At 37.2% G+C, this 121,896-nt stretch overlaps 5 protein-coding genes across 16 annotated transcripts; 3 read left to right on the forward strand and 2 right to left on the reverse strand.

Moving 5' to 3' along the window:
- Positions 1-18,556: 18,556 nt before the first annotated feature.
- mthfs (5,10-methenyltetrahydrofolate synthetase (5-formyltetrahydrofolate cyclo-ligase)) lies at positions 18,557-26,765 on the reverse strand. The gene is made up of 3 exons (XM_041219323.1): positions 26,403-26,765; positions 24,989-25,250; positions 18,557-18,964 (listed from the first exon to the last, which is right to left on the reverse strand). Exons 1-3 carry the CDS (start codon positions 26,511-26,513, stop codon positions 18,741-18,743), a joined length of 597 nt encoding a protein of 198 aa, XP_041075257.1. The 5' UTR covers positions 26,514-26,765; the 3' UTR covers positions 18,557-18,740.
- A 3,862-nt stretch (positions 26,766-30,627) lies between these two features.
- On the forward strand, positions 30,628-43,563 carry zfand6 (zinc finger, AN1-type domain 6). 7 transcript variants are annotated; one of them, XM_041218613.1, is made up of 6 exons: positions 30,628-30,733; positions 38,415-38,581; positions 38,734-38,848; positions 39,858-39,961; positions 41,521-41,637; positions 41,812-43,563. In XM_041218613.1, the coding sequence occupies exons 2-6, from the start codon at positions 38,431-38,433 to the stop codon at positions 41,958-41,960; spliced, it is 636 nt and encodes a 211-aa protein (XP_041074547.1). In that variant the 5' UTR covers positions 30,628-30,733; positions 38,415-38,430; the 3' UTR covers positions 41,961-43,563. The 7 variants fall into 7 exon arrangements, with proteins under 7 accessions (XP_041074547.1, XP_041074550.1, XP_041074545.1 ...); XM_041218616.1 differs by lacking the exons at positions 30,628-30,733; positions 41,812-43,563 and adding exons at positions 32,155-32,392; positions 40,927-40,967 and having other exon boundaries at positions 41,521-41,592; XM_041218611.1 differs by lacking the exon at positions 30,628-30,733 and adding an exon at positions 32,179-32,392 and having other exon boundaries at positions 39,870-39,961.
- A 1,438-nt stretch (positions 43,564-45,001) lies between these two features.
- Positions 45,002-53,805, forward strand: fah (fumarylacetoacetate hydrolase (fumarylacetoacetase)). Its single transcript, XM_041218609.1, has 14 exons — positions 45,002-45,193; positions 45,944-46,054; positions 46,502-46,623; positions 46,811-46,860; positions 47,908-47,998; positions 48,433-48,530; positions 48,648-48,700; positions 48,882-48,981; positions 50,678-50,808; positions 51,335-51,410; positions 51,778-51,824; positions 52,164-52,265; positions 52,551-52,668; positions 53,273-53,805. Exons 1-14 carry the CDS (start codon positions 45,113-45,115, stop codon positions 53,344-53,346), a joined length of 1,254 nt encoding a protein of 417 aa, XP_041074543.1. The 5' UTR covers positions 45,002-45,112; the 3' UTR covers positions 53,347-53,805.
- Positions 53,806-56,751: 2,946 nt separating this feature from the next.
- On the reverse strand, positions 56,752-73,443 carry LOC121294483 (cortexin domain-containing 1-like). Of its 2 annotated transcripts, XM_041218223.1 has the most exons (5): positions 73,382-73,443; positions 73,198-73,251; positions 69,726-69,823; positions 67,633-68,112; positions 56,752-58,617 (listed from the first exon to the last, which is right to left on the reverse strand). In XM_041218223.1, the coding sequence occupies exon 5, from the start codon at positions 58,555-58,557 to the stop codon at positions 58,378-58,380; it is 180 nt and encodes a 59-aa protein (XP_041074157.1). In that variant the 5' UTR covers positions 58,558-58,617; positions 67,633-68,112; positions 69,726-69,823; positions 73,198-73,251; positions 73,382-73,443; the 3' UTR covers positions 56,752-58,377. The 2 variants fall into 2 exon arrangements, with proteins under 2 accessions (XP_041074157.1, XP_041074158.1); XM_041218224.1 differs by lacking the exons at positions 67,633-68,112; positions 73,382-73,443 and having other exon boundaries at positions 73,198-73,286.
- Positions 73,444-73,452: 9 nt separating this feature from the next.
- arnt2 (aryl-hydrocarbon receptor nuclear translocator 2) lies at positions 73,453-117,116 on the forward strand. Of its 5 annotated transcripts, none has more exons than XM_041218218.1 (21): positions 73,453-73,523; positions 73,638-73,772; positions 76,365-76,479; positions 79,526-79,573; positions 81,188-81,232; positions 82,467-82,680; positions 83,187-83,400; positions 93,918-94,020; positions 94,900-94,965; positions 95,266-95,351; positions 100,159-100,235; positions 100,574-100,708; positions 101,696-101,770; positions 103,738-103,889; positions 108,345-108,420; positions 108,622-108,745; positions 109,353-109,455; positions 111,095-111,233; positions 111,619-111,784; positions 115,394-115,530; positions 115,742-117,116. In XM_041218218.1, the coding sequence occupies exons 2-21, from the start codon at positions 73,742-73,744 to the stop codon at positions 115,838-115,840; spliced, it is 2,205 nt and encodes a 734-aa protein (XP_041074152.1). In that variant the 5' UTR covers positions 73,453-73,523; positions 73,638-73,741; the 3' UTR covers positions 115,841-117,116. The 5 variants fall into 5 exon arrangements, with proteins under 5 accessions (XP_041074152.1, XP_041074153.1, XP_041074154.1 ...); XM_041218219.1 differs by having other exon boundaries at positions 73,456-73,523; positions 73,641-73,772; XM_041218220.1 differs by lacking the exon at positions 73,453-73,523 and having other exon boundaries at positions 73,618-73,772; positions 109,356-109,455.
- The last annotated feature ends 4,780 nt before the right edge of the window (positions 117,117-121,896 follow it).

Genomic DNA, 121,896 nt, shown 5'->3' on the forward strand with positions numbered 1-121,896 from the left:
GTTTCCCTGTTAATAATTAATATCTAAAGCTGAACTTTTTCAGCTTTAGAACGGTGGCTTGAAACCTTGTTCCAGTACATCTAGCTTCAGGCAATTTTGCTGTATCAAATCCTAAAGTCTCCCCTGGTGTGCCATGTAGTGGCCTGAAACCTAGTCTCCTGCAACAACGTTCCAAGGCCCAGATTGGCTTTGTGTTCCCTCCGCTTAAGGAATACAGAATACATAGATGATACACCATGAACGTTTAAAGACCACTGTAGTTATTCCACGAATAAAGAAAGGGGTACAGTGAGTTTTAAAGGTCTCATGAGTGAAAAAAACACAGCTCTCTGTATGTTTATAGAATATTCTGTTTATATAACAAACACATATTAGTGTGTGAAAATATAGGTCTAACCCATGCATTACTTAAAAGGCACGTAACATCCGGTTTAAGGAGTTAAAAAAAAAAAGGGATTGAGGGACGAAATAGCAGCAGCTGCAGAGGTGTGCTAAATTTGCTATTCGTGATAACCATTTATGTATTCCCTGTCAGCCAATCAGAGAGCAGGATTTCTCTCCATTGTGATTGAATCTACATTGTGCAAAACAGACGCAGTCATGTGACTAGGTGCAGAGTTTATCATAAATGGCACCTTGTGGTAATTCAGTGACATTAAGTGACAGAGTATGTTTTAGTTTTTTACATTTGATTTCCCAATAATTATTGTAAAGTTTATTGTAAAGTTTACCCTTACTGCATTACCAAAGATCAACCCAACTCATTCATGCAAGCTTTTGAAGTCACTAAAGCCAGAGGGTTTGAACAGAAGGCGTTAGGAAGTTTTGCGCAGTCGTGACCCAGCTATTTGCATCAGTATTTATGAAAGGTTCCATTTTGTCTATCTTGAAAGGCTTGAAAGAGTTTCTCAAATCGATTTTTTTTTTACAATGGTCTTTCACCAAGGCACAATCTTTTTTTAGCAGCTTTTTTATTGATATTTGAGACACTCAAAGCCTGCAGTAAAAATGTTCTACTAAATCTAGCAAAGAAAACTGCTTCAGCACAACAAGCTTCAAATAAATGGACTCAAATGTTGTTGAATAAGAGTGCATTTATAACCCAATTTACTTTGATTTAAAGAAGGTTCATGCAGCGCTCTTTTCTCTTGTAATGTTTTATATGCAGTGGAGCACATATAAATGCCAAGCATGCAGTCAGATACAAATAATAATGTTAATAAGACAAAAACCAACAGACTGTTTGAAAGCCACTGCATTTTCGATTGCTTTGTCTGTGTGATGGAAGTAGGTTAAAATAACAGGGAGCTCCTTAAGTCAAAGTGTATGAGCTGATCACGTGATTAAAAGCATGAAGTAGCTGCCAGCTCTCAGGGTTTAGCTCAGAGTCTCCAGTTGGGCATGTGAATTTTCTCTCTCTCTCTCTCTCTCTCTCTCTCTCTCTCTCTCTCTCTCTCTCTCTAGATAAAGATGTCATCTTGTCCAATTTGATGGAGATTACTGCTCCAATAATGTTGGATGTGCAAAATTATGTTTCTAACAAAAAGATACACCTTTCACCGGACATAAGAACTTATAAACCTCAAAAATTGTACTCGGGGACTACCATTAAATATAAAAGGTGTTGTTTTTTAACTTTACAATTGTGCCATATGAAATGCATGGATGAAATCTGTACACAGAAGATTAATTGACAAATGTCTGCCAGCATGTCAGGCACATGGGTTGTTAGCTGATTTGGTTGCTCTACAGTGCAAACGTATATATAAGTGGCCTCAACCTGGGTGAGCGCCTCACTTCTGCCTGAAGTCATGACTGGAAAAAGACAGCATGTGGCACAAAACGAGAGACATTAAGAAGTAAATTGGTTCTGGGTGATTCTCTGAAGATGGGTAAAATAACAATTCACTGCATTGTTAAAAACAATTCTGACTTGACACATCAAAGTCGCATCTGTTCCCTTCATGCTTTCAAGCAAGGTTTTGATAGAAAAAGGGCAGGATTTCTTGGCTGGAAATGGCTTCAGGAGAACTGTAAATTGCTTTTCAGTCTGTAGTAAAGACTTTAGGACTGGTATTGTTTTTGTTTACACATTTCAACAAAACGTGGAGGGCTGATGTCTTTCATGGGCCAGATCAATAAAGTCTGTACTCTAGAGCAAAGAATGAAAAGCACGCCAGGCATTAGGAAGGGGAGCACCTGGTTGGTTACTGGCAGGAAATAAGGCGATATGAATCAGAAGTTCAAGCCTACATGAAAGTAAGGCAGGTAAAACAGAGATTCCTTTATCTTAGCATCCAGATATATCAGATATCTTTAAAATGAATTTGCTATAAACCAAACTTCTGAGACCTACATATGTGGAATGGCAGTGCAAGACAGGTAAGCTTTATGAAGGTAATATTTCATTAGCTATAACCCCTTTAAGTAATATGTCTTAATCTGACAGATTAGGTAGACAGTAGATGACAAATGCAACTGGACAGAAACTAATACAATCACCAGTTTAAGGCTGGATATCCACTCAGTTCAAATACAGATTTATATATAATATATTGTTCTATCCTTTGAATTTGCTACCTCTTCACATTTCTAACTGAAACATGTTTGTTATGTTTCTAAATCTGCACAGTATCTCCATGGCAACATCTTCATTCCTCTCTTAACTCCAGTTTTAAAAATTCCCTGTGTATTCAATTCCCCTGAATACCCCGTTGAATTATTCACTCTAATACTGTTGTTATTGATGATCTCTTTCACCTTATGATCTCCTCAGGGTAAGAAAGCACCAAACCAAAGAAACACACCGTCTCAAAAAATTCAGAACATTTATATTAAAAACAGACAGTAACAAAATGGTGCAACTTGTTCATTGTAATTCTACAGGTTACAAAAATATAACACAAAAAGAACTGTCATGATGAAAACGAAGTGCACGGTAAATTGCCGTTGCTTTATTGTGAGGCCTCGGTAGAAGTAAAAAGAATCCTGAGTGAGTGGCAGCTCCAATTAAACAAGAGGCATTTGAGACGGCCATAGTCACACTTTTTTGTTTGTAACTGATAAAAAAAAATGGATTTGCATCACACAATATCCAAACGGCCTTTAATAAATGTTTGACTATATTTAGCAAAATATAAGCAAATGGACTATTTTTTATTATAGATTTTAAAAGTGCTATATTCAGTATACTAACAAAATTGGCAATGTGTTAAATATTGTTAAGATGGACCACCACAATCATTTCTTCATTTGAACCAAACTGTGTGCACATTTTTCAACTGCAAGACACATAAAATGCTCATCTTCCTGAACTGAATCCTGTCTCGGATCATTTTACTGACCCTGGGATCACTCACGATATGCTGGTGTGCACATTAAACACCCACTGCCCCAGCCTCCATGAAAAATGTAAGCTGCCAAGGACTGAGGGAAACCCCATTGAAAGTGCAGGGTTTAGAAACTGCAGAGCTAGATTGCATTATGAGGAAATAAACATTTTTCAGACTTTTTGCCCTTAGAGGATTTCTAACATCGGATATCCGAAATTCAAGGAAAGAGCCCAACATTGATTTTCACCTTCCAATTACTGTATCTGACCGCAGAATATTTTTTAATGCCATACAAACGTTAGTGGTGTATTGGAAAGAGAAGCTTTTAACACCATTTCAGTAATGAAATTGACAGAATGTTAAGTGGAAATATGTCTGGGAAGAAAGCAAATATTTGCCCTAAAACCATTATTTCAATGCCAAGCCCGAAGTTCAAAAGCATTGCTAATTCATTGTCTAGTTTTCTTTCCTTTAAAATAAATAAATGGTATTCACCAAACTTTTCTTTACATCTGGTAGGTAGATTTTATATATATATATATATATATATATATATATATATATATATATATATATATATATATATATATAATATATATATATATAAAAAGCAAATCTTCTAGAATGTTGAGCAAACTAATAACAGGCTTGTTTCCTGAAACTTTGGGAATAGGGTCCTTTGACTTTGTACAAATGAAACTGGACAATAGTCCAATTTACTACAAGCTTGATATCACACTGTGTATGGAACGTGTTTGGCTGCAGTTAGTTAGCTGTGCCTGAATATCAATATTTACAAGCATATTTTTTTTTTTAATGGCAATATTAAAACTTATTAACATACGTTCATGCTATCAGATTTTCTTCTCAATAAATACATCTGGCAAACCTTTACAACAAATGGAAATGTAAAAAGGCGGGAGAAATATATTGAGCCTATTTGAAAATCATGTCATTCTGAAATAAATGTATGCATGCATTATTGAACAGTACATTATGATTTAACTCATGTGTCAAGTTAAAGAACAGGCTTAATAATTGAGTTCATCATGGTAATTTTAATTAGACTAATATTTTCTAAGGTAATTTATCTATAGAACAGGAATTTAAAGAAGGCAGCAATTTTCATTATTTAATAACTCCGGAAAAGAGAAGTCATTCTTCATTTGGGGTGCTAATGTGAAAAAATAATTAAAGCAGCCTAAAGGTTAAGGACAGTATGCAGGCTGAAGAAAAACATATATATTATACAAGATGTAAAACAAGATGTTCAAAAAACAGCTACTGTATACAATAAAAGTTGACTGTAAAACTGGACAGGACACTGCACTTTAAAACCATCTTTGTACATGAAGTTTCACAGAAGAATATATTCTATGAATACTTTTTTCTTGGGATATTGCGTGTATAACAAACCAGTTTCCACAAGTTTATTACACACAACTGGTCCTGTTCCCACTGCATTTCAAATCCATTGTCTTTGTAACCATTGCTCCTTGTGGTAAGATAAATACAGATGACGCCATTTGTGCAGTTCATTGATTTAAACACGATGTGGTATTTGGCAATGCCGGTGCCATATCAATAACATCTGCTGATTCCACTCCGTGAGCAGAGTAATCAATCTATCCCAGCAGGCCATGCTGTAGAAGTGTAGCCTGCAAACAGAGTCTGCCATCTGCATTTGTCACTCTGACGGGGAGTTTGTGTCAAAGAGTGAAAGAACTTCAGAGCTGCTCGCTGATCCCCTGTGAAAAAGAGAAGATGCACCACAGGCCAGCTCTGAGGAGATGCTGGAGTGAATCAGCCATCGCCGTGACGACAGCACTGTCCTGCATCTAAAAACCATATGCTGCCTCCTGCATTTCAATGAATACAAAAGACTGCGTCCAAAAAACTGAAAAAGGTTTCTGAAACGAGAACATAAAAGTAAGAGTCTGTTTTTGAAAATTCTTGGATTCTTCTGTAATTGTGCTAATTCCAGAGCAAACGCGTACGACACAACTCAGTCCTGGCAGCTTCCTGGAATTTAAATAAAGCCCCGAACCTGTCTTCTGAATGTCACCCTCTTACTGCCAGTCACTAATTGGGTTTATTCCAAAGTCCAGACACCTGCCTTAGGCATGCTGTATGTATTTCGCTAAGTGTGTTTTTTCTATATCTAAAGTTTTAAATATAATATAAAGCATACATTCATGTGCAATGTTTTGATTGCAGAAACAAAACAAATTCCTGTTCTTTTATATTGGTTCAGGGTTGTTAGTTACATAGTGCTTCGGTATGGGCAATATATGTTTCTCAAGAAAGCAGTTAAACAGACTCCTACCAGACTGCCCAAAATAAATATAGCAGATAATAAAAAAATCTTTCTGTGGACTCCAGAATATTGCAGCAACAGCAGCTCAAAGGCATGTGCCCCATCCAGCAAGCAATAAACAGAAGCAGTTAATGAGTCTTCATAGGCTTTCGTTTTCTTTTCAAAATGCCATTGGATTTCACCTTCCTACCTGACGCTGATTGAAAATCTGTTTACATGGTGGTAAAATAAAGCAATTAAGTCTTGTCACTTCTACAGTATTTCTTGTCACTTTGTGGCAAAGTGCTAATGTTGGTGTATAGTCATTGGTACACGGGATATAAACGGGTCCGTGTAACACGAGTGTTTAAAATGTATATTTGTATTTAGGCACAAGGATTGCACAGCACTTCGCGCGCAAGTAAAATGTAATAATATGTGAGCACGGGGAATTGCACTTTATTAATTCACGTGCAGTTGTACCGCGACTCCAATTGAATGATTGATTAGCAATCGAGTCTCGGTACAGCTGCATAAAAGCTGCATGTTTTCACCCACTCGGGGTTGGGTGTTCGGTGAGTGGAGAACGGGATTGGAGACGTAGGTAATAAATAATAAAATAATAACGTAAAGTTAAAATATCTGCTCACCGCGTTTTGTGTAGTGTTAGTCCGTTTTGTTCGTCTCTTTTGTTTTGGCGAATGTACTGTGTTTTTGTGTTTGTTACAACTGTTTATTTTCGGGCTGTCTGTTAATTTATTAAATGCTGAGCGAAAGCATTCGCTTAGCTCCAGCTCTCTCTGTCGTTTATTTCATGTTTCTGGTCTGACGTCACCCACTGTGGCCATCTTTGTGACACACTTCCACAGTATTTCCCCGAGGGTGAACGTGCAAGAAATCTAATTTCTGGTTTAAGTATGCGTGACCTCGCAACTTTCCTGCACCATTGCTGACAACTCTTCTCAGACTACTTGAATTCAACTGATTAATGCGAGCAGCAAGAAACATTCTTAACCTCAGTAAAATCGATACCTCTTTCTTTAATGAACTTGGTGACCTTAAAGAGACAGGCTTTTCCAACCTTTTAGATGCCAGCACAGCTGCATTGGACATGGATCATATTGGGCTGTCCCGGTTATGGCAGTTGTCTGAAATTTGAAAGTAGTATAGTAGTTTCAATATCTGCTAGGGACAAGTCAAGCTAATGCTTTTGCAGCAGGGGCAATCCAGATTCCACATGACCTCCACTTAGGTCATGGTCCCATGTGAAATGCATTTCCTTTTAGCTGTAAAAAAAACACCTTTACATAATTCCTAATGCACCTTAATTCAATTCCTGTAATTACACACAGATATACAGCTATAGCTACAGCACTGGTATGTAACATACAGTTCTGAGATGTCCAGAACCAGGCCCTTCAATCGATTATACAAGGGAGAGAATCAGTTTACTCCTATGAGCTGACACTTTACAGCAAGCTGATGTCACCTCATATAGCTAACAGGGCTTTGTAGACTTTTCCCTAGCAACAGTGCAGCACAGCCTCTTCTGGAAATTGAGTAAGGCAGACAGGCAAGAAGACTCAGTTTTCCCGGGACTAATAATTTACTTCTTATGACACAGTGGAGTCTAGGATCTGCTGTTGACTTGGCACATTCCAACATTTATTTTTATAGGAAACAAACACCTTACTGGTTAGATAAGGAAACACTTTGTATAACATATAGTTCTTGTAATTTATTCTTTGTATAGCATGCATATGTATATAATATATAATGTACTAATAAAGGAAACCTTCTGAAAATGGAGATGTATTATATATTAATAATTACAGTACATTGTACATGAGACTAACTTTATAACCTGCTAATTACTGGCTTAGCAACAGCAATGTGCAAATCTAGGGGTATGCATTGGGGTTCTAACACTGGGGCAACACGACTCCTCTGTAAATCAATACTGATGTGAAAGTGCTGCTTCCTGTCAGTTTGTATGTTAGCACCCTGGGACAAAGAATACAAAATAAGGATTGATGTCATTTTGAAAATCAAATTTACAGAACAGCAAATAGTGGGGGGGGAATAAAATGGTCAACAGAATGATGTACTCCTTCCAAGACAACAGCAAACAGATGGATTGCTAGAAGAAAACACAGCAGTCTCTAGAGCCAAATGATGTCTAATGTAGAAAGGCACTGACCCCCGTGCGTATTAAATCCTTTCAGAGAGAGAATAACAAAAGAGCCAAGTGGTGAAGTGTTTCATCCTGTCCTACTCATTCAGGTCACAGGTGTAAATTATAGATGAGTGTTCATCAGATCTGAAGTCCTGTACCTTTATAATCCAGTTCAACTAATCTCACGCCGTTGTTTTTCTTTATGCAAAATAGATGTATGAATCAAAATAAAACATTTATATTGTGAATCAGTGGTTCTAGTTTGGAAAAAGGAAAGAATGATGCTGGAGATCACGGTAGAAAAAAACAGCATTAAAATTGCTTGTTTACTGTACATACATTGTGTTTGGTCCAGTCTACTGTTTCTTGTACTTTTATTTACATTAAGCCATGTATCTCAGTAGGACAGGACAACCTGTTGTGTGTTATTGCTTACATAATAACCCCCACCAGATGTTTATAGTAATAAGCCATTAAAACAGCTGTTTTTATTTCTTGAAGCAGGTAACCAGCATTATGGTCAGTATATCAGTGCTGGTCATTACTGAGACTACTCGGGAAATGCAAATGTTAAACTGTATTGATGTGCCTTTTTTGTATGTCAATAAAGTATTGTATTGGTTTTGCAGTGTAATGGTTATATGTCAAGTATGCAGTATTACAATAGATGATGTATACTGCTTTAACCTAAAGTGCTATCTTTATTCACTTAAGTACTCATTTTAAATTACCAACACTGTTCTGCACTAATTAAAAACAAACACTGCCAACACAAAGATGGTTTCTGTCCATGTGGAAAAGAGAGTGAAAGCAAGCCAGCTAACAGTAAGCACAGAGGGAGACTAGAGCCAGGTCACAGCAGACACAAGGGAACCACTTTCACACTGACTTCAGTATAATGAATGTCGATGGGATGTAGATGCACACAGGGCACATGCTGGTGCACCTAAACTGTTTGGCAAATACTTCTTGTGAAGTGTGTCCTCAGGGGACGGGACCAGCTCTTTCATTGTAAAAGACATGCAGCTCTACAATACCATGAACAAAACCAGTCCAGTGTTTCTTCTACTTCCAGGCATGTTACATGCCTTTCCTGATCAGAACAGCTACTGAACCAGATTGTTAATCACAGCTCGATTATCTGCCCACTACAGATTACTAAAATGGTCATTAAGCCTAGATCATGTTTTACAACACTTTACAGTTAACGTTTTGGATTCACAATTGTTCAACGTATTTGGTCATGTAAACAAAGGGCTTCCCACTATGAGGAGTTAACACAGTTTCTTTTTGCTATTAAGAAAACAACATTTTGATGTTACAAATGTTTTTAATAAATAGCATAAGGGGTTAAATGAAGTGCTCCAAAATACAGGTTCTGTAGCATTAGCATGTCTGAAAACTTAAAACAAACCCCTGTGCAATTAAAATAGACATCACATTGCTATGTACTGAATTGTTTATCATGTATTCTATAGCAAAGTTCAATTCATTTGTTCCAGTTCACATAGGGTGTTTTACAGTGTACTGTTTCCCTAATAACAGTGCCTGACAGAAATCTATAATCCACCCCCTGATGAAGATATATATTCTTCCATCCTGCAACAACAACTTAAAGTAACATGTCCATATATAAAATAGACTATATTTAATTCATTACAGCATTCTCAGTTTTATCTTTGGTATGATATGCTTTGCCATGCTTCTCTACGGTTTGTCAGGCAGATATCCTGAATTTCTATGCTTAACTGTACTGTACCGTGTTATATCACAGCAAATGTTTATTAAGTATATTAAAAGTGCATTGAAACGTCACCTTTGAAGGTCGTCTCCAATACGGTCTTGGAGCTCAGTGGTTGCAATAAAACATGAAAGCCCAGTTTTAGCTTTACAATGCTACAGTACATAACAAAAAGCCATTTCTCACAATGTCATTTTAATGTTTACCGCTTCCTATCTTGCAGTTGTATGAATGACCCCATACAAATCATTATGCACCAGTAGCTATATATTTTAGGAAGAAGACTAGCACATATTGCAAACAGACAGATTGTATCCCTGCTCATTATCTGCAGTGTGTGTTGGGGGGTATCTGTGAAAGCAGTTCCAGCACTGTTAGGTTGCATGCATAATTTAATTTATAAACAATTGTACACAGTGAACACAACCCTCTGAAACATACCAGTAAATCCAAACATATTTCACTTTAATTATTTACCCAAGAACATTCCTGTATGCAAAACGACTCCAAGGTATTCTGACAACAATCCAGTAATGGATTTATGCATTTAAAATTCCTGCATGATATCCACATAATCATATTTGTTACCATTAAGAGGAGTTACTGTTTTGTAAGCAATAGAGTACAAATGTTACATGCTGTGTAACATTAAGACTGGAGTATGTGATTATATAATGCACATAAAGTTTTCAATCACTTTTATGTATCTGGGCATATAATTTAAAAATCAGAACAGAATGCCTGGTGCACAATGGTATTGCAAAGGAGCAAATCCATCACCTAAAATTTCTGACTAAAATGAAAGTGCCTGGAAAAAAACTGCTTCCTGCTGAAACAGACCAATCAATTAATCAAAAAATAAATATTAAAGCAAACAAAATAAACATGTTTAATGCATTAGCCAGCAACATTGTAAAATTCGCTCTAAAAAAGGTACAGTATTTATGTTCTGCATTAAAAAGGCTTGTTTTTTGATGTTACATAAGAACACAGAACATGAACATGAATGAGACTGTCCGTATTCTAGTCATTGGTTGATCTCAAAACTGCGTGGTCTTAAATGATCCCATTGATTCAGTATCGACAAGTGTCCCCTAACGCCTGTCCTTAGTCTCTCTCCACTTCATTTTCAGCTGTGTCCTCTGGTCCTAGTTTCTGTACTGCGCATTAAGTTCTGGCTAGGGTTAACTTTGCCAACTCCTTTTAAGAGTTTTAAAGATTTCAATCAAGTGTCACTTAATTTGTTCTAAGCCAAGTAGATTTTGTTCCCTCAACCTCTCTTCATAGCTCATTCTTTTAAGCTCTGGGATTAGTCTGGTTGCTCTTTGCTGGACTCCATCCAAGGCCACAATGTATTTTTTTGTATTTGGGGGCCAGTGATGCCTGTTAAGAATGTGTGAGGAGGACCCAACCCTGAAAATTACACATGATAACTATTCCAGGAGTAAAGCTACACAATTGCATAGGAAACATTTCTAATTAATAACAGATGCACAGTACAGACCACTTTGGTAATTCCCTAGGTGTTGCTGGTTACTGCGAGACAGAATAATCAGTGTCTACAAATCAACCCTTAGGCCTGATATTAAATTAACTCAGAAATTGAGGCTTTTCTGAATCGCAACATACGCTTCAACTGATATTTACTGACTGAAGGTCATATTCAAATCGCATTCACTGCACAGCTGGAACAAGGTCACAGTCAATGAGCTATGAGCACAGTTTCATTCATCAGATCACTGAACAAATGTGCACTTGACTGTCAGTTTCGTAAGAAACAATTTTTTTGATCTACTCGTCTTCTGCTTTTGTTTTCACCATTAAATTGCATTATGCAGTAAACTGCAGATAATCCATAACACACAAATCGCATTTGCAAACAATTGCCCCTGTGGATGACTGCAAAGCATGATTTCCGTGAATCACAGGGAACTTTAAAATACCACTTTGATCAAAGCCAATATATATTGAATTGCTTACCGCAAGTTCAGAAACATGTCCTTACAGAAAAATTGTCTTTCGAGCCTCAGTGTTTATGCATTCCACCACTCACTGTTGCATTATCGCTTGAAACTAGAATGTATCCTCTGGCTCACCATTACATTCAGAAATATTCTAAATCCGATTTAGTGTAGCTGTTACAAGTCATTAATATCCAATTACATGGAAATCCGCCCATAACGTTACATTCTCATTCTATTTAATGTACTAAAAAAATTTTTTAACCATAGTTTCACCTACCCTTCAGGTCAAAACTTTTATTTGAATTGTGAATATTCTTGACACAGGCTCATTTTAAATGATCCACTATGAGTCGGTGGTTTCAGGTCTCTTCCTCTTATCTTGCATCTGCTGACAGAAAATTTTTAACTTAACTTGTCACAGAAGATGAATTACTACGGATATCAATAAAGCCTCTTAAAAGGCAACCAATTCAATCACCTAAACCACAAAGGCAAGATAGACAAATAAAGTAGATCAAAACATCTAAAAGTGAAGCTCTACAAAAGAGCTGGCATGTCTCTCAACACTGATGCAAGTGTTTGCTCACTAGAGAGGAAGATGATGCCAAGCTTTAAGTTTAAACTTGATCACTTTGTTTTTCACATGAAACTTCCTGCACCCAATCAAAGCATTGTCAAAAAAGGTAAAAATGAAGGTTTGACGTCAGCTTCCTGTCACTGTCAGGAATGCAGCTGTTCAGAGCATCTCTGGGTGTTGCCTGACTTCATACTCTGGTGCCTGCAGGTGTGCATCTCTGACAGCAAACACTCAGTCGTGTGTGGTCAAGTATAACAAATTATATAATTAGTGAGGATTGGTTAGGTGGTTGTATTAGAATTCTGTCATCTACAGCACAGGTATCTGATAGGTTGTGCAACTGAAGAGTAAAACCGAGGTCCTATCGTAAGTGACCCTGCAGCAGCGGTTACAATGCTTAGTTCACCCCATAGTCTCTGTAAGTAGCTTTAGATAAAAGCGTCTGATAAACGACAAATTAATAATAATAATGGGTTAAGATGCAACGGTAACCATTACAGAGCAGAGAGAGTTATACCCTGTTTCCACTAGCTTGAGTGCAGCTCTGCCTGGCCATGCTGGTACAGCTAAAGAGGACTGCCTGTGCGTGCACTGGAATTTTGTTCGGTGCAGCTGACCCTGGAAGTGACTGTGGTACACCAAAGGTCAAACGGCATTCTGGGACACTCTGAATTCTGGGATTTAGTGGCAGCCCAGTATGTTGTCCATTGCCTCAAATTACCTGAAAGTACTTCTACAGTTGCCACTTCTGTTGTTGGCATCTTTAACCATTTTGTACTGTATTTTTAGTTTGTTTATTTTGTCACGGCGATGTCACAACCAATTTACTGCTTCAGCCTGAATTCCTTCGTCTCAGATTGGGAGAATGCACAAGGACACTGGATCATTCTCATAGTGGTTGGTAGCTTCCCCGCTGGCTGCCACTGTAAAAAATTACATATTCTATAAAATCTGCTTTATTTATACATGTGCTTGTCTCTGTTGTGAGTTGAGCCATGTCTCTGCAGTTATGTCGATAGAAACTACAATAAGTGGGGGCTCAACACAGAGTTGTAGAAAACTTTAATCCCCTATTACTGGACAGTCACAGTAAACCTAAGCAAGGTGGTTTGCCCTATCAATCAATCAGATGAATCACCCCCTTCCCACAAGTACCTGTAATTGGAAATTTCTAAACTTTCTAAATCTGGACAGGCAGATCTATGATGGAAACTCATGAGCTTATATTACAGTCAGCTCTCCAAATTAATATGAGTGTTGAGCTCTAGCACCTGTTTCTCTGCAGCCTAGAATAAGATCCTCAAATTACCTTTTGCTTACTTTGATCATGGTTTTGTTTTGCGACCTTTGAGTGAAGTCCTCCAGACTAGACAGGGATAGGTTCACCAGTAGAAAATAACCATCACGGCAGCACAAATGCATTGAGAATGATGATGTTAGCAACACTAGAAATACCTTCGGTACATGTAGGACAGAGCCTTTAAATTAATATTCTGTGCCCTTCAAAAGGGAAAGGGAAATGGTCTTAGAGGAATAAAACAATGTAAGCCAGCAAGAAACTACTCATAGCAATAACTGAACAGCTCCTTCACTGCAGAAATGTAGTTTCTTCTTCCTGAAATTTTTTACTTTTACAATTGTTTACTTTCTCTTAAGAAAACTTTCTGGATCTATAAACTAATATTCGATTGTGACTTTTGACACCCCTAGAAATCAGTCTACAGAAACATTTTTGATAGCTCTTTGAAGCTGTGCAGCTGGAAACATCGAAAGTTTCTATGGTTGGCATGTTTTGTTATATGTTACAGAATGTTTTAGAACAAAGACACACATATGGCACATTTTAATACAGTAATAGCATCAGACTTGTTCTAATTTTGGGTATCCCTGAACAGCAACCCTCCCACAGGTGGTTATCGGATCACTACATTTCCACAGCCCTCCCTCTCCTCTCCCCCTCCTTCGTACTTATGGTATTGAGACGCTAATAAGTTTCTTTGCATACCTACTGAAGCCTAGCCATGTTCTGTTCTTGCAGGGCCATTGAACTATCCCACTGCAATTTGCAATTCCACCTTTCTTTGGATAAACCCTGGATTACCTTTGTGCACGTGTCTTCTATTTAATGTCTCCCAAGTCACAGTACAGTAAACGCCAGAAGTACGTATGGTTAGGTATTTATTCACATGAGAGGGTAAGAACTTCACACTAAGTGCTATGCAAACCCCTCGGTGCTATTACACTGCCTAGTACAAATATCATGCTTGTTTCTTGAAGTTAACATGTAGTGCAATAACATCATATAATATTATTAGGGTGCAGTAGTTTACTATGATTAGCACAATGCAAGTAGGTAATGTTACTGAGGTATATATTGGTTGATCACTAAAGATCTACCAATCTACTAAATCTACTAAATCAAATAAATAATAAAGCAGTTGGTTCAATTAAGTAACTGAGCACTCAGACGGAACAAAATCCAGAAGAACACGCGGCTCTCCAGGACCTGGGTTTGCCCCCCTGGTCTATACTACGGGCTAAAGAATGTCCCATCCAACCAATCCAAGTTCCGACGATTCTCAATATGCATCTCCATGGGTGGAGAATAATACTGAATAGAGTGAGCTGTAAAAAGCTGTGTCTGTACACATTTTATACTTTTGATTGTGGATTAGTCCTGTTCTAATAGCCTTATTCCAAGTAAAAAGTCAATATGTATTGAAATGCCATTCCTACATTTACCATAGACTGATGAGTCGTATTGTTGTCATGCTCTAAACTCAGAGGTGTCGTCCCAAATACGTCTTGAAAGCATTTCCTCAAAGCGCCAGCATCTTAAGTATTTAGACAGATGCCTAAAAAGCATTTCCATTATAATGCTGCTTCAGTAAGAGCAAAGCCATTATGTTTTGAAGTGCTTTGCAAGTGCATATCAGCCATTACACTTTATGGTCACATATAATATTAATTTTGACATCTTTAATACATACCCCAAGGGTAAACTGGAAAATGGTTGGTTGTTTGAATTGTTTTATTTGGTATGTACGCTGTTGTTTTTCTCATGAGTTTCACGAGAAACATTTTGGAACTATCGGGGTACCACTAAAACCAAGAAATCTTTTGAAAATGCCACGTTACAATGTTACAAGCTAACAACTTGAGAGTGCTTTGTTTAGTTTTAAAACAAACAGGTGAGTTAAGCACTGGAGGAAACACTTCAATAATACACACAAAGACATTGCAAGACAGCCCTGATGGCTTTAATTGATTTCAAACTGAACTTCTCACCTATTGGTAAAGCACTGAAAAACAGTTTGATATCGCTGTGAGACGAGACAATACACCGCAGGCAAGAAAGGCAAAGGACAACTACTGTGATCAGCAAACCCTGTACTAAACATTGTTTATATTGACATCACAGGTTTAAGTGATAATGTTAATTCCTAAACTGTCAGCTTTACTTTCCCCAGAGCAGCCACATAGTGAACCTCCCAGCTCTCATCCTTTACACTGGTATATTAATTTCTGGTAATGAGATCTCTTGCTGATAGCTGGCATCTAGCCAGGGTTTATTATTACTCATTTCTTCGACCCCACTGTGTTTGATTAAACAGGAAGGATACTCTAGGAGACAAAACCTGAAAAAGGGTCCGATGCTCTAAATGTTTTATTAAACAGTTTGTTTTGTTCTATTTTTATTTACCTGCTAGGTAAGCATATTTACTGAAGGCTAGTGTGCTCCCACGTAATTTCTGGTTTTGCATCTTCACTGGTATAACTTCATCTACATCCCAAAGCATAAATTTAAAATGTCCAACTCATAATACTAGTGACCAGTCCACAAATCAGCAAACCGCCCCTAAACACAGTGCTGTGTAGAAGCTGGTTGCTTCAAAATGTCTTGGTATACAGTTACACCGGTAGTGCTTTGTGAAACATATTGCCTGAAATTGGATTGCCACAAAAATAAAAACCAATGCAGCGCTGAAATGCCCTATTCTTAAATGCTGCATAATAGGATAGACCGGGGCCCTTCACGTTTGCCATTATCAGTTGTTGCAAATCACAGCTACTTTAGAATCCAGGTCAAGGAGGGGGAGACAAATGGAGCAATTTAAACATTTTGCACGATCGGCTGCGGTTGCCCCCATGAAATTATTGAAATGTCTCTGGCACATTTAACAGACAAAAGTTTGCCTCCTTTAACAAGGCGAAAGAAAATGTTTCAGTTTTAAAACTAGTTTAATATTAACTGCTTTTACCTCTATCCAGTTTTATAAAAAGGTTCTTCTCCTTACTGTAAAAGTGGACACAAATCAGGCCAGGTGCACACAACAAACAGTTTGTGTCAATGGACTGCTGCACTTAAGTACAACACAGTTTGCGCTGCAAGTGAAGAAAATTAAAAAGGAAGACAGAAATTCAAGTGTGTCATTAAAAATATTTATTCTCATAAAACAGTCATCTGGATTTCTTAGCGACCTTGACTTTGTCAAAAAATTTTAGTCAAAGAATTTAACTAGTAGAACCTTGCTTTACAGAACAGTCTGATGGATAGAGCTTTGGCTTAATATACTGCACACTGCAAAACTACACCAAAATTAAATGTAAAAGTTAACAATTCAAAATGATTACCTTCACTGATAAACCTTTAAACATAAACATTTAATCAGTTAAATTAAACTGTACAAGACAGAGCAGTTTAAACTGGGCAGCAACTGTCTTCATTTTAATAGTTTCATGAATTACAATATTTAAACCCGTAAGCTTAACAAAATTTTATATATTATATACAGTACTGTGCAAAAGTTTTAGGCAGGTGTAAAAAAATGCTGTAAAGTAAGAATGCTTTCAAAAATAGACATGCTAATAGTTTATATTTATCAATTAACTAAATGCAAAGTGAGTGAACAAAAGAAAAATCTAAATCAAATCAATATTTGGTGTGACCACCCTTTGCCTTCAAAACAGAATCAATTCTTCTAGGGACACTTGCACAGTTTTTGAAGGAACTCGGCAGGTAGGTTGGCCCAAACATCTTGGAGAACTAACCACAGTTCTTCTGTGGATTTAGGCAGCCTCAGTTGCTTCTCTCTCTTCATGTAATCCCAGACAGACTTGATGTTGAGATCAGGACTCTGTGGGGGCCATACCATCACTTCTAAGACTCCTTGTTCTTCTTTACGCTGAAGATAGTTCTTAATGACTTTCGCTGTATGTTTGGGGTTGTTGTCATGCTGCAGAATAAATTTGGGGCCAATCAGATGCCTCCCTGACGGTACTGCATGATGGAGAAGTATCTGCCTGTACTTCTCAGCATTGAGGAGACCATCAATTCTGACCAAATCCCCAAATCCATTTGCAGAAATGCAGCCCCAAACTTGCAAGGAACCTCCACTATGCTTCACTGTTGCCTGCAGACACTCATTCATGTACCGCTCTCCAGCCCTTCGGCGAACAAACTGCCTTCTGCAACAGCCAAATATTTCAAATTTTGATTCGTCAGTCCAGAGCACCTGCTGCCATTTTTCTGCACCCCAGTTCCTGTGTTTTCATGCATAGTCGAGTCGCTTGGCCTTGTTTCCACGTCGGAGGTATGGCTTTTTGGTCGCAAGTCTTCCATGAAGGCCACTTCTGACCAGACTTATCCAGACAGTAGATGGGTGTACCAGGGTCCCACTGTTTTCTGCCAATTCTGAGCTGATGGCGTTGCTGGACATCTTCCGATTGCGAAGGGAAGTAAGCATGATGTGTCTTTCATCTGCTGCAGTAAGTTTCCTTGGCCGACCACTGCATCTACGGTCCTCAACGTTGCCCGTTTCTTTGTGCTTCTTCAAAAGAGCTTGGACAGCACATCTGGAAACCCCTGTCTGCCTTGAAATTTCTGCCTGGGAGAGACCTTGTTGATGCAGTATAACTACCTTGTGTCTTGTTGCTGTGCTGAGTCTTGCCATGGTGTATGACTTTTGACAGTAAACTGTCTTCAGCAACCTCACCTTGTTAGCTGAGTTTGGCTGTTCCTCACCCAGTTTTATTTCTCCTACACAGCTGTTTCTGTTTCAGTTAATAATTGTGTTTCAACCTACATATTGAATTGATGATCATTAGCACCTGTTTGCTATAATTGTTTAATCATACACCTGACTATATGCCTACAAAAGCCCTGACTTTGTGCAAGTGTACCTAGAAGAACTGATGCTGTTTTGAAGGCAAAGGGTAGTCAAACAAAATTTTTCTTCTGTTCACTCACTTTGCATTTAGTTAATTGATAAATATAATCTATTAACATGTCTTTTTGAAAGCATTCTTACTTTACAGCATTTTTTCACACCTGCCCAAAACTTTTGCACAGTACTGATTTTATTTATTTATTATATATATATATATATATACACACACACACACACACAAACTTTTTTTTTTTTTTTTTTTTTTTTTTTTACAGTATAGAAGCCCTGCATTTAAGGTCATCTGAGGTTTTCACTTCAACATAAAGGTCTCCATGGTAACGTGTATTTTTCATTTCAAACAGGCTTGTTAAATTGGACAAGGCACATTTGAATTAAAGGTGGGGAGCCAATTAAATGGGGCTAGGGCACCACTGTGGTGGAGAAGAATCCTTGGAACCATGCTTTGTTGTTCCTGGTGGGCAGTTTATTTGAGTTCATACAGTATTTCATCAACTTGGATGTCATTGTCGGCCACTGGGATCGCATCGCAGATCTGTTCCTTGAAAGCCAGAGCAATGGTGTACGGCTCCCCTTTGGGGTGGTTCATACAGCGCCCCTGGTAGGTGTCATAGTACCCCTTTCCATGGCCCAGGCGGTTCCCATTCTTATCAAATCCCAGGCCAGGCATGAGGATCAAATCAAGACCTCCTGTGCAGAGTTAAAAAGGGAGGAGAAAAAGTTAAGAAAATAAAAACTCTGCAGGAATGCTATAGCTGGACTTGTGTCCAAAGATATGGACAATGATGGCAAATAGTACAGACCGTAAAGAGCAGGAGGAAACCACCACTACATATCCAGTGCTTAGTGTACCTGTACTCAGGAAAGTGCACAAACCCATTATTTTTAATCCCAAAATGAGAAGCAATAATGCTCACCTTTAAGAAGCAGAACATCCCTAGACCAGGTCAGGAAGAGAAATGGCATGAGGTGCTGTGTAGGTTGTGTAGATACAGTGGTATGTATCTTCCAAGTTCAGCCTGTACCCCAGAGTGTAACAATGAACCTATCCCTCTGGAACAATCTGCCCCCAGTGGATGTTAGAATTACCACATTTCTTGCCATTGTCATACATAGTGGTTATTTGTCTTCATGGTATACCATTCAACTTTTTGCTTTGAATGACAAAATGTATTTTTTGGGTTTTTTTTTTTGTTTTGTTTTGTTTTTGTTTTGTTTTTTTTACTGAGTGCAAATCTAACAAAAAAAAACTCTGCTATCCTGCCTCTCTCAGGAGTGCCCTTATTGAACTGCTTTCAGTGTAAAGAGGTGTTTAATATTTTAAAGAATAAGTGGCCTCAAACATGCATTTCAAGCCTTTAAATAATTTAGAAAGCTTTATAGAAACATTACGTATGGACTTTAAAATCCAGAGTTTGGTGGTATTATTAATCTTAAACTTGAATTCTTCCATGGTCATGTATTCAAGCTATCTGGGCAGCTGTATACTGGTATAAGCCACAGACATGTTGATTTAAGTTTAAAACACTAATTTCTAAGTAAGCAACCTTATTTATACTGTTAAAGATCAAACGCAGATACTTTTTAATTAGAAGTCTGGGGAAAAAATAGGAGCAGATTGTGCTGAAATCAATTAGATAATTATCCAAACACTCACATTCCTCTCACTGACACTGTAGAAGCATGTGCATGAAGTAGTGGGAATGGGCACATGTAACACGTCTAGAGCAGTTAGCTGCTTGATCATACTCTACATGAGTAGAAGCAAAGATTCTGTATTAAAACCATATTATCTACTCAACACATAATCTGAAGGGAGTTACAATATGTCACAACATCTCACGTATGGTTGCATTCGCAAGGAGAAGGGAAAGAAAACACTTATTTTTTTGTGGAGTCCCTGTCTGAGTAAGTGTTTTGTTATACAAACTCAAAATTTCGACACTCTAATTACAAGCTTTAAAACTAGAGCTTCCAGAATATCAGACAAAATAAATTGTTGGAGCAATGAGGAATACTGTTAAAACTTCCAGCACACAGAACGTGAGAAAAACCATGTTTAAGAACCCATTAAACAGTTTTTTGCATAAACATGTAGTTTTACAATGGGCGAAGTTTGCTTGGGTCATGCTAATTGTAAGAATAGCATTCTACCTGTTATAACAAAGCATTCTGTTCCCAGGTATTCTAAATGTGTTGTGCAAGGATGCCCTATTAGGAGTAAATAGCAGAACTTGTGTTTCTCACAAGCTTGATGTGATTTTTTTTTCTGCTACCAAGCACTCATGCTGGGCTTGTTTCTACATACAGTGCAACAGTAAGAGGCCACTTTCTTTAAAACCTTACTGACAAAAAGGACACTCCTGTTTAGAACAGAACGATCCTTTTAATGCATTCTATGCCCGTCACTGCCAATCATTCCCTTTCTCCTCTACTCCTCACTTAAGTTGATCAAACAATGCCTTGATGCCGCCACTTGCAGCACAGCATCTCCTAAATGCAACTATTAATACACTTATTTTCCAAAACAATAACAATAATTTCCCCTGCGAGATGCCATAAAACCAGGAGATGCTTTGCTTTTAATGTGCGTTTTATTTCAAACTAAGACTTTTTCTTTATTTGCATTCACATTAATGCACTGCATGTCACACATCTTTAGCCCTAGGACAGTGATCTAGTTTAAAAGGCAATCCCTGGTGTTGCAATGCCACAATAAGCAGCTCATTGAACCTGCACTTCTGCATCACTTTGTTTAAAAAAACAAACTGGTCTAGCTGGATTTAAGATAAAGTTGATCTTCTGAGAGTTAATTAGCATATTACAAGTAAATATGTAACAGCAGGCATCCTGCTTGCTGCAAATGACATGGCTGTTAAGAGGTATCACATAAACCACACTCAATCGTTTATAAAAGTGAATACATGTCTGCTTTGGATCAGATGAGTTTATGCATAATTCCAGCACTGAAGCTTAAGAGACCAGATTCCTATTTTTGTTATTGACCCTAAACAATAAGATACAGCTTGGTTTTGTTATTGCAAGACTAAATAATGCTTTGCAGTAAATGCCCTCGTCAGCAACACCCACAGGAAGGCAGGGAACAGCTCAGCATTTAGCAGACCACTCATCCATGTTACTGCCTTGTGTCAGTGCGAAATATTTTTCAACAATCCACAAAACACTCTTGACCTTTGCAATTTTAGCAGTGGGATGAAATATCTGTATTTCTCATAAAGAAAACATCTCCTTAATTAATCCCTGGCACAGTAATGTACCGCAATCAACACTAGCAAGTAGATCTTTTTTGTTGCTACAGAAATTTGATCCTGGAAAGACACAAAACGGAAATGTTCGATGGGACAGGAGTGTTAACAGAAAAAGAACCAAGAAACACGATTCTTCCTGGAACGGGTTGTATTCTGACCACTTCATTACACATCTAATGATACTGTGCCACCTCAATTTAAAGAGATACAAATTTGGATGGAAAGTGAGAGTACAGTTGAACTGCAGAAGGATTGCTCTCAAGGTCGCATACAGCACCATCTGTGACCAAGCTAACCACTGTCTCTGCCTGGGCCACTACCCCAGTCTCCCTACACTGGCTTCAGCTGCATCAATTTCACATCTGATTTCTTTCTCTTCTGTCCTCTGCGAGATGATACTGCAAAAAAAAGTGCTAATCACTTTCAGATAAGGGGACTTAGACCTCTGCTTTTTAAAAGAAACTGCTTCATAGCATCTACAGCCCTGGCCAAAGGTTTTGCACCACCCTACAGAATGAACTAATTTGTCTTCATAAAGTCGAATGAAAGCTTATGAATAATGTTACGTTTAACATATTGAATTACATGCCTCTGTAGTTTTCTATACACTTAATGAAAAAACAGACAAATTGAAAAATGTGACATTACGAAATCCAACAACATGTGCTACTATTATGGCCGAGATGTCATTGTAGTATCTTTCATTACACGATAAATAAAAAGATCAAAATAATGTTTATATATATTTTTTTTTTTGTTTGTTTGTTTTTTATGTCTCAATCCTAAAATTCTAGGCGATGCTAAAATTTTGGCCATAGCAGGGATAATAGAAAAAAAATGACTTCGGAGAGAGAAATAAAATGAATGTTCCGAGTAGTTCAGCATACATTGTTACACAAGCTTCGCTCTGCACATCAGGCAAGCAATTATATATTTTTTTAAAAAGCAACATCAAGAACTGCACCTCAAGGACACTGCTAGAATTTTAGCACCAACTCGGACACCTTAAGGATATAAGAGACATATCTGGGCAGGTGGATGGAAGCTGCCTGTGTCTTGGTGTGCAGGTCACCCAGAAAACAATGGCTAGAGCTGGTGAATGGGGAGGTTGTTTCTAATTAATTGAAAGGGCTTAATATTATAATCTTTTAAAAAAAAAAAGATATACAGTAATACAGTGCCATCTACAGCTCATCAGTGTACAGTGCAAGCAGTATCGGGAGCACCAATAGGTCTGATAACTGCACATGCAAACCCTACATTGGTCGATAGAAATGCATGGGAGGCAAGATTCATGGAATTCTTTCAGTAGCTAAAACCTCTAACAGTATATTTCAACGTATCATATCTGTGTGCAAGACTAAACTTTCTTGCTGGGTCTATCATTGAGCGTTTAAAGTTAGGTATGTGAACATTTGTATCTGAACATTCAAAACTGAACGCTTAAGTGACCACAGCAAACTAAGGATTCAAACATGCATATATTAGTTTAAGCACTTATTAGTGTTGCAAAAATAACTCCTGGTAGTAAGAAACAAAGATGCACTAACTGCAACTACTGATTTTTCTACTTGGATTAAATGTGCAAAGTCAATTCCATTCAGTATTAGTGTTATGTAAGGAGGCAGTAATGCGTGTCAGTTGGAGTTTCGGAATGGACTCCCTGTGCCAAATCAATTCACTTCCTTGTAGCTTAGCCCCAGCTATAAATTACAAGCAGCGAGGCCCCATGGAAATCACATGCCTACAGCAGCTGTCCTGGTTGTAAAAAAAACAACGGAGAGCCAGGTAGCCCTTTTGACCTCTCTTTAATAACGGATCAAGGCAGCATCTTCTCAACCAGGTATAGATAGGGTTTGCCTGTAAGTGTTTATCTTTTTCAACAGTCTGTACAGTTCAATCCCTCATCCCCTCTTTTTAGATTTTTGTGGTCATACCTGCTCAGTGGTGAAATACACAGTAAAGTGCACGGCAATATATCTAATTTTGAGGGTGTACTTTTTAAAATTAAAATGTGTAAAATGGTGCCACTGGATTTATTATCTCCACCAAGGGTTTGTTCATGGTGGGCCTGTTTAGAAGGTTTGGGCCACACTCTGTATGGTTCGGTATGCTTGGTGTGAAGTGTGAACAACAAAGTCCGCTTGGGAAATGAACCGTACCAATCCAACTGGTGATCTCGGTCCATTTGGCAAACGCACCGGGTCTGGTTCACTTGCTGAATCTCAATATGAACAGCTGGACTGTCCTTTTGCACAAAGAAAATGAACTATACAAGGTAACCCTAGTCTAGTATATTCTGAGGAAACAAGTAGAGCAAAAAAACATCTCAGGGAACTACACTAGGGTTCCCAGACATCCCGTGAAAACTGGAATTGTCAGCTTCAGCCCTAATGTGTTGTTTCTGTCAGAAACAGAAATTGTTAATCATCCCAGTTTTGCAATTGTATTTTCTAAAAGAATGTATGAAGTACAAAACTGCATCAATGTGCTGCAAGTTAGCAGAGTAATTAGGTTGTGTTAGCGCCGTTCAAAAATAAAATAATAATAATTATATGGATTACACTATGTAACACAATTTTTGTTCCTAGGTAGTAAGTGTTATTTCCTAATTGCTTATGCCTCAAAAGTATAGAAAATGGCTATTATTCCCCACAAACTTTGCTTTTGTGACCAGGACAGTGATATTTCAAAATATCACTATTTCCAATGGGAAAACGGGCAAATGTGTGTCTTTTCGTTCACATAAAGTCAGAAAAAAACAACGTATGAATCCAAATTAACATGTATTTATACTAAAGTAATACAAAAATGAATGAAAATGAATGAAAAAAAACAAAAAAAAAAAACACAGGTTTTTCACTTTGGAAATCTGGAGAGTAGGAGAAACTGAAGCTCTGACAGAAATTTGGTCAGACACCAAAATCCAAGCCGAACTGGACAAAAAACGTACAAATAGTAAAACATATATCCAGTCTTTTCTTACATTACTACGACAGCAGGAGAACCGTGCAGAACTGCAGAAACTGCAACTGAACCTTAGTTCAACCCAAACAAACTCGGTCCCTTTGCTCACAGAGAAGTATTAACAGCAAGCACGTTGATACATTGTTTCAAACGAAGCAAGAAATTGCTTAAATTAATTAATGTTGCATTAACGCCTGCTACCTTTTAAATCCCAATTAAAAAGTTAATCTAATATGCTATTTTGTTTGTCCGAGAGGGACTGCCTGCAAAAGGTGGCACACATTTCACTAAATAGCCCACTGCCAATAAATTGAAATTAGTTTTAAAACCGTTAACATCGTCTGAAATCCTTGCAGAAAGAAATGTACTGTTTAAAAGAAATTGCAATAATACGATATATAATCAAGGTATTAAGTATTTTGTCTCCTACAAAAGTTTTCATTTATGAATCTTCCTGGTGTCAGCTGGCTGGACCCACCTGTATCCAAAGCCTCCTCTCTGTGGTCCTCCTCAGAGGGCTGGGGGATGTTCCAGGAGGTCAGGGGCAGGGAGTGGATCTCGCTGGCTGCAGTCAGCTTCACCATGTCCATGTGGCGGCTTTTATTCTGGTATTTGGGGATAAAACACACTTTGCCTTTCTGGAACATGTCCTCAATGATCGCCTCAGTCTGAACCTCATCATGCATGCTTAAAAAGACAGCGATCCTTTGACAGCTCTGATACTTGGGGTGGTTGATTAACTGCAAAAAAGAATGGTCACAAGTAAAAAAAAAAAAAAAAAAAAAAAGAGGTATTTTATAGATAGATAGACAGGGTGATTAGAAAGTAAGTTTAGCCCATCAAATATATGGTGCGTTGATGTGACAAACTTACTTTCTAATCACCCTGTACGTCTAACGTATGCCTAGAATGCAAAAATATTACTTTTTTTTTCATTAAATGTTTGTTTCAGTTTAAATATTTTCCCAGAGCTGCTTTAAATATGTATCCTCTAGGCCAGTCACAATACAAGCCGACAGCTAAATTCTAACTCTAAATTAGAACTTTATTCGACTGACTTGTTACACAAAGGAGCATGCAGTTCCAGATTAGGGTTAAAAATTGTTCCTCACTAAAACACACACCTCAGCTTGTGTGCCTGTTGTGTATGAACTGGGAACACCACAAACATGCAATTTTCTCCATGCTAGACTTGCTCACCAGCTACAATAATTTGTCAAATTCTACTTTGTTCCCCAGTTTAGAGGAAAGAGACAGCTTTTGTTCTGATGCGATTGAGTATTAGTTGGTAAGCAGGATTGTTGCACTACCCAGCTAGCTGCAAGGTGGAGACGGGATAAGAGACAGCTTTGAAAACGATGCCAGGTAAGAAAATCGGCGTGTTTTCAAAAATATTTTACCAACAACCACCTTGGTAGTGCTAGCACAACAAATATAAATTATGATATAATACTGAAATGCTATTTTAATCTTGCAAATACAATGTACAGCAGTTAAACCGCCTGGAACATAGATTCTTCAGTATTCTATGCTGTAATTTTAAAATGTATTGCCAGTTTGTTTTTTCTAAACACGCCTGCTGGAAGAACGATGGCATGCGCAGTTATCTACAGCTCAAAACGTACTGCATCGATTTGTAGTTCGAGGTATTATTTTTTTTTTTTGCTTGCTATATCCGGTCATATTTGCAAAGCAGTTGACCTGTTTGAGCAGACAATACGAGTCCGGTTTGTACATTTTTGCAAAAAAAAAAAAAAACATGTTTGTCTTGGTTATATTATTGGCTTCTTGCCTCTGTAAATACAAGCACGTTATTTACACGCGTGTAAATGTTGGGCCTGTCGTTTTCCAACATTAAGTTTTCACTTAATTTGTGCGTTTTATATCTTTACCATCTGAGTAACGATATGAGACTGTCGGAGTTTCTCTTGGTCGCTCAACTGAGATATGCTCTTCTTTAAATCTATTTGCAGTGCTTGTTTTGCGGCTATGAGGGCTGCCATGCTGCTGCTGCGCCCAGCCTTTCTGTCACAGCGCTCTTCTGCGAACAACCCGCTCAGACCGTCTGAACCCAGGGCTCAGTCTATGAGTTCCCATCGCTGCTGTGTGTACGTACAGGGCAGTCAAATCGAATCCACCTGAACAACTTCGACTTCTAATTACCAGCTAAAAAAAACCTCTTTCTACGGCTGAGCAGAACCGACCTCGCAATTGACAAAGTGAATAACGATTACGAAATTTTGAACATGTTGTTAATTATTAAAAATAAAAACACAGCAGGAGGACTAAATTCACTCTTAAACAATCCACGAGTATATCAGTAAATAGAATTAGAAAGCGTAAGCACATTAGTCGGTGAATTCAGTGAAGCATGGGGGGTGTCTATTCTAAGGTCCCTACATTAGGATTATGTTGGTTATATTAAAATAAACCTGTACAAACCAAATCAACCGTTCAAATCATGCACCAGTCAAAATCCCCAACAAACAAAAGAAACTGAGTTTTGGTATTTTACAAACTTACTCGGCCTATCTATGGTACATCCTTACCTCAGCCACAGGATTTCCTCTTAAGGTTGAACATTTCTGTTAGTATCTTTTAAAATATTATAATCTGTTTCTTCAATAAAACAGGCTTCATCATATCAGTTTTACTTTACCTTGTTTAAAAACTTAAGCAATCTCTCCCAGTGTCATTGTCAACAAGTTCTGCTTTTTCAGCAAAACCAAGCTAAACTGTGCATGGGATATACTATATAACCTAGTGAGGCTACTAATGGGGCCAGGAAACCCATTGTAAAACTTTTTTGGCAAGAGACACAATAAGATAAATAATTTGGTTGAAAAAGTCAAACATGCGTTTTGTATAAATCAAAATACAATATTCTTTGTATAAATGAAATTGTCTACCTGACGACTTCTGATCATCGTGTTTAAGAAACTTTCACTTTTTGCATAAATGTAATCCAAAGGCACAGGTGATCAGCAATGTTAGAGTCTTTCACAGTTACACGTTACTTAAACAAAATTGGAACTGGTTACAGTACAAGTAATTACTTTGCAGACACAGTTACCATTTTACAGATCCATCTCTTGTTTTCTTTAAAGATCCAGCTACTGAACCCACTTGTTCTCCTCTGATGATTTATAAAGCAGGTTCACGTGATGTGAGGTTTGACTTGCACTGTTGACAGATTTGCCGATTTCTATCTTATGCATTAGCTATAGTCCTTTTTTTAATTATTTTTCACATAAACATAATGCAATATCATATTTGGTTACCTGTCTGGAAAAAAAAAAAGAACTATTACAGTTACAAGATTACTGAAGAATATAATCAGATTAAACATGTTACATACAATGCATTACTTTTTTGGATTAAGTGTATGCATATGATTTGTAACTGTAGTTCCATTGAAGGCTGAATAACTATCTGGTGCTTACAGTTATTGTAGTTTTTTTCAGGAAGAGTACTAAACAAAAAATTCCAGTGACAGCAAACATGGCCTTCGCGCCAAGTGATATGCCCAGAGTAGGAACATGGTGAAATCCTTGTGCCTTAAAAAAAAAAAAACATGCCTAATGAGATTAGTACAGGATAGGATGTATCAGCAAACTCATTTTTTTATATGTCTGTATGTGCTTCTTTTTTATTTACACCAAGGGGCATATTTTATATCATTTACAATCATTTTTTAAAAATATAACTTCTATTTTATTTTTTTAAGGAGAAAATTCCATGTTAATGTTACAAAAATGACAATGAAACCTCTTCAGTGTTCGTAAGAGACCTTGAATTACAGTGATTCATTGTTTGGTTGCAAGAAAGCATATCATTCTCTTTCTGGTATATTTAAATCAAAGAAAGTCAAACTTTCCCATCCACCATTGTTGTCGATCCAGTTTGCACTGTTCGTATGCAGGTAATCTGCAGTACATTCTGAAATTGTCTGTGCCCCTTGCACAGTTACGAATCCTTTTTCAGAGAGTATTCTAGCCAGGATACCTCCACACCCAAAACCATAATAACCCTTCCCCAGTTCAGCCTGTTAAGAAGCCCTTCCATTAAACTCTGAAGTATACAAAGGGCATTTGGAACAGTGGAAAGATGAAGATGAGCTAAGTGCATTCTGATGTGAGCCTCATAGCATCTGTTGGTAATGTAAACTAGTAACTCAAAGTCTCTCTGCTACGTGATCTGGAGCTGGCTGTGCTGATAACACCTGCAGCTCGTACCTCAGATAATCCTGAGGTTAAATGAAAAATATATCTGTAGCTATTCATTCTGAGTGACCCCCCCCCAGCAATGGCAACAACCCCAAGTTGAAACTTGATACCTCTTGCTATATGAATTTCATATAATTTTCCCAGATTCCTCTGACGTTTGCCAGCATGTAACCCGAAACAATTGGGCTGTAATTACAAGGGAATTCCTTAGTTCCTTTTAGCTGTTTGCAGTATTCAATTATAAATCTGCAGTGCTAACGTCTGTGCTGTAAGTTTGGAGTTGTAATTGAAAGTACTTGACAATTCCTAGCCCCCCCACTCACCCCCGGACAAGCTTGTTAAAGAGAGACTAAATGTAAATAATACTGTGCTTTTATAAAGAAAAATGTGTGTTGTGGATGTTTTTGGTGCGAGAGAGTGATGGACAATTCAACAGATCCATGGCTGGACTACCTGCCTGAAGATGACTTTTATAGCCTGTGACATACATAGTAAACCTTGCATCCAGGCAGCACCTAACAAGGTGATCGTGGATGGGTTGCATCATGTCATTCCAATGCCACCACCAAGTACAATCAAGTTGATATTCTGTATAGATTCTAGCACAGGTGCTGCTGCTGGGATAGGATAGCACTGTAACTGGAAATGTGTTGTGATCTGTTATCTTGCTATTGCTTTTCACAACAACTTTGAGGCCTTGACTCTATGTTGATTCATACAAGATCATGGACTTCATTGAAAGTATGCAGTGCACACAAATGCAAGCAGCTTTGAAGCCTGGGAGCAGACCTTCGGCTGCAATTTATAGAGGTAATAGATGGGATACTAGTACAATCAGCAGGAAACCTACAAGGATATAAACCTAAAATTATAATTACCGGTAAATCTTCGTTCAATAAAAGCACAGCAAAAACACAATACAGTCAGAAGTAAAGTTTAGTTGAATAATAGTTCTGACTATATTGCGTGCTTGTTAGCGTTTTATCAGATGATGGTTGTGTTTTGTCTTTCACTTTAGAAGTAGTTTAGTTGAATTAATTAGGTAATTTAGGACCTATATCAGTTGAATCTATCAACTGGAATAGTTTTGAGAAAAGCAGATTTGACACTGCTGATGTTAAGTAATGTGAGGCTTTGTAGTTAGTTTAAAGGCGCCACCTTGTGGAATAGTTCAAAAAGGTCTTCATTATGTTTAAATTGGAAATATTTAACTCTTTATTCAAAGTAAAACAACAAAAAAAGTGATTTTGGATAAATGTCAATTATTACAGGAGCTATATATAAAGGACCACAGTACAGTATATGACCATCTATATGAATAAATCATCCCTATTGATTTGGGTTTGGTGTTACTATTAAACATTTAGTCACGTTTTTAACAAATGTCTGAAGATTTCGTTTTTTACGACGTGTTCTCTGGACCAGTGTAAAACTGCCACATACTGTAATTCAGTAGATACCAGTTGTATTTGATGGCCAAATAACTTTCTTAACTTTGTGTTATACTATACACACGAGACGTGCTTTTCTGAGACAGAAACCATTCACAATGTGCATGATAAAGAACAGGCTATTGTTTTCGAAAGTGCTTATAGCTACAGCTAAAGTGTTTACCCCTATTCTTTAAAATACTGAACGCAGTTTTGTAACAGGAATTTAGATCTTGATGGTGGTTGTGACACGAACTTGCTAAAGGGTTCCGCTATTTTCTGAATGTTTTTCTTGCCACTCAAAGTGCTATGAGTGTTACACTGTGTGTAATGTCACAATCAATCATGCAGGCATTTGCTAGTATACTTGTAAATGGAACGTCGGTTCTAGCCAATCAGCTTTCTTCTCTCCTTGTTGATGACGTCGCCGACAAGGTTAACAGGGGGAGGGGGAGTACCAGACAGATCAGGGTGGGTGTCATGAGAGAGAAAGTCTGTTTAGTAAATTTTTTAGTTTGTGGTTTAATAAGCTAAGGTCGTCCGTGTTCGTTACTTTTCACATAGAAGGTAGGTAGAGTGTTTAATTGCTTTTGAACTAATTCAGCTGATCGTTTGGAACTTTGCAAAAATGTGTCACAAAAATGGGTTTTTATAGTTTTTTGCAAAAGTATTTAATATGTGTTGGCGTTCGTTTCAGTCGTAGTTTTTGTTTCTGGTACACCACGGTTAGTGTAATGTTTGCTTAGTTAATTTCACACAGTGATGTCTGCATTCTTTCACCGTAGTTTTTGCGCAAAATGAAACTCGTGTGTGTCTTGTTTTTAAACATTGTGGATTTTATCAGAATTACATTCTATTGCTTTTTTTTTTTTTTTTTTTTTAAGTAATTTTAGTCAACACAGACACTGCCCTAGTATGTTTTTCATTTCAAAGTAGGACCCTGCCTCGTTATCTGTTTGGTTTGCCATCTCATGTAAGTCCCCGGAATTGCCTTAGAAGGTGCTGCATGATAACTCTGCCATCAGTACACGGGGGAGAACATCTTGCAGTGTTGTGTTGCGCCAGTTGGACAGGCTTGTGTAAAACAGCTTTACATGCTGCCTCGAACAAGTGATAATACTAGCATATAGTCATCTTGCTGCATTCATGATCAATTGAATATATTCGTTATTCACTGTTAGCCAATATTCATTATTGCACCAGTTATTGGGTAGAATATTCTTATAAATGAACCTTTCATTCAATACTGTATCTTGTTTACACAAAAGCTGATTCCCTGAAATACGTTAGACACAATTTAAGTCTCGAAAGTTACTGTGTTGTTAAATATTCTCCTTGACTCCCAATCCACAGTGTGAGGTGAACATACATGTTTAGCCGGGCAGCTAAACGTACATTTGTTTTAGAAAGGTTAGTTGTAATATCGATGGGAAGCAAAGCAACAGGTTTCAGCCTCTGTGCATCCTCTTGTTACCTAAAAGCCTCTGTTTAGCATTTACATCAAAGGTCTCTTTTTTTTTTTTTAAACAAAATATGCAGCGAAATGTATGTCCCAAATTTACTGCTGCTGGTACTATTTTAGATGCAACTTAACAATGTAAAATTGCATACAGGTATTGTAAAGAGAATGTATACTGTTATCATAATGGTTAGATGAATGTTTCGTTAAAAAGCCATAAGTAAACGATAGACCCCAAACTTGTTGCCAGTCTTTGTGAGAGGAAGTTTCCCTTTAATACATCTGTACTAATAATAAACCAAAACATTTCCCAAGCATAACCCCCATAACAAAGATAGCTTTGCTATGATCTGTTCCTCTGAATTGCCACTTTAACATTTCTAATGGAGTTAAAGGTAGCTGGAAAATAACCAGTAAAGTGTTTTTGCTGTTAAAGCAGGCTTTGTGTAAAACTGGCATCAAATAACATACTGTAACTTTAAATGTTGCAAATCTAAGTCCTTTAAAAAAAAAAAAAAAAAAAAAAAAAAAAATCTGCCTCAACCTAACCTGATAGATGACTAGTTAATAACAATGATTGACGTGTGTGTTCGTCAACCACACCAGACATGGGCGGATTTTTCAGCAACGTTGGCAAACCACAGACGTGGAGGCGTATTTCTTTTTAATTGTAAAGTTAGATTGAAGGGTTTTTGGCTTGTAGGCGAGTTGAATTTGGTAGAGAATCAAAGAGGAGTAGAAGGGGAAATTTGGGTAAGAATTTGTAGGTAGGTTTGATATTTAATTACGAATTTAGTGGTATGGTCGTGGGAACATGCCAGTACAACGCAGAGGCCTTTTTTAAATAAGTAATGTCTTTGTTTCCAAGGGGTTGGCAGAATGTTACACGATCCAGTGAGTTGGAACAAAAGGACCCTGTTTTTAGACAGGAAATAAAATGATGTTTAGGGATTTAGGTTTGTCTCGGGTCTGGCTTTATATTTTTACGTTTTAATCGCCTAGAATTAATGTAGAGGAGTCGGGTAAGTAACTAACTGCTGCCATTTCAAACAGTTATGAGTTCGTTTGGTTGAGTACAACACAGCTGCTGTACTGCTTGGGTGATTGATAATCAGTATGATCTAGATAGATTTAATTTTATTTCGGTCCTTCGTAATGAGATGTACATTAGTTTGCTTTTGGGTGTATCTTCTCTGTGGGATCAAATATGGAAAATCGTCTATCTTATAAATGGGTAAGTCTAAATAAGCCCTTTCATTTTAAACTAAAACTGTAGTATCACTGTTACTAGATACAGCTTCTGATCTGTGGGTACTGTAATTAAATTAAACGAATGAAAAACATTCCTGCAAAGAGGAAGTCTGTTTTATGTAGTCGTTTACAGTAGTTACAATTTATAATTTTAAACTGGTTTGTATAGGAGTTGTGTTTGGGATTCTTTCTGATAAAACATTTAGTTTGCAGTCTGTGGGGATTTGTATTCAAATCGCTGACATCAGAAATGTTACACGAGCACGGCAGCTGTATCTGTTATAACTTTTGTGCAGTATATGGGCCATTCATTCATACATACAGCCACAGAACTTGTGCATTTCTGAATTCTGAGCTCTTCTGCAAACATTACAATACTAATGGACTGCTTCGTTCTACCTACGTCCACCCACCACCCTGCACCCTACTGTCACATAATTATAGTATTGCATACCCAGCACTGTACCGCAAGATTAGAAACCCAATCCTGGGTTTCAGAACTATCCTTGGTTAATAATATTGTTTAATCGGGAGACAGGAGTTTGAGCAATCTCATCTCTTAACAACCCGACCAGCTAAACCGCTTTAGCAGCGTGGTCAACTCAATAGTAAACACAAAGACTGGAGAATGCTCTTGTTGAGCAATATTAGGACGCTGCAGGAATGAGCAGTGCCAGTTCCTTACCACCCTGCAGAGTGTACAGGGTGGCAGAGAGTAAGTGTTTTGCATAAACTGGGCTGTAAAAAGCCAGCTGGGACAACATTTTTATTGTTGATCAAGATATGTGGTTTACAGTGTGTGTGGACATCTAAAGTCTTTGCTTAGTAAACTGAAACCATAACCCACCAGCTTTGGATAATAGTTATGTGTAGAATGTAATTGTCAGACTTTAATAGCAAGTTACATAATGCTATTTTCATTGTAATACCAATTGCTGAATAAAGTTGCATTTTCGGATTGTTTTTGTTATCCAGTACAGTATGTATGATTGTGTATTATGGTGGCAAAAACGAGATTGACTCATTATAAATGTGCAGACTGCAGGAACTTGGCGATTTGTTGCTCAATAAAAATGTTTTGGAAGCTAGTTTGTGAAACAAAACAATGTGTCTCCTTTTAAATGTGTTGCCATGGTAAATTCAATAGTGGTGGATGTTTCCTCATTTTAAAAATTTCTATTAAATCTCATAGCTAAATAAATACTGTATGTATCTGTCTGCACTTGTTTTCACGGATGGAGAATATTAATGTGCTGTAAACCATTAACCTTTGCAGGGTTAGCTGTGGACAATTTAAGTAGGTTGTACAGTAGATAGCTGACTCCCTTAAGTGAACACGATCCCTAGGGTGGTGGTACTGTAGCTTTGACTTGATTGGAAAGAGTAACAAAGGCATATGTATATTCTGTAACCTAGATACTTCGGTTCCTTTTTTAGCAGCAGGTACCGTATTATGTAGGTGGCTGTCAAGAAAACCACAGGCAAAAAAGAATACAAACTAATAGGTCAATTCCAATCTGTTTTGATGTATTCTGCAACAATAGGCAACAGTGCCATCTATATTTATCCTACTACTCAGTAACTGTGTTTAGTTATTCAGTAGCAAGGAAAGCTACTGCTGGAAACATTGGCTGTACTGACTATTGTAGGTGAATTTTAACGTAAAATCTAATCACTGAATTTAAGTTTTATTGTAATATTTCAAATGTTCTGACTGTTGTATAATAAACTCCTTTTGGTAATTTTTCCGTATTTGTTTTTTCTAAATACTTGTACGTCAGATCAAAGGTCAGACAGCTTGACGTTTTGTCCGCAGTTTGTTCTAGTGAGCACGTTTCCCAGTGAAATGAATTAAAATGGGTGCAATGGGGAGGCAGTCTGAGCAGTTTTGAGACACAAAGCTGGAAAGCCTGTTCCTTGACTGTTAATACATTAATAACCTTGATCTGACATCTCGTCTCACTGTGGACCTGGAAATTTAAAATTAGCCGTTTTTAAAGGCGTAATCTTTCCTTTTTTAGAAGCGCTACACACGTTACAGCTGTTCTGAGATTGGAAGGGTGGATAATATATCTCCTTGTGCTGTTCTTGCTATATTTGACAAACCTGGACAGAATGTAATGTTAGTCTGTTTTCTTAAATCGATACACAGTTTACACTATTTTAATTGTGTGCCTACAAGAAGAGAAAAAAAAAAAAAAAACATTTTGCTGTATTAAAGGTCCTCTGGAGTCTTAGGCGTGGATGTAAAGTTTCCAAATATCGTCTGAACAAGTTTTTCTTTTCAAAATGCTGTTCTGTGTCCACACAGATTTTACCTTGAAGCAAACAATTTTAAGGAAGGTGACATTTTCACATTCCTAGAAAGTTCAAATAACATACAGTATTGAATAAACAAACTCCTACTTCACCACTGCCAAGATAGCTGACACACATTTCTGATTTTTTTTGGCAATGTCTGAGACAGTCTTTGGTTTAAGATGGCCCACTCACTGCCTGTTAAGGCATCCGTAATGCTACAGGATCAGGCTGTCTCACTATATATACGCTGGAGCTTGTTGGCAAGTCATTGTTTTGGTGACTGTTTGTTTTCCCAGTTTACTAGTGTGCACTGGTTACATTTTCACAAATTAAGTCACCTGCTCTTCATAGAAGCGAAATCAACCAAGCATGCTTGTTCATTTTCTGTTGTGCTTTATGATATTTGGAATTAAGATCTTTTCACTGATTTTAATGGGGGGGGGGGTGTAATTAACATAATTGAGCATTACTAGTAAACCATTGTAAAGCTGAAAATGACAAATAGCTGTGTGATTGAAAGTCAACTACTTTTACTGTACTGTAGGCCTGTCTTTCATGTTCCGGTGCATTTACAGCTGTATTATAGGATGTGGCAACTCCTAACACACTACACATGAAGTTTCTGTGGTAACTGTGAGTTACATAGCTCTTTATAGAAGTGCAAAGATATTGTTCGATATCCACTGTAAACACAGTTATACTCTACAGCGTGTGGCTAATTGCGGCACAAAATGGCTCTGCTTACAAGAAGTAATTTTCCTGGCAAGTTGCAGAATGCCTGTGTACAGTAAAAGGTGACATTTCAGCAGGCCCCCGTTTTTTCTTTATCACTTGGATTTATCTGATAATTGGACAGGAAGAAAAGTGTGTAATGCAGGGAAGAATATTTACCCAGGGATATGACTTGGTGTACATTGTTGTCATTGGTAATCAATTATAATTGATTGTGTAAGCTGTGTTTTGTTTACAGTAAACCCATAGTAATAATTCTCTAATTTGTATTCTCTGCAATGTAATTTAGACCTGTGAAGCTTTGAAAACCTGCAGATCGGATTTTGTGCATTGAATGTAGACCTAAACTGAAAAGTTGTGGTCCTGAGCGAAGTGTTTGAGTGTACACTATGTCCCCAGTAAGAAGTGAGATGCAGTGAAAGCCTGGCACAGGGCAGGCCATGTGAATGCTGGAGTAATGCTGCTTGCAGTATCGGTAGGAGGAGGTCAAGTGGAAGAGCAGATGAATGATCTAAATCTAAAAATGATTAAACACAAAACAAACACGTCTCGAATTTTCCGGCTAATTTCATAAGATGGCATTCAATAACGTGTGGCTCAAGGCCAAAGGTGTTATAAATCTGTTTTTATTGTCTCGATTCTCGCACTATGAAAGTCCTTGTCGTTGTATGTAATGTTCTCACTATAAAAGCCAATGCATACTTGCAAAACGGTTAATATAGGACATAATAAAAACATCACTTAAATTGCAAATGGCTGTGTCCTCGGAGGGGGTTGAGATGGAGCACAGCAGCACTTCACATCCATCAGGGTTCCAGGAAGTTTTCCAGGAAGTCCCCCCCACCCCTGCCGATTTTGTTTTATTTAATAAGTTTGAGAACATATAGTATGTCTAAAATGCTTGCTTGACATGTTTGACACTTAGTTAGGAGGGAAACAAATAATACTGTACAACACTATAGGAATACATTGATTGTCCACACCAAAATAATTTATGTCCTTTAGTGATATTTAAAGGATACACAGCATAGTGTTGTGTTATGGATGCGGGGACCAACAGCCTAAAATATAGCCTAAAAAGTTGTGGATTTTGTGTCTATCTGCCTCCTATCATATTTTTACTTATTATGTTATCAAGTATAACGCCTGCAGAACTCTGCATACTTACATTGAAGTGACTCCTCAGGCATTTTAAAATGAGTCTTGCAGTCTCTTTAACAGTCATGCCTTGGAAGGAAATGAGTGTCAGCGCAGCTGTTTGAACCCCTGGCCGAGTTAGAGGCACACAATAGGATAGTGATTCAGCAGTCCTTCCGAGTACCCCCCTCCTCCTTGTGAACACCTGCTCAACAGTAGCCCGAGTCCGGTTTGCCTGCTACTTTACAGTACAGTTGAAACTTTATTTCCAAAGTGCGTTTTCCAGACTAGCTTGCAGCATTTAATCAATGTGCATTGTTCAAAAGTTATACATTGTCTCACAATGTCATGTTGTGTCTGTCTGTATACACAGAAGATTACTTACTGTATTCCTCCTTTGCTTACACACCATTCCCTTCAGAATAGTGCAGGATAAAAAAGCACTTAAACAGATGGACACCAGGTTCATGCTTCCCACTCTTATGTTTACAGCTCAGTGTTGTGAACAGTTCTCCTCTTCTGTCCAGTTTTCAATTGATTGAAGTGTACAGCTGTGTTGTAATGGTACCAGATTTCTAACATATCACATTGCCCTGTCTGTTGGAGGGGGAGGGGAAGGAGAAGGGAAATGGCAGTCAATTGAGTGGGTTCTCATTGTGCAGTCTGTACAGTAAGTTTACATTTGAAAACTGAAGTCAAACGTTTTTAGTTTCGACATTGCCTGCTGTCTGGCACACATTAACAAATAGAAAGTGACATGCAGTCTTGAGGGAGTCTATTTCAAACTACTGTATATGGTAATTCAGAATATTGGGCTGGAATGTCACCTAAATTATAGTTGTAAGTAAAAGGAGCCAAACAAGTAGATTCCTAGTGTAAAGGTTTTTGGCACTGTTGATGTCCCTGTGGTGGAATTGTCTTTTACTGTACTGCTGACAGGCTGAATCCCCTGGAAGGGTTGCTGTAAGGTACTGTGCGGTCCTATGTGTCATTTGGTGGAGTTAGACCAGTTTTACTGCAAGTACTGCATCAGTGTGGCTCCTTGCTATGCAGACATCAAGAATCCTTGTGATCAGGAGAAATCGAAGGGTTAAAGTTGCTTAAGCATATTCGTGACACGACCACCTGGAAGTCATCTAGCCTGACAAACCAGGATCAAGGTGAAATATCCGCTGTGCAACAGTAGACTTGGCCTGCCATCCTATCTTTAAACCAGCAGCTCTTGCAGCCAGTTCCTGTGCAGCGATGAGTTATTTTGGAGAGTGTGAAGAATTGCTCAAGGTAGAAACACTCACTGTTTGCAAAGTCATTTTTGTCTTGCCTAAACTCTTTTTCTTTTTGCATTTTTTTTTTTTTTTCCGTTGACAGGATCTGTAGGTGGGATATGGCTCAAGAAACTAACCAAACCCAAGGGCCTATGCTCTGTACTACCGGCTGCGGATTTTATGGGAACCCGCGCACAAATGGCATGTGCTCGGTTTGTTATAAGGACTTTCTGCAGAGGCAAAACAGCAATGGAAGAGTTAGCCCCCCTGGTAAGCACAAGGCGAGCGGTACAGTACAGTATAGCACAGACTATCTGAGTACTAGTGGACAGTATTTGTTACTTTATTTCTTGAGTAATTACTCCCCAAACTTATGTGTTGATGGTGACAGGTATTAAGGATTCGTGATTGTTTTTCTACAGCGTCTACTGGTGTCAGTAGCATAGGAGATTCTTTACCAACGCAGTGCTCGGAAGCCAGTACTGTAGATGCACCGCCAGCGTTAGTCCAGGCAGCTGCACCGTCCGAACAAAGCAGGTACGCTGTGCTATTTGTGACCAAATCCTTTGATTCATATGAATATATCAACAGGTTTGTTTCTGTAGCCTAGATATTAAAAATTCATCAGTTTCTGATTTGAAGTAAGTAGTTAAATCTCTTCTGATGTAGCTACAGAATGTATTAGCAATTTTGTCTTTTGTGTAAACGGGATTCGGTCCTTTTTAACTGACTATGTAGCGTCTGGTTTGGAGTGTTCTGTTTAGTGCATTGGACGTATTTATTTGAGCTTGGAAACTTCCCAGACCTTCCTGGATCAAACAGAAGCAATTCACTGGCTTTTTTTGTTCTCTATTTTCTTTTTTCCAAAATATATAATCTCCTTTGTTAATTCCTGCATTGTGGTTTAACCTGCAGACCCCCCCCCCCCCCCCCCCCCCCATCAGCTGTTCAGTGTAGTGTATCTGGAAACAGGTTTATGAATAGATTTCCATTACAGTTCCCCTGCACATGTTCAAATCCAGAAATCTGTGGCAGTTGCAGGGGGGTGGGTCTGTGACCCAGGGGTTTGGTTTTCATTGAACCATGTCTTCAACTTTTTAGGCTGCCATGTTTCTTAATTTGTGAGCTATTGAAAACAAACATGCGATGAGCACGCTATGAAATGTCCACCTTGATGCAGAGTATGGATTGCTGCTTTTACCTCGGCATTACTACTTGGTGCTTAAGGTTTTTTACAACACCAGCTTTACACCCAAGTTATTCCTTCTGTAGGTTAAGATTTTTGTAATCTCAAAGAGGTGCCATCTCTGTGGATGAGGGAACTTGATTTACATTGCTAAATCAAGTATATTTAGTATATGCAAATCATTTACTACTTATAGTTTAGTACGATCACAGCAACAACAAAATAATTAGATCATTTTTAATTCTATTCAACACATTTTTTATAATCTTTGTTATTTAAGAATAAATGTCTTGGGTTTTCGACCTCCTTTTTTGACATGCATATAGTTCATAAATCTCCATACTTGCTGTTTACCTGCAGTATTGTCTCCAGCCAGTCTCTGTTGTCGCAAACATCCGAAACAAATTCTGAAGAGGATGATGCAACGGGGTGCAAAGTAGAGCCTAAAACAGAAGAATTGCAAGGTACATGGTTTAAACTCTTTTCGTAACCCTGGGTATTACTGGATGTTACCTTTTGTGGTAACTTTTACTACAGATTCCACACACCTTCATCTTCTGAATAAACATGTGACATAATGGGTAGGTCATCAGAGTGAAATTAAACCGAGTTTTTTCAAGAGAGCATGCTTATTTAAAGTGTCCATACTTAATCATTCAGCTTTAAAAACCTGATGCAACGTGTTTCCTTTCAATTTTTGGAAATTTGCATGCATTAAGGCTTCCATTGAACCTTTGTCTACTGGACAGAGCAGAGTTCCTGAGCACCAGATACAGTGCCAGTCTGTCCTTAATTTAAATGACACTCGTGGACATTCCTAGAAAGCAGGTTTGGCTCCCATTTGAAAAGGAAAAACTCCAAGAACCAGCTAGCACATTGAATGTTATTTTTACTAGCTATTGGCTGTTTGTGGGGGAAATCCTGCTGTAAAAGCGTTTCTTGACTGCACCAGGCAATGAGCCCATAGGAAGAGCCTTGCAGGACAGTGCAGAGAGCAGGAAAGGTGACAGTGGAAGGGAAGATTGCTCCATGGATCTGTGCGATTTAGACACCTCTGAGGCAGAGCTAGGTTCTAGTGGTAGTGCAGCAACTAAGTTTGCTGATCTCGCTCATGTGTCGGACAATGCAAGAGCCAAAAGAAAGTTTGATGATACTGATCGGGTATTAGATGGAATCCGTGGTAAGTGATATCCAAACTTCTATTTACGTATTTATTTAAAATAAAAAAAGAAAACACCTTAAATTGACAGCGTTGTCCTAAAACAGTAGTGTCACAGAAATGTATTCCACAGGCATTCCTGTATTTCCCCTTCCAGCTCAATTGTACTGCCTGATCTAATAGATCGGTCTGTATCTGAGACAGAGGCTTCTTGAAAGTAATGAAAAATGACATAAAATAAAATTTGAAAAAGCTTTTGCTTTTATTTAGGAGGAAAATAAGACAACTGAGGAAAAATAAGGTGAAAAAAGGTTGGTGTTTTAACCTTTTCATACCTTTTTTAAAAGCTTTTTGGGGGTGTGTCCCGGGAAGGAAAGTGGTTATTTGTTGAATACAGCAGGTATTGGAGATTTTTCTGAACTCTGTCATGCTTCAGAGTTCACACGGCTATGCGTTTTCACTTTATTATGGTGCTTTCTTATTTTATATGGGTAAATGAAAACGAATAGTGGTATAAACCCCTTGAATGAAAACTGTTGCATTAACTAGACATCCTTCTAACCTCAGTCATGGTACCTTTTCTTTCGTTGACATAAAAAGGCATGAAAAGTCATCGCTCTTTGTTTCCATATTCTGACAATTCCCTTACCTCAGGGAACCTTAAATTGTTGGAACCCTAATTATGTGTGTTTTAAAAACTTAAAAAAAATATATATATATATATATATATATATATATATATATATATATATATATATATATATATATATATATATATATAAATAGATATAATTAATTTTTTTTCCCCATTTGCATATACAAAGTTGAATGTATTACTAATGGAGGTTTTGGTTGGTCCCTTAGCTTCAGCCTCAGACGAGTCTGACCAGGCTTCTTCAGAAGGGCAGGACAAGTCACCCGAAAAGGCCAAACAGAAAAAGAATCGCTGCTTTTTGTGCCGGAAGAAAGTGGGACTTACTGGTATGTGCAGGAGCTTCACCTACTGCCATCTAGCTGGGTCACAATCTGTTGAGTTTGGCTTTAAAGTTTATGTATCCCTGTAAGAAAAGATATAAATATTGCCCCTCATCGTTACCTACCTCCGTTAAGGTCATATGCGTTTGTGTAATTCTTATGTTCTTGTTTTCTTCACAGGCTTTGATTGCAGATGTGGGAATTTGTTTTGTGGCGTCCATCGTTACTCTGACCTTCACAATTGTACTTTCGATTACAAGGCTGATGCAGCTGAGAAAATAAGAAAAGAAAACCCAGTAGTTGTTGGAGAAAAGATCCAGAAAATTTGAACAGTGGCTTGTTTTTGGATTTCGTAACAATCTGCAACTTAGATTGACTTAAGCTTATTGTCTCCTTTTTTGTCATTTAATGGGAGTTCTGAGCAATGTATCCTGCATAGACCCTTAAATCATGCATGCCACCAGGAATTGCATTTTGAAAATTACTTTTAAAATATTCTTTGCATTTTTTAATATTTTTAATTTCCTTTTGGATGTTGTGGTTGGATAAATCTAAGCAAACTTTAGGAGTAATACCATTTTATGCCATCTTAATTTTAGTTAAGTGCAGTTTACAGAACCCAGTTAGGTAAAAATGCTGGAGGGCTGTGCTTTTCCAGTATTTACAAACAGTCATGTTGTAATCTTGAAAGTTTTTATTTCCTTTGTATATAGCTTATCCTTCTCCTGCAGCACGATTTCTCTCTTGAAATTGTGCCTTTTCAAGGCACACTTAGGTATCAATAATTGAATGTATTCTAATCATTTATGGCTGCTTTTGTTCTTCATTAACGAAACGGGGTTTCAACAAATAATATTGGCATATTCGCTTATTTGCTCCCACAGCTTGTCTGAGTAATTTTAGGAGTGTATGCTATAAAAGTTTGTGTGTGTTTCATTTGGAATGGGGTGGGGTGGGGTGGGGAGAGAGCCTGTATGCCCTTCATTGCTGGCTGTGAGTTTCATCCTGGGAAATATAGTTCACATAACTGAGCTTGCACAAATGAAGTATGACCTGAAATTGTGCTGTATTTATGTTAGTTTATTCACTGTCTTAACTTTGATTAAATAAAGTTAAAAACAAATTGTTTTATACTTTTTTATTAATTTAATTTCTTTGCGCCAAAGTCCGTAATTGCGGTGGGTGGGAAGCTTTTGATTTTGCACTTTTATTTTAATGTTTTCTTTAATAATGACATTCTTAATCATACTGGAATATAGTCAGCTCTCATTAAGGTGAATTTCAAGGGGCCAGCAAAAAATGTATGTATTGTTCAGTGTGCATTATTCACTGCTTTCAGCATCTCCACTTTTGCCTGCAAGAATAATGCACGTTTTTTTACGCTGTTCACTCATTTGTGCTTCATGGAAATGGGTTGGGGTTGGAGACAAGACTATTTGCTTTTTTTCAATGTATATAAGCCTAAAAGCTTCAATAACAATAGAATTGTATGCATGAAAAGGATGTGTGGGTTTGATGGCAAATACTGTATTTTGTATGTTCTCAATTTATATACACTAGATTTTTAAAGTTCAAACTTAAATTGCTTAAGAAATCAGGTACTATAATTTGCTGGAGAGAATTTAAACGAAGAACCTTTCACAAATGATCAAGTTTGGAGCACCACATGTTTAAACTACGGACCTGTATGAAATCATTTATGGCTGTGCCATATTCATTCTAAAGTACAGCAATGGCAGTGCCATAAACCTTGCATTGATTTAGGCCTAGGTTTGACCACTTATGATATGATGAATAATGTGTGATCTTGAAAGCACATGGACAGGTTGGTGTTTGGATTAACTGGCATAAGTTAATGAAGAAAATGTAATTACTGTAAAATGAGATTGAGTAATAACCATGTATGTAAACAAGGATTAAAATGCAAAATTATTCATTGACTCAAGAACTGTAATTTTAGACGTTGGGTTTGTTCATAATCATCATTTAGAACTACTTTGTCTTTTACTTGAATGATTAGAATTAGGGAGAGGCAGACATTTAATTTTTGGACTATTTAGTACACTAAATAAGTACACTACGAAATATAATGTGTTACGTTTTTAGTCTAGCCAGCTTTACGCTTTGGATATTATTTAGTTTGTTTGTTTTTTATACATGGACAAATGTTGCGGATTCTTGTTCAGTTATTGAATAATGCAACAAACCCTATACACAATTTTATTTTCGTTTGAACCCCATCCAGGGAATGGAGACCTGTCAAGTGGATCCTGTGTAACTTCCAGAAGTGCTTCAGAGCTCCTCTTTGGAGTATATTGTGCATTTTTCCAGCCTTTGATATGAAAATAATAAATGTGTGATCCATTTTGTGAAGGTATATGTGTGTGTGAACATGAGATGCAGCCCATGGTAAGGAGCATTACAACAAACTAAAAGTTCATATGAAGGAAAAATCTGCGCAAAATAAAATGGTAGAGATGAAACGGGTTGCTGCCTTAGCCACGTTGAACGTAAAGATTTTTAACAATTGAGACGTTTGTTCAGTTAACACACCTCTTAACTGTTTATATGTATCGGATGCACATGTTAGGGTGGTAGACCAGCAGGGAGCTTGAGACCATGCATGTAATTTTAGGTTGGATGTAAGGGACGATGCTTTTTACTGGATGATGATGCCTTTGGCTGTAAAGTTTAATGGGAACAAAGAAGATGCTGAACCAGCCATTGTAGGTTTAACCTTTCCTCAACCTGTTTCCTCAGATCTGTTACTATTCAAAATCGTATTTGAAAGGGGTTGTCGCAAAAATAGGCTGTCACCAGACCACAATCCTATCGTGCCTCTGTGATATGCTTGGGAGAAGGATAACAACAAACCCAACCATGGATACTGAGCTACAGCAGATGTGCCTGGAGGAATGGAAGACCTCTTCTCCCATGTTTAGGCTAATCAACTGCAGCAAGGGAGTTTTCCTACTGCCTGGAGTTCTGAGAAACTAGCATTCTTATTGTGTTCTCTATTAGCTTTGTATATCATTTTTATATAGTAGGTGTTGCACTCCAGCTAGACCTTGCTCCATTATTTCCATGTCTTGTGTCACTCCTACAAATTATGCAATTTTGAGGTGTTTCACATTCAATCAAGTCAACGTTTAGTTTTCAAAAAGCTTCGCTGTTTTGTTTTAAATTAAAAAAAAAAAAAAAAAGTTTGAAAATATATAAAATGCACAATGTATTTTCAAAAATGTGTAGCACCAGGTTGCTGAGTCATGCAGAAAGCTGGCATCAATTAGTAACCAAGTTCTGTTCTGGGGAGAGGAGATCTGAGAGAGGGGTGGGATACAGGCCTCACTTCTCATTGGGCACCCTGCTTGCTGTTAGAGGCGGTGACAGTCGGATGGCTGCAGTTATGAACAGTGGGGATGTTTAGTGTTAGTGCTGCATTTTGCTGAAAGTTCTCACTGTAGGATTGTGTTGTTACAACATGTCTTTCATTAAAGTCGAAGAGAGTTCTGATTTCCCCATTCACAATCTTCCTTACGGTATATTTTCTACCCCGGACAATGTAAGTATCGACTTTTTGATTTGTTCTACTCTGTACGCATTCCATGGAAACCGTGAAACAGTTGCAGATGTATTGGAAATGTAAAAGCATGGGTTTAGGGATTGTTGGAATATTTTTCCAAACTAATCGGTGCCTAGTTAAGAAGTTTTTACCGTCAGTATCTGAAAGTAGCGAGTATGAATGAATTGGTATATGAAAGGGGTGTCTATAGCCGTATTGAGCGCCTCTGGTCGGCACGGTGCATGTGTATGTTACGATTTTCAGAAGTGTATGGTCCACGTATTGTTGTGTTTGTGTGGTGTTTTTTTTTTTTTTTTTTTTTTTTTAAAGTAGGTCATGGCGCTATCTCATGTGCAGTGCCCTTTGAAACTTTTACAATGGAGTCTGTGTTTGCCTCTACGTTTTCCTCCGGGAGCATTTACAAACAATTACGGTTTAATCCATAAGTAGAGCAGTTAGTTATTGATTAGGTACCTAAAGGCATTTCATTAAAAAAAAAAAAGCTCCATTCACAAAAAATCGTGTGTTTTTTTTTTTTTTTTTTTTTTTTTTTTTTTATTCTGTAGATACATTATTGCTAGGTCCTGTGGGGGATTAGTCAAATCTTTCCAGTGCCATTTTTACTTAGCAGTCCTTGACCATTTTTAAAGCTGTAAAATAAATAAATAAATTTCATGAATAGTATGAATGCTTTCCCCTTCTCAAAACCCTCCAGTTTTCCCATGCTTGTGTATGAATGCTTTCTTTCAGCCCAGGCACAGAATAGGAGTTGCCATAGGAGATCAGATATTGGACCTCGGTGTAATCAAACATCTTTTCAGTGGACCAGTGCTTTCCAAGCACCAAGATGTCTTTGCCCAGGTAATTAAAATCTTGTAATGGTAGGAAACTAAATCCTGTGGTGTTTTTTTTTTTTCTTTTTTTTAATATGTCAGTCTAGGGCAACTATTAAATGGCAGACAGACATTTAAGTTAGAGGAAAATAAACTGCAACTTAGCCACTGAATGACTGGTTTCATTAAAAAATATCACTTCATGAAAGTGTAATTACAATATTTGGCCATTAGATGGCAATAAGACCTATCGTACATGCTAGGCATTGTCCAGCAGATATCAGTTATTACTTGCAGCAGTGTTATTATACACATTTATAATTTCATTTAATAAGGGTGTAGTAGAAAAAATATTTTGGAAGCAGCAACTCCATCCTGTGGCTATGCTCAATCATAAAATGCAAGGAACTGTAAGTCGAGTGTAAACTAATATGTACAGTGGTGTGCCTACATTTATATTTTGTTTGTTTCTTAGCCAACCCTTAATGCTTTCATGGGCCTGGGTCACGAAGCCTGGAAAGAGGCTAGAACAGTTCTTCAAAAACTGCTCTCCGCAAACGAGACGACTCTTCGAGAGGATGTGGGTCTGAGAAGCAGGTACGTCGTCCTCATGGCTGTTCCTATTGCACTCGGCTTTAAACATGCTGGCAGGCACTTCCTGTTATAGTACCTGCCTGCTGTAATAATACTGAGTTGTGCATCCAGATGCTGCTGAAAAACCAGGACTGCTCACATTGTAAGGTCTGTATTTGACAGCTTGCATCTGGCTTGTTTTCTCTTTCAGGGCATTTGTACATCAGAGTTTAGCTGAGATGCATCTCCCAGCTGAAATTGGTAAGTGCCTCTAGAGTGCTTCCCGGATTGACAGCAGAGAGCAATGTCTGCTCTTTAGCTGGGATATCTGCTGCAGAGCTCCCTGTACTGATCCTCGGCTCTCAACTGAAAGGACTACCCACACTTGAGGTGAAGAAGAGGAGTTTCTGTGCACAATCGAACTTTAGTCTCTGAGAGCAGAATTGTGCTTGAATGCTGTGTGATTTGATACTGACCACTCGCAGAGACCGTACAGAGACGAGCATCAGAAGAGTGCGTTGTACATCATTATGAATATAACAGAGTGGATCCTTTCTACAGTTTCAGAGTGTATTCAGTAGAAAATACAAGGCTGTGATGTGGGATGTTTTACAGCAGCGTTGCAAATAAGATAAAACTTTACTGACAACTAATAGGCTCAATGCTATTTTAATGAATGCGCCACATAGGAGGAGGGGTGGCCCTTGAACCCAGAGCAAGCTGCTGCCTGGTCTAGTCAAGCCAGATGTGAGTCATGAACACAGTGTCTTCTGCAGTCATTATAGATCCTGCTCAGATACAGACACTGCCCCATTAAACACATTCACCAGCATATGTAGAGTAGAACCCCTTAATTCAGACTCTTTTCCATCATTACTTTGGTGAGCACAGTGGTTATGCAGATTTTGCTTTCATAAACTTTAACCTGCTCCCAGAGGGATCTGGGTAGTGCTGTCAGTGCACAGCTTCTTATACATATTCTTATAAGAAAACGTGACACATGAGGGCAGCATGCACTACCAAAGTAAAACTTGTATGCTTGTACTGTATTTCACTGGGTATGATACAGAATCTACTGTCTTTATATTACCCAACAGCATTGTCCGAAAATAACCAAACCAGTTTCTGTATGCAACATAAATAGACTAGATATTTGTTAAATATTTAGGGAATTACAAATAGTCATATATATATATATATATATATATATTATAGGTATATATGTATATACACACACAAATAGTGTTTTTAGTTCTTTGTAATTAGAAAGTCAGGGCAAGTTTAATACATGTTTCTCTCTCCTGTTAGGTGATTACACTGATTTCTATTCTTCCCGGGATCATGCTACTAATGTTGGAATCATGTTCAGGGGAAAAGAAAATGCATTGATGCCAAACTGGTAAGGAGCAGTGGAGTTGATTGATGGTTTAGTTTTTCATTTTGAGAGGGCTAGTGTTGATAACAAGTAAACCAGGCTTTTTGTGTTACAGGCTCTAGGATCCCTCCTGACTCTGACCTACCTGAGTTAACTCTGGGCAGAATAGAACACAGGTGTTAAGACTTAAACTGGGTCCATTTGCTTGTAACACAGGAAGTGAACTTTTAGTGTTTCTGATAGACTAAATGGGCTTTGCTTGAGTGAAAGTGAAAATAGACTGAAAAACAAAAACAAGAATGGTGTTATCCCAATTAGAGGTACAGTAAGAAAGTATTTCAAAGGTTGTTTAAAACATGACGTTCAGGAAGGTTTTTGAGAATCTGTTTCTTTGAGCTCTTTTACAAAGTATAACAGAGTACTTGTATCAGTTTATAGATAGCGTTGTCATGTTGCAGGTTGCATCTGCCGGTTGGGTACCATGGAAGGGCCTCGTCAGTGGTGGTGTCAGGCACCCCACTCAAGAGGCCTATGGGTCAGGTCAGACCTGATGAAAGTAAGAGTCTCGCATTTCAAATGAAATAAATCAGTTTTCAAATCTGCCTGTGTTCTACTTCAGCGTTCTATCATCATGTTTGTACTGAAAGTGTTCCATTTTGTTTTTCATTCACAGCCAAGCCTCCTGTTTATGGCAGCTGCAAACTGCTGGATATTGAACTAGAAATGGTAACTTAATGCTTCCACTAGAAAAATGAATATTAATAAAAATAAACTTTCAGGGATTGAGAAGGTAACTGCTGGCTCTGTTTAGTGAACTTGGCTTCTTTGGGCCACTGGCAGTGTTTGTGTCTTAATTCCACCCCAAAAATCAATGATATTAACAGGTTAACGTTGCCTTCTGTCCCAGGCGTTTTTTGTAGGTCCAGGCAACAAACTAGGAGAGCCGATTCCAATCCACAAAGCTCACGAACACATCTTTGGAATGGTCCTAATGAACGACTGGAGTGGTGAGGACATTTTTGTTGAAGTCACTAATAAAAAAAACATGAATTTTCACTCTAACTTTTATTTTTATTGTTGTTTTGAATGCTTCTACAGTAAGTATACATTTCCTTCTGTCAATGTCCTTCTGTATGGTCAATGTTCTGCTATATAGACTACAAGCTACTATGTATTCTCACAGCTATTTACTCCTTATTGTCATTAGCACATTTTTTGAGAAAGGAAAATCTCATCCAATACAGTCACCAAACCAGGGAAAAAACAACTTGACATTTGAAGTTGGAGATTGCAAGATGTATTTGTGTTCCTTTTGGAAAATACATGTAAAAATAAATCAATTTGGAGTAAATTGCTTTGTGAATCCGCTTGTCCTAGTGGCCAGATGCCAACCCTGGAAAACTACCATAGTTGGCACCAATTGGCCTGTGAAATAGCAGCTCCCAAAGGTCATACAGGTAATGAGTGTTAATGTAAAGCTGACCCACCAATTGTGGCACACGATATTCACGAAGTCTCCTTGTTAAACATGACACTTTCTTAAACTTTGTATTTTCTCAGTAAGAACGTTGGTGTGTAAATCAGTCCTCCTGGGCTCTCATTTGTAAGTCAGGTGGCACAGTGGTAGTTACGGCCTGTATTTACCTGTGGCGAGACTGTCGCAGTGCGATCGTGCAAAAATGCCACAGCTTTGCTTTTCGTCACCAGCTTTGAATGGGCTGCAGTTCATTAGTCCTGCCACTGTGCATTGTGTCAGAGCACAGGAAAACTGCACATGGTTTGGAGTTATGCTCTGATGTCCATTGATTTGATTACGCTCGTTCAAATGGCAGGATTTAAAGTTAATATAGCAGGCTATATAAAACGTATAAATCCCCAAAACACTCGCCCTGTTTTTAAGCTTACAGGAGATAATCCATGTATGTGTGTGTGTTTTTTTTTTGTTTTGTTTTTTTTTATTAACGGGTTTATTCCAGGACATCTGATTTGTCATTTCAGATTCAATATATGAAAACCTGTAAGATGACTTGACGGCTCATGAGATGTATTACTTTTTCAATTTTAAAAAACAATTTAGATTTCACGGATATAAACTGAAGTATTTAGCTAATGAGCTGGTTCTGTACAGTTTCAGTAAAAGCAGCTGCCTCTGTTAAAATCACAGTCTTAATAATTAGATTGTTGTTTGAGATAAACAAAACAAAAACAATAATGATCAACAAATGCTGTCAGCGGTACAAGCAAAATAAGACATCTGAATTTTACAGTCTGGATACAATTTAAACAAGAAGCACTTTTTTGATATGCTGTAAAGGGCCTTGGGCCAGGTTTATTTTAAATGTAAGGCCTGCCCTGGCTTTAGCTCTGCATTTTAGACTAGGATTCAATCAGAATTAGGGTGCTGCTGTATTATAACGGCCTTTATAAAGTGACTAAAACAGTGATGATGAGGATAGTGGCACCGTGGCATGTATTTAGTCATGGGGTAAGTTCATCCTGAACCTGGGTGACAGGTGAATAGCTGCTTTGGGCTACCACTGTACAGCTCACTTTGTGTATTTTACCGTGTCGTACGTTTGGGCTGGTTTGAGATTCTGTCGAGGAAAGTGCTGAAATGCGTTGTTGCGGTGTGTTGTCTTGACAACAGTACGACGCTCTGCAGCCCCTGGAAGAACCTGAACGGCTACATTTGTTGTGTTTCAGCTCGGGATATCCAGAAATGGGAATATGTTCCACTTGGACCTTTCCTGGGCAAGAGCTTTGGAACCACCATCTCGCCGTGGGTTGTGCCAATGGAGGCCCTCATGCCTTTTGCGCAACCAAATTCAGTCCAGGTGAGCCCCGAAGAACATTGCTTTAAAAGTATATCTGCTTGAACAGGTAGCACAGCAAGTAAACGCATGGTGCTTTACTGTAAATTTCAAACAAGATGCATTTCAGTTAAGATTATAGTTTTATTAAGAATCTGTTGTAATTTTATGTATTCTTATATTGCATAATATTACATATTTTATTACATTGAGTAATTTTAACCACAACTCCGATTCGTAAAGAATATTTTAAATCATTTAATTTATTCTCGTAACTCCCATAGCTACATATAATTATATAATCATATAATTGCAGCATCACCAAGTAATTGTGGACAAGGAAAATGAATGTAGCTGCATTAAAAAGAAAAAAAAGTTTGTTTGCTTTCTGAATTTAATTGTGAAAATAATTAGCTGTTTGACTCAGGTGCATTATCAAACTTGTACTATCCAAAGCCAGGTGAATTAATAGGTTGTGCGGGACACTGCTGGCAGATGCCAACCTCATTAGCTCTGGCTGCCTTTCATGCTGTTGTCTTTGCTTTTGTAGGACCCCAAGCCGCTGCCTTATCTCTGCCACGACGATCCCTACACCTTTGACATTAATCTCTTTGTCTCTGTGAAAGGTACTGTGATTGGAGAATTACTCAATAAACTCTTGAGACACGTGCATGCTTAATGGAAGCTTGCCATGCGTGAGAGAGAAAGCTGCCACTATTGTCTTCCAGATATGAAGTATGAAACAGTCTGACAGCACACATATTCTAAGCTGCACTTTGTAAATAAACATCTAGGTAAAAATATGTACAACGATGCAACTGGCATCTTCCTTTTATATAGCACAGAACCACTGCATTGCCAATGTCTCGTTTATATCTGAGGACTGGCAATAACCGCAAACATGGAAAAAACACCAGATAACACCATTACGATTCATTGGCTTTTCATTTTTTTCATGAATTGTAAACACTTGTTTTAATTGCGTTTTGATAGGAGAAACGATGAAGGAACCGTCTACTATAAGCAAGTCAAACTTCAAAGTAAGTGTGTTTTGTCATTGTGCTTTATCAAAAAAAAAAAAAAAAAAAATTATAGACCTTTCTCTTTTGCCAACAATAAAACCTAATCGGACATTATTGTTAATTAATCTCTGCTCTGAGATCAATGGCATATTGGCAAAGAAAGGCCCTTAATAATAAACCCGACTGGATTCTGCTAATTTGATTTCTCTGAACCCACTTGGTTTTAGTGCTTATCAGCAGAATCCAGAATGCAGTCGGGGAAGCACAGAGGCACAGAGATTCTGGAGATTTATATTCAGCTGATATTGACTGAAGCCATCATCATTCATGTGCTGTCATGTTTCGCTCTCTCCTCAGTATATGTACTGGACAATGAAGCAGCAGCTCGCACACCACACTGTGAGTGGCTGCAATGTCAGACCCGGTGATCTTCTGGCCTCTGGGACAATCAGTGGACCTGTGAGTATCCTAGCCATGCATTTCTTCTTGCAGTGTTGTTCGTTGAGGTTCATACAGAAGACACTTTGTCTCTCCTAAAGATGATCAGTCAGACTGATTCCACAGGTGATCTGAAGGTGGCCAGACGATCGCCCTGTATTTGGGCCCCTGCTCTTTTGGTTAGGTTGATAGTGTCAGATACTTGCTTCAGTGGTAATCTGCAATCTTACAGATCCTTACACCCTCTTTCTTGTTTTGGTGTTTAGCCAGGATTTGGAAAACAGTATTGAAATGGGTCTTTTACAGGATGAAGAAAGTTTTGGCTCAATGTTAGAGCTGTCATGGAAGGGAACGAAAACTATTGATCTTGGGGATGGACAGACCCGCAAGTTTCTGCAAGATGGGGATGAGGTTATCATGACAGGTATACTTTAGAAACCATTCATACCAGATATACGTGATCATTCCTTTGAACTGCTACTGTTCAAGCTTTGCAAAGATCGGAGTAAATATTGAATTGGAGTTGCCTTTATCCAAAAGCTAAAATAGATTTCTGGTTATGTTGCTCGAAATAGTAACCCTAACCCTTGGTAAATCCAAACCAATTCTCCTCTTTGTTTTAATGTTGTAGGGCAGGAGAAAACAAAATGCAGTGCTGAATAAATGTATTGTATACAGCGGCAAGGTTTCAGTCTGGTAGTCATCTGTTACAATCAGAAACTATGTGAAAAAATCTTTGTCTGGTTGGAGCTGTCGGAGACGGGCAGTTCTGCGGTGTCTGGAGCAGGTATCAAGCTCATCTCTCCAGAGAAACGGCTACCAGTTTGTCACAGCACTCCAGCGTCCGCTGCTTTGCTAAAGTCACGCAAATCGTAACTGGGGATTGACTTTGTGGTTGAAGCTAACGAGTCACATCAAAATTCAGGATTCGGAAAGAGTTCAATTGAATGTTTACAGCAAAATAAAAAACCTTATTGATGACAGTAATTATAATGCCGGTCGAATGTGCTGTGCTTTCTGTATTCTAGGTTACTGCCAGGGTAAAGGCTACCGTGTAGGATTCGGCCAATGCAGAGGAAAAGTTCTTCCAGCGTTGGAATAATAAGAGCAACACTCTTCAAAATAATCATTCCTTAACAACACATACTGTACTGGAGTTGTGCTTGTTTTCCCCACACTTTGGTTACCAGAAGCAGTGTTATGTATGTTAAGTTTAACATTTTAATTACAAGAGAGTAACAAAAATCTTTGTTATTTACAGTAACTGTATGATTCTTCAGGGTTTACACATTCTAATTCATTTTTTTTTAATCTACTGTACTGTTAGTATATTTGTATAATCAAAATAATGTTAGCACAGTAAATGTCACATAATCTGTTCTAAACCTCATACACACACTGGTTATATTCCATGGTTAAATAATTGAGTTCATGAATTATTTCTAGTTGTGTCAATTCGCTCCACCCTGTTTATCAGATGAAGCTTTTGATTTGACTGTCTTCATAGGCTAGTTACTGTAACCCTTTTTGTTTTGCATAATGAATAAACACATCATATATATTCCTTCTGTTTTGGCTTCAGTGCCTTGTTGGTATGAGTGTGAAATTTAAGCAAATAACCAAACCAATACCAAATCGTATTTAGAGCTAGGATCAGCATTACAACATAATCCTTTTGACACTGCCCCCTGCTGGACGATGAGGATACTGACAGCAGGTAGACATTTGTCATCTGGAGAACATGGAGACAGTGTGGGTTTTTTTTTGTTTGTTTTTTTTTTTTTACGTGTGTTTTGTGACGTGGGCGACACAGCCTAAAACATAATATAGATTTTTATTTATTTATTTATTTTTAGTTGTAGTATTATACAGTACAGTAATGATCTGCTATAAAACGATTTGAAACTCCTAGCTTTGCCATATAGTTATTTCACTAACTTTTTCTAAATGGGGACTCAACACATAGCAAAGCTATGTTAAATTATTGTTGTGATTATTATTCTGCCACACATCTTTGCTACACAACTGCCAACAGGACTTATTTTAATATGGTCCTATGGGGCTTAGACTGACATCGTTTTTGGACAGTTTGAATGAACTAGAGGGAGGGGTAGTTCCTTATACCACAGTATTTCCACATTGTAAATATGCTTTTACCATAGTTTACCCTGGTTTGCCGTGTTTATTATTATGCTTCTCCATACCCTGCTGTTATTTTGCAATGCTTACCTAAGCTATACCATGCTTTCACTTTGCTTTATTACCCTTTTGCTGTGTTTTTACAATGGAACACTTTTGTAAGGGATCCCTGCCGACGTGGCTTTTGCAATGAAATAATGAATAGATATAACCTGCAGTTGTGAGTTTCAGTTTCCATTCAGATTCCTGCAGTGAATCTAGTGATTGACAATAGATCCTGATTCATTGCACCGACAGAGGCATTTATCTTCCATGTGTTAACAGAGGACTGCAAGAGACATGTGAAATGTCCAATTTTGGTCTGACATGAATCTGATGATGTGGAGGCCTGCCGGAACACATCAATTGATGCAATCTTGGAAAACAAGCAGTGCAGCTCAGGCAGTAAATTAAATGAAGGTGGTGCATTGGAGCGATCATTTATTTTAACCCTTAAAGCAATTGTTAGGAAATTAAACTAAATCGTTACAACATTAAATATCCAGGTTATAGGGGTGAAGCAGCAGCAGCTTAATGCAAACTGCTGTTTTAAAAGTTATTATTTAGTTAACAAAGTAAGAATATATATATATATATATATATATATATATATATATATATATATATATATATATATATATATATATATATATATTAGATAATTGTGGATGAGACCTAATTTGCACAATTACATTTATATTGAACCGGACCATAATTGAGTTAGCGGCACTGCTTTTGTCATATGGGATATTAGTCAGATCAGATGCAATAATGATTGATGAAGTGGTCAGAATGAAGTCCTGTAATTTTTCTCTGTTATATGTATATAGTTTGTTCTTTTTTAATGTTCATCTTAAAAGGAAATCCAATAAAAAATACTCCCGAAACAGCCTTTAGAAAGGGGGTGCTTTATTGAATCTGCATTCAGTAGCTGAAGGCTTCCCACATTATAATAAAAAGCAGGGTCGCCATGGTGATGTGACATACTCACCCAGCATTGAAAACGCAATAATGAGATGTGAGGACACCGATTCTGAACATGGCAAACAGAGCTGGTTTTGTTTTATAAGGAGTGAGCTTCATGTACTGTAGCCTTGTGGTTTCTTTAAAACTGAATATCTGTGGTATTCATGTATAAAAAAACACTCCAAAGGGAACTCATTATTAAATGAAAAAACATCTGGTTATCTAGAGAACTCAGGTGTAAAAAGCAGCCTTAAAGTTTGTGTACTTGGTGTCGTTGCCGGGGGACACGTTCACATGAAACATTAAAACCTGAAGTGCTTGTATTTGACTTGTTTTGGCTTCCTAATAGAGGGGACCTTTTGAATTGCATTACACACAAAACCACTGCATTGCCAAAAAGAGAAGAGTATGTGTGTTTAATGTATAATCCTTAACGGATCACCAATCAAATGACAAAGCAATTAGCATAAGTGATAATTAGACTGGAAGATGAGGTGCTTAGTGCCGAGACTGGGAATAGAAGTAGCAGAGTATTTGAGCTCTTTTTAAAGCAGTCCAGAATGAAGACGTTGGAGTCACCTGACAGTAATTCATGGTTGTAGAGTAAAAGTTACCTTGATGTATTGTTCACAAACACACACATACAACACAGGAATAATGTTACCATCTTTCAGCAATGGATGAGCATGGAGACTGAACTATCGGTCCCACCCAAAGCAGGTCTTCCCTGCAGAGACGGTCTGAGAGGCTAAGTGACAAGTTAATGTGGTTCTATACCAGGTTAGACCCATAAAACGTAAACAGAACCTAATGCACAGATTGCATCGGGGACTGAACTGCAGTGGAAAGGTTATTATTATGTTTGTTTTACTTCTCCTTACTGGCAACAGGACTCCTGTAGAAGAATACTTATGAACCTCTGCAACAGTGATGCAGTAGAAATACTTTTTTTTTTTTTCCTGCTCCCCACACAGAAAATGATTTGTAACGACAGTCAATTTTGATACAAAGCAACATTTCTCATGGAACTAAATCTTCAAAGAGCTGATTTAGCCCAGCCATGGCAATCCTTCATCACGACAAGGGGTTTAAACAAGGAGAGAAACCATCCTGCATGTTTAGAAAATGAAAAGTGCAGCTGCAATTTTATGATACTTCACAGCATAATTTACTGCTTTCTAAGAAACGTTCATTAAAACACATGTCACTCAAGAACTTGCCAAGAAGGTCAATAATATTTCCTTCATTAAAAACCTGAAATGCCACCAGCTTTCTGGCAGGTTAATTGAAGATTTTTAACATTCTTAATATACAAGATGAAGGAAGGTCTCCAGTATCACTTAACACTGATGAACTGTAAACACATATCCACAGTGGTAACTGGAATCAGTAGACTTTTTACATACAGCTCGACAACGCAGGAACACTTGACATTAACAGCCTTACAGACAACATTACTATGCAAGGGGCTCAATTTGTTCCGGCAAGACGACAGTTAATAACAGAATTCAAGAATGGGAGACGAATGAGGCCAGCGGAATACTTTTATGATGACATGGAATACAAATTAAAAGAAAGCACCATTGGACTCCTCCAGAGGGAAGAAACACATTAGACATGTATATTGAAGTAGTTAAAAATTAAATAGTAATGAATGAAGAAGACCAGCAGATAAAGGTTAAGCATGTTTGCACCTACTTTTTTTTAACCGAAATGATTAATTCACTGGTGAGTCCAAAATAGCTTGTCTATAGATGTATAAACCACCATGGACTTTCTCGTCCAAACAGCCTTTCAGTTTGACATTTTCTGTTTCAAGGTGTCATTATAAAGTTTTTCCAATGCAGTATAAGCTGCAACACTGTCACACACACACACACACACACTGATCCTCAACTGATCTGAACTGAACATATGCAGATCCAATTGTTTCAATATTACAAGGTTTGCTAAATTTTAGCTTTATACATCAACCAGACATACCATATATTCACTGCAGCTATTTATTGTATTTTTATTGTTCCAGTGCACTATTCATTATAAAGTATGAAAAAAATACTCCAGACAATCTTTGTGGTTGTAGCTGAGGCACTTGTTCACATGCACTTTAGAATACATTAATAAGAATCTAATCAAACTAGAGGCATCAACATAACCAGACAAACAGGTAGAGTGTTTGTGGCACACTTAGTTAAACCACAGTGAGAACTCAACCTGTGCCGTAGAAGGTGAATCTTTACAGTAGTACAGCAAGTCGATTGTGTGGTGATGTGCCTAGATCCGAGCAGTAACATTAAAAAGGGACACTGCCTCCTTTTCCTTTGATATCACATCAAACAGCCACGGGAAACCTACATATACATTAGTAAATACACTTTCTGTATGTAGTTTAGTTCAGTAAACATACTGTTCCAGAACCCCTCAATAAACTATACCATTAGTTCCAATAATTAGAAAAAATGTATACAAATTAGCTTTCCCTACGCTTTATAAATATGAATGGCTTTATTTATTATTATTGAAATAAGGCCTTGCTGGAGAAAATGTCCCTTTGATCAAATGCACTTTTATTTCAATGCATAATGTTTGAAATGTTTGACTGTTTAACTGCCAGCACAAGCAGCCACACATACTGACAGAACCAATGATTGCTTTCTCAGTGCGCGATAGTCGGTCCACAGTGAGGGCTCGGCAACATGGAAGCTCTGATTGGTTGACAGGTGTGTTGAGCCAGGCGTGTGTAGGAGATGGTAACCTCCCTTTTCCCAAGTTTTATTAAAAGGTTCAAGCACAGTTTTTTTTTTTTTTTTTTTGTATTTCTATTGAAGTTTGATGTGAGGAATTTTGTGGCAAATTTCCTTATAAAAAATCAAATTAAAAAAACCTGAAGCCTTGCTCAGTCTTTTCTATCAGCAGCACGCTACAGCGTTCCACGTTTCAGCAAAGAAATCCCCAATGGAACCGTTTCCATGGTGATGCCTCAGCCGCTCTAATCATCCAGGTACTGCTCCTCCCACGTGGAGGTCGGGATGGCACGGTAGGGGTCCATGATGACTTTGGCACAGCGGATGATCATGGCAATCAGGAACAGGCAGAGAAAGACCAGTCCTGCTAAAGTGAATCCTTTGTCCACGTCGACATAGGCGGGCTCTGGTGTGGTGTCCTCCATCGCTTTGCTCTGTCTTCATTGGCCTTATTAGCTACCACTGCTACCATCCTGCTGATCAATCTAAGAGGCAAAGGATGAGATGCAGTATGATAAATGCTGATAATACACAGCATGCAGCTGACATTCTACATCAGCAACATCTTCCTTCCATCCAAAACAACAACATACCTCCTTCAAAGTGATGCTGTGAGAAGTGTAAGAGTTAATGGGGTCTATTTTAATGATCTAAAACTTGGTGGATCTAAATATCACCTGCCCTAAAACTCTCTGACCTGATATTCCACAGACCATGTTTAATTATTATTTGTTTTTTATTAAGCGATGTTATTCAGGGGGACAATCAATCTACCCTGTAGGAAAACCCTCCTGGGATTAACAGAGAGGTGGTGTTATTTAGATTTGCAGATGTGGTAATAATTAATGATTTATTTTGCTCCAATCCTAGAATCAATCCACAGTTACAGATTGCTAGAACACACTGTTTTTTTTTTCTTTTTTATTGCAAATGAATGCCTTGTTGACTCTTAATAATCGCTATATACTGTAGATTCTAGGGATAAAATTTTCTGCCATGTGTTTCTAAAGCTAATTTTCTAAAGCTCTTCTGGAAGGTCAACTTTTCCCACCTTTAATTTCATCTTCAAAACTTTGAATGCTCTGAATGACTACAAAGCCATTTCTGCACAGTCTGGTGTGATTTAATACATCTTCCGTTAGGGTTCGTGCAACAGTAATAATGAAACGTCAGCTTTTCGTTCAGTTTCACAGTGCCTGCAATTATAGAAAATCCTGTGCAATTTGCTCTATAATCCAACAGAGCTGCTGGTCAAGCAGCTAAAATAAAGAGTGATTGAGAATGTTATGGCATTTAATGATGGTGGAATTAGAGCTAAACCATTGGGATGCATTTAAAACACTCATACAGTTATTAGCTACCAGAAAGCAATAGGAACTCTAGAGTGGTCTTTCCGAACTGAAGTATAACGTGTATATACCCAAATAATTAAAAGATGTTCCACCAACGAAAAGAGAATTACAGAGCTAATAACATTTTAAATAAGACATGCTAAAAAGAACAGGCTGAAGTACACAAAGAGTCAGGTGGTCTTCAAGACTTACTTGAAGTGTTGTACATTATGAATGAACTGCAACTTTTTTTTTTTTTTTAAATCTTCCAATAAATAAATAATAAATGATTTGCCCTAAGCTTAATGCAAATTAATCTGTAGATATTCTTTTTGTACCCAAGAGATGTTTCCAGTATATTGTCCCTTTACCTCACATATCTGGCCATGTAAGCAATCACGCTACGGCAATTAAGATCTCCCATTAAGTATCCCCTGCAGGGTCTGAATTTAAATCTTTTTATGTGTGTCAATGTGAATAAATGTCAACTGAAAAGATGTTTTAGAGAAGGTGCTTTAAACTCCTCAATACAGTTTTCCTCATCATTACAGAGCATGTTTATAAAGCAATACAGCTGACTTCTCTAGCATCTGCATAAGCTGTGATCTCTCAGAAAGAGTGTCCAACATACTGGACCTTGTAAGCAGTAAACCCAATAAAGCAGCTTTGTATATCCCTAAATTACATTAGCTGATGTACTGCGATGTCAAGCAGCAGATTAATGCCACTCTTGCTCTCTATCTAATCGTTATTGGCTCAGACACTCTGTGGTTCCAGCCAGCATTCTGCTGTATCCTGGTACTTTATAAACGCCACCCAGAAATAAAGCGATAAAAAGAAAAACTATCAGCATCACTTTGGCTGTAAAAAATGCTGTTCTTCGCCAGTCTCTGTAATTAAGAAACATGCGTTGAAGCAGCATTGCAACTTTTAAAACTGAACAAAAGAACAAATGCCAGGCATGAAAGTTTTTCTAAAGACCTTCGTCTGTTGCAGACATTGTGAAACAATGGCAAGAGAATTCAGAAATATTATTACAATGTAATCAAACTTAAAATGGCAGGGACTATGTAAATACGCTAGTAAAATAAGTATATCAAAAATAGTATTTTACTTATATAGCCTTTCACTGTGCATTACCCAGCAAGCAAAAGTCTTCCATATTATTTTAAAAACAGAACCACAATGGCTCACTTGAAAAACAACCACACACACTGAGCAATGGAGCATTGGGGCAACAGTAACAGTACTCCATACCGATCTGGTCTTTTTTTCATAGCTCTTCAGCTTTAGTAAGCTCTCGCCCCAGATCGCTTTCCGTAACAAAATCTGGAACCGAGATTCCACTTAGGCATTGAAACGGGCGTTCAGTTTCACAAGCACCCCCTCACGAACAGGAGGTGCTATAGGGAGTCAGGAAGCATCGGTTAGAGGAGGCATTTACGAAAATTAAACATAATGATTGCAGAAAGCTGCAACAGATATAAAGAGGTAAGAAAAGGTCACAGCAAAAAGCAGGTGGTCTACTAGATGAAACATTAATTTTTAGTACAGTACATTAAGTATAATAAAAACAAATATGTGTTAAACAACCATATATATATATATATATATATATATATATATATATATATATATATATATATATATATATATATATACTAATAAAAAACCCTATCAAAGCTGTTACTGAGCTTATTATGACTGAGCCTATTATGTTGTACTGTTGTAATAAAAAACAAAAAAAAACCATATAGGAACTTGTAGCATGCCAGGAACAGCAGATCACCAGATTAGGATCAGTACATTTTATTAGCTAAACTAATTTGACTAGATAAGAGGCCATGAGATCAAGGTCTTGTTTCACAGTCACTCAGAGCAGTAAAATTACCCTTCCATGTTAATTAGGGCTTTTTAAAGTTTATTACCCGATCATGCAGTTTGGAGAGTGCCAGGGTGCTGGGGGAGTAAGGAGAGGATATTAAAATATAACACTCCTGCCCCAGAATGAAGGATTCTCCCAGGGCTAAAATGCCAGCCAAGCCAATGCCACTTGACATTGAATCTTGATTTCAGACACCCCTTAGTCAGTCTGTTTCATCCACCTGACTTTAAAAACAGTCAATGGCGATGAAAGAAAGTCCACTGCAAGCATGACTGAATGGTCAGCCAGACCAGAAGGAATTTATTGACGCAAGCTCATTACATGGGGTGCTAGCTAAGGACGCTTGGAAAGGCTTCTAATTGAAATGCTTTGTCAGTGAATTTTATTTATTTTACTGTAGTATTGCATTACTGGGCCCTATTCACAAAGTCATACCTTCACTATTTAAAGACTTTTTTGTGAAGGTTCTCTAAATTTAGAGTTTGTTCTGATATAGAAGAATACTCTTCCTCTTTAGTGGAAAAATGCTTAAGGAATACCAAAGGAGACTGTAAGGAAGAAAAAAAAACACATTTAAATAAAGAAGTGAGTTCAGGTTTATGAATGTTGTTTTTATTTCTCTGTTTATTACCTTACCCATATTGAAAGAGACTGAACTACTACAGCACAAACCTAAATAAGAGAGAAACTCTTTCGTCATGAATCTGGTGTTAAATAATCAGGGAACTTGCACTGTACCTGCGTCAGCATTTTGGTATTACCTTACATATATCACATTAATAAGCAATGTCCTCCAGGCCTATCTTTCTTGTTCTGCTCATCCCCGGTTCTCGGGAACTGTAACCTTGGCAACGCCATTAGCAAGTTAAAAGGAAATTACGATCGGTCAACCAAAAGCTTGAATAGGATGCCTTTTATCTTTGAATCAACTCAAAACAGAATGAAAACAGTTTGTTCTTCCTTCAGAGTGTTTGCTGGCTGGTGGGTTGTGCACAGTGTCTGCCGATGGGGTTAAACACTACACACAAAGGGATACCAGGCAATCAAAAAGCAATTGCTGAGTCTCTACACAGGGCAATAATGATTAAGCTATATCAGACGAAATAATCAATACATCAATACTGTGTACATATTACTTGAAAAAAGTAATATGTACAAGTCAAAATATTTACACAATATTTACAGTTATATCAAAATACCACAGAATGCTGCACTCTGTATTGGTTTCGTATTATATTCTAATAAAAATGCTTCTTATAATTTAAGCCCTAGTAAATGAGTATAATTATAATCATACTGTAGGTTGCATATTTCTTCTTTGCTTTTCCAGCGTTTCATCATGCCTGAGTGACCTGTGTATTTATATAAGGTAATATGTGCTCTGTAAGTGCTCTAAGCAGTCAAGGAACTCATGTATGATTGTGCACTATTTAAAAGATATACTCATTCTCATCTGGTGCTCAGTACTGTCTTCGTGTGACAGTCTGGTACAATACAAAGTCCCTGCAGTCTGTTGAATAGTCCTGTTATTTGGATCTGGCAACAGCTGTTAATTGGTTCAAGCCCTAAACCTTTTTCAATGCTAAACTTCACAAAATGCCCCACGTTTAAAATGACCTTTCCCATGCTCTCCATTCTTTCCAGCTTTGTGCATAGAAAGTGAATACCATAAGTAAAAAAAAATTAAAAATAGACTTGAAAATCGGGCTTACGCAGTTTTAGGAAACTGTATTTTAATACTTTAAACTAATTATTTTCACCAGTGAAGTCATTAGGTATTGCATACTGTGGTAAACGCATAGTTAAGTGTTGTAAAGCTTTGTAAAACCATGGAAAAATTGATAAGTTTGACAGAACACTATAAAACATAGGAAACTGTAATCATTATATAGCACCTTTCACAGTGGACCACCATCACAAAGCGCTTTATAAGATACGAGACTAGGGTGTGTGAACAATGCAAGGTTAAAATAACTTTTTTTCTATAATGGCTGAAATGTATGAAAATGGTATTCAAACTTAAATAGGAACTTAGTATGGTTAAGAGTTATCTAATGTATTCTTCTTGTTTAGATTTACTTTGTTGTAATAGTTTTGTCTTGCTGCTGGATTTCTTTGCTCTGCTACGGACAGTGTGGCAGGGGGGCAGGTTGATGGTTACACTCTGTTGTTCCAGAGGTACTCGGAGGTTGCTCATGATTCCGAGAGCTATATTTCTCACTGCTATTTAGCTGAATGCATGACCGCCAAGTAGGAATTCAGTAATGTATGCTAATTATTCTTCCATGGAGTGCTAATTAAAATGATGGATACTTTTTGGATTACACTGTTTCCAGTAAAACTTCCAGCCAAGAATTATGGCTGTGGAAACTCCAAGTGACTGAAAATAAATGACAGAGATTATCTGTAGATTCTTGTCGATGATCATTAGTGAAGGGGAATCCCAGAATATCCAATTTCAGGACTGAAGTGAATGAGAAGCTTTAACCCACATGGATCCTAACCTGCTGGATCCTAACCTGCCATTAGAGATGAATGGATTTTCAGAAGTAAGCAATATGGGATTTTACTCTTTACTCCTGTCTTCACCAAGGAGAGACTGTTGATAAAAGTATTTTTCTAAGCTCTAAATTTTGCTGATGTAAGAAAATTATTTATGCTTTACACACAATTTTTTTGTGTTACCAGAAAATCGAAAGTTATCAAGTTATCAAACGCCCACCTTCTTCATGCTCTCACACAATAAATAAAACCAGTTTAAATTTGTCACGAGAGTATACTCATGTCAATTAAATAATTTAAACAGGACTGGTGTTTTATATGTTTTTACAGACAGAAATAAACCATAGAGATTCGCAAGCATTGTTAGATGTCTTACTGGGTAGATCAATTAAATGATATGTCAAACTGCAAGTTACAAATAAATAGAGGAATGCTGACTTTAAACTGAGTCTGTTTGAAACTTGCATGGGAAGCAATAAGGTCACAGTGTGGTAGGCAAACATAGACAAGGTGTTACACTGATAAAGTCAAATAGCTGATGACTTGAGGCTGTTAGCTGTCTGGAGAGAGAGATCATCAATTAAAAACACACAGCCCCTGCAAAGCACAAAACAAATTAAAGAGTGCAGAGGAGCTGCTGCTCCTGGCCTGCCATGGGCTATTTTTGATAAAAACAGCTCCAGGTCCATAAATCTAATTTATACGCTGCCAAGACAACTCCTAATTACAGTATGAAGGTTAGGTTTGCCCACTTCAGCGCAAGTGGAAGCCACTTTGCAGGTCAAACTTTCTGTTTACTGGAGTTCTCCGGTGTACTCACAGCTCCTGTAGGGGATTCCTTAATGTCTTGGGAGTCACAAGAATGTTTTTAAAGTGGAGCATTGCAGCCAAGTGCCCTGACCTCAGATATTGTGTTGCACTATGTCAAAAATTATGACAAACACTATTGATTTTCTATTTCAGAGTGACTTAATTTAACATAATCTTTCATTTGTTCTATTGTATTTGTCAAAGGTCACATCTGCCCTTAGGTATTACAGCTCATAAGCTACAGTGTAATTAAGCTTTGACCCATAGTAAAGCTGAATGGCTGAAACCACTATAAAATTTAAGAGGCTCCCTTATAAAATGTACAATGCTTTTACCATGCAGTACCTTGTGTTTATCATTGTAAACCATGTTTTTTTTACAATGCTTGCATGTGATCTCCCTATGCTTTTATGCTCTTTCAGGGTTAAGGTTAAGAATAATTACCAATGCATTCAACAGCAATATCCATTCCATAAAATAAAATATATAATGGGGACCCATTGTGATTCTTATGTCTCCTATGAAACAGAATCTGATACTCTCAATACTGTATACTAAAACGTTAATACCAAGTTTCATGACACTGGATAAGTGGTTCACCAGATATATGCACAGATTGTGAAGTGAGACATACGTACATGCCCAGCGAGGGATCATAAACAAGCAAACACATCCTACCTATATAATTCAACCATGTTTGATATTTATGGCACAGTTCATTCTCTTTCATCTTTTAACTTTTGACAGCCTTAGAAACTGCTACAACAAGCGAGTGAGAGGGAGGGAGAGAGAGAGAGAGAGAGAGAGAGAGAGAGAGAGAGAGAGAGACTCGCCCTTTACAGGAGCAGCTGTTCAAAGATGCATAGCAGCAAAGTGACATCAACACCCATTATTATTTGCAGATATTTATACAGAACCCATGTTTGAGGTGTCTTCTAGAGCAAATAGAACAAATGTTTGCAGAAAGAGCAAATAGAACAAATGTTTGCAGATTGATTTATGGTCGCTGTCTAAGCTTGTTATTTTGCAATCTGACAATGAAATATCACAAGATAGGTAAAAAGGGGAAAGGCTATGGGGGTTGCCATGGATTAAATACTTTGAATTTGATGGAAAATGACACTCCTGCAAACATACTCACAACAAGCTTTTGAAAAATGAGTATCAATACCTTACTGGCAAGTATAAGGTAGAGCTGTCTATAGAAAGCCCTACTGTCCAAATGGCAACTGCTGTTATTGAATATGCAATGAATCACTGCATGTAAATCACTACAGAGGTCTTCTGAGAGAAATCCATTAACCTCTTTCCTGCCACAGGCGATTTTATTACCAACACCAACAGGATTTATTTGGGAGTCTCCTCCCAAATGAGAACATGTCATTTATTATAACCCTGTCTGATCAGGGCTAAAGGTCACCTATGTTATTTTCTTCAAGGTCACGAGTGGTTTTATACGGTGCTCCGGCCTGTTTAAAAAATATAGAAACCTCTTTCAGGAGAAATAACAAAAATAAATAAAACAGCACAAAATGTTATTTTCCATTAATATAAATCAGAATAACTTTAATGTATGATAACATTTGGATCAATAATTCACGTACAATATGTCTTTATGTATATAACAGTATGTATATATCAATAAGTGTCTTACCCAGGTAGCTTAGAAAGGAAGGCTTAAGACTCCAAACTGTTTGCAGCTGGTTGAATGATAATGCTCCATTTAAACTAATTAAAGGGTGATTATGGCACACTGTACCTCCCAGCCTCTTGAGTTCCATGTGTACTATTAGCCTTCCATTCATGCTCTCAGCAACTTCACACTTTAACTGCACCAGATTAACTTCAAATCTGATTTGACTTGCTGATCAGTAATAACTTGGTGCACTCCAATTCACAGAAAATAGAAGGACACTTGTGCTTATTTCTGTTAGGTTTGGTGAAGAGCATATCAACCAAAAAAGTTCCAAAAGTCCTGTATCATTAACTTCGGATGCAGGAAACCATTCCAGCATCCAGCCTGCACCATCTTAAACTTACAGCACATCTCCATTGTTATACCAGACCGCTACGGGAACCATCGCATATAATTCAATTAGATTATGAAACGTGAATGTGATATTCTTTCTACACCAGACTGAAATCTCCTGTCAACACATTTAAAACAACATAAATCAACAAATACACTTTTATTCACATGTACTTTGTGCAGTTACTGAATTAATGGTTCAACAATATACAGCCAAGATTCTTGAAAGACTCGAATTACCTTAAGGATTACCTTAATGCAAGCAGATTTACACTAGTAAAGTTGGAGCATAATTAGCGTAACTCCTTCAAATCTCACACGCTAGGCAGCTGCATCCCTACTCATCCTCACCAGCAAATTGTTGCTTATGCTAATCCCTCTCATACACTAAATTACTCAGCATGACTTTTACACAGGTTTCAAAATATGCCCATGAGACATTTTAAAGCCTTTTTGAGAGAATTACTTAAGGAATACAAAAAAAAAAAACCTTCACTGTATTTGAAAACCTGCACACAAGCCATATTACTGAACCACTTCACAATTTAAAGACAATAAACAACCCATCACAAGACATAGCTGAAATTCTACAGTGATATAGAAAATGAAAAAAAAAAACTAAAAAAACAAACAAACAAACAACCTATTTGGTATTAATTCCATACAGGACCAGCAGGCATCACTGCACCCCTGCAACACAAAAGAGATGAAAGAAACACCTACTTAAATCCAGCTTGACTTCTATTCCATTTTTCTCAGTTTACAAGCCAGCAAAATAAAGTCATTCTGCATTTTGCTGCTAGGAAAGGTAAGAAAAAAAAGAAAAAGAAAAAAGACAACCTGCCTTTCTGTCTTCACATCCTGTTCTGTTGAGACTATTACTGTTCCCAAGGTAAGCTTCAGACAACAGAGCCTGCTGCTGCGTTATCACATAGCCACTTACTGCAATGTCTTCTCAGCTTAGCCAAAGTGTCAGTTCCCCCAAACCCCACATAGTTCTATCAGCTGGAGGGCTCCACTCAGCACTGCCTCTGTGTATCTCTGACTGCAGCTAGCCCTGTATCAGGCTTCTATGCTATCTGGCTGCAATGATCGCTGGCTGCCTGCTGAACCTCTGCATGGCATCTCGCTGTGTCTGCTAAGTAAGCATTCCTCTGGGCTCCCCTCATGGAATAACGGGGATGGAATTTCCAGATCAGTCATATATTAATAGGTCTCCTTTCTTCTCAATGGAGCGGTGTCAAAGGCAGTAGAGTAGTTCCTGGCAGCTGGAACCCCAGTGTCTGCCTCACGCTGACTGTTCTGGTGATCCATGTAGACAGGCAGCATGGGCTTGTGTTGGGATTCTCTTTTGAAGTGTTGTGAAGCACTGCCTGACAGCCTAGCATGGGGCTTGGGTAGATCACTGTAGTCCAGCTACATTCTATTAAAAGTAATAGCATGTTATATATTCTGAAAAAGCCAATAGACATTATTAGCTATGTTAATATCTTAATAGTTTAACCCGACTGACCATCAACACACACCTGTTAACGCAACAGTCTAAAAGAAAATTGTTGATGGGCTGGTTCTTGGTTGTACAACATTGAAAAAACTATTTTGAATGTAGTATGCATTACAACCACCAAACACTGTAAAATAACTACCCCTAATCAATATCCAATTTCCTTTTTGAGACCTTAAGTCAAGCCGTTCATTAATTTCAATTAAGTCCTGTAAATCATATGGGAGATGTGTGCTTGTTTATTTAGCCTTCTCTGGGTGGAATAAATATAAATATTTATTATCGCATTTCCTTAAAATATATCTTGTTTTTAAACAAAACATTTAAACCCAATGCATGGGGAAATACCACATTATTTGTCAGATAAACCTTTTTCTTTTTGCAATCAATTTTAAACACAGCTGTTTACTATTTAATATTTTTAGTAGTGTAACTCTTTTATCATAGAATAAGACAATGAAATTATGCAAGTTTGTAACGGTTAATATCCCTCATCTCAGAGCAAAACACATTTCACTGCAAAAGCATATTTTCGATATATGAGCGTTTCAAGTTTTAATATCAACACACGCATCATCATCAGCCATGCAATATGACTTTTTTTTTTTGGATTTGTTCAGTTACAATGTACCCACACTCCTATTTAGGAACTGAAATTCAAGAAAGTCCATCATTGCCTTATTTCACTAATTTGCTGCCTCTTCATAAAGGTCAGTAATAACTTTTAAAGAAACCTGAAGTGGATTATTTATCTTAAATTTGTTCTGTTAAATATTCGAACCATGTGCAAAAACTGATTTCTGAAAACTAAAACAATGACCTTAAACAGTATAGAAACAACATACTGGAGAGCACAGATCAATGAAAATATATAGCCAGGTTCCTCCATAAACACTCATTCTCAATAGCTGATGAGTAAGAGGAGCTAGATGCTTCACATCTTCAACCAGTCACTGGAGCCCTTAATAAATTGAAGGCAAGAGAAATAAGGCAGGGTTAGAGGTAGGGTGACCTGGAACAGGATAACCATATTGTGTGTTATGTTGTGTTCTGTGCCTCAGTCAGTTTTTGAAATCGTACATGTTTTAATCTGGTTTATACACGGAATCTGATTGAAAAGGATGAAAACCAGTTGTCTATGCCCTTGACTGCCTATAACAAGATGTTGCTGCCTGCAGCCATCTGTCTCAAAGCAGTGGACAGGCTTGGCTCACTTTTATCTAATCAACCTTTACTTTTTATTTGACATAATAGTTGCCTTGCATTTGAAAAACTGTGCAGATATGGTTACCGTAGAGTATACTGTGCAGTAAAACATAAATGATTTAAAAAAAAAAAAAAAAAAAAAAATTCCTAATGGAATTACTATAGATTTACAATAAACTAATCTAGCTTTACCACTGTATATAAGTCACACACCACAAAACAAGGCATTTCCATTAGAAAAATAAAACATTTATCAGAAAGCTTACAATTAAATGAAAGATTTTTAAGGGGTTGCTACCCAACTACAGTATATAGCAAATTCTCACCCTTGGCAGCAGAAGGGTGCCAAGGAGACAGGAAGGTTGCCGGCCATTCTCCCTTGGATTGATTCCAGCTGGAAACAGTGGCGGGGAAGGGGGTCGATCTGCAATAGGAGAAACAGATAACATAATTAGTCTTATTTATTGGCAGTCCTTCAGACAAATGATGACCATAGTTGAGTTGATTAAACCGACAACACAAACAGAACACCAAAGTTTCCAAAATGCACAAGAGACCATAAAATGATTTCCCAATTAAAGTCCTTATTCAATTCAACTCTATTATGAATTACTTACTTACTGTATTTACATGTTCTAGTGAAATTTGAAAGGTTTACAAATATTTCATTTAAATGTGTTGTAAGCAGAGCTGATGGGGGTGGGGATGGGGATGGGGATGGGCACAGGACAGATTTATTTGAGAATCCCCTAAAATGTTTTAATAACAGTAAAAGTTCAGTGAAAAGAGCATTAAGGATCCCACAACATATTGGGGAAATGTACAACCAAACTGTGGAATGACAGCAGTCCAACTAACTTGTGTTACATCAATGTAACATTCTAATGTGCATTACAGCACTGCTTGAAATAGTCAACCTACACTTTCTAAATCTAAGGATTCAAGAGGAAATGAACGGTCACAGGCACTAAAATGAAAATTAAAATAAGCAGCGGTTGCTCAAGTTTCTTTTTATTGTCAAATATATACATTTGCAGCAAAAGTGAATTAATTTCTATTGATTAAATATGACATTTGAGAGGCTAGAATAAAATTACTGATTACTCAGGATCCCTTTCCAAGGACAGAGAAAAAGCCTTTTAAGAATTATTCAGAACTTCTGCTGTACAGTAATATAAGACATCTAATTAAAACTTGGTAAACACAATTATTTAAAGTGCATTCTGTATTTAATGTTATATGGGCATCAGGAATTTGGATTAGTAATAAACCATGTGCAGGCATTAAAAATGTGTTTGCCAGGAGATGGTTTTAGCAAACTAGTCACTTTTTTATACTGTATATTACAAATAACCTGGGCTGTGGTAGGGAGTGGTTATACAGCTTGTGAATGAAATCATTTCAGTTTATATTAATGCAGCTTGTAAAGTTATTTTTCTATAGCAAAGGGAATAAGGGAGGAGGGCTGTTTGAAGGCTGGTTACACAGAGACTTTTCAATATATGACAATAGATGCAAAAACGGTCTGTAATCTCCTATAATCTGCTTGACTACCACAAAGTTACAATAATATCGCTACACAATACAGGGAGACAAACAAAACCACAGGGCGAATTTTTTTTTTTTTTTAAAGGAACTACAGGCTGGATATTTGGTTGAACAACCTACATTTTAGGGATATGCAGCATGAAGTTAAATTTCTTTGAACAGTAAAAGGAAAATATTAAATTGATTACAGAAAGTTGTATTAATGTGGCAACTTTGCACTGGAGGTAAGCCTTCGTTAGTATGTCCCAATGGTTTCCAATTGGAAATACTGAAAAAAATAAAAAACAGACTGAGCTGGACCAATGTGAAACTGGGGGTAATACTGTGAACAACAGACAAGTCTGTCAACCCTGCCTGCACTCACAGCTACAGTGTATCTGATAAGATCTGTGTCCACTCCAGATTGAATAGGACCAGTAGACTGTGATTGCATAATGACCACACACAAACTACATCACCAATAGAAAACAAAGCTGATTGAGTTCTAGCACTTCAGTGGTTTAACTTGTGGTGTTTTTTTGTTTTTTTCATGTGTTGCTGTGTACCATCTTTTAAATGCAAAATAAAACACCATGCATGCATTCTGTTATACACTCTATTTCCTTATGATTTTATTCATCAGCATATTTTCAGTTTGCCGTTTGTGCAGATCTTTTTTTTTTCTTCTTATATTGTTGCTATTAACCAGTTCTCTGTATTTTTAATTCTTATGCTGCATGCTTAATATACAATCATCTTACTTGTACCCTCAAGAGCTCTTCAACAGCTTATGTAACCTGACCCCCAGCTCTGCACCTGGTGCAGGGCTGTGTTGCAGCAATTTGCAAATTCTTAAACTCTGCAGTGAATGTTAATTAGCCAGAGTCCCATCTGTAATACACTTAAATATCTCAGGGTAACCCTGGAATTAAAGAACTGTTTATGTACTACTAGTTATAGTGTAGTGTAAGAAATTAACAGTATCCTGCAATAAAACATTAAATAAAAACATTATTCCCAGTCCCTAGACCCTGCAGACTGAAAATGTTTTTATGTCGTTAGTGAACTATATTTTTTTATAATCAGTTCAAATCCGGTTATAGAGATGAGTGCCTTTCTTATTTGTTCACACATAACATGTGGAATTTTAATTAAACCTTTTACCGTATGTATCATTTACAACCTAACCACTTAAAAGGAATTGGCTATACTCGTGATATTTATTTAATATGTGGGCTGGACAAATTCAATCTCTTCATCCTAATCTAATTCTAAATAAGTCTTCACTGGCCTAAACTCAATTAAATGAGTGTAGGGCATTTGTGGAAATCAGATGTTGCATCTCAGTGAGTCTGGCATAAATACCTTTCAAAACACTGACTGTGGTAATTAAACAAGAATAACTAAAGGAAAACACTGACTAACACATTTAAAGATAGGCCATAATGCAGGTACTGTGCCTCATTGATTTCTGTTACTTTACATTGGTCACCAAGAGCAAGCTTCACTCAGAAACACCACTCTGCATCTCCTTCAGTGGCTGTCTACCATGCTTTGCAACTTCATACAGGAAGACAAACACATTATTAGCTAGGGTGCAACTGAAGGTTAAATAAACAGTTATTTAGTTGAACACATAGCATTCTGCTACATTTACAGTATATCACCACAGACATGCACTGTATATGGGTGTAATTTTAATTAGTTCAGTGTTTCCCTAATGCAAGAAACAAAACCTGATTAAGCTTTTCATTTAGGCACTGCTGTCCTCTACTGAGTCCTACTAACAGACTTAAAATAATACAAGTGGCAACGGGCAAGAAGACTCAAAGGGATACGTAACCAAAATTACTCAGGGCCATTGAGACTGCATGTGTTAAAATGGTGTAATCCTTTAAGCTTTCGCTAGTTTTCTCCTGTAGCTTATCGAAGTCATTATTAGACTGTCATCCTGCCACGCAAGTTGTGTTATTACCCACTGTTATTTCACTTTCAACCGGGTCTTATTTTCAATTTCATGAACATTTGTCAATAGAAAAAACAAACAAACAAAAAAAAAAAACCAAACAGCTAAACTAAACTTTTACAGGCAACAGTACCAGGCCAATGCACAGTATTTATTTATTTATAAAAATTGAGACTAGACACTAGATTTAATGTTCGATTTTAGAAACACATACGTCAAATATTATGTGTTTTGTTTTATAAATTGAAACTTTTTTTTTTTTTTTTTTACACACGGTTTCATAGGTTAATTCAGTTTCGTGTCACCTTTGCTGTGGTCTTGCAAAACTGCCATCTGCGACTATTCAGAATGTTTCAGACCTGTTAAACACAGCGGTCGTGATCTTTATGTACAGGTTTATATATAAAAAAAAAAAAAAAAAAAAAAAAAAAAAAAAACAATAATAAAAATAATAATAATAATAAAAAAAAAAAACACTTTACAGCCTACCTACACCTCCATCTTCCTACGTTTAACTTTTTATACGCGTTACCAAATAGATTTGTTTTCACAGTAAACTTTACATTAATTAATTCAGCTGAAGTCTCGCGGTGTTACCCTTTCAGACATCTTCCATTTCTTCCTCTGAAAGGTACTGAATTTGTCACAGAATAGCAGTTTAAATTATTTACATTTCATTGTTTCTTTAAAGGGTTGTGCGGATTTGCTTTTTTTTTTTTTTTGACGCTTTCATATTGTTTCTCAGCAGCGTTACTGTGCTTGTGTGCCAAAACAGACCTCCGCTTGTGCCTGGGCGTCAATATTGTGCGTCATTTTCTTTCTTCGTTTTATTTTTTCCTATCTGACAACATGGCAACTCCCGCAGCTGTGAATCCATCGGGTGAGTACTAACATTATTTTTTTTTTAAACTACTCTTGAGGTAAATATGTCATACGAGTTTGTTTAATTGTGAAAACAGAATAAACTTGTTTTTTCTGACGTCTGTCAATCTGAGCATCCCAAGCATTGTGTGTATGTAGTGTGTGCTGCTGAATAGAATACGTTTTTTTTAAACGCTTGTTAAACGCATTGCCTTTTAATTTCTATTGTAATTTCTCAATTTAAAAAAAAAAATGTTGGGATTTATTTATTTTTGCTTTTTAAAATTGTTTTTGCAGCTGTATTCAGAGACGAAAGTTAATTGGAAATGCAGATTTACGAGTGCGTGCATACATTACTGAGTAGTGTAGCCTAAGTGTCTCCTGGTCCTCGTTTTATTTGAATTATATTTAAATTGGATTTTGAGCAACAAGAGTAGAAATTGCACCTAGATTTTGCATGTGGAATTTTAGTAAGTGTCAGGTAAGCGTGCATGGATAGAATGTTACGCATTGTTTACCTGTTGCGTTAATCCTGTTGATTCCAAGAACAGAAATTATGACACGGTAAACATACACAGTGTAATAATAACGCATGAAGTGCATGCAGCAAGCACTCCTAAATCAGCAGTTTTTTAATCCTCCAGTCTTATTTGTTTTAATCTGTGTAATGTAGTAATTCCTGGTTGCAACTCAAAATGGGAGACTATTGGATTGAAACCCCATTATCTACTGAATCACAATACTCAGTCTGTTTGTCTGTTTGCTATATGTGAGTGTGTGTGTGTCTGTTAGTGTACATCATATCGTTATGTTTCTTTTTGTTAAATGGGGTAAAATACCCTGGTGTGTAGAAGCATAATGTATAATAACGCACAGTATTATTAGTATTAGTGTCAGTAGCTGTGTGAAATAGTGTTTAACTGTCCTGCATTGTATACTTACTGGATCCTTCTGTCTACAGAATACTGCAGAAGTGTGATTTCCTTGGAAATGTGTAAAGATGCCCCTATGTGTAAGCTGTGATACTAGGTGTAACCATAACAAACCTGTTATTCCTACCTATTTGTATGGTGCCAGTGTTCTTTATTTATTCTAATCATTATGCAGTGTAATTTCAAGAGATTTTCACTGAAGAAAGCTCATGTGAGTGGGTGGTATAAAATGAATTTGAGCACACAATGGTATCTATGGAGTGGTGTTAACATGTTGAGCGCATTATTTTCAAACATGTAATCTGTATCCCAATAATACAAAAAAAGAAACATGTTTATAAATACATAGAATACAATAATATGGCAAACATATATTGATATTAATATATACATGCTGCTTTTGTATTATCAGTAAGTTTGAAAATGGAATCCTGGATTAGTGCAAGTTCATTCATATTCAGTTCATATTCAGTGAAACCACCTGGAACAATTTTAAAACCCTAAAAAAACAAATGCCTGAATATTGCTGGAGAATTTCAGGACTTTTCTGGAAGAGGTGTGCATAATTTGATACCTTTGTTGCATACAGATTTGTTTAGTGTGCTTGCCAGTGCAGAGCGGATGGTAAGTGAAGCATTCCTGTTCCTGGGTTGAAAGCTGCTGAAGAACATGCTTGAGCATCTCTTAGGCCCCTTTTGTTGTATTGCAGAATGATAAGCAGATTCAGTCAATGATGCGTCTGCATAATGGTAGGCATCTATTAACTGAAAATTTAAATAATTTAATTAATACAAATTGATCAGCCCCAATCAATTAAACACATTATTTATGTCTGGTCAAAAAGCCATTGCTCAGTACTTTAGGCTGAAGCTTGATCAATTTGATTATGTTTTAAACTTTAACGCTCAAAGCTTACAGGTCTAACAGAAAAGAAAAAAAAAAACATAAGAAGATGCTTGTGGCTGTAACAGCTGCAGCCATAATGTTGGTACAGTTTGTGAAAAAAAGAGGAAGCGCTGGTCCCAGATTTCAGGTGTTTAAGAATATCTGGTGCATCTTTTTTACAGATAATAGAAGCACATCAGAGATTATATTACTCATACAAAGGGCTGTGTTTGGAAAATAAGACATTTCACCATTAAACATAATGTCATTCAAAACTGATCATTTCTCAGCAGTTATTATATGACACATTTCACAGAAACCATGAAATCTGTGATAACTGTGAACAAATACAGCCTTATTCCTAAATAATCCAAGCATCTCTCTGTAAAATGGTTCCTGTGTGCTCGACATCCATCAGTAATTGTGCTGCAAATAAAATGATTAATATGCAAGGCAGGTAGCAGAGGCTGATTCATGGACCACAGGGTAAACAGATCACAGATGACATTTTCTGAGCTGAATGCAAATAGAAGTGCACTTCAGTCTGTGTTGGCTGGTTTATTAAAAAAAATACAGATCAAAGTCGCCTTGCTCAAGACTGGTAACCGACAGATCCTGACTGTATAAAATAATAATAAACTGGACCTCTTGAGAAAATAAAATGTGGTCTGTAATATCAGTACTGCAACTGGATACCAAGACTGAGAATTGGTTATGTGTGGTGTAAATATAAGTCTTTTCCTGAAGTTTATGTGTAATCCAGTAATTGCTTTTGTGTCTGGTTCACGATACAGAGATGGCTTCTGATATTCCGGGCCCCGTGGCGCTACCAGGAGCACCAGTGGGAGCAGGGCAGGTGAGGATGGCAGGGTCCATGCCGGGCCGAGCAGGGAAACGCCGCTCTGGAGGGTAAGGGCTTGACACAGGCTCCTTTCTGTTCCTTCATTTTCCAGCTAAAGGCCGTGAAAAGAAAATATTAGGTCTATTCCACGCTGTATGGGTTATAGTTTGGAGCACACCCCCCTGCATGGTAATGTAGTGTGAAAACTTGGTGTAACATAGATATATGTTATACAGCCAAAAGCTTCCTAAAGGAACATTGTCTTGATAAAAATGTTAAAAACTCTTAAGGAGTGATGTAATGTCCTTAATGTTACTGTAACATATGTAATGTGGAATGGGCCATTAACACAGTAATATACAAAAATTAATGTTTGGTTGAAGCCAGCAACAATCTAAAAAACAAAACCAAAAAAAAAAAACCTTTAAGCTTTTTGAATTGGCCCTAAAGTCAGATTGCTAATGAAATAACGCCACATCATTCGGTTCATCCTAGAGCATTTGTACATAATAGAAATACAGTATTACCGATGCATCGCCCACTGTCGGTTCATAGAATATCATTCTCGCTCCAGCTTGTTAATGCAGGTAATTAATGTGTGCAGGAGAAAGTGGTCTGCCACCCGGCAATTTTAACCCAAACAACACGATGCACACAGGCGCAGCAGGCAGAAATCACGATCGGTGTTTTACTTTAATAGGCTGTCCTGTGAAAATGTTTTCCTATGAAATGTTTTGGCATATTCTTGTTTTAAATTGAATTTACAGTGTGTTCTTTTCCTAGTATTACACATCTGTAAATCCAATAGACCAAAAACTTTCTTTTGAGAGAAAATACAAATTGTGTTTAGTAGAACAATCAGGGATATTAACAGCAGTTATTCAGAATATGTATGTTTGTTAGGCTCAGAAATGACATGCTAGTGCTAAAATGTTTTATAATAATAATAATAAATAATAATACACAAGGGCAGCATGAAGTTCATTGAGGGAATGATACACACTACTATATATAGACAGGTCTCCTCTGAATGAAAGAATAGCTATAACCTGAAACATGTTTAATCCTACAGAAGCTCCTCGTGGCTCCCTGTCTTTGTTTTGACATTAACAGGAGGACACAGATGTCAGAATCGATATCTTAGAATTGCTTTCTCACAAAACTGTAGGATGTCAGCCTCCCATTGCTGTTCATGTTATACTGACCCCTCTGCCTGATGAACACCACTCCGTAGTTATTTAGTTCATTCACTGACCAGCTAATGCATTAGAAACAATATGCAGCCGACACAGTCGATTCACTCACTCAGTGTGCTCATTACAGTCAGTGAAGCGTATTTCATTATCGCACTTGATATTAGAGCTGCACAAACCGCTTTTTATGATCAAGCTCTCCACTCTTTTACCATTCCGATTAGCAACCAGCACCAATTCAAGCAGCTGTTTCTTTAATGGTTTCAACTGGAAATGCAAGTGAGCCCAGTCCACACCACTGACCTTCACTTGAGTGTCATTACCTGCTTGCTGTGGAGAGCTCAGTCAAACATCTCTGCTTGATATCATTTCCATTCTTTTACTTTTTATTTAAGCTTTTTTTATATATATATATATATATATATATATATATATATATATATATATATATATATATATAAAAGATGTTGACGGGTGGGTGACTGTCTGGCTGTTTTTTTCTTTTTGTCTTCCAGTCTGGCCTTGTAGTTAAAATGAATAGTAGATTAACCATTTTAGGAAAAATTATACTTCTGCTGTCCTTAAAACAACAAAGAAAATCATCAAAGAAAACACTGCTGTGTAGCTTAGTCATGTATGACCTGATTTAAACTTGCTTTAAATGAAGACTACTGCTTTGGGATTCTGTGTTATGAATATTAAGTGAAGTAAAAACCAAACGTGCACTGACATGTGGTCACCAGAGGGTCCAGTTACTACATACCATTAAACTTTAAATAAGGAACTTCTGTTTCTGTATTCTTTTTATCTTCAGATATATAGTGGGCACCAGTTATATATATATATATATATATATATATATATATATATATATATATATATACATCTCCAGTCCCAGTTATAAGTGTGCACACTATAGGCTAGTTTAAAAAAATAAATAAAAACCTGCAATGTTGAATTACCGCTAACCATACTGTGCAATTGTTCGTAAGAATGTAACGTCCAATTTTACAGGTGGCTGTCATGGTTAGATTTTATTTTATGAAAAGATTAACCTGAAGCACAACTGTCAGGTTTCTTTGGCCAAATCATTACAGATGGACTCTGCAACACTAAAATTGAGTCCAGTTGAGATGTTACAACTACTGTGACAGGCTGTGAAATCCTGCAAAGTGTCTGAGAATTAAGTATTGAAGTATTGAGCTTTTAAGTTCAGCTGGTGTTGCAAGATGTGCAGGATACTAGTGCTACATGCATATTGATGCACAGTGCTAAATGCATATTGATGCACAGTGCTAAATGCATATTCATGTACAGTGCTAAATGCATATTCATGCACAGTCCAGTTATTTACAGGTGTGCAGAAGAACATACTCTCAAGTGCTAAAGTTTAGATAAGTATGGATCCTGCACAAAATGTTTTTGCTTTTAAAGATGCTTCCTTGAACAATTATCAATTTAAGTCACGTATGATAAAAAAATGACTTGTTTAGGGAAGACAGCTAGAATGTTTGTCTGCTGTCGTCTAAGGAGAAGGATTGACTGGATGAAGGATGAATGTCTATTCATGCAGATTTGTTTTTATAAAGATATTTAAAGTATCTTTGGCTTGTATACAAAGTTCCAGTAATAATATAATCTGTGTGCCGTGGTCCCCCAGTTGAGCACAAGAACATGAGTGCAGAGTGAGTGACGTGATCAGTGGCTTGCATGTTTGAATCTTGAAGTCTTAACCACACCGGGGGTGTAAGATTCCCATTGCATAGTACATTCCTGGTTTTGATATAAGTGCAGCCTACTTTCCATCTCTGCACACTATACTGTGTTTGGAAACAAAAACAGAAAAACAACTGCAGAATATATCCAGACACTGTTCCACTGTGTAGCTTGTAATCTGGTCTTGACCTATTATTTTTGCCAGAATGGACTTTGAGGATGAAGATGGAGAAGGACCAAGCAAATTTTCAAGGTGAGAGAAAAGGCAGTTTTCATTTTTAGAAAAAATTGTAGGCATGTTTAGGTTTCAGTGACTGTAAGTCATGCATGCTAGACACATACAACATAGGAAATAGCTTTCTTTGCACATTTGCACTACACTTAAAATGCCTACGGAGTACTTTAACTTGAGTGAACTCTATGCCATACATATCTATAGCATAGTCCACTATTGAAGGATAGATGTAAGTCCCATTGTGCTTATTTTTTTTTTTTTAACATTTTGGTTTGCTTTTTTTAATGATGTCTTCTATACAGTTTCTCATCTGAATGTCTGCTGTCTTACGTTTAGTAGTGGTGCACCTTATGCTAGGTAACCTTTCTGTATCATTTACAATGTGCACATGCATCATTATTCATTTAGTTTCTTTTAAATGTTTAAAGTCTCTGTATTCCCTTTTGTCATTTGATTTATTTTGTTTTCCACCGTATTTACCTTAAGTAATATTCACTGTGTATATAGTCCTGTATGTTTGGGGTCAGCAGTGACATCTGATAGAGAGATGGACCTCTGAAAGTAGAGGCTGCAGGTCAGGTTTACTAAGATTTTTCTGTAGTTGGTCAAATATTCTAGTCAAAACTAGAAATAAAAAGTACGTCATCTTTTCCTACTGGCACCTGCAGTTTTCCCTACTAGTTTGCAAACTGTTTCCTGCAGTAAACGCTTAGCATACAGTATGTGGTCATGTTACATGATGTCTTTTACCTTTGGTTGGCAGCATTTAGCCAGTTCCTGCTCCCATGTGCAGTGAGCTGAACAGTTTAGCATCTGTGATAACTTGTTATTGTTTTCCTCCTTCAGAGGGCAACACTAAACTATCACTGGTGAAAGCCCCCCCCCCGCCCCCTCCTCGCTCTCCTGTGTATTTTTATGGTATCTGGAATCAAGACACCTGGGTTAAATTTGGACTCCAGCCTGATGGCCAGAGCTGAGATTTGAACTCATGCTGTTTACTGATGTAGGGAAGACAGCTGTGCAAACTCTTAGAAATGTTTTAAACCCTCCATTCTAGCACTTATTTGCAATTATACAGCCGCTTTTAAATATTTTTTTGCTATTTTCCATTGTTGGCTTTTTTTCTGTTAATTGTCCACCATTAATATAACAGAAGTTATTGGACAAATACAGTGTTTACCTAAATACACAGTCTAATGTATAATGTGCATTTAGTAGGCTCTATACAAAGACCACGTCACCATTAAAAGGACTCAAAGTATGTTTCAATACAAGTTAGCAATGAACTGTACAAATAATTCCAAGCTTGGTGTAAATTCAGCAGAATGAAAAAAATGTGTGCATGATAAAAATGCATGCCTGGTAGAATTTAAAACGCTTAACACTTATTTAAATCATTAAAATATACTGCTAAAAACAAAAGTACAGAATGCTTAGCCTGCATGCTGTCAGTGCAAGTTAACTGCTTTTAACAATTGTAAGTGTTTGCAAAAAAGCACAACTTGTGTGTCTCTGCAGATGCATTTTGTGCCAGTGTCTGCTGCAGTGTAAATGCTTGCCACACTGCTTTGCTTTGCTTTTTATTTTTTGTTCTGCAAGGACGTCTGTGTTGACTCTTCTCTTTGTTTGTAGGTATGATGATGATCAAATCCCTGGTGATAAGGAAAGATTTGCAAGGTAGGCCCAATCTGTACATTTTAAAGTGGGGCTGCCCACATTACATGCTCTTGCCTGCCATCTTTGAGGGTCGGTTATTTTTGTTTCCTGGTTAGAAGAGGATCGCTGCATTGCAGAAAAGTGGCTAGGTATTGAAAAAGGAAAGAAATGCAAAACAAAAAAAAAAATCATCGACCCATGTCTGAATTCTATTTAGAAAAAGTAACACAAAAATAATACTGACAAGGTAAGTGCAAATACATATTTTGGCACTTGTAGAACTGGAAGATGTGCCTTGACTGTCCTGACTCCCTGCCTGTGTTGTGATAAATACAAGAGCTTGGGTATTTATCAGTTTAGATTACCAATCATCAACCTGCAGGCATATTTTTGTAAAGTTGTTTCAGTTAACTAAAGCAGTAATACAAATAGACTAACGGGACCAGATATTGTCCAGAGCATAAAGTCAAGTAATAGAATGTTACAATTTGGATAAAACGTAATTGATTCACAGCAGGAGAATGCACGTGGCATATTGGGAGACACGTTTTTTTTCTCCCAGCGTTTCTACCAATCCCAGGTTTTCAGTGAGGTCCAGCCCATCTGAACTCACTGGAAGACATGCTGTGCTGCCATGGATACAGGTAGCAACATTCTGTCTCTGTCTCCAAAAAAGACTCGTTAAAAACAATATTTAGGAATGTACCTGTTTAGACTTAGCTCTGCGTCAACATGGTAAGGCAGCCTTTTTTGTGCTGGTAAATCAGTGCTAGATAGTTGCAGCGGGATTCAGAACTCCAGTATTGGCCTTTTGGATTATGTCTGTACCTCAGGGGATGTATGCCTTTATGTGCACAGATACTGAAAAAGAATCATCTTTTCATAATGTTTGACATTAATGGTTAAAGGGGAAGTCTCTAAGGTTCCGTATAAGCCTCGCAGCCAATCCAGTTTCGAGTTATTAACCATGATGCCCTCTTGCAGGACATCAGAATCTTGATTTTTGTAATACATTCTCTTCAGTCTTAAAATTCTTGTGCATGTGCAACATTATCTGGCATCCCCCCCTCCTCTGTGTTGGATTGCATCTGTTACAGTGCCCTGGGCTGCCTTTGTTGGTCAGACTTTTCGCATCCTGCAAAACTAGTGGACAGGTGACAGTCACAGAGTGTCCTCTGAAAGGGGAAGCGCTGTCCACCAAAACGTTGGCTCTTCTGTTTCAGATATTATATATATATATATTTTTTTATTCCAGAGAAAATCACAGTGAAATTGAAAGACGTCGTCGTAATAAGATGACACAGTATATCACAGAGCTGTCTGATATGGTGCCTACCTGCAGTGCACTGGCACGGAAGCCAGACAAACTTACCATCCTGCGAATGGCCGTGTCTCACATGAAATCCATGAGAGGGACGGGGAACAAGTCTACTGATGGAGCTTATAAACCTTCATTTCTAACGGAGCAGGTTGGTTACTGTGGAGGGCTTCATTCTAGATCTTGTAAGATAAGATTACTGACATCCTTAAAGTAAACATACACTGGCACCATTAAAAAAAAAAAAAAAAAAGAAAACAACAGTAAAACAAACAACAACTGGGTTGCATTTGTTGACACTTTCAAAGTGCTAGTGTCTTCATTCATAGCTCTTTCTTGGAGTGACATACTCCTATGCTGTTTAAAGCTAATGATTAACATAGGACCGTAGATTCTAGTTATATCAGAGATGTCTGGGAATGTGGTCTGCAGGAAGCAGTTTGTGTGTCTAATATGAAAGTATCTGTGTGGTCTGATTGCAGTTTTGGTCAGTCCTGCTGTAGAGCTTGTGTGTCCACTGTCTACACACCTGAAAATTAAACCCCAGATTGAATCTTTGCTTTTTTCTTTAAATTATTCCAGCTGTAATATTGGGAAGCAGTTGGACCCTGCAGGTAACGCTGGGATTTTAAGATGTTTTTTTTTTTTTTATTTAAGGAACTGAAGCATCTGATTCTGGAGGCTGCGGATGGGTTCCTCTTTGTTGTTGCCGCGGAGACCGGTAGAGTGATTTACGTTTCGGACTCTGTTACTCCAGTCCTCAATCACCCGCAGTCAGAGTGGTTCGGGAGCACTCTCTATGAACAGGTACACCCAGACGACGTGGATAAACTGAGAGAGCAGCTGAGCACGTCCGAAAGCTCAATGACAGGTACGGTAAGGGGCAATGTCCCTCACAGCTGTTTTGTTGCCAGTCCTTTGATGCGTGTTTTCATGCTGCATGGATCTTTTGCTTTAGTTGTTGTAAACAAAACAGGGGTAAAGGAAGTTAAAAAGCCTTCTATATGTACCTTGTTTTCCTTTTGTAACTAAGCTATCCATTTTTAAGTTTAATTCTAGATTGGTTTTACTGTTGTAGATGGGACAGTTTACTGTTACAGCCACAAGGTGGCACGCTAAACTTGAACACAAGACCAAGAAAACCGCATGGCTGTTACAAACCTATTTTGAAAGTTTAAAAAAAAAAAAAAAAAAAAAAAAAAAAAAAAACCTCATGGAAATGCGACCCATAATAATAAAATATAAATTAAAAGGCTGTGTTATGCTGTCACAAAAAATAAATATCAAAAACAGAAACACTGCTCTATTTGACATTTATTAAGAATGACACATTACTCATTTTGTGCTCTTAGGAGCCACATTCCCCAAAATGTTTGTCAACTGTTTTACACCCTTAGGGCAAATCAACCTAATTTGTCCAATTCATCAGCCTGTCTGTTTTCTTGCTATTTATATCAGGGTAGATTGTTTAGAGTTCGCTGTGTCCCTGGAATGTTATTTATGAGCAATTCAAATGAAAAGGAAAATGTCAGCACAAAAAAATGAGCACTTCAGTTAAATTCAAGGAAGATGTTCGTGCTAATTACGAGTGTGCTGAACTATTTGAAATGATTTTTAGTGTATCTGACATGCTCAGTGTCTTAGAAGTGTATGATTGCTTAGATACCGAGGAAAATATTGCCATTTGTTTGCATCTTTTACAAGAAATAGTATAGAACTACATTTTGGGTTGTGTACGGTATTTATTTAACTACCTCCCAGATGTAGTATTTCCAGCAAATGCAAAGTTAAATAAAGTTTTATTTAAAAAAATAAATAAATAAATAACTGTAACTACCGTAATCCTTTGAATATAAAATACTATCGAATTTAAGATGCAGCCCAAATTTACCACCTTCAATTTCAGGGAAAAAATAAAACAGTAAATAAGCATGCATTTAAAAAGATACAACCTCATTTATGCATATGGAGGCAGTTTGAGGCCGTCTGCTGTCACACAGAGCATTACAGTTATGAGCTGCTTCTCATTTCCAGTCTGCTGTCACACAGAGCATTACAGTTATGAGCTGCTTCTCATTTCCAGTCTGCTTCACACAGAGCATTACAGTTATGAGCTGCTTCTCATTTCCAGTCTGCTGTCACACACAGCATTACAGTTATGAGCTGCTTCTCATTTCCAGTCTGCTGTCACACAGAGCATTACAGTTATGAGCTGCTTCTCATTTCCAGTCTGCTGTCACACACAGCATTACAGTTATGAGCTGCTTCTCATTTCCAGTCTGCTGTCACACAGAGCATTACAGTTATGAGCTGCTTTTGTTGAAATGTTGAAACATTTTTAATTATAATTGTATATAATTAATTTTTATATAATATCCCCAAAAATTTAGTCATATAATATTGTGTTGAAGAGATGTTATGTTTATGATTTGAATAAAGTTGGTATTTAGAACCTTAAAATAGATCCCTGGTGTAAATTGACCACTTAAAATTGTGTTAAACTTTACTGCAAGTCTAATAAAATATGAGATTGTTTGTTTGGTTGGTATAACATCATGGCTGAGTCACACAGATTGACTCACAGTATTTTTCCAGTGTTGTATAACTATTGCAATGGGAATCAGGAAATGAACAAACAATAAATGCAATAATTCCATTGCAGTTTAATCTGCGGTACAGTACTTGAATGTGGTCCTGTTCAGATATTTATATGTGCATGATATCTAGATTTGTGAAAAATCCTCATTAAAAGCCTCTATTAAAATAGCGATGACAAACTGTCATTAAAAACAATGTTGATGTTCGCTCCTGCCTCATTTGTGTAATTGATCCTTTATGGGCAATAATCCATTGGCCTTTTCAGCTGTACACAAGCCAGACATACCCAAACATATCTGTTCTTGCACTGCTAAATACCCAAGCTCTTGTACAGGTATCAGCATTAATACAGTTAATGCTTCATCATTACAATATGTGTGTAATGTGTTCAGTTGGTACTGTGCACTGAATAATTGGGTATTGGCAGTTTGCTTTGAAGTTGCAGAGAAAATAAGATTTTTGTTAATACGGACCAAAAAAAAAAAAAAAACTTTGAATGTATTTTTAAATAATTTCTCAGACAACATTCTGGTCCTGTTAGCTGTGGTTTATTAAGCCATTGAAGTGTGTGTGCTGTGTAATAATGCCTATGGTGTTGATGGTAGAAACACAAACACCTAGGGGTTTATGTGGCCTAACATCATATCTGCTACAATTAATGCTGCTTTTATTTATAACTGAGGATACAATTTAAGGAGGCATGTTTTATGTGGGATGAAAACACGCGTCTCTCTGTTTTAAGCCTTTCAACTTTTAATAAGCTGCAGATCAAAAGAACTACCTTGGAAAAAAAAAATTGAATCTGCATATATTTGAATATACATATTTTTTTCAGTTTACTTTTTTGAACCGCAAGACTTTGCAATATCATATTGAAACTCTCAGTCATAGGATGTAGATGAAGTTAAACTGTTATGAATTTTTATTTGTCTAGTTAAGCCCAGAGTAAATTCTGGAATAGATTTCTGTGCAACAGGGAGTTCTCTTTTCACTAATGCCAGCATTGTTTGTAGAAGGTTTATACATCGCAGTGCCATTTTAACTTGTAGATCTGACACTGGTGTCTCTATTAACTAAAACACTGTAGTAATGTGGACATCAACCGTGATATTTCATTCGGATCGGACCCTGATTTAAGAGGAGTCAGAATCTAAACTTTAAAATACAGAAATATCTTCTTAGAGTTACTGCGTGTAGTCTTTACTTGGTTATATTTTTCTTTTATGAATTGAGTTATTTGTACATTTAGCATAGTGTTTGGTGGAGCCAGTTGATAATTTGTTATGTAGTGTTTCTTGTATGTGTCATTAATGTTTGCTTACAGTAAGCACACGTGAATCATTGAGGCCACATGACTGCTGCTTTGGCATTATAGCCCGTCAGCCTGAACTTTGCAAGCTACTGCAATGTTTTATTTTTTATAATTTGCTTGTCTGTCTATTATTTTATGTAAATAGAAAAAAAAAACAAATAATAGCACTGTATGTGCTATTATATAATACTGATGTACTATTAAATAACTGGGCCACTGAGTATACTGTCTTAACACGAGTCCTTCGAAAAGTGCTTTTCATTTTGGTAATCTCTCTCTCCAAATAGTTGCCATGTGAAATCCAGGCTTGTGCAGTGGACATAGACTATCCCTGTTCAGCCCTGACTTGTAGACCGTAGGCTTGGTTATTTCTGTATTAATGTGGTGTTCTTTTAAACCACAGGAATACACTCTTGCAGTGTCCTCTGTGTATGAACAGGTTGTCTGTTTAGTTCAGACACGTGTGTGCAGACTTACCCATCTGAAAAGCATGTCTAGGAAATACCTGTCCTGTTGTGCTCATAGACATGCACACAGTGCATTCTTACACAAGTCAGTCTTCGTTTTTTTTTCTCTGTGGCAGTTCATGGTCTGCATCAAAATATTTTCTTTGAAATGAAACCCAGTAATTTTTGTTTCTTTTCTATTATTCAGACTTTTTAAATGAACCTTGTTTTTGTATTTTTTTTTTTTTTTTTTTAAACATTTAGGTAACATTCTCTATACTGGAGTAAAATCTGGGCTATAGTGGGATGAGCTGAGTTTTATTCCCACTAAAACAAGTTTCTTTGTTTTTTGTTGCAGTTCTTTATATATATATATATATATATATATATATATATATATAATATATATATATATATATATATATATATACACACACATATATGTGCACACACACACACACACACACACACACACTAAGTGTACAAAGCATTAGGAACACCTTCCTACTATTGAGTTGCACCCCCTTTTGCCCTCAGAACAGCCTCAGTTCATCAGGGCATGGACTCTACAAGGTGATAAAAGCGTTCCACATGGATGCTGGCCCATGTAGACTTCAATGCTTCACACAGTTGTGTCAAGTTGGCTGGTAGTGGATCTCTACTCCGAATAGCTCGTTCCATCTCATCCCACAAATGCTCAATTGGATTGAGATCTGGTGACTGGGTAGGCCACTGCAGTAAGCTGCATTCACTGTCATGTTCGTGGAATCATTCCTGGACAATCAAAGCCTTGTGGCATGGGGCATTATCCTGCTGAAAAAATCCATTAGCAGATGGATACACTGCTGCCATGAAGGGATGCACCTGTGGCATTCAAACGTTGCTTCACTTTTATCAAGGGGCACAATGTGTGCCATGAAAACACACCCCACACCATCACACCACCACCACCAGCCTGCGATGTTGACATGTGGCATGATGGATGCATGTACTCATGTGGTTTTCTCCATACCCTAGTCCTCCCATCAGCATGAAACAACAGGAACCGGGATTCATCAGACCAAGCAATGTTTTTCCAATCCTCCAGTGTTTTCGTTCCTTAGCCCACTGCAACCGCAGTTTCCTGCGTTTTGAAGTAGAACTCTGTTAGGTCGTCGGCTGCCATACCCCATTCGTGTTAAGGTACGATGAGTTGTGCATTCTTTTATGGGTCTTTCGGCACCAATGCTGTACTGGACTGTCAGTTGACTAACTGTAGCCCGTCTGTTGATCTGCACAATTTGTGTCAGCCTCCTTTGGTCTCTTTCATCAATGAGTCGTTTTCAGCCACTGGCCTGCCGTTGGCTGGATGTCCTTTGAGTGGTGGACCATCCTTGATACACACAGGAAACTACTGAGCGTGAAAAACCCAGCAGCGTTGCAGTTCTTGACACACTCAAACCGGCGCGCCTGGCACCTACTACCATACCCCGTTCAAAGGCACTTAAATCAATGTCTCGGTTATGTCAAGTTTCGAAAAACCTTAGGAAGAAATTGGTCTTCAGATGACACTGACTCACCTAAATTGTCCAACGTAGTTATTTCCTAAATCGATCGTGGCTTGCCAAGTGGAGCAGTCAGATAAAGTACTTTCTAGTCCATGGAAGATCAGGTATTCCTAATGTTTTGTACATTCAGTGTGTGTGTGTGTAGTACATGTACAATATACACATACACATGTATATATATATATGATATAATATATATATATATATTATATAATATATATAATATAGATATATATATGTATATATGTATATACACACATGTATATGATACATATATATGTGTGTGTGTGTGTGTGTGTGTGTGTGTATATATATATATATATATATATATATATATATATATATATATATATAATATATTATATATATATATCTATATATATATATATATATATAAAATTTTTTTTTTTGATTCAACACATGTGGAACACAGAAATGGGATAACACATTCGCCAAGCATATTAATACTTTGAGACTTAATCTTTCCTTTCTAACGCTGAATTTTGCTTGGATCAACATCACATACTGTCATCCTGCTTGATCTCTCGTCCACTGATGTTCATCCATTTCCTTTTGTTTTCATAAAATTTCTGATTTGAAAAATATTCGCGCTTGATTTTTCCACATCGCTCTTGTTGTGCCGTTGTGTATTTTCTTTCCTCCTGCATCCTACTGAGCCTTTGCTGGCTTCTTGATCATGTGTTTCCAAAGCAAACCTTTCACACGGTGCATTTACAGCTTTCAGAGGAGTTTGTGAAGAGCGCAGGGGGCATCGTAGCACTCCTAAGTAATACATTTGACATTAAAACAATGAGAAATAACCACTGTACTCTAAACAAAGGAAACTGCTCCTCATCTTGTAGTGAACAATTATTCACACACATGGAAAATATACCAGCTCTGGGATTGTTCCCTTTCATGCTAGAAAGGTAGTGAGCTGTGTTCAGTGGTATGTGTGTGGTGTGCCCCAAAGAGTGACAGAGTGGACTCCAGTACCTGTAAAGCTTGGTTTGCAATGTTAATAAAGAATGTTAGAAAGTCAGGCAGGTTGTGGTGCATCTTGTCTGTGTTTCTCTGTGGAACTTTGTGCTCAAGAGAGATCTAGTCTGGATAACATTTTGTTTTGCTTTGAGCTGATTTTGAAAGGTCAAGGTCACAAAAGATAAATGTTGGTGCTGTCCAAAGTCTGTAAAGTTTAGCCTTTATCCTTGAAGTGGTGTGTCACAGCCCATTCACAAACCCCCCTGAGTGTGATTTGACTTCTAACCTTAACCTTCTGACCTGGCAGCTGAAGTAGCCCCCCTGGGCATGGAATCTACCACTTAAGAATTATAAATTGGGGGGTTTGTTTGTGGTGAGTGATTTCAAGTCTATGTTATATTCTATTATTGAGAAATGGCCTTGGTGACTGACTAGTGGAATTTTAATTATGTTTGTTTAAACTGCCGTTGTAGTTTTATACAGTGAGTGGGCACAATGTAACCAGTTGATGGCATAGCTTCTGTAGGAGTGTTATTGTAAAAGTAAATGTTACCTCAGTGATATTATTTTACTGCTAACAGTATTGTGGTTTTTCAGTTTGGCATTTTGTTCCCTTTTTGCCGGATATGTTTTGTTTTAAGAAAATGGTTTGGTGCTTACCTCATGTGAACTCTACTGGTGGAAAAAAGTTTTCATGAATAAATAATTCCCTTGAAACATGATTATGTAGTGAATTGTTTTGTTGGTATTTGTGAAGAAGTAGTTTGACAAATTGGACAAAAATCTGCTTCAGTGTAACGACCAGGGTGCAACTAAAGGTGTACCGTTCAAGGTGTTTACAACAAGAAGGTTTACTGTTTCTTCTGTGTTTTACGCATCCATTGCAGATACATTTTATATGTCTTATTCCGGCTTTACAGCACACACTTTTTAAATTGTCCAAGTGTGAATGTCGGAGACAATTATGTCCTATGATTATTAGGTTGATTGTAATTTCTATCTTAACAAAAACCCAGAAACAGTTCTTTACTGATGATGTGCTGGAACTCCTGCTCAACCTTGTGTTTCTTCACCCTTTGGACTGACAGACACATGTTCTGTAACAGAAGAGCTTTTCAGTTCTTGGTTAAGAACATCATTATTGTGTGCTTGTTGAGCTACAGAAGTATGAGTCCATCCTATCACTGATAACGCCTGTCTGAATAATTCTGGCTGAACAATCTGTGTTCTGAGAATTCAAAGAAGTGAAAACTGCTGCCAGAAAATCTGAATTGGAAGATGATACAGTGGCTTTCTGTTTTTGTATGTCTTTTTAATTTTTTTTAGGATGATCTTTGTGTACAGCAAGAGAGTAGTTAAGAAAATAGTGTTTCCTTTAATTCTGAACTAGTTTACCTGTGGTCTTGATGTGGTTATGGTGTAGTCCATTGTATATGCTTAAATATGGTATATTATATTATTAAGGCAGTACCTATGATATTATTTATATAAACATCTTTGTATTACATCATTATTCACAAAAATATATATTAATAAATGTAACATGGTAAAGTCAATGCTTCAGATGTATATTGGTTATATATCATTGAAATACAGACTTTTAAAGCGTTTCTGATGGCCTAAAAATAGCGTATAGTGTGTGTTTTGACTAGGATCAACCTGTAGTTAATAAATGGTTTTTGATTTAAAAAAATAATAATTTAAAAATAGATTCCACATGTCGAAGGTATTAAAAAGGGAGAAGAAATTTAAGATGCATTCCAATGGAGAGTTATGTCATTGGAATTTTTTGCTGATAAAAATAAGTACAATTCTGTTTAAACATCTGGCAGCATTTTTTACCAATAAATCTATAAAACGTGTGTTGGACGTTTATCTTGATGATGGTAGGTGAACTTCTTTATTTAGAACAGTTTTATTTAATAAAGGCCATTTCGAGTAATTGGTTGAATTCCATTATATTAAAGAAAGTAAACTGGTATAAACTGGGTATCAATAAAGTACCACATCCTTTTGTACAGGAAACGTGTTGCTTTCACACAAGAGTTGTGATCACAATCAGGAAACGCTTATTAACTGGCAGAGATGTAATTAACTAACAATACTGCTTTTTTATTTATTTTTGTTATTTATTTGTTTTTATTAAGACTGAACGCTTGTCCTAAATCACTTGGATGCTGGCTTGGCACTTGCTGTTCTGGAAAGAGTCGTTAACAGACTAGTTCATCAATACTGTGTGTTGTGCCAACCATCATCGTTGCGGGATGCTGCTTAGTGATAATTATCAACAAATATGACTGGTAAAAATACGTTATGCGCTAGCAGAGTGTGATATACCAATGGGCTGATGTCATTCCAATGTTATGCAGCGCATTCTGTCTTCTTGTGTAATCATTAAAAAGAATGACTTTTCTGTGTTATGTGGGATATTCTGTCATGTCCTAAGAATAGCCTCATGGCAATGATAAATTGATATATATATATATATATATAATATATATATATATATATATATATATATATATATATATATATAGTAAGATAGCAGGGAGGGGGTTAAAATAACTCCCTGCTAAACATGTGAGAATGCACTGTGGGTGAATGAGCTAAGGGTTTTTGAATTGTGTTAATTGTTTTTATTGTTTAGTTAATCCCCTGCACCTGGTGCTAATTGTAAATTGGAGCCAGGTGCAGGGTATTTGAGAGAGGCAGCCAGCCTGCTAGGGGCTGCTGCTGAGAGAAGAGCCCGACTGTGAGTGAGAGCAGTCGTACCAGGAAAAGGTATTGTGTGGAAGTTTTTGTGTCAGGTAAACGGCTTAGCCGTCCTGAGTGTTAGTTAAGTTGCTGGTGGTGTTTAGTCAGAGCTCTAAAGGAGAGCTAAGTGTTTATTTCTGTTTGTTTCTGTTTTGTTTTCATTTGTGTTTATTAAAAGTGCACAACCGTGCTGAAAAAAATCAATTTCCAAGTCTTGGGTCTGTTTTTAAAGGGTCAGCGAATGACGTGAGTGCAGAGGATCTTTCACAATATATATATAAATTAGCGCTGGTACAAACACAGGATTTTCATGTCCGGATATTCCCTCATAATTTAAATATTTATTTGTTTTTCAAAAAGTAATAAAATCCTTTTATATTGGCTCTGGACGCAGGCAGAGAGCATAGCGGCAGCGGGCGTGGCTGTGGCCCGTGTGTGTGTTCCTTTATTTACAGCAAGACCTTACAATATGTAACACGTTAAAATAGAAAAATATCCCAGGAGTAAAGAATAAGTTGTGTAGGCATCACTTTTACCCCGGTGAATTAACTACAACACAATGGATGCTAAACAGCAGTTCAAGTTAAACGCTGTTTTGTTTATTCCCGAAATAAATAATACATAAAATTGTCAATGCTTTTTTAAATTTTTTTCATTCCTTGCCATTTCTTCACAGTAAATAGCGTCCATCGACACGTTTTCATAAAGTAACAGCATGAGGTTTATTTGGGCCTTTTTGTAGCTGAACACGCAAACCAAAAATTAAATTTAACTTTAAACACTTTAAATAAAACAAACGTGCAAGTGGTGTTGTAAAGTGAAAGGAAAAAAACTCACCATTTTGGTTCTTTATTACATTCCACATAACATAATATATACGGTATGTATAAAAATCACTCAACATTTTCAGGAAGCTGGGTATTGTTTTAAGCGAGGCATTCAGAATGTCGTGCTTGCTTTTTTCTGGCTCGCTCTAAAGCAGCACAATGCGTTTTTGTCCCAGGTGACTATCCATAGAGATCACTATGCATGCGTGCGCATAATCTGGTTTGTTTACTTTTTGCTGTCTAAAACTTTTAAATAGAGACTCATGAACTACTGTGTTGATTCTATATGTGTGTGTGTGTGTGTGTATATATATATATATATATATATATATATATATATATATATATATATATATATATATATATTAGTGAACAGGCTTGGCCGTAGTTCGAGTTCGTGCCCCTTTAAAAACGTGACTCGGAGATAAAACTTTTAAATTTCGTCGCTTATGCGCAGTTTTATTCAAATTACAAATAAATTAAACAAAAACCTAGCTCTCATTGAGCACTCCCGAAACACTGGCAGGTCCCTGACTAACGCGCAGGACAGCTACGCTGTTTACCTGTTGCACACTTTTAACACAAAGCTTTAAACCAAACCTAGGTTTTACCTCTATATTTGCACACCATCGCAATTGCGCTCTTCACTCTATAGCCACAGCACGAATTAAACAAAAGCAGTTAAATTAAACAAAACTTGCATTTGCACATGTTTTTAGGCAGGGAGGAATCTGACCCTCCCCTGCCACTTTACTAATATATATATATATACACTCACATATCACATGGAGCTCTTTTTCATTTGACATTTGTTTAAACTGTGGCTCAAGTTCTGATGAGACGGTAAATAAGTGCAAGGTATATTTGTCATTTGTAGTGAATACGGACATCTGACATAATGTCCTCCTTTCTTTTCTCATCAGGACGCATTCTGGACCTGAAGACGGGTACAGTCAAGAAAGAAGGCCAGCAGTCCTCCATGAGAATGTGCATGGGATCGAGGCGTTCCTTTATCTGTAGATTGAGGTAAAGGCATACCTTCTGGGGACCCATCTTCTCAGGATTAACCTTCAACCTCCTCGATGGGATTCTACACAGTATCTCCTGTGCTGCTGCAGCCTCCCACTTCACATATTTGTTTGCTTGCTTTTCACTACAAAAAAAAGAGAAGTTTCTGATTTTTAACAGACTGGCTTGTTAGCAGCGTCTATCACCACCCACTGCTCCGCTGTGTTTACCTGAGTGTGAGTCGCTGATTGCTTGTGCAGAAACTCATCGCGTGAGGTTCAGCTTTCATTGCTGGAATGCAGCTCGTCCAATAGCTTTACTTTTGTTATGACACCTGTCTTCATAAATAAGAGAATGAAGCATGGCTGCCCATTGTTTCCTATCTACACTTTTGGGGGCGGCATTCTTTTAGTGTATTGATATTTATCTGCTGAGATCATTGCGCTTTGGTTTTATTTTTTCAAAGATGGGTTTAAAGTTTGACATGTGTTTCGTGATTTAAAAGCATTACATTCAGAAAACAATAGTAGAGCTGTAATCAAATTAGAATGCTATTTACTGTAGTCCAGGTTTTTTTTCACCATCTGTTTGGCAGACATAAAGCTAATCGTGACCTAGCGCTGAAACAACTTGTACACATCTTTGTGTTTTCCATTCATAGGACAGTAGTAATTTGGAACAAAATAACTAAAACATCAATGTTAAAAAAAAAAAAAAATAAATAAATACTGGGAGGCTCTGTTCAATTAATAGATATCTTTTGGCAAGGGATATGTGTTGCTTTTGTACCTTCAGTGTCCTTCCGGCCAATGAGATAAAATTTGAGTGATTGCAATCCTGTAGCATAACTTCTGAATGTTATATCAGCATTAAACAATCATAAATGGTTTTGTTTAGGTGCGGCAGTGCGCCTTTAGATCACATCTCCTTGAATCGACTGTCCAATATGAGGAAGAGATACAGGTATGGTTTATTGTAATTCATTCCTCCCTACAGTAGATCCTTGAATTTTGCACATCTGCCAAACTGATTTGTCTGCTATTGTAATATGAACCTTAATACTAATTTCAAATACTTTTACAGCATGAAGTAACTTTACAAAAGGATTGTCTGTGTGACAGATTAAAAGTCGCAGTGTCTTACACTGAAAGTAAAATAAATACAATTGACAGACTTCTATTAGTATAGCATGATTCCATTGTGAAATGCATTATGTCATTAAACAAGGTGAATCCTTTTTTTCTATCCATGTGCTCTTTATAGAAATGGCTTAGGACCTTCAAAAGAGGGAGAACCACAGTATTCAGTTGTCCATTGTACAGGATACATCAAAGCGTGGCCCCCAGCAGGTAATTACAATGGTTTCACTTTCACCATTTCGTAGCCTGTTTTGAGGACCTAAAAAACACGCTGTTGGACAAAAACATTTTTTGATTTTATTTTGAGTACGCTGGCTTAGAAGACCACAGATGTTTGATTTGGTGGCAGCCATCCTAAGAGAAACATTCCAGCTGACTGTTCATTGAGGGTTTGGGATGGCGAGGGAATATTGGTTCAAGCAAATATGAACTGGCCAGGACATAGACTGCCATAGCTAGTTTTTTTTAAAGTTAAATTATGCATGCTGTAACTTGTTTTCTATAAGTCAGTTGGCAGTGATTTAATGGACTCTTCGTTAATTTTCTTTAGAATAAAGTCAATTTATGAAATGTTAGGGATAATAATCCACTGTCAATAACTTTGAACACCCAATCATAAGGTCTTCAGACATACAAATAAAAAGAAAGGGATTTTGACTGTCTGTCAATTTTATTTAAGTATTAATGAAAATGAACAGTTAACAGGTATTTCACATGACAGGAGCCGCAGTATGCACATTCACAATGCATTCATTCAGAAGCTTTGCCCTGGGAGCAGAGGCTAAAATGCCTCTTGCTGGTTATTTGGTATTCTTAAAATAGACCTGTAGATGCATCAGGAACAGTACATGTATGCAGCAAGAATCAGTTTTAGTTGAGCAGGTAATTCCTAAGTTTACAATTTGGCAAGATGATATCGGTATGGTCCAGGTCTGACCTGTGTATGCATGTGTATATTTATATAACTTATGTTTTTTGTCACCCTGACAACTAAAAGCCTCCTATTTTTGCATTGTAAGTGTAGTCCTCATCTGCAAGTAGTTTTGTCAGAGGGCTTTTGTAGATTTGACACGTTTTATAGGAATGCACTATAAATTTGCAGTGAATATTTAACATTTTGACATTGAATGGGAATATAAATAACTATGTGCCAGCTACAGGATTAAAACGTAAAGTGGTTTAGGAATGTAACTTATGAACCCTTTCGTGATTTGCCTTCAAAATTATAATACATTGAATTTCACACAGATATAAACAGAATGCATGTCAAAGTGCAGGACCCATGCTTTCCTTGAATTGTGTTTTCCAAATACAAAGGGTTTTGAATGTTTGTGCAATGTGTAGACCGCTTGCTTAATGTTTTCAGCCTGGTGAAGTGAATATTTGCATGCAAGTGTTCTGATCTGTTCCTTCTGTGAATTCCTGTTTCATGATTTTGTTTTTTTTTTTTTTTTTTTTTTTTTTTTTTTTGGAGCTTGATGTTCTATAAAAATGTTGGACAGTAAGTGCTGAACATGTGAACAGTGAAGCGGTTGTTACAGCTAGCTTGGTCTTATCCACTATAAGGAAGTCTGTTTCATTGAAAGGGGCGTCTGACAGGGTATTGTTTAGATGTTGATAAAATTCACTTCAAGAGCTGTACTAACAAAATTGTGGGATAGACAAAATGCAGGCAAATGGAATGCTTTGTCGGTGTATCTGAATGTTAAGGACTAGGAAAAGGACCATTTTCTTCCCACAAAGATTGTGGTCTCATTTATGAATGAGTGTCAAAATGAATCACAAGATGAAGGGATTTTTGCTTTTGCTTTTGAAATTTGAAAATTGTCTTTTTTATGTACAATTTTGTTTTTTTAATGCTGTATTGTGTATGCATTTGGTGCTATCCTCATATAAAACTTACTGGAAATCCTTCACATGAAATATGAACATAATGGATTTTATTGTAAATCACCAAAGAATGGCATTGTGTTGAGAGAATCTTAATAGCTCCTGTGAATCTTGAGATAGATATATATATATATATATATATATATAAAATATTTATTTATTTTTTGGTAAAATTAAATTCAAGATACTTGGCCTTGTAGTGGTTCTGCTATAGATGCTGTACGAAATACACACGTTAATGTGAAATGATAGGAATGTTGCTCACTTTAACCAGTAAAACTGTAAATTGACAGAATTTAACAAGCAAAGAACAGAAAAGGTCATTCAAGGTTGGGCCTGCTTTACAGTGATTCAAAATGATTTTGTTTGAACTAACCCTGTTTTTTTTTGGATGATTAATTGCTCATGATTGTTAGATACAACTGATCTGTCTAGGCTTGCCCCCCTGAAAGTAATAAACTCAAGAAATAGTTCACGATGTAATGGAGGTGTTACAGCTGAAATAGTCGGCTCATTAAAAGCAATTAGACAAATGATGTGCTAACGTTTCCGCTTTAATGAAAAAAAAAGTACAAAGGAAATACGATTTCAGCATTTACCAGCTGCTGTGGCACAATGAGCTAAATTTAGAAGCCATGTTGGCTGTTATGCACTGAATATAATATGTTGTTCTTCTTAGGAATAATTGCAAGCACATTCTTTAGGGTAGGTTTGTTGTCAAGACCCTTCACAATCAGGTGCTTGTATAAACAAACCAAAAAAAAATGCTGAAATTGGAGCTGAGAGCAAGCCTAGACACATCAGTATTGTCTAATAAACAATCATGATCAATCATTAAAAAAAAAAAAAAAAAATCAGGGTTAAAAGAAAATCATTTTGAATCCGTCTAAAGTAGGCCCAACCCTGAATAACCCTTTCTGTTCTTTGCTTGTTAAATTCTGTCCATTTACAGTTTTCCTGGTTAAAGTGAGCAACATTCCTATTGGTGTGTATTTTCAGCCAGCCTATAGCAGAACTGCATCGTTCAGCATGTCATTAACAAACAAAATAATAACATTGCTCCCCACAAACTACGGAACCAAAGTTTACCATTCATAAGTGCATTGATATTTTTTAAGGAAAAAAAAGGATGTGTTTTTAAAAAAAAAAAAAAAAAAAAAAAAAAAAAAAGTAAAATCTAGAACAGATGCACACACACATTGACATTCAAGTAATCCCCAATTCTTAAGTGACTACTTGGTCATATACTGGAAATGCATAGTGTATTTCTCGCTGTTTAAGTTCCCAATGTTTATAACCACCGATGAACACCAGCATTTAATTTTTTAAATATGGGTGTACCTGTGAATAATGTGAGCTGTTGAGCTTCATTGTGATACATTCTGAAAATTGCTCACAAGTAATGCATACCTTTTTTCCATTGGAACAGGACCCGAGACACAGGCGTGTGTCCTAACAGTACGTGCATACAACATGCTTCTGCCTGTTCTGCTATATTTCGGTAGACTGGGCAATGCTGGTGTGTAATAATATAATATAGTGTATATAATAGTTTGGAGAAACAATAAGGTCCTCCCTCCCATCCTGTTCAGGGTGGTACCTGTAGTTATCACAACTTGAACTACAGACCTTCTTTCCTCAGAACAGCCCTCTTATTTCAGCTGTGAATTTACAATAAAAAAAACACTTCTTTGCTGTCTAACCCATTGGCTGCAGGGCAGCAAGAGAAACCACACGCAGAACACCTTGCTGTTTTTTTTAATAAAGTGAATTTCTGTCTCTGCAATACATACCTTCATTTACCCATCAGGTAACTGGGCAAAATGTAATGTCATTTCAAACGTTGCAACCACTGTGCATAGTGTGATTTTGAGTTGAATGGAAATTAGGGAACACTTGAACTTGAAATTAAGAGGGCTCAGATTCTTAAATATTGAACAGTGAACCCATGGTTGTATATATTCGGGTCAGTTTCATATCTAAATAGACCCCCTATTTAAATTATGAATATATAGCTGTAAAAATCTAACATCTAACAGTCCATGTGCAGAGTTTCTATCTGTGTAAAATGTGTGGAACACCACAGGGTTTATTCAGTAAAACGCATTCTGTTTATATTTCAGGGAGCCTTTATAGCAGTTCTGTTAATACACAAGTAATATGTTATGCATCTTTTATATTATACAGACATTGAACATTACACAGTCTGTAATCTTGGTAAAACCTTTTTGTGACAGAGATAATTTAAAGTAGATCTCAATGTAAGTCAAATAAATAAGGATGGTCAGGGCAGCTCAGGAAATGGCATTTCTACAGTAAGCTTACAAGGTAATAAAGTCTACACAGGAAGCCCGGTGCTTGTTGATATGCTCTGTTTGCTCCTGTAAATAGAAAAGCACAGACAGCTTGGAATTTTATTTCCCTGTTACATGACTGCTTACATTTTACACTGGTTTTCAGACCTTTGCTGTTAGAGCAGCCTTTATGACTTGTGTAAAACATGCACTGCCTCTTCAGAGAAGTGACTTGTCATCTTTTTTTTAGACAGGAAGAGGTATTGTCACCCCTGGGTGCTAATAAAAATGTTAATGTAATTGTAAAAGCAGTCTCCCCTGCAGCCAGACAGGAGACTTGTTAATCTGCATTTAAAATGTTTTAATATAGAAACATCAGTGGACCTTGTCAGACTCCCCTTTTCAAAGAAAAAAAGAATTGCATTAGTGAGGCTGGTTCTGTAGAGTAAGTCAGTCTGGGCTGTGTTTAGACCGGTCGTTTTGTTCGATGGATTCCAATACAAAAATAGGAAACATTTTATTGTTGCATTATAATTGCAGTGATATTTATATTCTAGTGATGAATTGTATGTTTCATAATTTATTTGTTTTGCATTTAATATTGTGAAGGGTAAATAGTGTGCCTCAACTTTTACCAACCACTTATAACCTTAGTAATTGAAGTCAAATAGATTGTCTTTGGGGGCTGTCTATGTTGGTAAATATACTGTATACTGATCTTCTGTGTCATTGTAACATACAACACAAAACATCTGTACATATTGTAAAGATTTTGTACACTCAAACTATCAGGCATAATGGACCAAAGAATATTCTACTTGTCGCTTTTTCAGGCATGACCATCCCTGATGAAGATACAGAAGCAGGACAGACAAGTAAATATTGCCTTGTTGCAATTGGAAGACTTCAGGTATGCTTCTCCCCGCTCCCCATGAGATGAACTGATTGGGGCAGTACTGCAGAATACATTCTACCTGCTAATTAAATGAGGGGAGTGGAGGGTCTAGTTGTATTTATTTGTAATAATTATTAGATTTAATAAAAAAAAAACTCAACAATGGGTTAGTTCCCTCTTGATATTCAGAAGATAATGTATTGTTGTGCATTGTTCCTCAGCGATTCTACCTCTTTCTCAAGCCCGGACCAGTGTTCCCCAGTGATTCTCACTCTTTCTCTAGCCCAGACCCTCATTTTGAAGTGACTTTCTTGAACTCTTGATAATATTTCTGTGTGCTGTCTTGCTTGAAGGTAACCAGCTCCCCGGTGTCCATGGATATGAATGGGTTGACGATTCCTACAGAGTTCCTTTCTCGACACAGCTCGGATGGAATTATCACTTTCGTGGATCCGCGCTGCATCAATGTTATTGGCTACCAACCACAGGTTAGCTTGTTAAACCCAGTTAAGGATTTTCCTTGGCAGCAAATGCAACCTTGAATGTTAAAACTCAGGACTGCTCAAATATTTACAAAATTAGGTTTCTTATTTATTTAAATACTTTTTTGTTTTTTCTTACTATAATCAAAGCTAGTTCGATTGCTTCTGGCATATTAACTCTGTTTCCATAGAGTGTGCCATTCTGCTCTCGCTGGATCAGAATGTTTTAAGACTCTGAGTCTTGTTAAAAGAATATGCTTTTGTCTGATAAGGTAGGGTTGGAACTTTCAGCAGGTCAGCCTGACCTTCAGTGCAATGAACTTCTTCACACAGACCTTACACAGATCAACTAATAATATTTTCTACTGGTTTTATATTCTTTGAAACAAATTACAGTCATTACAATATTTGTTAGTTTCACAGATGTTCAATTTGTATCCTAAAGATCGTCCTGCTTCCAGTAGCTGTGACAGTCTTGGGTCAGTTTCTGCTCTCGGTGAGTCTGTCAAAACCACCACAGGTGTGGGTGACAGTCTTTAAGCCTGATACCTGCAAAAACTTCAATCTTGTTAGATGGTTTCCCAATATACATTCTCATTCCCATCAACACTGGGTAAACCTCAAATAAATTAAGCTGTTTCTATCAAAGAGCCAGACATTTCTGCAGCATACACCTTTCACTCAAAAAAGGTGCTCGCACCTTGTGCAAGAGAAGATGAGTTTTAGGGTCACTCTGTGACAGAGCCACAGGGGTCGCTGTTGAGCAGTGAGCCAAGGATTCCCCAGCCGACCTGTTTGAACTGGCGACCTCCAAGATATGGGGCAAATTACTGGATGCTCCACTTGGGAACCCCTGTTAACATTATTCTTGAGCACTGTCCAAGTGCTGGTGTTTGCACAGTGCACATCATTTTAAGATTGTGCATCTGGCACAGCATGTTCTGTACGTTTTGTTGTTTATTTGACTTAATACATTGTGATTGCTTACTCAAGGATCTGCTGGGAAAGGACATCTTGGAGTTCTGCCACCCCGAAGATCAGAGCCACCTGAGGGAGAGCTTTCAACAGGTACACATGTGCCGCTGTTTTACATGAAGATGCATTCATTTAAACAATAACATTTGCAGGAAAGCTGCCCAATAAATAACCAGAAGTAAAATAAACTTCATTGGATTTTTTAATTCTTGTTATATTTATATTAATGTGCGGTTTAAAGCCAAGGCAAACCCAGTGTTATTGATAAATAGAACCTTAGTTTATCCAAAACTAAATAAAACATTCAGTAGCATGAAATCCACTCTGATGAATGCCATTCAAAATCAGCAATGGCAGCTTTCTCTACCTGTTAAAAAGTAGCTGTCATATTTAGTATCTTATTATTTAATTTAAAAAATATATATATATTTCCAAAGAACAAACTGTTCTTTTCAGAAAATCTTATCCCAAAATGAAAAAAAAAAATTCTCAATTTTATATTGCTGTGTGGTCACACATTCATCCCATTCCCAGTGAAAAGTACCACATGGCTGTGCCATGCGAAGCCCAGCACTTCCTGGAATTCCTCATTTCCACAGGAGCATGCGTGTATCACAAGCAATAAATGGATTTGTTTCTTTTGACTAAGTGTAATCAAATTATTTTGTAAACCAAGTTATGCCCTGGCACAAACAGACAAGCAACAACATAATTTGATTGAATTTGTTTTTGGAGGCATTATCAGTGGTAGCCAAACCACTTCTAAGATTTAAATAAAACAATTGGCAGCTTGACCATATTTTGTTCTTCAGCTACATGCACTAACATTGTGTTAGACCTGACGAATATTAATACATATTTATGCAAACGCCTTTACATTTCCAAATGTAAACTGCAGTGCCTCTTAATAACAATGAAAACTCCTGTTTCTTTTTAATGCTCATTGCACTGAATAGAACCACTGATTTAAAAAAAAAAAAAAAAAAAAAAAAAAAAAAAAAAACCTGATCTAAAGTGATCTCTATCCTCATTACATAACAGGGATGATGACCCCTGGACACATGCATAGGACGTTCTTCCCCTGCTTAGCTGTTATCAGGCTGGGGCTGCAGGAAGGGAGAAGCATTGAAGTAGTTGGCCCAGTGTTTTCTTGCTATTGCCCGTCGTGGAAGGGCTTTGCTTCCTTTGAAAGATACATGTAGTTGATAGCAAGTGAAAGCAGGATGGGAATGATTCACATTTTGGGCCAAGAATAACAAACCAAGCTGTATCTATGCTTCCAGAGCAGAGTCTATCACATGCCCAATAGGAAGCTCCTCTTTGTAAAAGTGTCCACATTTTTTTTTTTTTTGGGTGTGGTGGTCAACACTATTGACCACAAGGATGTCATGCCAGTCAGTATTAAAGCAAAATAAATACTTTGTTTAGCATCTATGCACATTTTAGGCTATGACAACCATAGTCATTCATTTGTATTTTAAATAAAAATAAATCACTCCATTTTTTCTTTTTAACAAGTAATGCTTTTGTCTGATTTAGTGTAGCAGAAAATCGAGACGCTTGTACTTAATTAACAGTGGAGTGAATGCTATGGCAAGAATGTTCACATCAAAAAAAAAAAAAAAAAAAAAAAAAAAGGTTTTGCAGACTGCTCTGCTGCCCTCTCCACTTGAGCAGACATGAGAAATGAACAGAGGCCCCACTGAAAGAATAGCTGTAAGTGCCACCGTCTCGTCTTAAATTGCAATTAAATCTTTCATATGTACACCCTGCTCAAATAGTGATACTCAGTGGGGGGTAAACAATTAGAAGGACCTCTTGCTCCATGATGCTATTCTGTCTGTTGATTATTTAGATGTTAACGTTGGTAATCCTCAAAGTCTTCCAAGTATTGCTTCTCATTAGTTGTGGCACAGTAAGTAATATGTAGTTGCAAGTCACCAAGGACTATATGCATGTTCACTTTATATGTAATATAGCCTCTTGCCACTGCAGTTGAGTGCTTTGCAGAGGTATCCCAGTGGTAAGTTGTCACTGTGTGTTGATGAATTTTTTTCTAGGTTGTTAAACTGAAAGGCCAGGTGCTCTCTGTGATGTATCGTTTCCGCACAAAGAATCGAGAGTGGATGCTGATCAGGACTAGCAGCTTCACCTTTCAGAACCCGTACTCGGACGAGATCGAATACATCATATGCACCAACACCAACGTCAAGTACGTGTTTCCCAGGTCTCTCCGTATGCAGGGCTTCAAATCCAGCAGACCATGAATATATAGAGAATAACGCATGGGGTAGAGTGTGATATGAGAATGTAATGCCCAACCGAGGGGTGGGATGCTACATAAACTGTTTATCCAAGCGTCCCACTCCAAGGGCAGGCATTCAATTCTCATTTAGCACACACTACCGACCTTGTGCAGTATTTTTTATATTATCAACTGGATGCATCCAAATTACTCGCCAGTTTTATTTATATGTGTGTGTGTGTATATATATATATATATATATATATATATATATATATATATATATATATATATATATATATATATATATCATATATATATATATATATATATATATATATATATATATATATATATAATGTGCATTACCTCAACACAGAACTATGTAGCTTACTGCTGAGACTAGTAGAGGAATTATTCACATTTTAAAAGTAGATACCCTTATTTTTGCTTTTACTAATTTTATATGGTTAACAGTCAAAGTAAGGGAGGGATAGCGTTGTTTAAATTGTAATATAGTTAATACTAGTCGGTTTCTGTGGTGATTGCTTTTAAAACTGGTCAGAAGCTCTGTTTATTTCTAAAGGTGTTAAATGTTATTACAATGTATATGTTAATGATATTTTTATAATATATATATATATATATATATATATATATATATATATATATATATATATATATATATATATATATATATATATATATTGAGGCTTGAAATGACCTGTTTCCTTTCAGCATAACATTTCAGCACAGGTGTTTTTGCAATGGCAGCATTCCTCAGTTGGAGCACAGCAGTGAGCACTGGCTCTGAGACCGCATGGGGCTGTATTGTTTTTGTTGCTCTTGGTAATGGAGTCTTGAAAGTTCTCTACGAGGGAAGTAACTTCCTAAGGATGATTCAGCTTGGAAAATAAGTTAAGCCAAAAGTTCATTCGGTGAAAATGTAATCCTTCGAAAAATTAGATGTTTTCTTCCAAGGTTAACTTCCTGTATTTATTTATTTATTTTTATTTAAAAATGTATTTTTGCAGACACAGCTTTTTTGAATTATAAAATGGGTTTGTTTAAAAAAGGACAACCTTGACTTGCGCTTGACTTGCCCTTGGGTACACCCTCCTGATATGACCAGTTGACTATGTTCCACGCACACAGGAGCTGCTGTCTGATCCTTTTCCAGATTTGGCATATTGCTTCATAGGGGATCATTTCAAAATGGATAAATTAATCATGAACAGCTAAAACAATAAATGCATTTGAAGGGGTATTGCTGTGGAGACTCGATTATCTGTACAGGTCAAGTCCAGGGGTAGTTCTACAATTTTAAAAATGCAGATACTTGCACCTTAAAGTGTAAAGTGCAGTGTAAACAGTACCAGCACAACAATCGGGGAAGGCAAAGTCCAGATCGGTTCTGGAGGTTTCAATTTTTACAGTGTGCGAGATAGCAAAGTAGTTTTGTTGAACAGTTTTACTGCATGCTAGTTAGAAATATTGTAGGAATTGGGAATGACATTTTTATAAAATATGAACAAGCATATAAACAAACTAAATAGGTTCATATTTAAAAATACAGCTTTTAATTGTGTATTTGTTTATATGATATTAAGTCTGTGAAATGCTGTTCCCTGATCTGAAATGTTTTGCATATTTGACGAAATGACAAATGCATGCGAAGCTTTGGAAATTGTAGCTCAAAGCTGAGGAAAGCTGGAGAGAGTAAGGAGCACTGGTGCGTAAAGTGTGGGGCTTTCCCCCATGGGGGGCACGGAGAGTCAGTAAAGGTGGTGCGACTATGACTATAAAGAAGCAGTTCTGTAAAAATTAAGGTTTTTTTTTTTTTTTTAATAAAATGATAGACATTTTTTTAATAAATACATAAATGACCGCTAATTATTACCTTTTCAAATGCAATTGACAACCACTCTACGGTAGAACCGGAGAAATTATGTATGAAGTAGCGAGAGTCAATGAAACTGCAGTGAACAGAGCCGTTTAAGTGTTTTTCCCATGTTTTATGTAAATCGTGCATTTTTTCCTCGATTTAACCGAAAAAAAGGTTCTGATTTTAATGTAATAAATTAGTGTTAACAAACACATTCCTCAAACTTCTGAAAAGTGTACATTTCAGGAGGCAGGGAAGCTGAGACATTGGTTCTCGCAGGTTAAAAGCAGCTCTGCAGCACACAATGCCAAATCTAACACCTCACTGGGCTGCGGCTCATTGAGCTTCAGCTTTAGCTGGCAAAATGATTTATTTAGTGAAAACCCAGGTTTTATTTTTTTTCAGATTCAATTGCTGACCGATTAATGTTTTTCAGATGTATCTATTAGTTAATTGTTGACTCGTCAGGTTTAAAAAAAAGATTTATAGACTGGTTTTAAATGTTGAATTTACGACACGCATTTTCAACATTTATAAATTTTTTATCTGAAAGTACAACTTTCAAAACCTGTAAGAATGTGTTTGTTTTATGTATTTAGCTAAGTCTGGGCTTTTTGTGGTTAAATCTGGGGTGTGTGGGGGGGGGGGGGGTCAACAAAATTTATGTTAAGTGAGTGGGGCGGCATATAAAATGTGCTCCACTAATATAGAGCACAGGCTTGGAGATTATGCCGCTTTCAGATCCAGTAAGAATCTGCACTTGTGAATCGAACAATGGTTAAATGGTACTGTTGTTTCCACTAGTCCTAAACACAGGTAGCAACCGGCTGTTGTAATGAATGGCAAGCACAGCGGTGTGGTGATGTGGTGTTCTGTAACAGTGCTCGAGCGGTTTTCTTTTTGACCTTTCCAGAGGCTTTCATGAATCCATTGTACACCATGTTTACCTGTGCAGTTATTTCAAACACTGGCACTGTAATAATAATTTTAAAAAACTCATGATTATAAAATAGACAACAAGAGGACTTAAAAAACTTTCTTTAAAAAAAAACAAACTAATTAGCATTGCTTCTTGAGTAGCAAGAACTGTGACTGCTCTTAACTGAGCATTCACTCAGGCTGTGTGCTGTAGATACAAGTAACAAACTTTGGTTTAATCAGTTCAGACTAAATGCAACAAGTTCTGCATGACTGCTAGTATTTGACTTGGCTGTAAAAAATAAATTAAATACACAAAATCTCTTACTTGGACCAATTAAGCAGAATAAAAAAAAAAATTTTCTACAACAAAAACAAAATAGAAATGTGATCAATGGTGTAATCTACCCTGAACTTGTGTCCCTTTTCAAAGGTCAGTTATGTTCCAACTATAAAACATAATAAACCTTCTGCATCTGTTGCACGGTTTCAGCTGTTTTGAGATCATTGCATGCTGTAATGATGAATTGTTTGGCTTTAATGGTTTTGAACACGTTTTTGCATTTGCCACCTTTATGGTGCTTCAGTTCCATTTTCACAGCCTCTCTCAATCATTAATGACGTCAACTGAAAGTGACGATCCAGCCAGTAACGTATTGAAGACTCTCAACATGAAGAAAAGTACATTTCTAGGAAGCTTTGGATTTAGTCTGAAATTAATTCCTTGTTTTCGAGTTTGGCAGAGTAACAGGTTGTGTGTCTCTTTAGGAGACTTTTTGTGAGCGTTTGACATTAATGGGGCTTTGGAGTAATTGCAGCTGTTCAAATTGTTTTATTTTATGTGACATTTTTCTTTGAAGTGGTCCTTGTGAGCTGGTAGGTTCGATTGATTGTAGTTACTTACCTTGGTCATTTGACAGATTTTTATAGGATGTGGCAGGAACGTGCTAAGCAGAGGTCGGGTTATTTTTGTTACCAATACAGTAACATTTTCGCAGGAACTTTTCTGTCATTGCCACTTGCCTTTTGTATTTTGAGATGCACAAGTCAGTTTCCATCAGATATATTGCTGTGTGGAAGCCTTCTGGGATGTATGTCTGTTAATTAAAGAATCGGGTCTCTTAGAAAATAAACTTTCTTTAATCTGGGCACAAGAGCCAGTAAGAAGTACTTTTGTTGCTAAAGAAATACACAATGACTTACAAAACACTGCTGTGGGAGTAGTGGATCAGGTCCAGTGTAGCTGAACGGGAGCTAAGGCAGTGTTGGTCTCGGGGCAGTGTGTGCTTCTTACCAAAGGCACAGTGTGTCTCTTTTAAAACATGCAATGTACAAAAATGTGAGAGCCTGGCATGAATTGGGCATGTCTTAGTGTTCCTTAAGGCTAGAACGCTGCCTGCGTAAAGCAAAGGTTTAGAACAAAACAGCCTGGATCGTGCTAAAAGATATTTGGTGACATGGCTGCAATTTTCTGTATTCAATCTGTTATCCAAGAAAATAATTTGACTGTCATTTTTTTTTCCCCCTGTAATCTTCACTAACGACCATTAAACACTGTAGTCATTACTATTTTTTTTAAAAATCTAAATCAATCTTATGCCAGCCCTTTTTGTTTTTAGGCAGCTTCAGCAACAACAGCAAGCAGAGCTTGAAGTTCATCAGAGAGATGGTCTCCCGTCGTATGACCTGTCTCAGGTAATACTTTGACAGCTTCAGCTGTAAAAACTAGCTTTGAATGATCTCTGTCAGCCTCTTAAAAAAAATCATCTGTCTCTGTGGCTGTCGATGGCATCAGATTCCACTTCGTAATGGTAAAGCAGTAGAGGTTAAATCACCCCAGTCACTTTAATACGCTCCTATCAAAAGCATCTCATGCTTCCTTACTAATTGCAACAGGTGCCTGTTCCTAATGTTACTGCTGGTGTCCACGAAGCAGGCAAGCCAGTCGACAAGGCAGAGAGCATGTTTCCCCAGGAAAGGGACCCTCGCTTTGCTGATATGTACTCTGGGATTGCAGCTAGTAAGTTAAACAGTCTTGTTGTGATTTAGTGGGGTTTTTTTTGCACATGATTTGCACAATTGAAATTTTCAATCATCTGCCTATTAAAATATTTTTATATAACTGTTGGCTACAAAACAGCTGTTGGGAGTGCATTGTGTTTTCTAATGCCAAAACGCAGATCTGTTTTGCAGTCAGTCAGTTGTGACTATTAAGAAACAGAGGGTGGCAGATATTGCTGCTGTTTACTGTAACTCAGATTTCCAAAGTTAGTGTAGAAGCGAAAAGTGACAAATGTGTGCAGGTCAGCTGGCAAGTACTTCTTAGGTCTGGTTAGTATTCAGAGAGCCTTATCAGGGATAACATTTGGAGATCTCTATTGTCATTCCTTCAGTCTCTGGTGAAATAGGGTGAAGCAATTTCTATTCGGTATGCTTTTTTTTTCTCACTCCAGCGAATGGACTAAATATATAATCAAGTTAATAAAAAGTTTTCTGTTTTGTTTGAGATGAGTCTATCTCTATTATTATTATTATTATTATTATTATTATTATTATTATTATTATTATTGTTATTAAAAGTGTCTTCACGGGGGGGGGTGTTTCATTAAAAATGCAATTTATTTCAGCAGCTGACAAAAAAATGATGGCTTCGTCTTCAGCCGGAGGGACCCAGCAGCTTTATTCTCAAGGCAGCCCGTTCCAGCCAGGTCACTCAGGGAAGAGTTTCAGGTATGCGGGTTTGACTTAAGTATTGTTTGTTCTCCACAAGTGTGAATCTAACACCCTTAGCAAGGCCAGATTTAAAAAAAAAAAAAAAAACAACAACAAAAAAAAAAAACACCTTTCTTTCTTTCCTGTAGATTTTAACTTGCAATGTTAGTGTTCTGAGTTGTGAAATTTAGTGGCATATGGTTAATATTTAAAATGACTTAAATTTTGAAACAAAAAAACATTTTGGAAAAAAAAAAAGTATTGAGAAAGATGTGGTCTACCCTAATCAGGATGTAAAAATAAATAGGAAATAGTTTTTAGGCAAGTTTTGACTTAATTGTGGGAGGATTTTTCTTGCTTCATCTCCAAGGCCCTGTGTAAATCGCAATTTCACGGGCTGCATGGAAATCGTGAAATTAGCCCATTACTGTGATTTTCTTTTACAGTGTTCGTAAGAAATAAAAATAAATCATTTCATATTTGTTATTTGTATTTCATACAAAAAAAACACATTAATGAAACTGTACAGTCCGTGTGATTGCAGTATAGGTTGGAAATTAAAATACTACGGTGTAAACAAGAAAATGATCTCTAAAAGGGCAAATAATGTGTCTGCAGTAACCCATGTAAAGCAGTATCCAGAAGGAGTTTTACACAGCGATGGAGGTAAGCTGTTCTGTACGTCCTGCAATGTTACTGTAGATCACTACCGAGAATCGGCTGTTGACAGGCATTTAGATTCAAGTATTCACCAAAAAGATAAGGGCGGAAATCCAGAGCAGTACTGAGACTGCTTTACTTGCAAAGAAACAAAAAACGGTGAACCGTGTTCCGCTGAAAGCCATGTAGCGTGAAACACATTCAATTTTGACCTGAGAGAAGCATTTGTTTGCGCAAATACCCCTCTTAAAAAATGTGACAACCAAAAGTTATGTAAATTCTTCAGACTGAGTGTAGCAAATGACAGAGCGATTCCTTCATCAGCCCAGCTGAGATACTTACCTAAAGTTGCCAAGTATCACAAACAGGAGATTATGGAATTGGTATAACAGTCTGGTTGCTTGTCACTGATGAGTCGACTGATGCCCAAGATCAGTATGAGTTACACATTGTATTTGTTTTGCAAGACCTAAATGGTGAACATGCATCTGATGTACTAGAACTGAAAACTGTCCTTGCAGATACGCTTTACCTACAGGCTGTTAATTACAACACCGTTTCACAAGCTATTGTAAAGTGCTTGAATAACTTTGTTGATTTTTTTGTACACATAATGTATAAAATAGTTTCGCAAAGTACTTTATCCGTGACACTGCCGTGAACTTTAAAGAAAATTTCCACGATTTACAGAGTCTTCTTCATTTCTGATGATTCATTACACAAATCATGTACTGAGCAAATGCATAAAATCACACCACATTTGCACCGTTTATTTTCCTGGCTAAAGTTAATTCAGATGCATGCTAAGTGTCCCTTTGAATGATTATGTGATGTACTAAAAAGGGGTTTTTGTAGCTGTTCATTGACAGTTTAGCATTTTCAATGTAGCAGGATACAGTTTCACTCTAATTTCATGTACACTTTCTGATTGTGTGTGGCTCTGCTTTGACTGGTATCATCCTGGAGGATTGTTAATAGATACTGCAATATCTTTCAGTTCCTCTGTAATACATGTACCAGGAGTCAATGATATTCAGTCAGCATCTTCAGCTGGACAGAACTTGGCACAGATTTCTCGACAGCTGAACCCAGCTCAGGTTCCCTGGACTGGGAATCGGCCTCCTTTTTCTGGACAGGTAGGTAAATAAATAAATAAATAAAACAAGACTACAGTGTTATATATAAAAATATATAGTAAATAAAAAATGTAGCTTTAAGATAAGAATCTGCAAGTTTATTTACACATAAATTTGGATCTACAGTACTTTCAGAAGTAAGTTCATTTCCGGATTAGTTACTGATATAAAATGACTGGGCCTTCAGTACTGCACTGTATGAAGAAATATAAAAATGATATTTTGTGGAGAATAGACAGCAATGTACTATAATATAATACTTGCTAATTTTATAAATTATTTGTATGTGATTTTAAAAGTGCCATCTTTTAAAGGATGTGTGTAGCTGATTTATTTTAAGAGGTCCCGGTAGAATTCGAGTTGTACAGTTATTTATTTTTTTCAGCAAATCCCGTCACAGTCTGGGAAGGCTCAGTCATCTCCGTTTGGTATTGGATCGAGTCACAGCTATCCAGCAGACCCCTCCTCTTACAGCCCCCTGTCCAGCCCCACCACCTCCTCCCCAAGCGGGAATGCCTACTCAGGTCTAGCCAATCGCAGCGCTGCTTTCGGTAAGTCAAGCAGTCGCGACAGTCAGCCGTGCTTTCTGATTGGTTTTCTCTTCTCCTGTTGCTAAATATTATTACTACTAGTCTGCTGTGATTTAAGGCCCTCTTAAACAAGACTTCTCAACCAAAAAATAAACGTTTTGTTTCATTACAGGATGTGATCATGATACAAACATGATTAGTGGTCGAGGGAAACATCTGTCTAGACTGTGTGATGTTAAGAAACTATACTGCTACTTCTTTGCAGGTTTCAATCCCTCATCATCAAGATACATGTATGATTTATTTTACAGGTGGCTGTGGGATATGTAATAGTTATGTTGACCTTTTAAACAAGCAGTTTCCATTTTACACGGCAGCAGGCAATCTGTTGTTAATTGCATTTGTCTTGGTTTTAATAATTATAGTAGTAATAATAATGGTAAAACAAAAAAAATAATTGGTACTGTATTGTGTTTATATATATATATATATATATATATATATATATATATATATATATATATATATATATATATATAGCTATAATTGTCTAATAGAGAATATAAAGTGGAGAAAAATTACCGAAACTGAGTGTGAAATCTCGGGTATTTCCAGAACTATTCCAGTTGTTCAGTGCCAGTAAAAAGCGCTGACATTTCAGCTTGCAAAAGGAAAGACACGATGACCCCTTTTTGTCTGTTTAACTTTTATGTCACATTGAAATTGGACTGTTTGAAGATCTTTAAACGCCTGATCCTTTTTTGTCAGTCCACCCTCTTGTTGTGGATATCCCATCTCTTTCAACACTGCAGACTTGTAAACAGGCCTAGGAAAGATAACTCCACTCAACTTCAAACCCCTCTAGAGGTACAGGCGTGTCCAGTCCAGTTTATTCTCACATGCACTGTTTATTTTGCACGCGCTGTTTTAAGATGTATATTTCTTCAGAGTAAAACAGGATGAAAAGGCACTGAATCGCAAAAGCACACTCAGTACTGTATCTCCAGCCAAGCCCCACCCCCTGTTTGCTGTATTTTTCACATACCTCTTTATAGACGTGCATACTGAAATTCTCTCCTGATCACTCATTTTATAACCAAACTCCTCAATAATGCGATCCAACTCATTATTTTATTACTATAACATCTCAAAAAGCTCTGTAAATGTTAGTGATATTCTTTGAGCGCTGGATGCAGAAGAAGCTATCTCCTTTGTTTATGTCCGTGTTATCAAATACAGCCTTTTTTTTCGGCTTCATTTGGCTCCAGTCGGTCTCACTTAGCCATTGAAAGGTTTTCTCTGCTTTTTCTGGAGAAAAAACAACTAGACCTGTGCTTTACGTCTTTTTGATGTCAGATAGGGTCCGAAATCGGAGTGGAAAGGGAAAATTGTTATGTCGGACCTGGTCTGACGTAGGACCACAATACTGTATATAATAAATAGGATTAATACGTCTGATTCCTTCATTATAACTTGTGAAATGCATTGGTCAGATATTTACTTCTGAAGTGTCCTATGAAACAGCAGTGTGAGTGTAGAGAACGATTCCAAAGCGTGTGGTGAGCTGCCACTATTTTGCATTTTCACACGGGCTCCACAGAAAGATGCTGTTTAATTTACCATCAGCTAGCAGAAGTGTGTTTTGAAGTTTACACAGTGATAACTCACAAGCATTTTATGACCCGTCGGCTTTGTGGAATTGAAAACATCTGCGGCTCAGATGTAGAATAGACATATGATGGATGAGTCTCATCTGGTTGTGGACCAAAAAAAAAAGTTTTGTTTGACCTAAAAATGATAATGTTAGATAAGGTTTCAAGTAATGGCTTGTGTATTTAGCCTTAAGCTGGCAAATGCTGAAAGAGTTGTCACCTGTTTTTGAAACACTGTACCGCACCCCATCCAGTTAAAGAATGTAATAGATCAATATGGTTTTGGGTCTGGTTTAATTTTTAGTTATGGAATATTGCTTAATTTGAATCAGCCTTAATTATGATACTGCTTGTGTAACATTACCCTTGCATGTGTCAATTGACAGTTGTGCAAATTGTGCTTAATTGAATGCTGTGTTGGTGACGGACTGCCTCTCGGGATCAGCTTTCGCATTTGACATGTTGTAGTCTACAGTACATGTAAACAAAGGATTCTAAATAGTGAAAACAGTAGTGTACTGAACCGTACATGACCCAGGTCTGTGATAAAATTATAACTATCGGGTCTACATGGAAGAAACCTTATACTGAGTTGGGGTGTACACAATTGACTTTTCATTTGTGTTGTGTATATCATATATAATATATTATATATATATAGTATATATATAATATATTATATATATATATATAATATATATTATATATATATATCAATATAAATGATTTTTACATGAACCAGAATACTTGTCTCATGATTGAGTATGGAACCAGAACATCTGTCAGAATCTTCACACTTTTTAAACACATTGTTTTAAACAATTTGACATCGTTATTGCTTTTGAATTGCTTTACAGAGAGCCATTAAAAAGCAAGTGCGTCGCTTGCTTATTGTTGCATCTGATGTGTTTAATTCCTTTTGGCATTACTAACCTATAAAAGCACTGGCAGCAGCTGTGCAGGTGTCTGTTATCTTTCTGCCAGCACATCACCTCCACACGATCTCCCACCCTTCACCTAGTTGAAACCAGGCTCAATTCAAACTTTTTTTTTTTCTCCCCCTTGAAAAAAATGAAATGAATGCAAAATTAGTAAGTCTTTAAATCACTTGCTATAGTGTTGTAATTGTATAAAAATGTTCACCCTTATACAGATATTGTGAGAACTGTGTGTTATGTATATGCAGGTTGCTTGTTGCATACAAGGTGTGCAGTAGGTAACAGTATTCTATGTTGCATATCATGGGGTTTTGGAATCTATACAAGCAGTGTGCATTATACAATAGGTGCATATTATACAAGAGTGGCATGCCAAACAAAGGGTATTTCCCAAGGCTGCCCAGCCATGTGCATTATATGCAGGGTGTGTGCTTTACACAGGATATGTGAAACTACTCCAGTTATGATAGTCTGCCATTCATACGAAGTTGGAATTGTTGTATTTTTGTGTGGAGATTTTGACGTAATTTTTTTTAATCAACCCATGATTTTACTTTGACATACTTTGCAATGTTAAAAATCCACCACTGCACAAGTAATAAATCATTATGCCAATAATACTGTGCTGTTAAGTGTGTGCAAAGCAGATTAACGATTTAAAGGTTGCTGGAGCTGCAACATTTTCAGTTGTAAAGTATTGATAAGATGGTATATCCACCAGTATGCTGTTCAGCTTAATTCCTGTTATTTTATTTTTTTTTGTGAATAAAAAGCTTGTTATTTTTGTGTAGGTGTTTTACTTCACCTCTTTGAAGGCACCATCATTCACATTTATTTGTGAACATGATGTTCTCTCATACATAGTTGCATAGGCTTTAATGAATGTTAAGTGAAGTAAGTTAAGCAAACCCTGCCCTGCTGATGTGGTGTGATCTGGTTAAAGGGGAAAGTTCAGACTGGGAATGTTCTGCACACTGCCAGTTGATATTCTTGTGCTGCACTGTGTATTTGGGGTTTATGACCCTTTACTCTTTTCCTAGCTGAAGGTGGGCAGAGTGGAGGGCAGTTTCAAGGCAGACCGTCTGAGGTGTGGTCTCAGTGGCAGAGCCAGCACCACAACCAGCAGGGCAGCGAGCAGCACGCACACCAGCAGCCGAGCCAGACCGAGGTCTTCCAGGTAAGGACGCAGCTTACGTACCAGAACCCATGAAACCATTGTGATTTCGCAGTCTGTCTTCTGTACATCAAACAGAAACTGAAAATACTGTGTGCAGATGTTGGAATTTTGGGGCTTTGGCAAGAGTGGAGTTGACAATTTTTTGGCACTCCTGTAATTGTGAGCAGTTGATTCCCTGTTTAATCTGAAATCGTTGTATTGTGTTTTGCAGGATATGTTGCCTATGCCTGGGGATCCCACACAGGGTACGGGCAATTACAACATTGAAGATTTTGCTGACCTGGGCATGTTTCCTCCTTTTTCTGAGTAAGTGGGAAGAAGGAAATCTAACTAACTTCTACCAACTTGGTTTGATTCATTCTGAGCTTCAAGTACCTTCAAAGTCTACAGCACACTGAGACTGTCTAAATGCATTAATTGTACTGCATAACAGGTGTGGGACTTTGCACCAATAACAGTGGAGGAGTTTGCTGTTGTATCATTTAATTCATGCTTGTTTTGAGAACGTCTAGATATACAGTATATCACTCCTTAAGGAGGATGAAATTCAGAATATTACAAAAGAGAAAATATAAGTACATTTCTTTAATAACTAGAGTTAATTACCCAGGGTAGAGACCCCAACTGAGTTAATCTTAATTCCAGGAGGAAGGGGTACTGATAGAGTGGTCTTGTTTTGTTTCAGTGAAACTGAGTCACTGAGAGTTTATTTTACTTGTACTCTGAGCAAATAAGCCAGTCTGTCTTTCTTTCGTTGCTGTGGCTTGTTTAGAAAATGCCGATGTGCATTGCTGCAAACCACTGTTCCATTAACATATCATCGGTGTGAAGGTATTACCATAAGGAGTTGCATAAAATGAACCAATGTAGAGATCCTCATTCACTTAATGTTCGTGAAAATAATAATAATGATGCATAGTTTTGCATACATATCAGATCGATGAGGGATTGTATAATGTTAATACAAGTGAGTGAAACTTGTAGAAATAAATATTTTGAACATTTGTTCCCATGTAATTTAGGTTCTTGCTGCGGCCCTAGCTCAAGTGACATACTTTGAAAGTTTGCATAACATGTAACAATGTGTGAGAGAGATCACTGTTTTACACTGATCAGTAATTTTAGTAGGGATTTTCTTTTCTTTTGTAAATAATGCAATGTCTTCATGAAATGTGGCTTTTATTATTAATACACTGCTATACATTTCATGCAGCTATAATATATATAAGTGTGCTATGGGAGTAAATATTTAACTATTAATCTTTAGTTATTTGATTTTTCAAGTGAGTCTAGAATTGTAAAAGTGTAATGTGATTCAGTATTTTTGTGTAACTTTATAGACATATGTGCTCATGTCAATAAATACTTATTGTGTTAAATGTGTCTTAAGTTCAAATGGTTAAACAGTACATATTGTAACACGTTTCATTTCTAATCATAGTGTTTCTGGTTCATGACTGGGTCATGTAAAAAATGTTCCCCCTGAAAATGTTAAAGGAGTGCTGGGTGAGAGGGGGGTTCAAGTTTTTTACATCAAACTGCAATTTGTACAATTGTAAAAAAAAAATAAAAATAAAATAAAATACTTCTGTTTATGTGAAACCTGTTTTTTTTTTTTTTTTTTTTTTTTTAACTCAAACAAAAAATGGAGCAAATAGCATTTTGATGTAAGGATACATCTGGCCCAGCTGTCTAACACTAATAAGAGTTAAACAGAATATTTAATACTATTGGTTATCACACTTAAGGCTCATACCACTGGAAAGTAATACCGATGTTATAGGAGGTTGTGCTGCGTAATTATACAGAAGAACACACAGGAAAATGATTAGTCATTGTTATTAATATTATCATTAGCTAGGGCAGGGCAGATTGGGCAGTTCAAGCGACTGCAGCTTCCAGCAGGAAACCGGGTGGATGTAGTACATGCTGGGCTCAGGTTCCCATGAGCCTTTCACTGGGCACTGACTGACAAAGGGCCCATTTTATGTCAACTCTGGTCCAGCTGCTACTGTTTCAGACGTCAGTCAACTTCTTTTTGGTACGCAATCGGATGTCCTTGCGACTGCAGAAAGGATATAAAAAGTAGGTTTTTTTTGGGGGGGGGGGGGGCATTTTAGTTACATGATTTTTATGGCCTCTTCGCAGGTCAGTAACTGGCATTTCTTGACTAAACTTATTCGCAAGGAAATGGGATTCCAAATCAAAACAGTAGAAATGTGAAATTATTTCAGACATTTTAAAGTAGTTATAAATCATGTATCAATTGCAATATTGTTTGAGCTGAATTTCAGCAGCATACCGCTGGATTGGAATGTAAGCAAAGACGCATTCAAAACCTGTCCTGGTAAGCATGTTACTCCCCTTCTATTATTCCAGTTGTGTCCCACGCAAGCTATATACCCACTCTTGTGGTATAAACATATAATAATTCCAAACAGGAGGAGTTCAAAACAAAGTGATCATGACCGATTTTAACTTGAAGGTAAGATTGACTGGTGTAATTGCATAGCCCGAAGGGATTTGATGTTCAAGCAAATTCCTTAAGTGGGACATCTTTTCATTCTTTTGACAACATGTCTGAGAAGAGTCATATATGGTACAATGTTACGGTATATTTTTGTTTCATTTCATCAAAATAATAGCGGTTTGTTCACTTTGCCACGTGGTTACACACAAATAAAATAAAATAATAAAAACCACTTCCCCTCACACCAGAAAGCAAGACAAGGATTTGGGGGCTGGAATGTAAATACGGCATGCCACAATCATTTGATTTGCAATCAAGTTAATGGATTCCATCCTTTGGACATGCAGCCAGCCTATCTGCAGCCCTTTGTTAAGTACATCTGGGTTAGGGTCATCCCTCGACAGAACATTTCTTGCTAGTCCGAAGGCTCTATTGCTAACCACATTGCCATTTGGTTGGTTATAATGAAGCTCATCATTGCTCACACTGGTACCCTGGTGAAATGCTCTAAAAATATCCAGCTGCAACTTATCGCAACTTAGCTGGATAAAGTCAACCCCTAAACCCACCAAATTAACTTAGTCCCTGAGCTGGTAGCACACCTTAAATAGAGGTCGGATTGGACTGAAGCCCAGTGAAGTGATTGTTTTACTGAAACCATCAAAAGACTTGATGGAGAACTCACGAGCAGCATGCACAACTTCTTAAATACAGCATCTCTGAAACCCTGCTAAAACAGCAGCGTTCTGTTTTTTTGCTGACCAAATTGGACCGTCTAGCAAAACCTTTGCTATTGCATGCAATCGAGTACTCACATCTCACTGACTAGAAAAGTGTCTTGCCTAAGAATAACACATTTAAGTGATTAGACTAGAGTATTGTTGGAATGCAGACACACACAAGTATGGAATGAATATGTCCTAAAGTTAATGAGACTTCCAGGAACATTTATTTGTATTTCCTAGTTCTATAAATATCACTTTTGTTTTGCTTTTACTTCCTGCCAAAGCAACTTAAAGTCGAACAGCTCACTGTTCTTCTTTTGAGCAGCCTTTGTCTTCCACAACAGGAATGTTCTCCAGAACTGGGATGACCTGGAGCATGTGGATGTGATTTTCAGAATAGTCAAGTACAGTAGTCTCTGCGTATAGGAACACTGCCTAAGGGAACACCCTTGTGGTGAAACAGATTTTTCCCATTGTAAATGTTCTGGCTAAAGGAAACGGAACTTTTCTTAAAAGAACACCTTCTTGACATAAAGATTCTGAAATTATTTGGATTCACTACCAATACCAAGATAAATTGTATCAGCTGGGAACGAAGGAGATTGTTTTTAAAGTTAGCATTTTTTATTTTGTTGCTAAATGGTTAATGTGTGTGTCTCCACTTCATGTTCCTCCTCACTGTTTTCTTTTCTCTGTCAGCAGGGTTGTGACATCACTTCATACTGTATCTATCTTAGCCACCCTTGTTGGCGACCGAACTTCACTGGGGCTGTAGGGAAAGGTCCACTCGTGCCACAGTGTGATGTAGTAGGCATTCTTGTTAGGATGACCAAACACAACAGAAAGGCTTTTGCAGTTGGAACGGACAGTTGTCCTTTTATTATCAAAAATAAAGAAAATCAAGAAGAAAACAAAACAAAAAACCTAGCTCTCTTCAAGCACTAATTATACATACTTTAAGGGCAAATCTAAAGTATAGGGAAAGGATTAACCTTTTAGTCTTTTTTTTTTTTTTTTTTTTTAACAAACCAATCCATAGTCCAGTATATACATACAATTGATTAATTTCTCCCAGCTGTTTCCAATTGTTTGGAAACTGGCTGCCATTTTGGATCTGAAACCTTCTCAGTGGTGGCAGAGCCAAGATGGACACAACCTCCCTCAACACCCCCAGGTCCTAAAGAGTGTAGGCTCCACCCATTGATATACACTCCTTCACACACAGGTTAAAGAAGAACCAAATTAAACTCTATGAAAATCTGGAGAAGAATAGCAGTAAAATAGGCTAGAGCTCGTTCAGACTCTTCCAGAGTGCTGCTCTATGCTTTTAAACAGTATTTAAAATCTTGATATTGCCAAAGTAAAGTATGTTTTCTTTTTGAAAATTGCCCAGCCCAACTATAAATATACTTTGGTGACTGGGTGGAATAACTATAGATTCAGTCACTGACTGAATTTATCAAATGTTACTTAGTTTACCTGGCATTAAACATAGAATCCCCAAAAAGTAGTGACTGAAACAGCAGGAGAATGAAGCATCAAACGTTCAACATCGTAGTCATAGCGTGTATAGGGTCTTTAGTACATTTTCAGCAGAACTGCAATGTAAAGAATGAACGAGGTTGTCCAGCAGTTTGTTAGGGGATACACAGCTGTTTGTTTTTCCTTGTGGTTTGAGATCCTTGAGATTCTGTGCATGCTCTTAGACGCACTTGATGACTACCAAAGCGTCTGTGCAGAGCATGCTGATATTTCTAACATGATCTTACTCTACAACAATGCTTACATGGCTGGAGTGGTGACTTGGATGATTGTATAATAGCTTATTTATACCACAGGTATTTATACAACTCCAAGACAGAACAGCATTATCAAGTTTAAAGTAAATGTGTTGCACATGTTTGGAATGGGCTGATGCAGCGAAATGCCACAACAACAATAAAAACAGTACCTGCTGTATAGTCACTGATAGTAACTTATTTTTGTATAACTGCTGGTTTCACAGACCCTGATTAGCACTAATCTTGGACTACCTAAGGTTACTTTAGGTAAGATCATTCAAGATTAGTGCTAATTGGGGTCTGTGAAACTTGCTGTTGGTTTGGTAAATTCTAGTAAAGATGGGAGCAAACATCTAACTCAGCTGCCCCCACAAGCACAGTGGCCCGTTTTGCGTGGAGGTGTCAGGAGGATATTTGGCTGTGGTTAAAGGCTAAGGGAAAGGGCTCCTGACTGGAATAACAATTATAACTTTCTACTGCCTTAAGCCACTGTACTAAGCTAAGGTCACAGCTGTCAGCATCTGTACTCGTGTGTTTGTTTGACTTCCGCCTCCATGTAAAAGGCACGCGTGTGGTTTTAATGCATGCCTGTACTAAATTCTCTGCCATGATTCTGTCAAAATTATACTGACAATGCTAATTAAATGCTAATTATGTTAATTACATCAAAGTATCTTTATTTTGGTAAATTAGAGTCTTTTGTGCATGAATAACTGCAGGCACAGTGTTATTAAATAAAACAAAAAGCTTTTAAGATTTTCAAGAGACACCATGTGAATTTTTGGATAACAGAAAGGATGGGTTGCAGCACCATTTACCGAAGACCGCAAGTCAAGTGCTTTATGTTTTTCAAATATCAGCGGCCTACGCCTGTTGTGTAGCTTCCTTAGCCCACTGCTTAATTACCCCTGCTCACGTATTGTTTGTTTTATCAACCTTGCAAAACCAGTGACCGCAGAATTCCAGGGTTTGTGACTGTCAGCTCCAAGGTAATGAGGACAGCAGAGAGCAATGTTTTTTTTTTTTTTTTTTATTTTATTTTCCCCATCTACGCAAATCCTTCTTTTATTGCTTCTGGTAAATGACCTTCAGTTGTTCTGCTGCGTTAAGGAAAGAAATTATGAAAATGGCAATAAAATGACTTCCAGGACAAATCCTGACTTGCACACAACAGAACAGCCGGATACTTGATTCAGTGACATCTGTTACTGCCCCATGGAGTGAAAGGTCAGCTAAAGGAAATGTCTCATTTGAGGTAAGAGCTGATGCACTGACTTCTGTGAGAATCTGAGAAATAGGAAGCCACTCTGTTGTAATAACACTGGACTGACAATACAGTTTTAACCTTTTGCTATCCTTCTGCTTCGCAATGCTGCTTCTAAATGTCTTA

The sequence above is a fragment of the Polyodon spathula genome, chromosome 19 (assembly GCF_017654505.1).
Source record: "Polyodon spathula isolate WHYD16114869_AA chromosome 19, ASM1765450v1, whole genome shotgun sequence".
Taxonomy (NCBI): Eukaryota; Metazoa; Chordata; class Actinopteri; order Acipenseriformes; family Polyodontidae; genus Polyodon; species Polyodon spathula.

Coding starts and splice junctions, on each gene's coding strand:
- LOC121294483 (XM_041218223.1), bottom strand. CDS start 58,557: ATGGAGGACACCACACCAGAGCCCGCCTATGTCGACGTGGACAAAGGA.
- arnt2 (XM_041218218.1), top strand. CDS start 73,742: ATGGCAACTCCCGCAGCTGTGAATCCATCGG. Junction 73,773..76,364: donor CGCAGCTGTGAATCCATCGG/GTGAGTACTAAC, acceptor TTCACGATACAG/AGATGGCTTCTGATATTCCG. Junction 101,771..103,737: donor TGAGGGAGAGCTTTCAACAG/GTACACATGTGC, acceptor ATTTTTTTCTAG/GTTGTTAAACTGAAAGGCCA.
- zfand6 (XM_041218610.1), top strand. CDS start 32,199: ATGATTGACGTGTGTGTTCGTCAACCACACCAGACATGGGCGGATTTT. Junction 32,393..38,414: donor ATTTGGGTAAGAATTTGTAG/GTAGGTTTGATA, acceptor TTCCGTTGACAG/GATCTGTAGGTGGGATATGG. Junction 38,582..38,733: donor TGGAAGAGTTAGCCCCCCTG/GTAAGCACAAGG, acceptor GTTTTTCTACAG/CGTCTACTGGTGTCAGTAGC.
- fah (XM_041218609.1), top strand. CDS start 45,113: ATGTCTTTCATTAAAGTCGAAGAGAGTTCTGATTTCCCCATTCACAAT. Junction 45,194..45,943: donor TATTTTCTACCCCGGACAAT/GTAAGTATCGAC, acceptor GCTTTCTTTCAG/CCCAGGCACAGAATAGGAGT. Junction 52,266..52,550: donor CTGGGACAATCAGTGGACCT/GTGAGTATCCTA, acceptor GGTCTTTTACAG/GATGAAGAAAGTTTTGGCTC.
- mthfs (XM_041219323.1), bottom strand. CDS start 26,513: ATGGCAGCCCTCATAGCCGCAAAACAAGCACTGCAAATAGATTTAAAG. Junction 25,251..26,402: donor CTCATATCGTTACTCAGATG/GTAAAGATATAA, acceptor TCTTTTTTGCAG/TTAATCAACCACCCCAAGTA. Junction 18,965..24,988: donor AGAGGAGGCTTTGGATACAG/GTGGGTCCAGCC, acceptor AACTCTGCACAG/GAGGTCTTGATTTGATCCTC.